At 43.9% G+C, this 130,773-nt stretch overlaps 13 protein-coding genes and 1 pseudogene across 25 annotated transcripts in view; 8 read left to right on the top strand and 6 right to left on the bottom strand.

Moving 5' to 3' along the window:
- The first annotated feature begins 9,102 nt into the window (after window positions 1-9,102).
- On the top strand, window positions 9,103-13,224 carry LOC136945803 (protein-serine O-palmitoleoyltransferase porcupine-like). Its single transcript, XM_067239865.1, has 14 exons — window positions 9,103-9,238; window positions 9,379-9,571; window positions 9,728-9,771; window positions 9,880-10,061; window positions 10,162-10,292; window positions 10,393-10,413; window positions 10,725-10,739; window positions 10,856-10,981; window positions 11,084-11,184; window positions 11,372-11,448; window positions 11,533-11,596; window positions 11,765-11,850; window positions 11,953-12,063; window positions 12,176-13,224. The coding sequence occupies exons 1-14, from the start codon at window positions 9,103-9,105 to the stop codon at window positions 12,275-12,277; spliced, it is 1,389 nt and encodes a 462-aa protein (XP_067095966.1). The 3' UTR covers window positions 12,278-13,224.
- A 2,008-nt stretch (window positions 13,225-15,232) lies between these two features.
- Window positions 15,233-19,410, top strand: wdr13 (WD repeat domain 13). The gene is made up of 10 exons (XM_067239787.1): window positions 15,233-15,272; window positions 15,774-15,867; window positions 15,975-16,206; window positions 16,537-16,646; window positions 16,794-16,924; window positions 17,018-17,325; window positions 17,515-17,695; window positions 17,811-17,952; window positions 18,092-18,210; window positions 18,482-19,410. Exons 2-10 carry the CDS (start codon window positions 15,827-15,829, stop codon window positions 18,664-18,666), a joined length of 1,449 nt encoding a protein of 482 aa, XP_067095888.1. The 5' UTR covers window positions 15,233-15,272; window positions 15,774-15,826; the 3' UTR covers window positions 18,667-19,410.
- A 561-nt stretch (window positions 19,411-19,971) lies between these two features.
- Window positions 19,972-24,066, bottom strand: LOC136945789 (probable G-protein coupled receptor 173). Its single transcript, XM_067239831.1, has 2 exons — window positions 23,455-24,066; window positions 19,972-22,741 (listed from the first exon to the last, which is right to left on the bottom strand). Exon 2 carries the CDS (start codon window positions 22,535-22,537, stop codon window positions 21,356-21,358), a length of 1,182 nt encoding a protein of 393 aa, XP_067095932.1. The 5' UTR covers window positions 22,538-22,741; window positions 23,455-24,066; the 3' UTR covers window positions 19,972-21,355.
- Window positions 24,067-24,196: 130 nt separating this feature from the next.
- On the bottom strand, window positions 24,197-31,778 carry si:ch211-167b20.8 (protein phosphatase 1 regulatory subunit 3A). Of its 6 annotated transcripts, XR_010876859.1 has the most exons (6): window positions 30,737-31,778; window positions 28,962-29,002; window positions 28,721-28,803; window positions 28,339-28,365; window positions 24,454-24,509; window positions 24,295-24,358 (listed from the first exon to the last, which is right to left on the bottom strand). XR_010876859.1 is itself a non-coding variant. In XM_067239836.1 (5 exons), exons 1-4 carry the CDS (start codon window positions 31,570-31,572, stop codon window positions 28,339-28,341), a joined length of 987 nt encoding a protein of 328 aa, XP_067095937.1. In that variant the 5' UTR covers window positions 31,573-31,778; the 3' UTR covers window positions 24,308-24,358. The 6 variants fall into 6 exon arrangements, 4 of the variants coding, with proteins under 4 accessions (XP_067095934.1, XP_067095937.1, XP_067095935.1 ...); XR_010876860.1 differs by lacking the exon at window positions 28,339-28,365; XM_067239836.1 differs by lacking the exon at window positions 24,454-24,509 and having other exon boundaries at window positions 24,308-24,358.
- An 891-nt stretch (window positions 31,779-32,669) lies between these two features.
- On the top strand, window positions 32,670-37,306 carry tspy (testis specific protein Y-linked). Of its 2 annotated transcripts, XM_067240747.1 has the most exons (8): window positions 32,670-34,066; window positions 34,150-34,227; window positions 34,337-34,448; window positions 34,660-34,814; window positions 34,934-35,010; window positions 35,156-35,322; window positions 35,631-35,675; window positions 35,856-37,306. In XM_067240747.1, exons 1-8 carry the CDS (start codon window positions 33,125-33,127, stop codon window positions 36,014-36,016), a joined length of 1,737 nt encoding a protein of 578 aa, XP_067096848.1. In that variant the 5' UTR covers window positions 32,670-33,124; the 3' UTR covers window positions 36,017-37,306. The 2 variants fall into 2 exon arrangements, with proteins under 2 accessions (XP_067096848.1, XP_067096849.1); XM_067240748.1 differs by lacking the exon at window positions 35,631-35,675.
- Window positions 37,307-41,741: 4,435 nt separating this feature from the next.
- On the top strand, window positions 41,742-50,904 carry LOC136945503 (semaphorin-3F-like). Its single transcript, XM_067239377.1, has 18 exons — window positions 41,742-42,014; window positions 42,984-43,114; window positions 46,089-46,249; window positions 46,363-46,425; window positions 46,549-46,668; window positions 46,750-46,843; window positions 46,940-47,059; window positions 47,512-47,657; window positions 47,734-47,848; window positions 47,943-48,012; window positions 48,158-48,302; window positions 48,400-48,622; window positions 48,711-48,799; window positions 48,902-48,943; window positions 49,034-49,191; window positions 49,299-49,366; window positions 49,471-49,598; window positions 49,830-50,904. Exons 2-18 carry the CDS (start codon window positions 43,003-43,005, stop codon window positions 50,235-50,237), a joined length of 2,262 nt encoding a protein of 753 aa, XP_067095478.1. The 5' UTR covers window positions 41,742-42,014; window positions 42,984-43,002; the 3' UTR covers window positions 50,238-50,904.
- Window positions 50,905-51,001: 97 nt separating this feature from the next.
- LOC136945931 (actin nucleation-promoting factor WAS-like) lies at window positions 51,002-54,795 on the bottom strand. Its single transcript, XM_067240064.1, is given in 12 exon segments — window positions 51,002-51,240; window positions 51,370-51,481; window positions 51,581-51,688; window positions 51,690-52,102; window positions 52,227-52,402; window positions 52,645-52,828; window positions 53,003-53,038; window positions 53,148-53,183; window positions 53,336-53,429; window positions 53,561-53,647; window positions 53,880-54,020; window positions 54,626-54,795. Coding segments are annotated over 12 exon segments (1,554 nt in total). The 5' UTR covers window positions 54,734-54,795; the 3' UTR covers window positions 51,002-51,181.
- Window positions 54,796-55,107: 312 nt separating this feature from the next.
- Window positions 55,108-60,974, bottom strand: LOC136945309 (sodium-coupled neutral amino acid transporter 3-like). Its single transcript, XM_067239071.1, has 15 exons — window positions 60,843-60,974; window positions 60,622-60,706; window positions 60,284-60,399; window positions 59,261-59,334; window positions 59,054-59,146; window positions 58,849-58,930; window positions 58,601-58,683; window positions 58,248-58,306; window positions 57,898-58,056; window positions 57,733-57,812; window positions 57,432-57,532; window positions 57,135-57,259; window positions 56,811-56,955; window positions 56,607-56,710; window positions 55,108-56,484 (listed from the first exon to the last, which is right to left on the bottom strand). The coding sequence occupies exons 1-15, from the start codon at window positions 60,881-60,883 to the stop codon at window positions 56,380-56,382; spliced, it is 1,452 nt and encodes a 483-aa protein (XP_067095172.1). The 5' UTR covers window positions 60,884-60,974; the 3' UTR covers window positions 55,108-56,379.
- apex2 (APEX nuclease (apurinic/apyrimidinic endonuclease) 2) lies at window positions 60,897-72,279 on the bottom strand. Its single transcript, XM_067239067.1, has 7 exons — window positions 71,982-72,279; window positions 71,763-71,846; window positions 71,496-71,679; window positions 71,233-71,376; window positions 71,072-71,141; window positions 69,728-70,959; window positions 60,897-60,982 (listed from the first exon to the last, which is right to left on the bottom strand). Exons 1-6 carry the CDS (start codon window positions 72,094-72,096, stop codon window positions 69,823-69,825), a joined length of 1,734 nt encoding a protein of 577 aa, XP_067095168.1. The 5' UTR covers window positions 72,097-72,279; the 3' UTR covers window positions 60,897-60,982; window positions 69,728-69,822.
- LOC136945308 (putative nuclease HARBI1) lies at window positions 65,623-69,335 on the bottom strand. 3 transcript variants are annotated; one of them, XM_067239070.1, is made up of 13 exons: window positions 68,961-69,335; window positions 68,609-68,679; window positions 68,345-68,521; window positions 68,193-68,254; window positions 68,024-68,110; window positions 67,895-67,936; window positions 67,653-67,826; window positions 67,555-67,573; window positions 67,160-67,208; window positions 66,885-67,054; window positions 66,700-66,815; window positions 66,492-66,603; window positions 65,623-66,397 (listed from the first exon to the last, which is right to left on the bottom strand). In XM_067239070.1, the coding sequence occupies exons 1-13, from the start codon at window positions 69,116-69,118 to the stop codon at window positions 66,027-66,029; spliced, it is 1,608 nt and encodes a 535-aa protein (XP_067095171.1). In that variant the 5' UTR covers window positions 69,119-69,335; the 3' UTR covers window positions 65,623-66,026. The 3 variants fall into 3 exon arrangements, with proteins under 3 accessions (XP_067095171.1, XP_067095169.1, XP_067095170.1); XM_067239068.1 differs by having other exon boundaries at window positions 66,885-67,208; XM_067239069.1 differs by having other exon boundaries at window positions 66,700-66,791; window positions 66,885-67,208.
- Window positions 72,280-72,640: 361 nt separating the features above from the next.
- On the top strand, window positions 72,641-85,622 carry zgc:162200 (uncharacterized protein LOC558638 homolog). The gene is made up of 10 exons (XM_067239378.1): window positions 72,641-72,876; window positions 73,490-73,802; window positions 75,652-75,864; window positions 75,958-76,110; window positions 76,964-77,446; window positions 78,223-79,101; window positions 79,414-79,593; window positions 80,632-80,783; window positions 82,244-82,586; window positions 83,721-85,622. Exons 2-10 carry the CDS (start codon window positions 73,557-73,559, stop codon window positions 83,724-83,726), a joined length of 2,655 nt encoding a protein of 884 aa, XP_067095479.1. The 5' UTR covers window positions 72,641-72,876; window positions 73,490-73,556; the 3' UTR covers window positions 83,727-85,622.
- Window positions 85,623-85,926: 304 nt separating this feature from the next.
- Window positions 85,927-91,864, top strand: LOC136945505 (5'-nucleotidase domain-containing protein 2-like). The gene is made up of 14 exons (XM_067239379.1): window positions 85,927-86,281; window positions 87,623-87,807; window positions 87,889-87,963; window positions 88,068-88,123; window positions 88,202-88,295; window positions 89,374-89,502; window positions 89,904-89,964; window positions 90,070-90,172; window positions 90,451-90,552; window positions 90,707-90,788; window positions 90,938-91,024; window positions 91,125-91,265; window positions 91,463-91,527; window positions 91,603-91,864. The coding sequence occupies exons 1-14, from the start codon at window positions 85,927-85,929 to the stop codon at window positions 91,862-91,864; spliced, it is 1,797 nt and encodes a 598-aa protein (XP_067095480.1).
- Window positions 91,865-120,680: 28,816 nt separating this feature from the next.
- On the top strand, window positions 120,681-128,082 carry LOC136945296 (rap1 GTPase-activating protein 1-like; annotated as a pseudogene).
- Window positions 128,083-128,525: 443 nt separating this feature from the next.
- Window positions 128,526-130,773, top strand: part of LOC136945487 (rap1 GTPase-activating protein 1-like) — an 11,384-nt gene continuing 9,136 nt past the window's right edge. For 3 of the 5 annotated variants that reach the window (XM_067239338.1, XM_067239336.1, XM_067239337.1), the window contains exons 1-5: window positions 128,546-128,573; window positions 128,730-128,783; window positions 128,901-128,984; window positions 130,096-130,196; window positions 130,357-130,486. In XM_067239338.1, the coding sequence (XP_067095439.1) occupies window positions 128,565-128,573; window positions 128,730-128,783; window positions 128,901-128,984; window positions 130,096-130,196; window positions 130,357-130,486 (378 nt within the window). In that variant the 5' untranslated portion in view covers window positions 128,546-128,564. Of the gene's footprint in view, window positions 128,574-128,729; window positions 128,784-128,900; window positions 128,985-130,095; window positions 130,197-130,356; window positions 130,487-130,773 lie in introns of all 5 variants that reach the window. The other 2 variants (XM_067239339.1, XM_067239340.1) reach the window with 2 other exon arrangements.

The following is a 130,773-nucleotide window of genomic DNA, read 5'->3' as shown; positions in this document are numbered from 1 at the left end:
TCATTATTTATTTACTGCTTCGAGGGATAGGCTGTCGGTAAATAATACACTTCAATGAGACTAGCAGGCTATCTACCAACCATGTATACCTGTGTGTGAGGACTCACCTGTCAATTGAAGAATATATACTGTCACTGAATAGGTGAGTGGTGTGAGAGAGTGGGGGGAGGGGGGCAGGGAGGCAGGGGAAACTGGGAGGACCAAAGGAGGTTTTCCTTGAAGCTGCATCATCTACATTCCAGAGGCGCAGAGCAGGGAGAGCTGGTTTCACAGAGGAGGGGATGACATGAGCGGCGATTGCCCCGGGAGACAGCCAATGACGGAGGGTGTGAGGTGGGGACATAGAAATATTGAGGGAGCGGGACAAAGGATGAGGATGAAAGGGAGATACTGAGTGGAATGATGAGAGGGAGGATGGCTATGAGAGCGATTGTGTGGCTTTAATCCAATATATTAAGGGAGATTTAGTCGGAAGATGAGAGAGACATTACTTTGTTGGCAGAAAGTGGAATGGATCAAAGTTGACCAAAGATGCTATAAACCATGGTCTATTAATGTAATATTATTGGAGGGAAGACTAGGGAAAGAGGGTGGACTAGGCTAAATCTAGTATTCATCATACACAAGGCACTGCTTGCTTTCATAAATGGCTCTTTGTGGAAATCAGATAGAGGAGGGGCCTCTGGCTCTATTCCCTACTGTCAGCCCATCAGTCTCTGGTCCACACATCACCACTCCCTCTCCTCCTCGCCTAATTCCCAGCTCATTCCATTATCATGTCACAACAGACTTAACATGGAGGAGGTGGAGTAGGAGCAGAGGAGCACACAAGGGAAGGACGAGTGAGGGGATGGATTAGCACTGACTGTGTGTGTGTGTGGGTGTGGGTGTGTGTGGGTGTGTGCGTGCGTGTGCGTGCGTGTGAGTGCATGTGAGTGCATGTGAGGGCATGTGAGTGCAAGAGAGAGATAGAGAAAGAGAGACATGGAGAGAGATACAGAGAGAGAGGCTTTATTTTCATTGAAGAAGAAAGCTTCTCCAATATCCAATATGCTACTGGACTACATTTCCTTAATTAGGATCCAGCAGAGAGAACACCATGTCCGTGGCATTACAAGGAGCAGAGAGAGCAGCAGAGGATGGAGCTGTGGGAATGTGTGGGTGATAGAGGGCCAAGAGAGCATGAGAAGAGGGATAGGTGGATATTTTGGGAGAAATATGGTTGAAACTGAGAAGGTGGCATGAGAAGACAGAACGTAGAAGGCAGACACTGCCCAGGAATAAAAAAAGAATTTGTGTATGTATTTGTGTGTGGTCTTGTCAGACGGGGATAGATATTACCACAGTAGCAGGAAGGAGGATGAAGTGCTGGATATTCAATATTCTATTGGCAATCGACAAACCCTTCACTGGTTTATGCATACTCCAAACGCACGCACGCCTACACTACACACACATACACTTATGCACATATACACACACACACACATCCTAGATACACCTACACACAGAATAAAAAGTAAATAAGTACATTTCTTTCCTTCTCCCTGTCTATCCATCCTCAGTGATGTTACATGGCCTTTCTGCTCTTGATCAGGCAATATTACTGGTCACACTAACACTGTTCTCAAGCCTTAGCTCTACCTCAAGGAACCAATCGACTGGTAAATAAAACAGTTTACTGTATGATCAAGACAGTGACAGCTGTGTATCTAATGACGGTGGAGGATAGGTAATCTAAGAAGTGAAGTGTAGTATGAATATGCATGACATACCATTGACACACATCACAATTCCACTGCTGAAACTAAATGAAAGCACAGGCCTCTGTACTGTCCCGGACACAAAGTGAATCCCTAAAAACACAATAGGACACAAAGTATCCAACTCAGGTACAAGTAAACCCATTTTATCTTTTTTTTTTATCTGTCTTGTGCACCCACACACACAGAGAGAGAGACACACACACACACACACACACACAATTAGAGTTATGTGGCCCCGGGCTGAGCCAGATCAATACATCATTAGCCAGTCTTTCCTTCACTCTCTATTCCTCGGTGAGAGGACCCCAGTTATTTGAGCTATACCCACCCCACTGTCTTCCTCTCTCCTCACCACATTACTTCATGTTCTTTTCTCTCTTTCCTCTCTCGCCAACCCCTCAGTTCAGTGCCTCTTTCATTTTTCTCCTCTGCCCCTGCACTATACAGAGAGAGAGAAGGGAGAAGAGAGGATGAGAGGCAGAAAATGAAAGGGCGGGAAAGAAAGACAGAGGGAAGGACAGAGTAAGACTTGATAGGAGGAATTTGAACCATGTCAAGAGGTGATGGAAGGGAATGAAGGAAAGGAGGGAGAGACTATAGAGAGGGAGAGACTATAGAGAGGAATTGTGTGTGCAGCAGGGTATGAAGAGCAGAGAAAGAGAGGCAGACTGAAAGAGAGAGGGAGGGAGAGGGAGGTGTAGCGTGGGGGAGAGATGAAGTGGGGGAGGGGAGACTAGCAGAAATAAATGTGTAATTGTGTTGTAGTGGCTCAACCCTTCACCACACGGCTGAGTGATGGTGTTGCAGACAGCTCCGACTTTCCAAACCTGGACAAGCTTGAGCCCGTGGGCGGAGTGGCTCTATATGAACAGAGGAGGCTGACAACAATAATACAACATAGGTAACAACACGCCATGTCTGAGCCGCAGAGGAGTCAAACATGGGACTGTGGGACTAAGCACGGAAAAGCCCCCATTCACAGCTAATGGCCACAAGTGGTAAATGAATAGGGGTCGCTTTAGCCATTGATAGGACAATTATGCTCTTAACTGTAACACACCAGAGAGGCAGGGCATTGAGACTGTACACATCCTAGATAAGCAGGGAGTGTATCAGCAGACTGTGAACCATGATAGGACCATTCTTAGTCTGTCCCCTCTCCTTCCCTCCCCACCACTCTGCCTTCACCCCAACACAACCAACCACATACATCACCTCTATCCCTTAGACAAGGGACTGATGCAAGGAGGGGTGAAGTTAAGGGTAATTAGACTGGGGATGTTGAGTGGGTAGATGAAGGAGGCAACAGATAAACTATTACATTGCACTATCTGTCCTAGAGAGTAAAGAAAGTCACCTTGGCAGTGGCTTAGATGATGCTAACATTAAATGACAGATTGAGGGTACTGTCTGGTCAGAGTAAGAGAGATGAAATTGGTTATTTCAAATACCTTTTACATCACTCTATTGCATTGCTAGGTCTCTTTTCTCTCACACACTCACATCCCTCTCACTCTCTCTTTCTCTCTCTAGCTCTCTCTCTCTCTCTCTCTCTCTCTCACTCACACACACACACACACACACACACACACACACACACACACACACAACCTGATTGTTTAAACATTAAAGTGCCTTGTTACACTCTCCAAACACAAGACACGAGACAAGCATGTGAGATATTGACAGATATCGGTGTTGACAAAGGAGTCACAATCTGAAAGGTATCCCAGAATTGTTGTTGTAGTGAGGACTTTTAAAGGGGGATTGGCAAGAGAAAAAAAGGGGCAGATGGAGTAGAGTCACCTTGAGGGGAGGAGTGAGGAAGAGGGGGGAGGAAAACAGCTAATGCCAAATACTTGAGACACAAGCCAAACAAAGAACCATTTACAGACTAGTTCACTCCACAGGTAACCGATCCTGCTGCCACAGCTCACAAGTTCAATCATATAACAAATGTTAGCATGGCTGAGAAATTGTGTCTGGACTGCAGTCTGATCAGTCTTTTACCACTTCTCACTCATAGGCTACAAACAAGCATGTCTGAAATAATTAATTTAGGCTACAGCGACACCTAGCAACATTTTCTTCTTAATGCAACAACAACGATTATGTGAATGTGAAATGCAAAGCATGTTCGTATGTTACTGATTTATAGTGGGATACACAGTTCTAATTTCAAATCAGTAGGCTATATCTACAACCAGATAGTCAGTGTCGTCGGCTATTGTAACCTATTTTGGACAGTAAATTACGTACAGTAGTCCCTAGACTAATTATATTTACACGCGTGCTTTTTTCTGTCGGTGTCAACAGATACAAATAAAATCAATGTCAACGATTGCACGGCAGAACTATTGTGTGTATTGATGCTTTTCTATTAAGTAAGATTAGTTTCAACAGGAACTATTGCACATAGGAACCTACATTGCGTCTTGGTTTCACGCGGATTGTGTAGTTGCACCAGAAATATGCAAGTAGCCTACAGCCGTCGCACCCAAACAAAGCCACCTCAAGTTTGCAGCTGTTGCTTTTGAATCGTCGATATAGCGGTAAGACCCAGACAAATGTGGCTATGATTTAAAATCACTTTTGCACGTTTTTTCCTTTTCTGAACTACTGTATATCCTGTAAAACATCTGTCACCCTCGCTGTGTGCTTTGCGTCCCCTACCATGTGCCCTGGTTCACCGTTTGCTTGGTGGGCTGATGGCTAGCTAACCATAAATAAGCGTACCGAGTTACTTTTACTTGCAAAGTAACTAGAGATACATGGAGAGGTGTATTTAAGAACAATCTGTCAAGTTACTAATATTACAGCCAAATAGCTTTTAAGCATAATGTTCATACAGCCTATGAACGCAAATAGCCTATAGTGTTGTGTTCAACTCTTATCTTGGTAGTCCCTCTTATCCCGAATTTCTCCATTGTGGGACGAATAAATGTATATATTATCTTAGTGCATTACAAGTATACGTTGTAGGTAGGCCTATATATGTATATTAGTGATGGGGGGAAACGAAGCTTTCCGAAGCAACGAGCTATTTGAAAGAATTGTATCAAAAAAGTATCGCTTTTTCGAAGTGTTTGATACATCTTCTCCATAGGGACATCTGCTGGTCAGTTCATGGTATGGCGAGTGTGTCGAGAGATTAAAGGAATCGAGTGACGTCAAGTCCTCGACACGTTAGTGTCACAATCGTCATCCATTTGATAAATTAAGTCCATGATCATAAACAACGAGATAGCCCCAAAACCATTGCGGGTAGCCAAAACATGAAGCATACACTGAAAAGCAAGTAAGTGCCAATGGCTAGAACCAGAAGAGCATGTAGTTAAACAAATTACAATTAAACAACATGATCCTTGAAAGTGCTAGAGTATACCTGGAGCAAGCAACAATAATATAATTTACAACGAGAACAAGTAGTTAAATCAGTTACAACTAACCAACAAGTCCCTCAATATTTGTCAGTGTTCCTGGAGGAAATGAACTGACATCTGATCCGACAAATCTTTCTTAAGTACCGTTGTACTCCCGGAAAAAAGTGCGTCTTTAGCCGTTATGTGGCAAATGTTTCGATGTGCAAGTGTCAAAAATCTGTTATCGTATATCTTGTATTATAAACAACGTAACGTCTTTGCTACTTTACATTCATAACATTTATATTTAGGTTCTGGTAGCATTATTCACATGGTCAGCTAGGTTCAGTATGGCCTTGTGGTAAGAGCGCTGCCCCTCAGTCTAAGATTGAGATCAAAACCTTTGACCTCGTTTTATTGGAAGTATATGCAAAATGAATACATTATTATTTGATAATGTAGACTAGCGGCTAAGGTTTTGGAACATGCTTTTGCAACCGGGAAAGGGATGGCCACATTTGAAGGCTGGCAAAACTAGAGAAAGATGTATGTGCTTGTGTACACCTACTCTCTCACATCTCACATCTGTATCTATCTCTGTCTATCTAGCACTGGCAATATATCTGTATCTCTGGCTCTGTCAATGAATGTATTCTATAGCATCCGTAAATGTCTCCTCTCTATAACCTACGAATGTTAGTGATTTCTGATGTCTTTTAAGTGTTTGAATCAAACGCTGTTTGTTTCGGATCCTAATGGACTGTAGCACGAAACTGTCAGCTGCTCGTGTGACGTCCGAAGCTTCGATGGGTTATCACGTGTTATTTGCCCATTTGAAGCCCTGCTCGACACTTGAATCGGTACCCATTGCTTCGAAAAGTCGATACAGCTTCATGAGCACGGCTTCGAGCGTAATGTCACTAATGTATATCATTTCTTTCGTTTTTCCCCCAGAGTTTGAGGAGACATGGCGGAGGAGATGGCGTCAGCAGTGAAAGTGAACGATACTTTGCTTTCTGTTACTGGAACAGAGCAGCACAAACTGCCAGTGATTAAGAAAGGGTTGTCAACACCAACATTCAAAATACCAGCACTGCTGCCTCAAGTATTCAAGCGCCCCCTCCCGGTACTGATACCACCCACAATGGACACTCCTGGGGGCTACTATCACTGTGACAAATGCCAACAGAACTTCTTTACCTTCCCTCAACTTGTGAGACACAAGCAGTTTCATGATGAAGAGAGGCCTTTTCCCTGTGGTGTGTGTGGTAAACGCTTCTTGAGCCGCAGCCACTACAACGAGCACCAGCGTGTCCACACAGGTGAGCGCCCTTACCCTTGTGACCAGTGCGAGCGCTCCTTTACCACACACCACAACCTAAAGCGCCATCAGTCTATCCATTGTAAAGAAGAGATGTACCGCTGCAAGACATGCGGTGTGCTGTTCTGCCAGAAGCATGTGCTCCCATTCGTGGAAGGCCCAACTCTACTTCCTCCTGACTTGGAGCATGACTCCGACTCTGACCCAGAGCCTATTCCTTCACAGGAGACTGAAACTCAGACTGTGGTTTTGGCTTTAAACCAAACACCTGCCATGCCTAATCACATAGCTCCTAAGTCTGATGTCCTGCGTCAGTATAGGCTTCAGGACAAACTGCAACAGCAACTTGAACAAAAACTCAGTCAAATGCCTAGGTTGACTAATCAGAGTTCATTCAACTCAAACCGCTTTTCGCCAGCAAATTTCAATGTGTCCAAGAAGAAGAAGAAGGAAAAGAAAGAGATGAAAAGGCATCTTTCTGTTCCTATGACTTCAGCCTTGGGGCAGGAAGAGGAGTTATGGTCTGTGCACAAGAAACCACCCAAAATGCATCGAATAGCTTATGACATAGAGGTTGTGCTGTGATGACACATTTTGTTGAATTAATGATCGTTATTATCATTAAAGTTATAGATTATAATACTGTATCTTCACACATACTTTGTCAATGCATCCACAGATGTATGTAATATTGTATTGTATCATGCAAATGTGTTTTCATGCAAAAATGTTTGCATGAGTTATTTTGATAACATTTTAATGGAAGTCTACTAGAGACCATGATATGAAAACATTCTGAGCTGCACTTTAGTGTTCCATTTTTCGAATTCCATATTTTTTCTTTTATGTGGCGTCTCTTCTTCTCTTCTTTTTTGGGGGCATTGGCAGTTGAGGGCTACTCATTGTTTAAACAAACTTATCTTCTGTTCTTCATCACAACATAGCCTAAATGAAACTTCCTGTCATTGAAACATTCCTAGTGCCTGTATCCATTGTATACAATGAATGTAACCATGATAACCTTGTAAATGTTACCAACCTGTAAAGCATCATGTAAATATGCTTTATAGATGCATATTAATAGCCTATTTGTACAGCCACATGGTAATGCAGTGGGCTAGTAGACTACTGACCTTGACACCTCTACCTGATGTGTGTGCCTGTTCACCACCTCCAAGGATTACAATCTTGTTGTTTTGTAATACATGTTAAAGGAGGAAACCAATTAATTCACTCAGTACCACATGATGTTGATGATGAAACTGAATTACCCACTGCCCCAGACAATAGGTTGCATCAGTATATTATATTTCAGTGGCTTTGTTAACTCCATGTTCACACAAGTCAATTACTGTCAAGCAATTGTAGTAGGAGACTACTCTGTGTAAATGTAAGTATGGTTTGTTGAATAATTGCTTGATTAAAGATTTTCCTATGTCCTTGATGTTAGACCGTATATAATAGAAGAGACATGCAACTTCGTTCAAAGATTCAAATTTGAAAGTTACATTTCAAAACAAATAAAAAATGCCACCCACGTGTAAAATGTGTTATGTTGTCTCACAGATTGTAAACTTTTTCACCTAATGTTATTCACAGAGGTAATCATTCTTTAAAGAGCGTATGGTTGCGTAAAGAAATAAGTCAGTTTAGTTTGATTACATTTATAGTCTACTATGGCACCCCACTCATCGAAACTATTCCCGTATCGGTTTGGTTTAGAGGGCGGAACATGTTATTTGGTGTACATATCTCATTGGTTCAAACCAACTACCGTTGATTAATATCGTTTATGATTCGCTCTGCGGGTGCACTTGGTGCCAACGTCAGCAACGATTGGTTAAATTTCTAGAGCCAAGAAAATGATTGGACCATATCTATCCTAGGGCAGCTCTGAATGAGTAGGATCATGAGTGACAGAAGCTGCTGATGCGGTTGACCATTGGAGTTCTTCAGATTACCAGCATCTGGATCTAATGTTAATGAAACAGATGTGACAAATTATGTTTTAAGAGACGGTCTGAATTATACGTTTTACGGAATAACTTGCTGCAGATTCATTGGGGTAAGAAGCACTGAGAGCGCAGCAATGAGTGTCTGTGACAGTGATGTGCTGAGGGAGAGCAGGCACATGATGAGGGGTCACGTATACTATTTGAACTGCTTGCTTCTGTGAGAGCGGTTGTCTGGGTTCACGATTGACCATTGTCACCAGTAATAGTCAGTAACCGTTCTAAAGCCAACGGGTCTACTTATGGGAAAACAGATATTAAGACAACTGCACTGCGCATAAAACAGGGAAGCTAGTTCATGATCTTTACAGTGAGCAATGTGTCTCCCCTGCGATATCGTCAATTTATAGCTCTGTTCTTTAATGGATTCACTCACATAAGTGGGTAAAAACACCACAACGTTAGCATTTGTAGTCATATGAGATCGTTGACATCGTTAAACCCCGCAGTGGATGGTTAGTGCACAGCACGGATGTGGGGGGGATGTCTGGTGTCAGTCGCGGTGCATGGTGGGATATGGAGTTTGTCGTCTGGCTGCTGGCACATTTCACATTGAGATGGGTAAGTGACAACTGAAGGGTTGGTACCATATGAGTTACACTGATTTGTTTTTCCTGTCAGGTGTGTGAGTGCATGGTGTGATGGCAGCCTTTAGCAGACAGGAGTTCTTCCAAGAGCTTGCAGAGGGCTGCCTGCTGCCCACGGCTCAGCAGGGCCTGGAACAGGTGTGGCAGCTTCTGGTCATCTGTCTGCTCTGTCGAATCCTCTGGATGTTGGGTGAGATTCCACTTTATTCATTTAAAAAGTAGCAGGTTTTTGGTGTTTGAACCAGGTCCTTTTGACATTCATGAAATAAGGATTTGTAAGATGCCTAAGAATGACTGAAAGTATACTCCTTTGTTTTTGCCTGTGGCCAGGTCTCCCATCCTATGTAAAGCACCTAAGCACAGTTGCAGGAGGTTTTTACACCCTCTACTTGTTCTTTGAGCTCCACATGGTGTGGGTGGTGCTGCTCAGCCTCCTCTGCTACCTCATCCTCTTCCTGTGCCGACACTCCAGCTGTCGAGGCTCCTTCATATCAATCACTGTGCTCATATACCTGCTGCTGGGGTAAGTGAGCCCTGGGCTCAGCCCTCTCTGGCACTAAGTCACCTGTCTTATGAAGTGAAAGCAGATATACGATATTGTGTTTGTTTTCCTATTTGTTTAACTGTAAATTCGAATCCGGACTGAAAGGATGTGTTCCTCTTCTCTTCTTTTCTCCAGAGAGTTGCATATGATGGACACCACCACCTGGCACAAAATGAGAGGCAAGTCACATGCCTTAAGTCTTATGTTGTTGTGTCTGATGTTTTTGGTAGGTGAACAAAACAATTGGTATTCAGTGAATGTTTCATAACTGTAATCTGTTGGTCCAGGTTCCCAAATGGTTGTTGCGATGAAGGCCGTATCTCTGGCCTTTGACCTGGACAGGGGCGTTGTGACCAATGTGCCGTCACCTATAGAGTTCATGGGCTATATCTATTTTGTGGGAACTGTCATCTTTGGTCCCTGGATCAGCTTCAATAGCTACAGAGAGGCCCTAGAAGGGCACAAGCTGGTAAGATCCTAAACATAATGAGGGGTGTTAGGATAGATCAATGAGGTAGTAGAAAAAGAAGGACAAATTCTGGTGTCTGTGTTTCTCTCCTCGTTGACAGAGTTTCTCCTGGACAGCCAAAGTGTGCATCAGCTGGGTGAAAAGCCAGCTCTGTCTGGTCATCTCTAACTGTGTCGCCCCCTACCTTTTTCCTTACTTCATCCCCATCTATGGGGATAAGCTGCTACGCAGGTTGGTTGACTTCCTAACTCCATAGTTCTTGCTTACTGCCTCATTAGTTTTGCATTCGTTTTTAATGCTTCCACATTCTCTCACTGTTTCTGGGCTCCAGCAAAAAGAAAAGGAAGATCAGGTAATTATGTATTTTATTAATAATATACTATATCTCTCATTGCATTTTTGTTTTATGTGTCCTGTTTCATCTGTTTCTATACTGCATGTGCATTCCCAATTTACCAGCTGGGACACCTCCCCCATCACCTGCACGTCTGTACCCCCATCAAACCCACCCCAGAATTTCCACATCCTACTTACTGTCTCTCCCTTGCCCACACACACCATGATGCACACAAACATGGTAAGACTTTCAAATGTGTGTTAGTTACATAAGTGTTGATAAGTGATTAATCGCTCAACATTCTCTTTTAATGATGTGGTTCTCAGAGGCTTTGGGGCAAGGTATGTTTTTCATTCCTCACTCATTAACGACAAAGTTTATTTTACACATGGTGATGTGTAACCTTTGTGTTTACGTTGTAACCGAAGGGTATGGCCTTCTTCTGAACTTTGTTTAGGTGGCTGCTGGCCTACGAAAATGCAGTCTCCTTTCACTTCAGCAACTATTTTGTCAGTTACCTAAGTGAAACTACCACTACTCTGGCAGGAGCAGGCTTCACTGAGGATAAGGACAACCTCAAATGGTCAGTGCCATGAAAGCAGCTTGATACCGGACTAATCAGTACACATTCATTCAATTCAGCTGTCAGATTTCCCAGTATACATGACTGCCCTTTATTCTTCAGGGATATTACTGTGGCCAAGCCCCTGAATGTTGAGATCCCAAGGTCTATGGTGGAAGTGGTAACTTCCTGGAATCTGCCCATGTCCAGATGGCTAAACACCTGTAAGTTTTAATGTGAACATGGGGCTGTGCGTTTCAAAAATGTTCTTCTTCATTTGATAACCGTGCAACTGTACTACATGTATGTAGTTAATGTTTTTATTTTCATGGTTTTGAATGTATAGTTTATTCATAATAATAACCGCATGTCCTGGCTTGAGAACTGAAAAAATTGTTTCTGATTGAACAGATGTTTTCACAAGTGCTCTCAGTCTTGGAACGTTTCCTGCTATCCTGGTGACATACACAGCCAGTGCACTGTTGCATGTGAGTATGTTGTTGTACCCTATTCCAGCCAAGTATGACTTAACCTCCTGAGTGTTCCTGACTCTTGAAACTTTTGATGTGAAGGGTCTGAGCTTCCATCTGGGTGCAGTCCTGCTGTCTCTGGGGTTCATCACATACATCGAGCACGGTAAGATGCCATGTGACCTAGTCCTCGGTTTTCTGCACTTTGCACAGGAGAGATGTTCTAGTGACAATTCAATTGACCTCACTTGGTCCCTCATACATTTTTGTAAAGACCTGTGTTGGTGGGTTATGGCAAGCGTCGCTCTGTCTCATTGTATTTCTGTCTTTTCAGTTTTGCGGAAGAGACTAGCAACAATTTTCAACGCATGTATTCTGTCAAAGAAATGCGGGGCAAACTGCAATCACCAGAACAAAAAGGTATTGCAATAATTTAATCTATGTGGATCTTACCGATCCGAGAATACCTTTGCCTCTCTGTCCATGTCTTTCTCCATGACGTTTCCCCCTCCCTCTGAACAGACCCTGTGGGTATACATCATTAATATTGCCTTCAGTGCCCTGGCAGTGCTCCACCTGGCCTACCTGGGCTCTGTCTTTAACTCCAGTGTGGACTATATGGATGATGATGAGGTAGGTACAATTTCAAGACTACACAGTATGGGACTGTGCAGATCACACGCAGAACTGCTAGCCTTTACTTCCAGCCCTTCATAGAGGTTCCTCCCTCCGTCTCCCTCTACAGGGCGATGTGGCCAACCACACGATTCAGAAGTGGACTGACCTGAGCTGGATGTCTCACTGGCTGACTTTTGGTTGCTGGGTGGTCTACCGGATCACCCTTTAATAGAGCTGTGGACTGAGGGAGAAAGAAGGCGAGCAATAATGAGAGGGGCTTGATGGAACAGGGGCGTCCCTCCTGCACTGTGAAATCCTTGTGCACGGGACACGTAGAGCTCATGGCTTTCAACTTTCTCCTCAAAACCAAAAGTGCACAGGACATGGCCTATCCAATCTACTCTACATCCTGCTGGTGACTATTTTTGATACACTTGAAATAATGCCCTTCTCCATCCTCAGAACATCGTTCTACCTGAACTGGATTTGTGACAGACGTTGCATATGCCTCTGCGATTCGCAATCAGTAACTGTCAGTATGGAGGTGATCAGCCTCCCACGCCATCCTATGTACTTGTTATCTTGCTACCCAGTTTACAGTTGACTGGTAAAGGATGCTCTTCCTCTATGGTTGTTCCTTTTTTGTATATAAAGAAATATTTGCTATGTGTATTAAACATTTATTTCTTTAGCATGCAATCCCTAGTTTCAAATAAGAGACCGTTTATCATTGTGTAGACAAAGAACAGATAAGAGGTTTAAAGTAGAATTCAATTTCATTGTAATTTACAATCCAGAATGTTTTTGCAAATGACAGGCTGGTGTTATTTAATTATTTCAATTATAGAATAATTTCTTGTCGTATGTTATTTTACGTTTAGTATGTGTTATTTGATCCTTTCAATGTGGTTGTCTGATCAGTAATTGTTCATCAGAAAATGTTCAAGATATGTTCCCATTTTAATGTTGTAACATTAAATGTAGGACTCCCCTGTATCTCCGTGGTTATAAAGTAACTATTCAGTATGCTGTGGACTATAGGCATGTTTCATTATTCATGTTACAAATGATAAAATGCACAAGTGTACAGCCTTACCACACATCCTCTTTCCACTGTTCTAAAATATTGATCAAATTTAGTTTCTTTGTTGTGGAACTTTTACTTTAGATATTAAGTTACTGACAGGAGCTTTTAATAAAGTTTTATAAGAAATCTAAATTGCCATCCTTGTTTTTTTTACAGCCACATGACATAACATATTTATGAAGCAACTGCTGGACTGCTTTATGAAATAGTAATTTATTATCTTATGTATTTATACAAATGGATTGGACCATTAGACAAATAATGGAGTTTGGAGGAGAGGGGGGCTAAGATAGGGAAAGACAGTTTGGGTAAAGGTTTCAGTTTAAAGCTCAGATCCTGAGCATGACATGACGTTGTGTGTTTTCCCAAGCTTCAGTCTGGCCAGAGCAGAGCGTTGGAGGGAAGGAGATAGGATGGAAGGTGAGGGGACTGGCACTGGGTAGGTGAACAACAGTGATGGATGGAGATCAAGTTCATGTTCTGCCTCAGAGTGAGGAGACCAGATGAGTGCTGTTGTTAGACTAGACAAGAGAGAAGCCTTGTCTGCAGGTCCGGGAAAAAAAAGGGGAAGGGAGGAGAGCTTGTTCTCATCCTTGCCTGCCCGGAGGACCCCCATGCTTGCGGTGGCAGGATCCCAGCAATGTCTCCAAAGCCATCTTTACGAATGCCTGGAAGTTATTGCTTCTCTCCCTTCGGCTCTCCTGCAAGGGGATGAAACACAGACAGATACATTTACTGGAAACACACAGCAAACACCTACAAGCTCTGCAAACAGATGACTGGTAGGCTACTGAGAATAAGTGGCTTGAAAAGTTAAAGTTACTTAAACCATAATGGTCACCTACATTTTATTTTTAAAGGCTATATAGCTTATAACTGAACCCCAACCAGTTGTGCAGTTATTCCTCAACTAGTTTAGGAATCATACATCATGTAAATACTTACCTCCTTGCTTTTGTTTGTTATCATCTCCTTTCTGATCACCTTTCTTCGGCTGTTCCTTAGGACTCTGAGGTTGCTTTACAGGAAATATTAAACTGTTTAGTCAGAGTAAAATTGGAACATTCTCAACAACAAAAAATTAACAGAGGTTGATGACAGAAATAATACAGACATAAAGACTGATCTTTTGTGAAGATTTTCTTACCTTGGTAGCTGATTTCTTGTCCGATTTATTACCTAAGAATGCCAATTTGAGAGAAACTAGAATTGAAACAGCTCAAAAATGTCTTCCTTAATTCCGATATTTTATCCATTATTGAAAAATAGCCTACTGCTGAGGTTGGCAATGGTTCCAATCGATACAGGTTTGTGACAAAGTCTAGAGGCTATTTTTCTAAATTGGCCAGAATAAAATTATCTTTCTTGATAATGCAATGCAATCAATGATGGAAAAACAAGTTTGGCAATCAGATGCAATGCAAATTAAATGAATTATGTTTAATTAAATGTCTTCTCACCTTTTCCGGGCATCTTGGCGGCGTTCCAAAGTCCGTGCTTCTATTAGAAAATGTAGGCGAATGGTTATGTGGCGCTCAACTCGCTCATTTATGGCTCTGGGTGCTGAATGCTCCTGTCACCGGGGCCCCTTCCAGAAAGACCATCCGGAACAAGCAAAGAGCCCCGTCAGCTGCGAATGAGGACCGTTCTGAGGGCCTTTGCTGAGCTCAGGCGAAACCTCTGAGCGCGCGACCATATTTTCTAATCCCAGTATTGTGTGACTGTGAGGACAAACAATGACTTATTGTTATCAACAACAAGGAAGAAATTTCATTATATTGTAATCATTAAAAAATCCTAAAGTATTTCTTAGTGAGTAAGTTTGCCCTCAGTGTATTTGTGATGGGGGGTAGGAGAACAATTTCGTATAATTTGATATTAGTAATTGAACTCATTGCACATCGTTTTCTTTCATCGAGTCTTGCTATTGGTTTCCAGTATCATCAAATATCTTAGAAGGTTTGCCACCAGTGGTCATATTTGACTGCTAAATCATGGGGATTCGTTTTTACAGTGCAACGTAGCAGTTTACTGGTGTACACGTTAGTGTATCCGGCAACTGGGCAGGATCTACATGTGTCACATGACTAAATTTGACAGATACCAACCAACGATGGAGCGAAGCTAAGGAAGGAAGGTATGAGATGTGAGCTAACATTGGTGAATTTCATTATAGTGTCAACGCAAGAGAAATCATAAGAAGTACTCTATGTAGAATTAGATAGTAGCAATGAAGTACAAAAGACAATCTCATTTTCAGCTCAGTTTCTTTTCTTTTCCTTGTACAGACAGTATTGAGCTAGCTAACGCCAGCCAGCTGTAGCTAGCGGGTTAGCAAATCATTCTGTCGCGATGAGACAAACTATTGCTGCTAAAGTCTAATTGTAAGATCGAGGCAATATAATTTAATGATGTCCATATGCACACCAACTTTCTATGTGTCCTTTATGTTGCTAGCTACGTTATAGGTGATGGTGTTCACAATTTCTACGTAGCCATGTAGGACAGACAGACACTCACACACAAATACACGCACGCACACACAACGATTCCTGGGTCCCACTATACACACACACTAAATTCTTATGATCAGATTGTCTTTGAATATAAGGTATTCATGTCTTGTTTATGTCTGTAGAATCTGACATCTGCTAAGGCAGTGGCTTTCCCTCAACCCTGAGTGTTTGTGGAATGGCTGCAGTTTGGCAGCAAGTGTTGGCCGTGGACGCAAGGTGAACTTCAATGGATATTTATACCGTTTAGGTAAACATGCATACAATGTTTGCTAATATTTTTTTTGACAAATACGCCTTTCTCCCCATTTCTGTCCATCCCACAGGTACAATGCTTACCGCACGCCTACGTTTCCACAGTTCCGCACGCAATACATCCGTCGGCGCAGCCAGCTTCTCAGAGAAAACGCCAAGTGTGGCTTTGAGCCTGGTCTGCGCAGGCAGTACCTGAGGCTGCGCAGCCAGCTGCTGGGCCTACGCTACGGGCCCCTGTCTGAGCAGAGCAGCTTCAGAGCCAGCAGTGTGCGCAGCTCCCGCACCACACTGGACCGTATGGAGGTCAGACTCAGACACAGAGAACAGGACAGAGAGGGAGGGTCAGCTACAGGGAGAGACAGCTGCGCTACTGGAGCGTTTGGAGAGAGTTTGGAAGACTAGCTCACACAATCATATGGTCACTGAGGTTGTGTAGGTGCACCGAGTATGAGTGGGAGGGATGGTATTACTGTCTTATATAAGGGAGTGAAGGACAATTACAGGTCACAGAGAAAGACAACAGTGTGAATTTGGTCATTTCAGGTTGATTAAAGAAATGTGAGCTGCGGTGCTTTGTTGAACTACACTAATTTCTAGAGATTGTCTTTATCTCTCTTTCACTTCCTCTCTCAGGACTTTGAGGAGGACCCCCGTGCACAGGGGGCTCGTGGCCACAGGCGTTCTGTCAGCAGAGGCTCCTACCAGCTACAGGCCCAGATGAACAGGGCAGTCTATGATGAGAGGTACCAAGGAACCTTCCTCACTCTCCACCCCAATTCACATAGAGCCAGAGAGCTACAGACACTTTCTTCAATCACATCTGTTTCCTAGTTCAGTTACGATTAATGACATGCCATTGAAATTGTGCTTGGGTTGGTTTGTGCTTACAGGCCTCCAGGCAGCTTGGTTCCCACCTCGGTGGCAGAGGCCAGCCGGGCCATGGCTGGAGACACCACTCTGAGTGAAAATTATGCTTTTGCTGGCATGCATCACATATTTGACCAACATGTGGACTCTGCTGGTGAGGAGAAGGGAGTATATGGGTTCAAGACAAGGGAAAAAAAACACGAGTGAAACAGAAACATCCTGTAATTTATATGGTTGTTTTCTCTAGTCCCTCGGCTGCAGTTTGCCAACGATGACAAGCACCTGCTGGCCTGCTGCTCACTGGACGGCACGCTTTCCATCATGACCTTGTCCCCGTCTCCTCCCAGCGTGAAGGTCACTTTGAAAGGCCATGGCGGCCCCGTCACTGACTTCGCCTGGTCCCTCAGTAATGACATAATAGTGTCCACATCTCTGGACGGGACTCTGCGTATCTGGAACACAGAGGACGGCCGGTGCATCAGAGAGGTCCGAGACCCTGAGGCCAGCGAGCTCCTCTGCTGCACCTTCCAGCCCATGAACAACAACCTGACTGTTGTGAGTAACAAATCTACAGCTGTAGCCCCTGTTCTCGAGTTTCACGTTTTTATTATCAGGTGCACAGAACAACACAAGGTCAGACTGGGCACTGAAATTCTTGGGACAAGAACTTTTTAGTTCTCTCTATGCTGCTCTGACCACAGTCTGTAACTACCATCTATGGTCGGTCTTTGTTGTGTTGTGCAGGTGGGAAGCAGTAAGCACCTGCTGCAGGTGGTCAACATCTCCACTGGAAAGAAGGTTAAGGGTGGGTCCAGTAAACTGACAGGTCGGGTGCTGTCTATGTCCTTTGATGCCCCGGGGAAAATCCTTTGGGCTGGAGATGACAGAGGCAGTATCTTCTCTTTCCTGTTCGACATGGCCACAGGTACATAGACCAAACACCCCAGTGTATCAAATCATACTCTAGGTAAAGTGCTACATGAGTAGCCTGTCAGTATGCTAGGATCTATGAAACAGATGGGACCCTTCTACCCACACAGGGAAGCTGACCAAGGCCAAGCGTCTGGTGGTGAGTGAGGGCAGCTCCATCTGCAGTATATCAGCCCGCTCATGGATCAGTCGCGAGGCGCGGGACCCCTCTCTGCTCGTGAACGCCTGTGTCAACAAGCTGTTACTCTACAGGTCAGTGTCTAAGAGGGGTCAATGGTGGCCCTTTGTTAAAGAACGCATAGAAAGGAATTCCTGAATCAGTCGTATTTCCCAGGTTGGGAAGTGTTACTTTTGGATTCGAATGATTTGGGTGTTGTGCTGCTATCTACAGAGTGGTGGACAACGAGGGCACTCTGCAGCTGAAGAGAAGTTTCCCCATCCAGCATGGCTCCCAGCCCCTCCACAGCATCTTCTGCCCTCTCATGTCCTTCAGACAGGGTGCCTGTGTCGGTAGGAGGTTTTAGTCATGCTGTCCTACGCCCTGCTAAGATTTAGATTGATTCTTCATCGATAGCTTCATTCTTTGAGATCCTTATTACTACATAGTCAGCACACTCTGTCACAGTCATATATTCATCTTTATTTGAACATAAAACCATCCTTACAACTAACCTTTTTCCATGTTTTTGTCAGGTTTTAGTCTGCTTATATTCTTACTCTTTTTTTCCCTCTTTCCACTCCCCTCTACCTTGTCTTCTCATGAACTCCATGTCTGTCTCAGTGACTGGCAGTGAGGATGCCTGTGTGTACTTCTTTGACGTGGAACGCAACACCAAGGCCATAGTGAACAAGCTGCAGGGCCATGGAGGGCCAGTGCTAGATGTCAGCTTCAACTGTGATGAGAGTCTGCTGGCCTCTGCTGACTCTACAGGCATGGTCATCATTTGGAGGCGTGAGCAGAAGTAGTCCACCAACCAAATGGTTCCATGCTCGGGAAACAACTACTGATAAAGCTCTTGTCCATCCAACACTTAGTTCTTACGTACTAGACTGCTGAGGCAGCATTAATGGACAGTTACAACCTGACATTTTTATGTTGGCTTATTGTCAAGGGTGTTGGTAATATTAGGACTTCTGCGTAGGTAAACACTTCTACATGCAACAGCTGTGTCTTTGCAAACTGAAGAACACTAACCCGGAGAAACATGCATGTGCCAGGGCTTGTACTATTAAGATGTCAACTTAACCTGGTGTGCACATATGTGCAGCATGAAATGTTATCTTTCAAAGGCAATTCCTTCACTATGTTTATTGCATAACCTGTTCTGTCAGACTGTTGGGGCGCTAGCTAACCTGTTATGTAACAGTTAAGAAGCAGTAATGAGTGACCTGACAGCCTTATTTCCTTAAATCTTACCAGTCCCTTAATCTTTGCCTATTAAGCATTCCTCAGTGTGTCATGGGTTGGTATGATGTGCATGGCACTAAATCACAGATCGAACTAAATTAGTACTGGCATATCAAATTCACTGTAAAACAACACAGAAAAAGACTGAGAAAAGTGATGTTACTGTAATGAAACATTATGCGTGTCTAAAGTGTGTGTATTTTATGTGTTCTATATGCTAGTTTGTGTTTCATTCTAGATGAAATGACTGCAGATTAATATATTTATTATACACGTACATTGAATAAACCCTAGCCTACTGTAATGTTAAAACGGTTGTGTAGTTTGGTTTTGTTTACATGTTCTGATATAAAACATCTTACAACCAGGGAGCCCTGGTGTGCAGAGCTTTAGCTTTTTGACCAAATAATTGTTAACTCCATAAGTTACCCTATAAAGTTATTGTAACTGTAAGTCTGATTTGATTATATCAGAAATAATCTTTCAAAATTATCAATCCAGCAGTTGGTTGCTAATGTATTTATAATATCAACAGCTAGTTTGTACTATTCAGTGTTATGAACCCATACTTGATTCGGTTTTATGAATATTTTTAAATACCTTATTATCCAAAGGTAGAATACCCACAGCTGAGTGATAATACACTCTTTTTGTGAAGACATTTAAGTAGCATTAAAGGTTTATATATAACTATAACTGCCTTTCCAGACTAACAGATTTTCAAAATATTATAATTTGTGTATTCCAACATAATTGTACAAGGTTTTCTCTCTCAAATGTAATATTTTACATGTAACCTGTATTATTTCCAGTGTCGTCAAATGTAAGCCAGAAATGAAAGTGCATTGACAGTGGGATCCAAATGCAGCAAAAGTAGACTCTTTATTGATGTGTGGACAAAATAACCACTTCAATTATACTGTACAGAAACAAGACTATAGAAAATAACGTCATATCTGAAATAATTGACCATGTTTCACTTTTTAAATATGCACTCTAGTATGTTAAGGGGGCAGCCATTGGAATGGTTGAATTATTTAGGTTCTGGAGTGCTGAATATTAAGAAATGTCTAATGAAACACCAAAATACTTGGGATGCATTCCCTAGAGAGTAATTTTTCGAACAAATGTGTTGGGTTGTTTACCAACTTGATTTGATTCAGCTCTATTGAATACATCATCATTGGGGCCAAAATGAATCTCATGGGACCTCCTACAATGCACAAGATAGGGTTTTCAGTTTATTTTTCACTCTTAATCATTGTCTGTAGTCTACCTGAACCTGCCCATCAGTTGCAGTCCCTTGCATTCATAGGACATCTCACTATATATTTTATCATCATTCCAAGCCATACAATGAGACCATTCTTTTGAGATCATCTTCTATTACTGTAATCTGTCATCATCTTCTTCTCTTTTTCGCTCCCATACTTTAAACAAACAAGCGCACACGCTAACTCACTGACACACACACACACACGTTAATAAAAAAACACCATGAGTAGGAATATATTTTTCCTTTCTTGACTTAAGTTCATCCACTGTACATTATGAATCCAATTCACAATTCCTTTGTAAAAATAGTGGCATCTGCAACATGTGTTTTGTTTATAAAGAAAGTAAAACAGGCATTCGTGTTTTATACAAACAGGAAGATGTCCACTTGATATTTTTCAGTCTTCTCTGAGCCACATGAAGAAGGCGTCCACGGTTTAAGAATCCTCTGAGAAGTTTTAGTTGTATAATTTTTCAAAATCAGAAACAAGCCCACAATTATATCAATAGTCCAGTGCATGTCTCTCCATTTGGTCAAGTCCTGTGTACAGAATGTAGAATTATCGTCCCATGTACAGCTTTGTGAGCAATACTTCCATTTAGCAGGTGTATCCATCTTAAGTGTAAGGCAATCAAATCTTGAAGTGGCATTTGATTATTAGGCCTATTACTGACTTGGTAGCCTACAATGTCATTGTTGCTCGAATGCAACTTGTTCATGCATCATTACAGTACATGTGAAAATACACACCCTACTCTAATCATGTACAGTACAAGTGTTCCTCTAATGCCTAGCTCCTTTCAGTATGACCTTAAGAGTAGACTTATACACTGTATCTGCCTTAACACCTTCCTGGAACATCTTGTTTGTCACGGCCCACTATAAGCTCTCTGAACGCTCTCTGAACGCTCTCTGAACGCTCTCTGAACGAATGAACAACTCCTCCATACACACTTTAAGCCCCCTCCTCATCACATGATGCAGTATGCCTCGTCTTGTGGCAGGTGTTGTTTGGTCCTCCAGTAGGCGGGCAGGTGGGCCCTCAGAACTTTCCTCAGGTCCTCGTTGAGTAAGAGACAGAAGATGGGGTTGACCCCAGCCTGGACAAAACTCATCCACACTGTGATGGTGAGGTACCTGTGAGGGATAGAGCAGGACTTCACGAACACCCTCCAGAAGCAGGCCACTATGTAGGGAGCCCAGAGGACCAGGAAGAGCAGAGTGATGGTGTAGAACATCCTTCCCAGCCTCCTCTCTGACCTCACCTCCTCCATACCTAGCAGGCGCCGGTGTTGGGTGTGTAGATTCTGCCGGATGCCCAGGAGGGTGGGTGGCATGGGACCCCGACCAAACCCTGCAATCCAGTTGGCTGCAGCCTGACCTGTCGCCCCAGGCCCGTGAAAGGTCCAGTTTTGGCTGATGGCCGGCACCAGTTGAACAGGCTTCATCTTGCGATGCTGATATTCAAAGAGAAGGAGCTTGGCATAGAAGCCATGAGTGGCCAGAACCACAACAGCCAACATCAGCATGAAGCCCAGAGTGTCATTGGTCTTCAGGTAGCGGTGCTCAAAAATGCACTGGTCTTCATCATGGATGAACTTGTAGGTCCCCACATCAAATACAGGCGGGAATGCCATAGCAATAGCCAGAGTCCAGACCATGCAGATGATGGCGGCGCAGGTCCAGACCGTCATGCGCTTGGCATAGAAGCGGTGGTGAGCGATGGCCAGGTAGCGAGTGACAGCCACACAGAATAACATGAAGGCAGCATGAAAACAGAAGAGCACAGCCAAAAAGGCCACCACCTTACAACTCAAGGTGCTGTAGGTCCAGGCTGAGCTGTTGTGGACAGAAACCAGGACGAAGGGAAAGCAGGCGGCAGAGCGAACAGCATCGGCCAGACACAGATCTAGGAGGAAGAAATAGGGGGCTTGGTGGAGGGTCCTGTCACGGAGGATAAGTAGGGACACCAACAAATTGCCTGCCAGGCTGATACAGATGATCAGCCCCAAGAAGATGAGCTTGAAGTAGGCTGACACATCTGAGGCCGTGATTCCTCCACTACTGGTGCTGCCCCTTGCCAGTCCACTCTGTGAGGCCAGTACAGCTAGTAGACTCCCAGGGCCATCAATGCCCAAGCTCTGGTTAGCCATATTCTTCCACTACCTAGATCTATGGATTCACTCCTCCCTCTCTCTTCACTGTGCACGCAGCTCAACTCTTCCACCTCCTGCAGCCCTCGTCTTCCTCGTCCTGGGGACTTTCTGTTTCCTCCTCTCCTCTTACAGGGAGGAACAGGGAGGATCCATTCTACATGACAGACTTGAAAAATGTCCCTCTTCTCTGACGTTTACCACCTGTAAATTAGAGACAGACAGCATGAGGGAGATGATGCTGGCAGTCATTGCATCCTTGTCTTGAAATGATCACCCACATAAGGGTATTTAGAAGAAAAAAAACCTGGCTTTCAAAGGCTTCTGTTGGGCAACAATCTGTGCCTTGCTGTCTCTCTATGTCTGGGATCAGATCAGCAGCTCTACAACATGCCAGCTCCTTGGCTCTCTCAGTAATTACCTTGCCCGTTGCTAAGATACAACAGCCCACATACTTTGTGCAAGTGTGGGTGTTTGAGTGCATGCATGGGGGTGTATGGATGGAGCAGACAGAGCACATCTAAGTAGATATCAGGAGGCAGAGACAGTCTGACAAACTAGCATTCTGTTTCATGCTATGTTTGTGGGTTTTTCTGTGTTTAGTTGCTTGAGAGAGAGATGTATCACCTGTTGTCACACTATTCTAAATATTAAATCTATGCCAATACTTATAAAGTGGTTTACATTTTATCACATTGCAGTGAGTTAGTTGGCCCCAAGGATTGTAGGTCCCAACATATCTAATTTTCATTTTAAACAATACATGACAAAAACATTGCAATAAGGTGAATAATAGGTAGATGTTGATTATGATAACAATAATAAACAGTCGGCCTAGTCTGCTTTATAATTCCATCAGTCTGACCAGGCCTGTAGAGTAGGCCTAATCATCTAGTGGCCATCCAAAAATAACTTACCTTTCATTTATGCACTGCTCTATAATTGACCGTTTTAGTTTGGTATTACAGTTTATTAAAATGAGAGGAAAAATATTGAAGAGCGGCATTCTCCTTTGTTGCCTGGCCCAACACCTGTTATATGCAAGCCATTTTCCTCGGGTAGGCACTGTGACACGAGAATAAATGATAATGTAGAATCCAAAATGTCTAATAAATGAACTATTGATCCAACCATTGAGTGCGATCTCCGTTCAGTTGAGTCCCTGGTTATGATCTATTATCATTTTGTAGTTTCACAGACCAAAGGTTGTGTTGTTTGTGTTCGTGTCCATGTCATGTCATCCATCCATTTTCATAAAACTCCCGACTTCCACGTCGCATCATCAGGTCGAAAAGGGTCTAAGGAAAATTCGGATGTGGAAAAACACAATCTTCTTCTCTATTCCTCTATCCAAATGATGTCAGATTGTCAACGGTTACCCACCCAGAAACGTTTATACAATAAATATATTTCCCACTGCGAAAATTATCTTGACAATCATACTGCTCGTCCAATAATCGTTACACGCGGTTTTGAGGACAGAAAATAACCATGACAAATTTCTGTTTGCATTATTTAGCTATGCACGCTCTCTATTTATCACGAACAGTTATTTGCAGTCTGTGTTATGACGTCCAGCGAAGGTAGCTTGTCCAACGAGACATTAGATCATTTCAACAAATGCATAATTGACAACAAAAAATCATAACATTCGGATTGAAGAGATAAATATCTATGAAACACACTAAAACGTAAAAACGTTAGATTTGTAAAAATATATTTTTTTCATAATAATCCCAATCAAATGGCTGCTTGCTCGAAAGCGGTTCGCCTCTTCGCGGAGTCCATTCGGTTCGATTCGGGACGGAGAAAAAGAGAAAGCTAGAGAGAGAGAGATATGGTATGAATGGCCGTATACAAGTCAAAATCTGTCTCCAAAAAAGTAAACAAGTTTTAGAATGAAATTATTAATTTACATCAAACGTATCGGTCATAATCCCTGTTGTGGACTGTTTGCGGTTTGTATCTTCTACTGCAAAAAAACAACAGAATACTGCCTTACAATGACTGAACAACAAAAGTATACACTGATATTGCATAAGTAAAGCTGTGATTACACAATAGATAGCCTATATAAAACAATCCATGACCTGTCAGCAGTCAACCATATGGCCAAGTTTTTAAAGGGGCTTCACGAGGGAATTGTCGGCCTCTAAACACTGATCTAAGTTTACAATGACGGCTCTGCCCTCTGTACTGAAGTATGACACCATGACTTCAGTGCAATGCCTGACCTTTTAGCTAATATCAGCGGCTCATGTTGCCTCTGGTTATTTCCATTTATTCCAAGCTTGTACACAGCCTGCGCCCTGTCTTAAGTCTCAAACACGAAAACTCTGATTAACTCTGCAGATATAGTTCAGCATCTTATGTATCATAAAGATTTTAATCCCATGATTGTACATGCACATAAGATAGTTTTTCTGTTGATTCTGAATGACAATGAGATGTAGTGATGGATACAGCAGGATACTGTTAATGCTAATACTAATGTTTTGCATAAAAACTGTAGAACATAAACATAGGGAAATAAGAGTTAAAGACCTAATTTTATGGTCCACTTACATTCACAAATACACACACTGCAAACATACATATCTATCACTTCAAATATATATTAATTAATTTTCTCAATCTAAATGGTCATGACTGTGCTATAGAAGTTTGGGAAAGCTTTTTTTTTTGAACATGCATGTACAGACTTTTGACTGCTACTACAGAGTTTAAGCAACATGTAGATATGGGAACCATGACATCAAAGTGTTTCACGTAAAAATTCTATAGGTCTGTACTGTACATTAATTTGAAAGATTATCTTAAATGGTCTATTAGCCAAAGATGGCCAAGATGTCATTCCGACTCAAATGGTGGATAAATCGTTTTAGAATTGAACATTTTACTGCAGAACCTTTGATTCCTTAATGTACCTTATCTGTTATACAGATATGTCCTTGATACCCTGCTACATATTAGTGAGAGACTACAAGGATTTACAGGGGGGAAAAACATAATTACCCATGTTAACATAACTAACATATTAATACTAATGATATCAAACACACAAGAAGAAACTAATGTTGTCAGTAACATCATGTTCTCCCACCACAAATTGTAATGCCATGTCATTTATAAAGTAAAGAGTAGAAGATACAGTAGGTGCTCAAGTCTCAAACTACCGAGACTTTTAAATAAGGACTAAAAACATTTCTTTTTAGCAGAGCTTATGAGTTTTAATTAACATCATTATCTAATTGTATTTTATATTGATGTTCTTACCTTTTATTATAATCTTAACTGTAGCACTTTGAGATTTGTTTCAAATGTAAAGTGTGTTACAAATAAAATCTATTATTATTATTTGTGGTCAAATGAGTAGCAATCCTGTTAAATGTTAGTACCCAAGTATAAACAATAAGAGTGTTATTACATGTGTTTATGAGTTACTTCCTTATAATATCCATATGTTTTAATTTCCACTTTTGAAAAACCGTTTTTACAATTGAAATCTTTTAAGTAAAAAGCAAATAATTAACTATCATCTTGACCTCATATTGGATATCATGAGGAAATACAACAGCAACCTTTTTTGGTGCGAGAAATCCTACACACATTTACACCCTCACACAAGCACAAATACAAAAAACAACAAGATCCACTTGTGCACATAATAATCATTATGTTTGTTTGGAATCATGAAAAGGCACCTGGCAGGAGGAACATGGCTCTTGAGTGATTAGAAACAGAGTGTGATGAAGAAAAGTCCCACAAAGAGGAAAACACTGGGCTGATGGAGCACCAGTGTCATGCAGATCACTACACTCAAGAAGATGATTGATGAGATCAGAATCCTTTCCATGGTAGGCTCAGACTCAGGAATCAGAGGCTTGTGTTTCTCTGATAGGTTGCTTGACTGATCTCCCACTGTAACAGAGAAAAACGGGTAAGACTCTTCTTTTTCAGCTGCCTCACAAGGACTAATGTTATGTGGGTCTTGTGTGGTCTTCTGTGGGTATTGGGGCATGGAGGACCTAATCTCTGTGAAACCTTGAGACATTGAATGGTTGTTTGTGCATCCAGGTGAAAGTGCAGTTGTGTGCCCATCTTCCACAGGTGTCTGGCTTGTTACAGTGGGAGCACTGTGTGTGGAATCAACAGGTGGCAACCACATGCAGGAGGATACCTCTACTCCAGGTATATACTCTCCTGACGCCTGCTGGCTGTGTGACCAACACTCTGCTCGCAACACCAGATTCACATACTTTCTCTGTAGGCCCCCCTCCTCAGGGGAAGTTGGGGATGACTCTGGAGAAACTCCGGTCTCAATGTCACTCTCAGTCCCAAGCTCACTATGGTCAGGGTCTGAGGACTGCTCTGAAAGGTTGATGGAGCTGGTGGGTAGCTTCTGGGTTCTGCTTACCAACCATTTTTCCTCTTTCAGCCCCAAATGTTCTTCTTTTTTCATTTCTGATCCACCCTCCATCTCCTGTTCTGGGAGAAGATTGCTCTCATTTATTTTATCGTTCATTAAAGGCACATTAGCTTGGATCTCAATGTGTGGCATGGGAGTAAAAGTATGAATGGGGTCTGTCCCAGTATCAGTATCACTCGGGTCAGTCACGGTGTCGATACGGTCAGTAACAGCTTCACAAAAGTTCATCACAGTATCACTAGGGTCAGTAATAGCGTCAGTAGGGTCAGTTACATTTTCATGAATGTCAATAACAGTATCACTAAGATTAGTAACAGTGTCACTAGGGTCAATGTTAGGGAGCTCATTAACAGTATGAAGGGGGTCACGTACTGTGTCTTTGAGGTTAGTGACAGTGTCATCCAGGTTGGTATGATGCAGATCTATATTCAAGTTTGTGACAGAGTGAATCAAGTCCAAGCAAGCTGAGTCAGTAGCAGTGAGTGTCAGTTCAGTATCAGTCATAGTTAGGTCAAGGTTTTGGTTGTCTGATTCATTGTCCCGTTTTAGTTCAGGCTCGGGTTCAGAGAGCTGTATAGGTTGGTTTTCTTGAGAGGCTTCCAATGGGTCTTCAGTGGTTGGAGTTGAGGCAGTGGAAGACACGTCAGGTGATTGTTCACCCAGAGACACAGCAGCACTGGACAGCGTTCCATTAGCTGATGGAAGTTCTGTGTTGTGTAGGAGAGGAGAACTGGCTGTGTCATATACCATCTGCAGGAGAATGACAGAGATAGAAACAGCCATGGTAACTTCAAGTCAAGGGAATCAGTCAGACAGAGATCTGTATCACAGCCATTCAGAGAAAGCATACCAATACATACAGTAGGATGCTTTTCTTAGATTACATGCTGTAAGCATTGTTTGAGTTCCCTTTAAACAGACTTAATCATGTACTTAGGGATATTCACTATCAAATATACAATAACATCTAAGACTAGATATATGTAGTATTCAGATAAAGATACTATTTTTTGTGAATATCTAGTTAAAGATGACCATTTCACAAATGTCTGCAAAAACATGCAAAGGGACAAATCTAATTGCTAAAACATCTTAAGTTTATACATAAAGATTGATGTTTACATGTTAGCATTTACAGTTTTATAAAATACAAATATCAATACCTCATAACTTGGCTGTGCTAATTTCATGATGCAAGCATGACTTATAGAACATTTGAAACAACAATAAAGTGGACAGATGAAGCCAAGCCAGGAACAAGCTAATAGAAACAAACCAAAACACCATAAGCAAAACGATGTAGATATGCATGAGATGGTTGGTGCAAGTAACATAACAGAATCATGCATTTAATCTGACAATTAGATATTACCTAAGTTCTTGCTGAAGCTTCAATGAGCTGTGAACAACAGACAACCAAGCCATTGAAAGATAAACAAAATAATGTAAGTATATTGCGGAAAAAATCTATTTTAAAATATCTTGGTTTACTTTTATAAATGTTTTCTTGGTCTTCATTTCATTAGAATAAAAATGCCTGCTTATACCCATACACATTTTACAAACAGACAGAGGCCTGGCCACTTGTTGTTAATTGTGTCGAGTTCCACACATAATGTACTTATTTTAATTACGCTGGGAGATGTGTCGACCATTGACAATTAACACACTTGCACAGAGTGAGCAGATTTTAACAAAGGGACAATAAATTGAATACAACTTTTCAATATATCTTCATGACCGTATAGCGTTACCTCCACATCGATCTCTGGTTGGATAATAACTGGGCAGATGGGAATAGGCCTCACATAACCTGTCACAGAGCACTCTGGTTCACCTGCAACAAGAACCACTAAAATAGTTTGTTTATGATCATTTCAAGCACATTGACACTGATCGCATTCCAATTCATTCAAAAGGACAAGCACTAATTTGTCAAAACACATATTGAATAGTACTGCTAATGTGAAATTTACAACAGTGGCCATATTGTACCTTCTTCCAGGTCTGGGTCATCGTAAAAGTCATCCTCCATACTGAAAGGAAAAAAACAGAGTTAGTATTTAATAAAACTGCATTATCTTAGATGCAGTCTGACTGATTGACAAACTGTTACTGAGACAGAGATAATACAAAGATACAAAGATAAAGGTAATATTACTATTACAGATCACACATTAATTGAAGACAGGACTTAATAAGGGAAGGACAACTCTAAAATGTGACATAAGCCTTGTCAAAAGATGGGCAAGGTCATTGAATCAATACCCATTTATTAGCATTAGTCTGCCAAGTAGGTGATAAATACTCTTCTCATGTTTAGTTTTTTTTTACTAGTGGGGCCACTGACAAGGGTTGTTTTGACACTGAAATAATTAACTAAATAATAATTGATTACTGGACAAGCCTATGGGACAGAAAGGCCAAGCCTTGACTGGACGTTACCTCAACATTTCCTCACTCTGCCCAACCATTACATGCCAAAATTAGATCATTGCTATAGCCAGCCACATTAACTAGATTAGTTTGTACCCTAAACCCCAAAACAACAAAACAAACTCCTTAAGGGGTGGGAGGGGTGTGTGATTACTTCTGGTCACAGGACAAACATCATGCATCATATCTCATGTTTACTTGGTATAAGTCACACAATAAATCATTTATTGACATTTATATCCACACCAAGGTGTCCTAGCTCACCCAGCCTCAAATATTCATTGTTGAAATAGTCGCAAACTGTTTAAATGAGAAACAATGAGGCAAAACTAATGCAATCCCAATTACTTTTCACAATGTATGCTTCATGTTTTGTCTACCCGCAATGTTTGGGGCTATCTCGTTGTTATGATCAGTGACCTATGCACTTTTGTAAAGCTCTCTCTTGGAAGTCGCTTTGGATAAAAGCATCTGCTAAATGAATAAATGTAATGTAAATGTAAATTACCCAGGTTTAGTTATGACAGTGTGTGCTTGGGTTGACCAGGTGGCAGTTTATGTACAGGCTTGTCTGTAAGTCTTGTCTGCACAACAAGCAGACGACACCTCTTGAGGAAGTGTGGTAACATATCATGTGAGTGCCACTCAATAGGAAAGAGCCATTAGGGCACGTTCTCTGCTCCTAGCAAAATGTCATCACCATCCTGCCAATCAAGAAAGGCAAAGAAAGTGATCCAGTTGGTCTTTATGAAGAGCTAAAGAAGAGGTGTTTGTCTGGGCTTCTACACAAGGTCATGACCTATACCATTGAAACCAGATTGGTCTGATTGAAAGGTCAGGGGTAAAGTCCTGGTCCTTGAAACGGCAAGGCTGAAAGTGACACCTGCCCTGTCCTATTTAGAACCCCACTTACACCCCTGGATGACTGGCATTCTGAGAGAGGTGTGTTCTCTTTCCAAACATGTCTCCTTTCAAAATGCCTGGAGACACTAGGACCTGGCTGTGTCATGCACATTAAAGCTACTAGCCCCACATAATAGGCCTGATGTAAGTTAGCTACAATTAGCATATTCTTCAGTGTTTGAACTGCTTATGCTTTTGTATTGGCTAATAAGAAGTCAGCCTTAGCTATTCCTTACAGTGGTATATTACTGTGCAAAAGGACTACTCTCTCATAATTTGGTTGTCTTCATTTACATTTAGTCATTTCGCACGGCCGGGAATTGAACCGGCAACCTTCTGATTAATAGCCTGATTCCCTAACCGCTCAGCCATCTGACAATTTCCTTGCATGCTCTGAGAAATGGACGCTTGGACGCCTTATTTGGGCCTACCTGTAGATTTTTCCAGGTTTCAGGATACCTTTTATGTCTTGCATATCATATCTGCTGGCTTGAGCCAATTCTTCTTCATAGGACAAGAGAAGGGTCACAACATAATTCCTACCATTGTTATTCGCCCAGTAATCTCCATCAGGCGTTTCAAAGCGAACCACAAACTCAATTCGAGAGCCATGGGTAACATAAGGTGGGGCAAAGGACAGTCTAAAGGAAAACTTATCAGTCTCTCCATCGTGTGATCCCTGGACATATTCGGCTGGATAATCATAATAAGTGCCCCAACTGTCCATAGTCGAACGAATATAGACTGCTTTATTGAAGCTGATGTTTAAGACTCTGATAACCCCCCTGAATGTCAGTGGATCGTCTTCAACAGCTGACACCATTTCCACTTCTATCTTATTAGTGTGAACGGCGTGCGTCAATGTAGAGGGGGTGGGCATGTCGAACTCTGGCCTCACACGGTAAATTGGGTGACGATCTGGCCGCCGGTACTTTGCTTCTTCTGCTTCATACGTTGCATCTTCCTCGTCCGAATCAAATGCGCCAAATTCCTTCACATACACTAGGTCTCCACCTGTTGTATCGGCGAATGATACTCTCCTTGCAGGTAGCACCAACCCCAATCGGATTCGTAAATATTCGGCGTCCTCGTCGTAGATTGATTGTCCACGCTTTCTGGGTATCGGAGAAGACCTTGGGATGAGATGCACATTCTGTGTATCGTCATCATCGTCCTCATCCACGGAGGAGTGCCCCTCTTCAGTTACCCTGCCAGTCTTCACCGAGGTGAAAAGACCCTCTGGTTCTGGTATGGTTAAGAAAGACATTTTGATGCTGCTATTTTTCTTGCGAAAATACCATGCACTGTACAGAGGACATCAGAGTCTCCTATAGTAAGATTTAAACCCACTGACTGTCCAATGTTACGCAAAAAACCTTCAGAGTTTAGAAACGTGTTGTAGGCTACAGCTGGGCACAAATGGAGTACCCAACAGAAAGTGCGATCACTGTCTCACAGCCCATGTGACTCGCAGAGTTGTGCTGGTTCAAAAGATAAGGTGAAAGAGCTGTGGTGTGTTATGGTTCCGAAAGCAACCGTCTAAATTTAGCAATATGTTTAGTTCTAGTGACACCCTTGATCAACCCACATCGCCAATGCGCCCTCTCCAATAGGCTTACAAATATAGCAGGCTTACAAATATAGCAGTCACAATGGCAAGAAATTACGTTTTGTTCAATTGATTGTTATAAAATTATTATCCGTCTTAAGTGTGATTGGGCGATTGTTTGCTATTGGTGTTGTGTTTTTTTGCAAAGCTATTCATTTTCTATTTTGCTCATTATATTAGGACTCCGTCTAAGTACCTAGATAATATAATTCAAATAATCTAGAATGTGTTTATTCAATGTCACCCAACCGATTATTACTATCGTAATAATATGTGCCTATATATATCAGTGCCCCTTACTAATCAATCTGATCTCTACTTGTCAAAAACCCACGTCTATAATATAGCCAAGTTCATTTGTCTCCTTCTCTGCTGCACCACTCTTTAGCTTGTGGATTTAAATGTCCATACATACTGGGTCTACAGCTTATCAAGTTAAAGAATCACTGAACCTTGTAACAATTTGGCAACAATCAAATTGTCATGTCTGCCAGTCTCCTAGTGCAAAACCACGAGATCTACCACTTATGTATTTTCTCTCCTGTAGTCTATTTTACAATATACATAAATGCTACATGTTGGCATTATAAAAATTATGCAAATCAAATCTGATTTGACAAAATTGTTCGGCGCAGCAACCCGTGTGGGTAGTTCATTTGATTCATGTAAACAAGTCCGTTCATATGATTGGTTTCGGCGCGACGTACTGTAGCCAATCAGGGAATTGTTTTCCTGTCATCCTTGTAGCGCAGAAAGAATAGTGAAGGAAAGGACATATACAATAATTACAGGACTACAAGGAAGAGCGTAATAATAGTACCATCGATTTTAATGTAATACATTTTAATTATTACTATATATATATATTTATATTTAGCAGAGCTGTAGTAGGTAAAGAAAATGGAGCACAGCCCGAACAATACACGCAAGGTTGGAAGCTAAGCTACTCTGTTCTTTTCGCGCTAAGTTAGGCTAGTAGCTAGGCCTCGGAAAAGCAAAACAAGACGACCATTGCCTAGCTAGCCAAGAAGATAGCTAGTTAACAAGTAAGTTCACAAACGAATGTTTGCTTATTATATGTGCAGCCCACTGTTGTGTGGTTTTCTGGTAAATAACTCTTTAGCAGATAGTTTGCTAGCTATTTTCCATATCGAATTATTTCCGCGGGAGAGATAATTAGCACACCTGCTAAGTTTGCTAGCTTGCTAACATGAGCGAGTCGTCGGACTGCAAGCAGTCCGTAGACTCCGCGCCCAGGAAACGATGTCCGTCTCCTGAACAGTGCCGCGAGTCTCCTGCTCCGAGTAAGTTAACCAAACTGGACGAAACATCGTGTGAAGTGCGTGTAAATAATCAGGGTAACAACAAACAGCAAGACAACGGTACGGTGTCTGCTGATCTAGAAAAGCAGAATGGCAAAGAGGAGAGTGGACTTTCTTTACTAACGGGACAGGGGGAAGAGAGAAGCGCGGCTGTCAATGTCAGTAATCCAGTGGGTGCAAATATTCCTGAAAAGACACATGAATCTGGCGATGCAAAGGTTGATGCCAAGGACTGTACAGTTGCTGATTGCCGCCCGTCAACTTCACTGGATCAGTCTGATTCGGCTGCAATAGCAGCCGCAGAAGCACTTGCTAGTCTCACAGGGGGAGATGGTGATCTCAAAAGAAAAGAGACTCCCTGTTCATCCAAAAGAGTTGATGTTGAGAAACAAGGAAACAAAATTAAGCGTAGTGATCGCGATTCATCCAAGGGAAGTTCTAAACTCGGGAGGTCGTTTCAAACACAGGCAGCTGCTGCAGACAGTTCTACATCAGCCCATGTTGACAGAGAAGTTACGGAGGACATGCCAGATGCGGACGAGGAGGACGATTCGATACCTGAATCCTCCTCCACACCAAGTTCCTCCTTCCCTTCAGACAATGAGGACAACGACGACGGGGAGTGCGCTATTGTGTCAGTGAAGATGGCCCCGGAGATTCGACAGTCAGTGTCTCTTTTGGCACAGGTACAAATGAGGTTAGACGCTCTTGAGAAGAAGAGTGCGCGACTTCACCAGCGACTGGAATTGAAAATGAGTCGGCAGCGCCGCCCTCACCTGGACCAACGCAGCGCCATTGCAAAATCCATCCCTGGCTTCTGGGTTACAGCAGTATCCTTGTCTGCGTTAGTTGTGTGTGTGTGTGTACAAGAAAATTGCTGTGTCTCCTTTTCCCTTAACTCAAGGCGTTATAGTTGTTGAACCACCCTCATCTCTCCGCCCACATTGACGAGACCGATGAGGATGCTCTCAGCTACATGACCGATCTTGAGGTCAGTACTGGATACTCTGTAATGTGTGACAAGTTTACATAGTTCTTCCTAATCCAGCAAGATCCATTGCTAGCAATTGATGTAAATGTTTTTGTTACCATCTCTCCAGATTGAGTCATTCAAGAACAACAAACTTGGCTACAGAATTGGGTTCCACTTTAGGAGGAACCCTTATTTCCAAAACAATATCATAGTAAAGGAGCTTCACCTTGGAATGGGAGGTGAGAAAGAGAGATACTGGCTAGCCATCTGATTGAACTGTTTTGCTGCCTGGTTTTTACAAACCAACCAGCTTTTTTGTTGTTGTGAGACTGAAACAAAATATTAATTATTAACATGAACTATGTTACATTTTAAAAGATATGTTTGGGAAGCAGAGCAAACCTGTTTAGCATATTTGAACAGCATTCGTATGGTGGGCTGTGTTCTCAGGCTCTCCTGTGTCGTTCTCCAACCCCATACTGTGGCATCGTGGCCAGAACCTGACGGCCAACAGTGAGCCCCGGCGGCTGGCTCGGGGGGTCTATCAGACCTTCTTCTGCTGGTTCAGTGACCACAGCAGCCCAGGCAGAGACGACATTGCACAGGTAGGGATGAGCAGGAATGCTTGAGCTCTGAGACTGTGCCCGACTCATATGCTGACTCGGGCCTGGCCTCGCAGCACATGGCTTACCTGACGTGTGTGTGTGTGTGTGTATATATTCAGATACTGAAGGAAGACCTCTACAGAAACCCTCTGAGGTACTACCTGACTCCACTGTGGGAACCCAGGGAGAATGGAAGGTAAGCTTTGCCATATGCCACGTTTCTGTGGTGTGGTCCCTTATAATGAAGTACCACAACTCCTCCCATTAGGACAGTTCATTGGGTTGATTTAATGGAAGGAAGTATTGCTGTGTAACCTATAGTCCTATGTGTTGTTCTGCAGTGGTGCCAGTGGTACCAGGGCAGCGGATAACAGCAACGGGGATGAGTGTGTGGTAATCTCTGACTCGGATGATGACCAGGAGGAGTCTGGACGAGGCCAAAGCCGGGAGGAGGAGGAGGAAGAGGATGAAGAGGAGGAGGAGGAGGAACAGAGGGGGAGTGCTGGAGGTTGGTGAAGACAGGGTCAAAGAGAGGCATTCACATATACCCTAGCTGACAGATACAATTGTGGATAGCTCAAATCCAAAAAGGATGAAATGGCCTGCTGGATTACCAACTCAGCAACAACTTGAACTGATGATCTTAGAAAAACTACTTTGTAGTTTTAGCACAAACTTAATACAATGTCTTGTCTACAGTAAAAATTGTAGCAATACATTCTTTTTTAATTGGTAGGGAAGACCATCAGTGCACAGTGAGATGTGAATGTTTTAATGATCTAGGTTAACCTGAACAGACAGACAATATTTCCCCAGATGAGAGCCCAGTGGAGGTTGATGATGGAGAGGTGGTGATTGACGGTAAGACTTAATCCTCAGGCGGAAAGGTTGCAAACTTCTATCCACAATGGCCGCCAGTTCAGAATGCAGGTTGTGCAGTCCAGTGACTAAGCCATGCTTATCATACCACTGGTCTCCTAGTCAGTCCCTCAGTTACCTCCTCCCAGAAAAGGCTCTAAAGGTCGTCTCCTTGCTTCCCAGGGTCTGACAGTGACGAGGAGGCCAGAGAGGAGGAGGAGTCCTATGGGGAGAAGGATGAAGAGGTGGATGTTGAAGATGTAGACGAGTTCTCAAGGGGTCAGGAGGCCAGAGACCAGGAAGAGGAAGATATCGATGTGGATGAGGATGAGGACCAGAGCTAAAATCATGTCCTTCACAATGTTCCTGTTGTTATGCACAAAAACGAAATTGTTTCCATTTGATTCAAAATGTATTTTTTATTCAGGGTGAAATTACAAAAAAGTCAGGGCACCACATTGACGCCACTGTTTTATACAGAAGTACGTCACCTACATATTTTGGTGCAGTCTTGTATCATGTGTCCAAAATAAGATTCCCAAGACCTTAGGTCTCAAACAACTAGGGAGCCAATAATATAATAGCTACCTGGAGGTGTAAATTGTCTCACACCTTACCTGATTTAACTGCCAGTGTGGGTATGTTTGCAAGTGGTCCAGTCAGAAACTTTTATTAATAGTTATCATTTATAACATCAACACTGTCTTGGACCTTTTTTAGCGTATTGACGAGGTAAAAGACATGTTTCTTGAGGATGTAATATTCCCAGTAAGTCTCAGATGCACTCCGTACTGAACCAAATCTTGTTCTCAGGGATGACATTATGGTTTTTTTTTTCATATAAGGAAACAATAATTTGGAGACCTTTTTCCTCATGTTTTTGTTGGCTATATTTATGTAGGATGTGTTCACTGTAGTTTTGTTGGCTATAAAGAGGTAAATATTGGATGATGCCCATTTGCCTTCCCTATTATTAGCTTTTTGTCTGTGCACCAACACTGATACAAATGCACACATTATGTAGCCTATTTAAAGTGATAGTGTATATAAACAAGTCATTGATTGAATTGTGACGAAGACCTATATTTTGTAACAAGAGCCTGTTTAGCTGATTAAAGATTTAGACAAAATTGTTAATCTTAAGTGTGTTGAATCTGAAGTGTGTTTGTGTTCATGTATCTTTTAGGATGGACGGCATCACATTTTATTTGTATTTTTGGTCATGTTTATTGATCACATAAGTGTATGCAATTAAAAGTCAGATGGATTACTATAGGTTTATGGTTGTGCATTTTAGAGCAAATGCGTGACAGTATGTGGTATAAGTAATAGGACAGTAGCCACAGTTGATGAATTCTTACCCTTGTGTAACAGTCGCAAGTTTATATGTTCTTCCTTTTCTCATGAATGGAATGTAAATATTTCAACCTAATTTTAGAGGCTAAAGATCTGTTAAGAGTAAACTATACATCAAGTAATCTAGTGTTTGACTTTAGGATACATAATCAGAAAGCTCTATTTTGCGTGCTAAATTTTATAGGACACTGTAGTTTTGAAACCCTTAGTTTTTTTTGCTTTGTTTTTTAAATAATGTCCCCTTTTGAATCAGACTAAATAAAAGTTATTTAACTGTGCTCCCTGTGTATGATGTTTGTCTTGCTGAAGGTCACATAGCAGTAACATTACTTTACATTCTCTAAACAGGAGCCAAAGTGGAGCAGACCAATCAGTAATGTTTCAGAAATTTCATGAGAGTGCACAAGAATGCCACAAGATGGCAGCATACATCATACAGCATCACTTCTAAATGTACTTTGTACACATTGATTGGATGAAACAAGTCACGTCATAAGGTACAATGTTTTTATTTGTGTAGGTGTCATACAAATTCAAGTTCATGTACACCCCATTCATGACATTATTGCATGCAGTACCAAGTCTGACAAGATTGATGTTACGACATCAAACACTAATCCTACTTGAATGTGTAGGCTACTGTGTTTGTGTTGGGCAAATCTTAAACTGGCAACACACCAACACTATCAATATATATGGAGAATGTTAACCTGTTTCCTATTTTTGATATGACAGAGTGAATGTGTGATACCACTTAAACATTTGCGTGTACTCCTGCCTCCACAAATAGCCCAGGGCAAGAAATTTTTGGACAGGCCCGGACAAAAGAACAGCAGTCATGTTGCAATGGTACAGTTAAACCCTTGATTCCACTTTTAATGCACAGCTATAAATATTCCACTAGCAAAAACCTGTCCTACAGTCAGCTTCAGTACAAAGAAGTATGCAATTTATGCAGGACTATACTATATTGTGAGCTCTACTTTTAATAATGTAACTGGTATACACTGTATTGTAAAAGGCATACTTAAACAATCACGCAAAAACTCAACCTCTCATGCTTCTCTTTCCATAGTTGGATTCAGCTGTCATGTTATTGCAGTACCTGCTGTTTTCTGTTTAAACCACAAATGCTTTTATGTTTATGAATTAATGATGAAGGCGGTTTCTAAGTTATTGATCACAGCTAAACACGCACACCAATGGTTTCTAAGGTATTGATCACAGCAAACAAAGTGCTATTTGTTAAAGAAAATAAAGTCACTGGTAACCCAGACAGATGTTCAGCTTGTTGTTGGTTGGAAAGCTGTAAAGAATGATGTCCCTGTGGGAGTAACCTGTATGTATTCCTAATGTTAGCAGCAAAAGTAACAAGTAGCAACTACTAACTTTTGAGTTCCTTTTGCTACTTTAGTTGTACTTTAGCTATCTATGATGTCACTCTGTTTCCCTGTACTCTGACAGCCTTTCTGCAACTAAGATATAATGACAGAACAAAATAATTTCAAGCCTCTTCATCTTGGCTCTTTTGTCTTTGTTTGTTTGATGTGTGATTTGCTACTGTGATTGAAATTGAAACGTTTACTTAATGGACAATGTGGTTTGGTGTTAGGAAACGTCTATACATCCCGGTAGACAGGTGATCTGACAAGTTAATGCAGGGACCTTGAAATACCAGCTACTTGTGTGTGTGTGTGCGTGTGTGTGTGTGTGTGTCAGTGTGCTGGGTGTCGGTCTGTGTGCGAGTGGGTGCAGGAAGGCATTCCTTTTGGGTTTTGCTGTACTGTGAAACTATGGAAATAAGAAGTTGTTGAAGCTGAACTGGTGTTGACGAGAGTGAAGAAGGGAGAGGGAGAAAAAGTAGGGACTGAGTGAGAATAGAGTGCAGGCAGGAGCGTGGGAGACACTGGGGGAGAGAGAGATAGATGACTGGAGTGATTAGCCCAGCCTCCCAGCTCCTAGTGCCTGACAGATATGCACAGCAGATGGATGACTCTTATCTGAGAGATCACAGAGGGCATGGTGACTGGTTGCTCTGCATAGTCAACCAGAGGCAGGATCTCACCAGGCAGATGAAGAGGCCCACCCCCCACCATACATATGCATGGAAAACCCACCCTTGCATGCTGCGCACTCCCCAGACCAACCACCATCGTCTACTGTGTGTGTGTGTGCATGTGTGAGAGTGTGTGTCCAAGTGTCAAGCCTCTGTTAGCAGTGATGAGCGATACTGCAAATTTGCACAGCCTGACTGACTTCTAATTGAGGTTTCACATGGCGGACAGAGAAATAAACATAGAGATTGATGATCATAACACATAAAGGAGATGGAGATGAAGTGGTGTCCTGACGTACTCCTAAAAATACAAAAATAAATTAAAAACCTTTTGGACTATTATTGTCCCAAAATCACATCAGGAGAAATCCATCTTTAATGAGCAAGCGCATTAGCATACTCATCCATTCTGCTACATCCTAAAGCTAACACTAAAGTGGTGACAGATTTATCTTTCCAGAACCATACTTTCACTTATCCCTGGAGTGTTTTCACTATCCTTCATTTTCTACCGTTCTGTTATTTTGTAGAAATTATTCTTCAACAGCTGTCGATTCACCCAGCTGCATTTTATAGTGAGACAGAGTGCCAGCCTTGTCTCCTCTGCAGATGGTGGCTGGCTGGCTGGCTGGCTGGCCTGGTGGACACGTGGCGTGCTGTACTTATGCAGACAGAGCTTTCTGTTTTTCAGTGAAGAAGCTGCCGCCTTCACTGTAAAACCTGCTGTAACCTCTATTCCACTACAGAACAAGCAAGTTCCAACTGGAATGGGCGCCACGTATGCTCTGCTTTTCATGTTGAAGATGTTTTCATAGCTTGTTCTCCTTTGATATTCAATGGTGCGTGAAGTTCATGCATGTCAGATAAAGCACCTGTTTTCCTTTCTTAAACTAAGATTTTCCATTTTTTCCCTTTATGATTACAAATTATGTGCTAACGAAATCATTTCTCTTTTACACTGATACTTTAGTGTGCAGCATTATTATAATTATTTTACGACCAGTAGATCCAATGACAGGTTATTCCCCTGGGGCCAGGCCCTTGTTCTAGGAGATGCTGCTGTGATTGATGTGTCTGCAGGTCAGGGATTCTGCTAAAGGCTTTTAGTTGTCTTATAGGGATTCCTACTGCACCAGATAGAGATGAGAGCAGGAGGTCCAGACATAGACCAGCCTTGGCTTTCAGGCTTTACTGGCTCTAGACAAGACATCAACACAATGACACATAGCCTACATGTTAACATGTGTGCAAGACTACTATTCTTCCTGTGGAGAACATGTGCTTCAGTGGGGCAGAACCTCTATTCCAGTGTGAACTGTGTTGACGCTGCACTATCTCATCTGTGAGTTTAGGTCATAGTGGGCGGGTAGGCAGATAAGGCCATTGAAAGTCCTATCAGAGGTCTCAGTGACGTTGGTGGTACTTGTAAAACAGTGGGAGCTGGTCAGTGTTATGATGTCCATGGCCACTCTGAGTGGCTCACGGAAACCTAACCTCAGCACTGACTCATGACTCACTTCCTAAGTTGGAAATAGGGAAAGACATCTCCCACAGGGCAAGAAAACAAAGACTGTGTCCACTCCCAACCTGGATGTCCTCTCAACACTCTGCAGAAGAGCTGCTGAACCCCCCAATCAATGTAATGTCGATGTCCTATGCCCATGTTGTTCATATACATCTGAGGACATCTTAGTATACCACATTGGGATAAGAGTCCATCTTTGTAAGAGTATAACAATAATTTAAGCGTTAATGATGGACTTGGCTGTAACAAACGTCCTTTGACATTTCACCTTCCTGGCAGTGACTGACTCAGTCTGTTCACTGTGTTTATTTAAGTTTTATGGTGTACAAGAGCCATTCCCATGCCTTTTTTGTTCTTTATGTGCCTACTGCGTCAGCGCTTACCACAAAGCCGGTGATGAAGTGAGGGGAATGCAGTTTATTTCAAAGTTGAATAAAAGAATGGATGTCTTCTTCATGAGGTCCCCCCTCCTGGTTACTTTGGGGTCGTTGTCGTGAGCCCAAGAGTCGTCTGAGGAGGAATCTGAGGAATCTTTTACGCTTTTCTCACTCTCCTGTGGAGGTATCTCAATAGAGACATCTGTCAGGACACAGTACTGGGTCCCCATTTGGTTTGACATCTGAATTTACTTAATTTTTTACATGAGAGAGGGAGTCAGGGAGTCAGGTGGCTGAGCGGTGAGGGAATCGGGCTAGTAATCCGAAGGTTGCCAGTTCGATTCCCGGCCGTGCCAACTGACGTTGTGTCCTTGGGCAAGGCACTTCACCCTACTTGCCTCGGGGGAATGTCCCTGTACTTACTGTAAGTCGCTCTGGATAAGAGTGTCTGCTAAATGACTAAATGTAACATGAGAATCTATTGTCATGTAGAAAAAAAGTATGTTTGCCTATCTTTTTATTTTACGAAAGCAGTCAACATGTTATCATTTTACATTTACATTTAGTCATTTAGCAGACGCTCTCATTTTGTAAATGTACTTTCAATAATCATTTACTTTGTGTCATCCTGCTATAATCAGACACACCAGCATCAAGTGGGTTAATCAGCTGATAATGAGAGGGGAGGGAGGAGAGGAAGCCAGGGGCAGATAGCCAACCCAACACCTGCACTCACTTCATCCGTAGACGTTTACTGAACCAGACCCACATGAAAGGACATATGGACCTACATTTTTGTCTGTATATCAGATGGTTTGGGGCAATGAGATCAGAAGATCAAGTTTCAAATGCAACTACAATTCAATTTCTTTGAATTCGAGATGGCGGTATAGAACTTGACAAGCTGCTTTTCAATTGACACGTCTTCCAAGGGATTGTATTGTTTCTTCAGGAACTTGAGTATTAACATCCAACCTTGGAACTTCGAGGAATGTGTCTCTTTCAGTGGGTTCTAATAAAAGAAAAAGGTAGGCACTCGCCTCTCTTTAGAAACAGTTCAGCATTAGGCTACTTGCTCCGTTTATTCACCGAACGCGGGCGAAGTAATTATATTTTGCAACCGGAATCATCTCGCGCTGTCTTATAAAGTTGCTTTCACCGATAACTGTCATTAGCAGTTGGTGATCTTGATGTTTGTGAATTATCTGGGATTCAGATTTCTCTTAATGCACTGAAACGAAACCTCTACGACAATGTAATTTTCATCTTAATCTTGTTGTTCGCCTCTTGTTCAGATGATTTGAAGTTCTACAAAATCCACAACATATATTAGTTCACGAATATAAATTTAGCTTTTTCGTTACTGGATTTAGCAGCAAACTCGGATTTTGGGCACGTGGGATAAGCGCACCTTTGAGAAGAAAATTTAATGGACGTTATGGACTCAGCTTTTAGTATTCATAATTCATGCAATATCCTCTACAGCAAAGTGCAGTATACATAATGAATGCTTGGGTTAAAGGATAACAGTTTGCTACCTGCAAACACTCCTAAACTGTCAGAAATAGTTTAGGTACCCAAAGAAACAGTTTCTAGTGACTAGTTTCTAGTCATTTACTTTCTATTCAAATCCAGTGTGCAAACCTAGGTCCCAAATGGGTACCCACAGTGGGGTTTTGTATAATTGGCTTTTATACAGGTGCCCATGGTCTTAGTCAGTCTGACAGGTTTAGAAACAATTTATTTCAAAATCAGGCTCTTGAGTAGATGTTGTCTTGGTCACGATGGCTGATATTTTCTCTTCACTAGTCAGTACTTATCCAGATAGATCATCTGGAGATCTGGAGTCTCCTCTGTCTGCCTGCTCTTTATAAACAGCATGTGCTCTCTGATTTCTCTTTGTTCTGTGCGCCTCATTTTCATTACATATGCCATGTCGTTTGCAGGTTTATCTTTATCAATGTCTAATTTATGTTTACCCTTTCCTTTCTACCTAGATCTCCGTGGGCTACCTGAATGGATGTTGCCATGACAGCACCTGGGACCCTACTCCTCCTGTTGGGTTTGAGTGTTTGCAGTACCACAGGCCTCCAGCACTCTGCTCCACGGGTACGCCTGGCCTTCAAAGGTAAGCCACTGACACATGTGGCTCATCTGTCAGCTGGAATCATCTTAACAGCCCAGTGTGCTTCTATTGTTATCCTTTTAGTCAGTGTTTTTTTTTTTGCTGTAGCTAAATAGTGAGCACCCATAAGCACTCTAGGAAGCTAGTGTGACTAGAAACAAATACATGCACACACACACACACACACACACACATATACACACACACAGCTTATGTTTCCTCTTTATATGTATCTAAAGAGTGTAGTTCCTGGCCACTGTTAAACAGCAAACAAAAGGTGGATGTGTTGGGCAGGGGTGCTTCACAATGCCCTCCACGAGGGACTTGACCCCCACAACCATTGCTCTACAGTAATGTAGAGCATATGTTTATATGGTAAGATGTTGTAAACTAAAGAATAATAAAGAAAATACAGGATAATCAGAACAAAATATTCTATAAAGGAACAATTTAGAAATGTGAAGGCAAGCTGGAACAAAAATAATACTATTATTTCGACAATTATTTAAATGTGGGATCTTCCCATTCTGCCTCCTCCTAGTGTCATTAGCGGTAATTGTACTGGATCCTCTTGCAAATACCTGGATGATGGCTTAGATCAAAACGGTGCTGAATGATTATAGTTATTCTCCGTGTACTAGTCACTCCCCCAGTCACAGATGTGTGAACACCTCAGCATACACACATGCACACTCCCATGACTCAATGTAATACCTGTGGTTATTGAAGATTGGAACTTGCGGTATGAATCAGGCACTTTGGAATGTCCTTCTTCCATAGTTAAACATGAGACCTGAGGACAGGTACAGGTCCTTTTCTGTCATCCCAGAGGAAACATTTGAATGTCTCAATTTAGTCGAACACATTATCTGATGCACATGAACAGGGTCAGTTTTAACTAGCAATCTTATACATATCTAGCAAGAAGGAGAAAATTAAGGTTGGTTACTGATGGGAAGAGAAGGGTAAAGTTACCTTGATATCTTGTGACTATGAGGTTAATAGTTAGTACACCCCTCTAATCACATCTTTTTGTGTGAACAGTAGTCTAGGTATTACAATAAGCATTAAGATTAGGGTCAAGGGTCAGGAGCAAAACATTGTGACACTACATTCAGACAAAATACAGCATCAACAACCTCAGGTACAGTACAGATACACCAAATCCTGTAGAGTTGGGTTCAGGATGGCTGAACATATTCTTCAACTACAACCCTCGTTCCGGTTTGCACATGGTCATGTATAGAAGAACAGTTGATTGGCTCTTAGGATTGTTATAATTGGACCAGAGGGAACTAGACTAGAGTGACATTATGCTGAAAAGTTGGTGTTTAGAGTGTCTCATTAAAATCAAATGAACTTGTCGCACAAAAATATAGCTGATATTGGTGGTCAAACACTGCCAGTCCTCAATCACAATGATCCAGTCCTCGTTTCCAAGAAGGGGCGGAACCTTGGACTTGCTCCCCTGCTCTCTGTTTTCTGCCATTCCAAGGATTAATTGTTCATTGTTTGGGACAGGGACACTCTTTGTTCCAAAGGCGCCTGTGGATGAGGGTTTTTGGGGAGGGGAAGAGGGTCATGTGACACTCATGAAAATGCCTGTGGCCCCTGCCTAATCACGAGAGTGAGTGGGTGAGAGAGAAAGAGAGAGACTGGACCATACAGGTGATCACAGTAGATAAGGAGCTGTGTCTGTGTCCTACATCCGTTAACTGTTTTAGACATATCAATATCTGAACCATTTTCTTCCTGGCATAATGACATGACACTGCTGTACTGATGCTGAGGGAAGGTAGTACTGTGTTTATCAGACACTTCCAACACATTGTTGTTGAGGTGGATGATGGGAGCATGACGATGGGTGGAGTGTTGCTAATTTTAGCTTCTGCCTTGAGTCCACTTTGCCCTACCGGGGCCTTGTTATCCTGTGTTTACCTCTGAGCAACAGAACCGGACCTTGCCCAGCCTCTCAAGACCCCATCCCTCTCTGGCCGGAGATCCGATTCTGCTGCTTATTTTAGCAGGCACATTGACTGCATCCTGTTAACAGTATCCACCAAACGGTTCACAGAAACAGTCACCTTAGGAGAAGATAACAAGTACTTTGATGTAAATAAAGATGTTTCTTCTCCAGCCAGTCTCAGGTCTGTGTCCATATGTGAAAGCTTGTTATTCACAAGCCTGTGCCAACTGCCATGAGTCAGACATTCTACAATATGTCCAATATGGAGGTACCATGTGGAATGAATGTAGAGTTGGACACAAGGCGGAAGGTTTTGTTAATATTTAGCCAAATGAATAGGCAAGTGGTTGTGTTTGTGGCCTGTGTGTCATGAAGCAATAGATCCAAAACTGAAGAGGCTAAATGAGTGACTGACTAAAACTGTCACTTCCAGAGAGCATCTCACAGTCAGCTGAGAACTTCCCTGTGTTTAATATGAACAAACAGACAACACTTTGAAATGCAGTGTGAAACCATGGAGGGTCAACCTTCACTGAACAAGATCTAGCCTAATCAGATATAAACGTTGCGTTTTAGAACCTTTTGACACAGTATCCACCTTTTATAATGTTTTTCTCTATGTGAATTCAACCTAGTGTGTGTCCTAAGGGACTTGCATTAAGACTCCATCTCCATTCTCCATGCAATGCCATAAAGTCAATCAGAGGGTTTGAACTATAAAATATTAAGGTCTTAAAAGCGTGTCTCCTGGTGGAAAATGGTCTGAGAAAAGTTAAATTTAGCCATTGACATAGATATTTGTTGGTCTGGGAGAGGCAAGTTCAGCCAAGTATGAAATTAAGCATTTTTACAAGGAAGCTGACCACATTTCCCTGTAGATACCAGACAGGAAGAACAACAGTTCCCCCTGCTGATGAGAAAGATGTACTGAAGATCTCAATTGCTACATTCAGCTCAAATATTTCACAACTAAAATGTTTTCATTTGTGTCTGTGTGTGCATCCCTCCCAGAACTTCTGGACACACGGGCAGCACGTCCCTTCTCCTTCTCCTTCAACACCAGCGACTACAGGATCCTGCACATGGACCAGGACCAAGGCCGTCTCTACCTGGGCAGCCGGGAGTACCTGGTGGCTCTGGACATGCACAATGTCAACAAGGAGCCCCTCATAGTACGACCAACACATACTCTACCATCAGATGTACAGGCTGACACAACATTCACGATGCAGGGTGTCAAGTATAAAGGCCTCTATCAACAGTGACTTTGTGTTTCGTCCTGCAGATCCATTGGCCAGCTTCTGCCAAGAGAAAGGGCGAGTGTCAGATGACGGGAAAAGGAAGACAGGTAGGAAGTCTCTGCCTGGCAGCTGAGATTGACAGAATGTTCTGTTCTCATAATGCTTGTCTGACAAAAGGATGAGGCCTTCATCCATTAACTGTCTCTCTTCCTTCTGCCTGTACATGGCAGGGTGAGTGTGCCAACTTTGTGCGTTTGATAGAACCGTGGAACCGCACCCACCTGTACACCTGTGGGACAGGAGCATATCAGCCCATCTGCACCTTCATCAACCGAGGCTGGAAGGCTGAGGTGAGGACACACCTGTCCAAATATAGTCCATAACCAAAGCTGCTTCAATTAACTGATCCTTTCTCAACTTTTTCATTGTAGGACTACGTATTCAGGCTGGTTCCTGGGTATGTGGACTCAGGGAAAGGCAAATGTTCCTATGACCCCAACCAGGAGAATATTGCCTCTCTGATCAGTATGTTTTACTTTGTACTCTTTGTCATCTTCAAATCCTTAAACTCACTGTATTGTTGAACGTCCTCACCCCTGTCTCTTTCTGTCCCTGTCAAAGATGGAAATCTGTATGCTGGGGTGCATGTTGACTTCATGGGCACAGATGCAGCCCTGTTCAGGACCATGGGGGGGAGACCAGCAGTCAGGACAGAGCAGTATGACTCCAGATGGCTGAATGGTGAGTTACTGTACTGCCACTCTGGTAGCATGGTACCAACGAAAGCATATTTTGTCACCTCACTTTATGTCTTTACATTTACATTTAGTCATTTAGCAGACGCTCTTATCCAGAGGGACTTACAGTAAGTACAGGGACATTCCCCCCGAGGCAAGTAGGGTGAAGTGCCTTACCCAAGGACACAACGTCAATTGATACGGCCGGGAATCGAACTGGCAACCTTCAGATTACTAGACCGACTCCCTCACCGCTCAGCCATCTGACTCCCCATCTGTCTTTCTCTTTCTCTCACTCATACTTTTTCTCCTCCCTCTGTCTATCTTCCTCACTTTACCCCCCTCCTCCCACCCTCTCCCCCCCTCTCTCTCTCTCTCTCTCTCTCTCTCTCTCTCTCTCTCTCTCTCTCTCTCTCTCTCTCTCTCTCTCTCTCTCTCTCTCTCTCTCTCTTTCAGAGCCTGTGTTCGTCCAGATCCACCAGATCAAGGACAGTGCAGAGAGGAATGATGACAAGCTCTACTTCTTTTTCCGTGAGAAGAGCCTAGACTCCAGTGGAGGGGCGAGCCCCAGTGTTCTGGCCAGGGTGGGGCGCGTGTGTCTGGTGAGACCTCACACCCTCACACTCACAGTCTACATGAAGCTGGTCATCAGTTAAGGACTTTGGATTTTGTTTCCAGAATGATGAGGGTGGCCAGAAGTCCCTAGTCAACAAGTGGACCACCTTTCTGAAAGCACGCCTTGTCTGCTCTGTGATTGGAGAGGATGGAGTGGAGACCTTATTCGATGAATTGAGTAAGGGACCTCTGTAAGATGTTGACTACAGCACTGTTTCCCTTATTTAGTTGATATCAGGACAGCACTTACCTGTTTGTCTCCATTCTTCTAGGGGATGTGTTTATCCAGCCTTCTCAAGATGAGCGGAATCCTGTGGTGTATGGCCTCTTTACCACGGCTGGGTAAGGTCTGAATGTAGGCCACCTGTCTCCATTTCATGTTCTTCATACATCTGTGCCGGACTAACTCTGATCTGAGTGCTGCTTCTGTTCTTGCCTCTCCTGTGTTCTCACTCGTGTATCATGGACCTGTTGCTGTCTCCCCCAGCTCGGTGTTCAAGGGCTCTGCAGTCTGTGTGTACTCGATGGCTGACATCCGCAATGTCTTCAACGGACCATTCTCTCACAAACATGGACACAATTATCAATGGACAGCCTATACTGGCAAGATCCCCTACCCTCGACCCGGGACAGTAAGTTGCAGTCTCACAACAGTTTAACCTTTCCTCTCCCCCCTCTTTCTATTCTCTCTTCATTTACTGACTCCTACTCTCCCTCTCCGGTCCCAAGTGTCCAGGAGGAACGTTTACCCCTGGCCTTCGTTCCTCTAAAGATTTCTCTGACGAGGCAGTCAACTTCATCCGAGCCCACCCCCTCATGTACCATCCTGTCTACCCAGTCCATCGGCGTCCTCTGGTGGTTCGTACTGGGGTGGACTACCGCTTCACTGCCCTGGTGGTGGATCAGGTGGATGCTGTGGATGGCCGTTACGAGGTGCTGTTCCTGGGAACAGGTGAGAGACCGGCACAGGGCTTTTTTTTTATGAGCATGAGTCAAGGAATGTAGAGGTGAAAATAAACGATTGGCATTCTACACTTCAGATCGTGGTACTGTCCAGAAAATCATAGTGTTGCCCAAGGACCCAAGCACCAGGGAGGAGCTGACTCTGGAGGAGGTTGAGGTTTTCAGGGTAAGCCAGGGTATTTATTATGTTTTCCATACACTCCTACAATGTCATTGTAATTGGTACTCTTGTGATTTAAAGATGAGAAAACAATACATTTGATTACAGACACACGCTCCAGTCAAAACTATGAAGATATCTTCCAAACGGGTGAGATTCATTTTTATTGTCTTCATTAGTCATGAAACGCTACTGATTCCCACAAAAACTTGATCTCTTGTTTTACTTTTGTCTCCATAGCAACAGCTATATGTATCCTCAGAGGCAGGCCTGACCCAGGTATCCTTACACCGCTGTGGTGTGTACGGTAAGGCCTGCTCTGACTGCTGCCTGGCCAGGGACCCCTACTGTGCCTGGGACGGGGAGACCTGCTCAGCCTTCACCCCCTCCACTAAGAGGTCAGGACCACCAGGAACACCATTAGACACACACCACAGTATGGTGTTAAAACCCCTAAGCTGTTGCTCAAAGTTGCTCAAAGGTTTGTCCATTCCCTGTCCTTCAGGAGGAGCAGAAGGCAGGATGTGAAACACGGCGATCCACTGAGACAGTGCAGAGGATTCAATGCTAAAGGTTTGGCAAGCTCTGTTTGAACGGCATGTCGGTAAACACGTGTGCACAAGATTCTAGAAACTCATAGTTGTTCCGCCCCCTCCTTCCTGCCCTCCTTCCTGCAGTGGAGAGGCGCCTGAGGGAGACAGTGCAGTTTGGGGTGGAGGGGAGCAGCACGTTCCTGGAGTGTCAGCCTCGCTCGCCCCAGGCCACAGTCAAGTGGCTCTTCCAGAGAGAAGGCAGGAGGAAAGTGGTGAGGAGAGCAAGACTACAACAGAGGGATTGTTTGAATACAAATGTTTCTTCTGTGCCCTGGTGGCTCACCGGACTAATGCGTGCACCATGTAGGCCAAGGCCTGCCTCACCGTGGCGGCCTCCCCACTCCTGTCCTCTCCAAACACAGTATCTCTGGCATACCTAAATAATAAAGGCAGAAATGCCACCAAAAATATATATTTACTGACGGTCTCTCTCCTCCTTTCAGCTCAACCGGGATGGAGTCCTGAAGACCAATCAGGGAATCCTGCTTAAGTCTCTCACCCGATCAGATGGCGGCCTGTACCACTGCCTGGCCACCGAGAACAACTTCAAACACACGGTGGCACGCGTTGCTCTACGCATTCTGGACCGAGACATCGTGGTGGCCCTCACCTCCCCTGACGACGAGCTCAGCACCAATGCTGCCCCAGCGAGCAGGAGCCAGGACCAGCAGCAGCCCCGCCGCCCTCCCGCCCCCGAGCCCGAGCCGCTGTTCACAGACCCCTCCCAGCCTGAGATCAGGCTCATCCACCAGTACTGCCAGTCCTACTGGGAGCAGCTGGGCCTTCAGACGCAGCAGCCCAAACGCACCAGCCGGAGACACACAGAGAGTCAGGAGCTGGAGCCTGAGTAGACACCTGGCTCCACCGGACACTGACACCAGACAAGAGTCATCTCCCTTGATACAGTGACATGTGACTCTCACACCACAAACAGTTATCTCAATATAGAGATGTAATATATTGAATGTGTACATATCATATGGTCATGACAGACCCATGCTTTATGAATGTATGGTAATATAATAATATCAAAAAAAGATATTCCTGTTGCATGCTTTACTTGGTTTGCAAATTTGTACATTTTGATGTTTGATGGTTGCTTAGCCATGGTATAGATAATAATATTTGTATCCATTCAAACTGACTAATGCCTTTGGAAATTGTCATTGCTGTGACTTGTCCCTCCTACATGTTTTGTGACCAGTGTTTGTTTATATGAGTATACCGTAATCTCAGTATTCCTTCAGTTATGCACTTTGATGGATGATGGTGGTGGTTTTAGAGATTGAATCTGCACACAACAGATTCAAGTTAAAATGAACAAGTTATATTCCAGCACAATTGTGATAGACACAAACATGTTAAATACATATTTATAAATGGGAAAATTAACCTTTTGAATAGGAAAGGCAAGACAGGTAGGTGTAAGTAACTCTTGTAACCAGACACCCTTCACCACAAACTGCAATGTGTTGTTCTACATTACACTGGAATTGTTGAAACTCCTAATAAAGAGTTCCTTCCTTCCTTACATGTCCATTTATTGAGATTGCAGTTGATATCCATCTATTTTAGTGAAGTGATGTTTGGAGTAAAATAACCACAAAAACAGATGGACAGTTTTCTACATATTTATTATCGTTCATGAACATTCAGTTGAAAACATTTTACCATAAGTCATGAAATGATGCTCCTTTCATACAGTTTAGAAATGGGAGAGATTATTACAGTAGACCCTGACCAACCAGTAAGACAGTAGGTGGTGAAATCAACAGGACACAGCTTCGGGAGGCAGCTAGTCATCCCATTCATCATCCTCGTCATCGTCAAATCCACCATCATCTTCATCTTCATCTAAGAGATGAGGGAGGGACAAATGTCATTCAGTTATTGCTTTAGATTTATAAAGGCAGCTTATTCCTTCATTATGTTCTGTGTATGAGAGCAGAGGGAGCTTGCTAGGAGCCTGGAGGGCAGGTTTACCTGAGGAGTGGATGACTTTGCTTCTTTTTTGCATGACCATCATCAAAGCTCCAACGATGCCCTCATCAGAATCAGACTGAGCAGGTGAAGGGAGATCAGGACTCTCAGTTACCTACGATTCAAACACACACACAAACACACAAACAGAATATTAAAACCACACTTAAGTCCACACAAGAAATTTTACGGTTTGCAAGTTTAATTTACTGACATTTTTTAGCTTCTTTCCCAGGCGTATCTGGTTCAACAGATCCCCTCTTCCCTCACCCCCACCTCCCCCATCGGATGTAGGAGGAGGAGGTTTGAGAGTCCCACAGGGTGGAGGAGGAGGAGGGAAGTCTGAAATGTGTGCTGGGGGAGGAGGGGGGGGGAGGAGGAGGGGGAGGAGGGGCAGGTCCTCCTCTGTGGGGTGTGGAGGCTGGAGGAGCAGCCATGGAGCGATGGGTCCCGGGGGGAGGTGGAGGAGGGCTGTGGGAGTAGGACACGGAGGGTGGAGGCGGCGGGAGACCAGCCCGAGCTGAAGGGGGTGGTGGTGGCAGGCCGGTGCGTGAGGGAGGGGGCTGAGCGGGCGCTCCACGCTGTGGCTGGCCTGGGAGAGGAGGCAGGGGGCCAGAGCGACTCCGTGAGGGAGGCGGAGCACAGGCACTGCCAGGAGCAGGGGGGGAGGAGTAAGAAGAGACCCCAGGCACTGGAGGGAGAGGACCCTGCCTACTGGGGGGCGGAGGATGACGATCTAATCCATGGGGAAAAAGAGAAAAATGAGAGGTAAATTCCCCATCAAAAATCAAGGGGCGCAAATTGTAAAAATATTCGAATCACCGAACTGTGTTGAAGTGTGGTGAAGACAGGATGAGCACCTTTGTTCATGGCCTTCTTGACTGCCTCCATGCCTCCTGACTGCTCAATGACGTTCTGGATGAGTTGGGATGTCTCCTCGTCCTTCAGCTCCTCCTCACTGATGCCAGCGCTGGACAGCAGCTTCTTCAGGTCAGGGTCCAGGTTGTTGGGGTCCCAGCCCACATGACTCACATGTCTGTACACAGGAAGAGAGGAGAGACGGAATAAAGCAGTCACACACCAGACAAAATGAATATGTCCAACTAGCTGTAACATGATACAGTATGCCGATCAAACATATGTATGTAAATATGCAGTATTACTGTATATTATGTACAACACATATCATATAATACAATAAAATGTTATGGAACGGAAAAGAGGAAAATTCAGTTCTTTCTGCTACAATGCTGTGCTACGTTAAGAAAATGTCCTCACGTGAACCCACTGGGCGCTCCAATATCAGCTTTGGAAAACTTGCTCCCTTTTTTCTTGCTTTTCTTTTCCTTTTTGCTTTTGCCTAAGCTGAAGACAGATGGAGGGGAAGCCACCGAGCGGTAGCGCGAGGCCTGAATGTCTGGGTTCTGGATGTCTATGGTGGCCATGGAGGTACTCACAGGCCCTGGTAGGACACAATCAGGACACATGAGCTATCTTGGCTCTGTTGGAAGAATCACCTTTCCCCTTAAACACCTTTTGGTAAGACTTTAAGTGAAAAATATATGAATATGTTGTCTGATGTCTTTGATCAAACACAGTTCAACAAATACAGAAGCACTAAAGGAGGTATTCTCACCTTTGCCAGGTGGCCGTGGAGGTAGAGATCCCCTGTCTGCAGCACAACCAGTCGTGAAGAGCAGAGAAAGATTTGACAAAAAATGTTTGCAGTTCAAAACAAATACATACTGGACCTATTTACTTGACACAGCAGTCAGTCCTACCATTTGAAGCTAGGGGTCGTTGTTTCTTTTCTGAAGCTGCAGGTGGAAGAGGTTATGATGTGAGAAGAAAATGTTTTGTGGTTCCCATCATCTTCAAGGAACCATCAATATTGTTAAGCTCTTAGTGGTAAATGCAGAACTAAAAGTGAAAAACAAAAGTACAAAATATAAACTATTGTGAAACTGACCTTGACGGTCCCTTTGGCTGATCTTTTCTTCCACTGCATTTTGAAAGTTTTCAGCTTCTTGGACATTTGCAAAGTTCAGCCCGACTTGACAATTCTGCATTGTGAAGATGACAATGAAATACAGTGTATAGGAAACTGCTGACTCAAGTAAATGTTATTAAGCATAGCCTACATATGACCAAGACCTAATGTCAACACAGATTGATAAAGAGTGAGTATGCTTACATCACCGGCAAAAGAGTGGAAGAAAGGTCGAGGGCAGAAGTAAGACATTTGGGCATAGACCTCCTGCTCCCATATCAGTTTACCTGCCTGAAAAAACAATAACTGTATAAACACGTTGGAAGATTTTCAAGGTCAAACTTCCTAGTTCTCTGCTTGTCAACAATAGGGAGCTATCATGTGAGTCTCTATAATCAGTACCAAACCAGGGCTGAATTCTAGACTAAGATGTTCTCTTAAGCTCTCAGGACCACATCAGTCAGCTAATACCCCCCCCCCCCCCCCCACACACACACACACACACCCCTGTGCTGTCATGTACCTTCACATCAAATAGACGTATGAAGTAGGAGCGTTGGGGGTTGTCCTTGATGAAGCAGGCCACACCAGTGTGCTGCAGACTCCAGAAGGTTGGACTGTGTGGCAGGGCCATGAACAGCTGGACCACAGCAGTGGCCAGAGACTACACACACGCACAGACAAACACACATACGGTGAGCCCTTGGCTCCCATAGCATACCACACTTCTGCCATTGTGTTTTGAAAAACCCTAAAACCCACCAAGTCTCTATGTCAGAAACCAGCCAGGAAGTTGAAGTAGCGAGCATTTCACTGACACAAGGCTCACAAAAGGAAATGGGTTCTACCATCATTTCCTGTCACTGTCACAGATAACTAGCATAATTCGAGGTCTACTAGTACAGATGCCCTACTAACTATTATATACACTTGAATTGAATTAATCTGCTTGTGTTATATAAAATAACTGAAAATAAGATTGTGGCTTGAATGATACTTATTTAAATGCACATGCTGAAGTAATGGCAGAGCCACGCCATACATTTATCAGTATAGTATCACGCCAAAACTAAGCCACACACATACACACGCTATATCAGTATCAAGCCAACACTAATCCACACACATACACACGCTATATCAGCATCAAGCCAATACTAAGCCACACACATACACAATCACACATCCAGACATACACACAATCACACATCCAGACATACTCACAAACACACATAGAAACACAAAGGCATTGCCCAGGTCAAAACTTACAGCACACCTTCTTCCCGTTAAGTCTTCCAACCTTTCATTCTCCAAAGGGCTGAGCAGAGTGCTGTGTCTGCTCCCCTGCTGAAGCTTGGCCTTGGAGCCCCGACTCATAGCTCTCTCTGAGGAGTTCTCTTTGGTGTGACGGAGCTGCTCACACAGCAGGCTGTACTATATTAGAGACTGGTTCAATAGCAGGCTGAGGGAGGATCTCTTCACAGTGTGCTCTGATGTGCTACAGGCACACAAGAGCAGGAAACGGACAACCACACATTTTTTCTTACCTCACCATTTTCTTTTCACTCAAATGCTGATCACAGTTGAATGTGTTACTTCCATTTTCAGGGCTAACTTGTTCCTTCAGTTTGTTTCCTCATTCCTTTTCTAATGTGACCTGGTTAAATTCAGTTTAAAGAGAGTAGTCTCTGGAGGAACAAGATTTCTTAGCATTCATGTACTAGAGGCTATTTAGAAATGTAAACATTGAACCGTATTGACTGATTTTTAATTATAAACATACAATTAAATACACGTTAAAACGCTGTGTGAACATATCATTTGTGTTGACTGAAAACAATACAAAAAAAACAAAATAAAAAACATACTGAAATCTTGTTTTGTTGAATGATGGTGTACATGAATATCTATGAATACTCAGATAGTTAATCTAAGCAGTTGAGAGGGCTTTGGTCAAAGCTGTGCCCCCATGGACTAATCTTCACAACTAGGCCTTAGAGAAGATTAACATCTTATCACTTCTGAAAAATCTTTAGTAGAGTTGAAAGACAGAAGTATTTCAAACAAACATACCTGTTGCATTGCAATTCATGAAATTCCTATAATATCTGCTGTTTTTAATGGTAACAGTATTTAGGGATGTTGGTCTAAGCACAATGGTAAATATAATAGCATATACCTAATGTAGCATTGATTTCAAGTTTCCAAATAGGACCAAAATATAAACATCAAAACAAATGTTCACTCTAATTCAGTAGTCCATGATGGGAGGCGGTAGTGTGATCATACAGGTAGGGCTACACATGTTGATTGCGTTATGGTTGAATTTGCACAGATACAGCAGATCAAATGGAAAGGTCTTAGAAGCATGAAGTATCAAAGTACAATAACACAATTCATGGAAAGTCAGGGAGAGTTGTATATACGAAACATACATAACAAATTTGACTTTGAACTTATAATAAATATGCATCCCAGAACACCAGATCTGTTTCTTTATGTGTGAAAACAGTTATTTAAAGGGAGGTAGATATTACATAGGACATACTTTGGCAATGGTGGAGCCATTTGTGGGTACACCTACAAAAATATTCTGCACCATTATAAAACTGAAATTCACTTAAGTAGTTATTCTTGTGTGACTCTTTTTCACATCATTCATGATTTAGGTTGTCGGCTCTCACCGAAACTTGGCTAGTGCCTCATAACACCTTCCTGAAAATTAGGAATTGTGTTGGTTCCCTAAATATATTCTATATACTGTATCTATTTACTACAGTGGCTATCTGATAACAAAACCTCTGTGTGCTGCTGGATGTGTGATAACCCTTCTGAACTTCAGCCATTTACAACACAGGAGTGTTGTTTTTCTTGAGGGGAACATGTTCTTCCCATTTTTCTGCTAGTGTTCTAGTTAGGCTTTGGTTTGTCACGGGGTAGGTATGGGGTGAATCTGATGACTGGGAGTGCTTGGCTTGGCATGTGGTGGGTACTCCCTCTCTACTGTCTGGGAGTCTCAGCTGCTAGTGCCCACCTCCGCTCCGTGCCTGTCCAGTCACCCAGTCAAAGATAATGAAGGATAGGCTCATCACCATGAAGACAAACCCTAATGCAGTAAAACATGCAGCCTGTGCGAGGAGAAGGAAAAGGAAGAGGGAGATGAGATGAATACCAGAATACTACAATGTATACAACCTTGACTGTTCAATGTTACTGATAATCAAAGTTAAACCATCAGTCTGTGGGCTACCTGAATCTTTGGTCTGGATTTTAAAGGTTCCTGTTCTTCAGGAATGATCCGGATGTAGAAGATTCCAGGGAGGATGAAGATGAGGCTAGGTGCAGAGGTGGCTCCTGGAGACAGCAGGGGAAGGGGCGTTACAGCATGTTACGTGTTAGAAACCCAAGTAAACTACTAGCCAGGCAGCCAGCCATTTAGTCTCTGTAGACATACCAATGAGACCGAAGATGTCTCGGATGTTGGGCACAAAGATGACGAGCAGGTTGACGATGAAGAGGAGGCAGATGGCGATGCAGATGTGTCTGGCCCAGTGGAAGGGCTTCTCAGGGAACAGCAGCTGGAGAAGAGCCCTGCGGATCTGGGGAGGGAGGGAGAACAAGACAAGAGGCTTCATCAGGGTGGAGTTACATTACTGAACAAACTAGAGAATTGGTCAATTGTTTTGTAAACAACTTCCCGGAACTGTGGTGTTTCAAGTGTGAACAGTTCTACTGGTTCTTATACAGTTGAGCTGAGTGCTATGACAAGTGTTCTCACCGGGAAGAGCACCACTGGAACGGTCAGGGTGACAGCGACCAGCACAGCCAGACGGACACACAGGATCAGTGTATCCAATGGGTCAACGGAACTGTAGGTGTGAAGGAGTTCCGACTCTACTGCGACTACAGACAAACCAACCAAGACATGTCATACTTCATGACGCAAGCACTTTAAGATGTATACACTATGTATGCAATTTGAAAACAGTGTGTATAATGCTTCATTCCTTAAATCTCCGGTAAGAGCAAGCTCATCTGTCTGAGCAGATCACATGGACTTATTGTTATGTCTTACCATAAAAGGTGAGGTAACCAAAGAGAGCAGTTATCAAGTACATAACAAACATTGCCAGGATGGATATGTTGGCCACGGTCTGCATGCGTTTCTTGGTAGCACTAGAGTTAAGAGAAAGCACAGATCAAATGAGTCATTCTGCTATGCTGGTCCACATTCCATTCCTAAAATAAACACTGAAGGAGAATGTCTAATGAGTGGAATCATGAATACTGTCAATAAATCTGCTTTGAGAATTCTGAAAGCGTAAACGACATGCTAATTCAACTATAGAACTAGATCTCAGAAGTTTCAGACTTACTCTCGTAGTTCTGTGTAAATGGGCAGCACCTCTGGGTGACAGACAAAGGCGAAAGCCAGGATGGGAATGGTGTAGGCTGTCTAGAGGACAAACAAACAACATTTGAATGAGTTGTTCTGGTGAGTACCAGCAAATAGTTCCTGACAGGATGGCCTCCTTTCCTACCTCTGGGTTGATGGTTATCAGCTTGGCTTCACAAGAGTCATCTTCGGTTTCGTTGTGATCATGAAAGAAGGAGTGATTCGAATGACTGTCACTGTATATAGAGTCATTGGTATAGCTATTCTCCAGTGGACAGGGGATGTGGAACTTCTTGTAGATCACCTGGTGGGAAACACAAACTGGTTCAAGTCAAGTGCATATATTTTCCACAATTTGACAAATACATCTCACAGTGCTAAATGTGTATGATGAAACCTATGCCGCTGACGGGGGTTGTTCCCGTGTAGACAAGGTGTTTTAGGTCATGTATATCATTGCTATACAACAGGACAGTACCATGAGGCAACGCTCACCGAGATCAGGAAGAAAACCATGCAGGAGAGGGAGAATCCACTGGTGTAGCCCAGGTAACCTGGAGGGTAATGAACACATCACAGCAGGTGGTTAGGAGGTGGATGACATCAAGGTCATAGACATGTCAACAGACTACGTGTCTGTTAGATATAGCCAACAGAATGACAGGGATTTTACCCCAGACAGACAAAGGAAAACAATATGTTAAGTTGTATTTCTAGTTCTTGGAACGCAAGTGAATGACCTTCTTTTAAAGAAAGTAAACAAATGTGATGAAGAGAATGGGATGAAACATGAATGCTATCACAGTACAGCGAGGGATGGAAAGGGTGATGATGACCGATGGACATACCGAGCTGTCGCATGAGTGCAAGTGGAAAGATGATGCAGGCGCTTACGATGATGATCAGATAATTTCCTTGCAAGAACCACTCTCTGACAGACAAGACAGACAAGTCAGATACTAAGCTGGTAACCTTTCTATCGGTACCAACTACAGTAACATTGTACACGCCTCTTTACATAATATATAAAGTTAGAATGTACATAGATATTAATGGCAGTTAGAAGCCAGATGCCTTCCAAGCCCCAGACACTCACCCTGTGTTTTCATGCTGGCCAAGGAAGGCCTGAATGACCAGTGGAAGCTCAGATTTCACAATGAAGAGGTAGCTGGACATTGCTGAAAGACAGAACCACCTGTTTTGAGTCATAGATAACATTTAAAATCCAACAGGTACAATGTGTTCTCAATTTTCTTGCTTCACTACATCACCATGTTGTGACACTGGAAATGACACCATACCTCCAATGTTGTGCACCGTTATGATAACAGCAGCCACAACTTTGCCTGGCGATCCAAACGCCCGGTTCCCCAGCTGCTCATAGGCACGTATTCCTGTAAACGCATACACACACAAACACACACACATACACATACACACACAAACATGATTTTCCAAGTACAAATGTTTTAAAACAGAAACATCATAGTAAACAACATAATTCCTACCTACAACTCCTGCACATTTTAGAAGGAGGTGGATGGAATATGCTGATAGAATAGCGATGAATGTCAACAGGATGCTGAAAACACACAAGAATAAAGTAGGTAAGAGTCAAGTCATAAAGTGATTCAAGCACTGCTTCAGACACATGGCCCTCTCTTTCTGCAGCAGCACACCACAGATACACTGATGGTAGTCGGAACGAAACACCAAAGGACTTGAATGTTCATTCTGAACTCATACAAATTACTCTTCATTTTTCTTATACATATATACATCCACTGTCCAACAAACCACCAAATGAACATCATTTCATAGAAATGTTTGGGGAAGAAAACCTAGCTATTACGCAAGCTGGGACAGCTGGATTTACGAGTTGTTCAAAAACTCGTGAAATTGCTTAAATTGCCTAATTTCCCAGTGGTATTTCATGCAGTGGTCTGTTGTTGCAGCTTCTTGCATGGCATGAAGATATGATTGTAACAATGTAGCTTCACAGTGTGCAGTGTGTCCAGATCAATGTTATTTGAAATGCAAACTAAAACAGCTATATATGAATGAAATCATTAAAAACTGAAAGTCATTGATAGGTTAAACATATTAGAAAGAATAACCCATACAGGGCAAGTAGACCTAGGAAGTTATTGGCCCACAAAGGACAGAATGCTGTGCCCCTCCCCCACAACCTGTCTGACTTGTCCCCTCCCCCACAACACTGGACAGGTCTGATCCAGGGAGACATGCCTTTGATTTGATCACTATAAGCTATTTTTAACTCCTCAGATCTGATTTAAGGGGAATGTGTACTCCTCTATAAACAAATGGGCCACATACACACTCATACATTCCTACACTATTCTTGTAACGCAAACAGAAGTTTGTACTTGATGGATCCACTGGCAAGAAGGGCAGTGGTCTGGATATTCTCTAGAGATTATTGTCACATATCATACAAAGCCAATTTATAACCCTATTGGGTATAGACTGTACTTCTCACACAGAAAAGCGCACTTTGCAGGTTTACTCACATGAACAGGATGATTCCAGTATTTGCCATACCGTACGCCAGTCCCAGAATCCCACTGCCCATGATTGCATTGCTGAGGTTGAAAATGGACATGCCAAAGGAAGTCTTCCCCTCAAACTATGGTGGAACAGGAATAATCAGAATCACATATCTAGGATTCTTCAGAAATGGAAGGTGCTTCTGTAACTAGCACAGTTACCTATACATTAATATGATCATTGTATGCTCCCATTTGCTTCATGTAATAAACATTTAGCGAATGCATACATAGAATGGCTTCCTACTACACAGATGTCCACACAAAGAACCTTTGAACTAAGGCAAAACTCCTCCACTCACATCTGTGAACTGGGATTCCTTCTTCCCTCCACTCTTGTGAGGCAGGAACTCATCACGCTCTGCCATGCTCTCCAGCCCATCAAACCTTTACACAAACCAACATTATACATCATAAATACACAGAGAATTAAACAAAGTCATAAACTGCATATGGGATGCGGTATGAGATCTGTGTACTGCTGCATCTTCTGCAGTGCTCCGTGTTTGAGATAGACACCTACCCATCCATGCTCTGATGGCCATTCATTTTCTGTAGCTCCATTCTCGTTTTCAGGGATAAGAAGAAGAAATATGGACTGATAATGAAGTTCCTCTGGGATTGACAGTACCTCCTTTAGGTGAATCAAGACTCAAATGGAGCCTGTGGGAGAAGATGTTTTTATTTAATGTACAGCCCAGATTGCACTATATTTATTATTTAGAATAGATGCTATATACATTTTGATGAGGCATAATAGCAAGTAACAAAGGACAGGTAAGCTTGCATCTGGGGCTCAGAATACTGCAGAAATGGACATTAGTCACCCACAATCATTTGAATTATGTGAACTCAATCCTCTGTTGCATCTATGCATGAAGAGGTTGAGGGAAATGGAACAAGTCTAATAACATCAATGAAGTCATGATGTCACAGGACAGCACTAAATTAACACAAATCTGCGACTACAGAAGCTGCTTCAATCATTCAATCATTCTTTCCATATTGACATCAATGAGATACACATGACTGATGAATTATGCAGAACAGTAAACTGAACACTGGAGAACTTGTTATGTCTTGAGATATGTACTGTAAATAAGGCCTGGAGTAGGCCACCATCACAAGCCTCTTAGGGGCAAAACCCTGATCAACAAGCGAAACCTCTTCATAAGTCAGGGAGGTTTGTAGAGTTAATAGCCCACTGGAAAAATCTAGCGTTATAAAGTAGTTATCCTACTTGTTCAGCAGGGAAATGTAAAGCCAGTTGGAGCTTGTGTGACAGGAAATGCTTTAAATAACAAATGTTGTGAAAGGACTTATGTTGAACTAATCTGCTCTGGGCAACATCAAGTAGGCAGGAAAGCAGTTCCTGTGCTCGTTAGTACTCCTGGTTGCTACTAGGTCACAGGCCAGATCTCTCTGGGCCAGACTGACCTCACGGTCTCACATCTGATACTTGAGAACACCAAACACGCACTGCCACTATGCCAATGCCAACCTAAGTATTTCACATCAAAGGGGTACAGTATTTGTCAACTTCCTTAACCCTTGAACCCATTCAAGTAGAGATCACTAGCGCTTCTGGTCTAAGAGCAGGACTCCATGCAAAAAACATCAACAATGGGCTCCTGTTTTGAGGTTAACACTGATCTGTCTAGCCCTAGTACTATGGTTATAGGATAAGGTCAGACTAACACACTTATCTTAAATACATTCTTATTTAAAACATCCAGAAACCGCAATACCAATAAAACAGGGAGGATACAGTAACCTATTGGTGATGATGGACATGTTCATTACTAAGAAATATTAGTAATGTTAGTTACTGGATACTAAGACAAATTGGTAACATGCTTTATCAACTTCTGACTTATTGGCCACATAAGGCAAGAAATCAGGTTGTCTTATTTCATATCAGTCTTTAATTGAATGATACCCTCATGTGCAGAGTGATAAAAGTCACCTGAGAGGAGCAGCACTCTGATGAGCAGCAGCACTCTCACATACACATATTTGTAGATACACACATAGTAAAACAGTTATCAACATGTTACTTATTGGCTAAGAAGGCAAATTTATACTACTTCTACTAATTTAGTCACATGAGGAAATGAATCAGTTTTCAGTTCTCAAACCTCCAGTCAAAGAAATAGGTAGAGTGATGTAGGCATACTCAAATAAATGAGTATAGTAAACTATGTTAAATATACCATATTGTGGTAACTAGAACATATCTACTCACTCTTACATTTACTCTTCCAGTTCAAGTAACTGCAGACATAGCCTCAGTATTCATAGAGCACATGGTTCTTGTCTGATGCAAGACTGCCTTTCTATTGACAGTTTACCTTCCACTTCCTCCACACATTACATGGCAGTTCCCACACACAATTCACTGAGCAACTTACCTTGACTCTTCTCTCAATGAAATGTCAAAAATATCCCTTTAAAATCCACATCCACAACATGTATATATCCTGTTCAACAATAAGGAGCTGTTCCTCTCCAAAGCTCCTCGATATAAATAAGAGGACAGAGATAAAGAGAGGGAAAGCTTAGTACTTGCCTGAGAGGGAGTAAGGGAGAGAAGGGAACACCCATATTTAACCCTTTGTTAAACCAGCCACAGGTTGTTAGGTTACGTTTGACGGATCCTACTCATCATTCTATGGATATACTAGTTTAACATCAGATGTTAAACTGCATTTAAGAGAGAACCTTTTGATTATGTGGTTAGGGTTAGGAAAGTAAGATATATAAAAGAACAATATAATATGTAAACAAAATGTTTGTTTTTTTCGTTTTCTTTTACCAGTAAGCACACAATGAATGGACAGCTTCTCAATTATAACAAAGTACTACAGAATGACCCTGGTAGTAAAAAGGGTCACAGAACACACCTCAAAAAGTTTGAGGTGTGTTCTGTGAGGCCGTGGGTGGGACACGGTAACGTTAATTAGATTAGGAGTTAAAAGCTTTTTTAAGACTACCAGCATGCGATTCTGCTTAATCTGTAAACATTCAGCACGTCAACACTCCAATGCACATGGACAAAGACGAACAATTAGGTGTTCGGAAACACCGATAGGATTGAGTTACCCTCAGCAGGCAGTAAACTGGCACATATGGGTCTAATCCCACTCATCACAACCCTGGCTACTTTTTAACCACCACTGATACAGAAATATGGACCTTGATTGATTGCACATTTTGCCCAAGGGATGAATAAAGTAACTATCTATTTCTTTATATCAATCTATTTATTGAGATCAATCCATCAATCAATTGTATTTATTTATTTATTTATCCATCCATCTAGATAACTCATCTAATGAAATACAGATGGCATAAAGCAGGGGTCTCCTGTAGAGAATCACTGCTCACCATGCTTTACAGATTCTGTATAAAGACACAAAGGCTCTCTGGGCTAAGAGCACTATTTAATCTGAAGTTGAGCGATATTGTTTTGAGTATATCTACTCTTGTTTGGTGATAAAGTTCAACATTGTTCACTCAGATAGGTGCCAGGCCTCTATACTCCAGCAACACCCCCCCCCCCTTTCCTTTAATCAACACAAAATACTGTTCCAGGAAATGCAGTAAGAAAAGGTCTGTTATGGCCTATTCAAAAAGGTTGCCACCTACAGTCTGGGAGGATTAATATCAGTAATGGTAGAATAAAACAAAGACTTATAAACATTGTTTATATACAGAAATGTTTTTTCTGTAATTTATCTTCATTTTGAATTATGGAGAATCACACATTGCTAATGTGATCAGATAAACCTGAATAAAGGTCTCAAACTGACCTACCTCACAAAGAGATCACAATGAATGGAAACAATTGGTTTGTGGATTGTACAAAACTATATTATTATATGATTATGTATACAACCAAAAAGGTTCACAATAACTTGCCATTATTACAACAATCAAGGTGTAAGCTAACGTGATGACCCACATGGCAGACACTGCAACATGGTTTCATAGACATGGCGATATACGCATCATTTTACTAACCTCTTCTCTGAGTTGGCAAGTATTGAAATAGGCAGGGAATAATGTCCTACAATCCTACTGTATTTTCTTGCAACACTGCTTCCCTTCCAAATGCTTTTGAGAATATCCTAGTGTACTGTATATAACTATGTATGGCGCCACAAATGGAAGAATAGTAAGACGAAGAAGGAGGGGGAACAAATTGCGCTTGAGGACATTTCCTGTTATGTCACCCCTGGTTCTTAGTAGAGGAAGGCCTTGTGACATCAAGGAAATATGAACTTGAAGTATCACACACAAATGGAAAACTACATCTACTGTAGAAAAATTGACACTACTGACACTACAATAAGACCATAATATCACTGATAGAATAAACAAACCAATCAAATATTTAGAGCACGTTATTCTTAATGAACCTGTATATTTGTCATGTATTGTTCATCACAAAACATGTGTGAAATTGAGTCAACCCCCAAATAGTCAAGAGTTTTCGACATGCTCCTCATGCTCATCAAGAACATACATTCAAATACTTGAGTTATTGCCCAACATTGGCACAACCTCATCAGACCAGGGGCCTGTTGCACAAAACTAGGATAAGGGATTAAGCCAGGATATCTTGGTGATCCTGGCTCAATTGATCCGTAATCCGGTTGCACTAAAGATGGATAGGGGGCAGGAGGATATGTTATGGTATAAATTACCATGGAGATTTATTCTGTGGAGCTAGCCTGCTCCAGACCAGGCTAAATTCCAGGATCTATTTAATCTCATCCCTAATGTCAGTCAGCAGTCACCACAAATGGAAACCAATAGTTATTTCACTGCTCACTATACATTGTTATCACATATAACTAGACCCACTGTCATTATTTAAACGTTTGTGATCATTAATTTCAATGATTTTGGATAAAAAATGATTTTTAGATGATGTTGCTATCATTAGATAATTTACAGTTTCCCATAGACTATAAGGCTATATATAAAATGATAGAATATTAGGGCCACAGAGGGGAAAAAAACACAAGTCATAATATTGTAACCAGTTGTTTTAAAGGAGGACAGTTGTTAAAATGACAGATGTGGGGCATTTCGTGAAATTGTACTTCAGTATGGTTTCATAAACAAAGACATGCTGATGTGCCAGAATATTAAGTATCACATTGTCATAAGTATCAAAACTGTAAAAACAATATGTAGCTTTTCTGCAGAAAGAACCAGCCTCATAAATTTATGACTTTATCCTTTTTCTTCAGTGTGGCCCTAGTACTCTGTCATATAAACAAATACACATTCCATATGAATATAAAAACACAATGTGTAACATTATGTTCCTTTATTGAATAAGGACAAAACAAAGCAGGTAAACCATCAGCTCCTTTCGAAACTGAAGTCACAGTGACTCTACAAGATGGAAAGCACAGAATCCAAGCATATTATACAAAATGATACATACACATTCAAAGGTCTGTATATAACACACCCTGCATGTCTGCACACTAAAATAAATGCAGGACAAATCCATACACATCAACTGAACAGACAAATGAATGGATGCAGTAGCCTCCCTGCAGCCTTGTATTACACACAGTATACCGCACAAACATCATAAGAGGCCAAATTCGTAAAAAAACGAACCCAAAAAAACCCAAATTCCTCTGCCACCGCAGGACATATTTAACCAAAATTGAAAGCACACATACTAACTAAAATAATTCAACACATATTGGTCCCTCAGCAGCCGACCACTGTCGTCATCAGGGAAGATTGCCGGATTGTCCCAGTCCATGGCTGGTGGCACTCTGGGGGCCCTCTCCTTCCTCAGGCAGGCCACATTGTGGAGGACAGCACAAGCCACAGTAATATCACATGCCCTAACAGGGCTGACCCTTAATTTGTGAAGGCAGTGAAAGCGTGCCTTCAGGAGGCCAAAGGTCATTTCAACTCTGGCCCTGGTCCTGGCATGGGCATGGTTGTAGGCCTGCTGTGCTTCCTGGGGGTCTGTGAAAGGTGTCAGGAGAAAAGGCTGGCAGCCATACCCCCTGTCTCCCAGCAACACACCAGAGAATTCACCTGTCAACACAAAATCTCATCATTACTACCTCATAAACACAGTGATATTCTTGACACAGCCATGATGGTTATAAATAGGGGTTGTGTGGCTTACCTTGTGATAGGCACTGATAGATTTCAGAGGCCCGAAAGATTCTGGAGTCATGGACTGAGCCAGGCCATTTTGCCACAACATTGCTGATCACACAGTCAGCATTGCAGACCATCTGAAATCATAAGATGAGGAATATTACACCAATCAATGCACATCACTGGCAATGCAGAGTGTTCGTCAATGGACAATATCAAAAAGTTATGTTCACCTGAACATTAATGCTGTGAAAGGATTTCCTATTCACAAAATCGGCCTCATGGGCACCTGAGGGGGCTTTTATCCTTATGTGTGTGCAGTCCACTGCACCAATGACATTGGGGAAACCTGTCACACAAAGTAATGAGTATCCTACTATGTGTTAACAGTTGTCCTGTAATTTGTAGATCCTCTTACCTGCAATCCTATAGAACTCCTCTTTGATGTCACAGAGTCTTCTGTGGCCAGGGAAGGAGATGAAGACATCTGCTAATGCTTTGATAGCCAGACACACACTCCTTATTGTGCGGCAAATTGTGGCCTTGTTCAGCTGTTCTGCATCCCCCACTGAGTACAGGAAGGCTCCACTAGCAAAAAAGCGCAAGGCCACACAAACCATTTGCTCCACACTCAGTGCATGGCTCCGTGCAGTGCGGTGCTTAATCCTGGGACCCAGTAGTCTGCATAGATACCTGATGCCATCTGCAGAAAACCTGTATCTTTCATATAGATGGTCATCAGGGAAGGCCAGTGGGTCCAACCGGTCCCTGAAGACCCTTTCTCGCCTGAAGGCTCTCCTCAGCACAAGTGCTTCTTCATCCACCACATCTCGCACGAATGGGCATGCCATTGTCAGAGCAGAAAGGAACACACAATTTTGGGCCTTCATATAGGCTAGTGGCCACACCTGGTGCTGGGGGGGTGGGCAAAAGAGGGCGATGCCTTATAACGATGACTTGGTTGTACTGATTGCTGGGAAAATAAAAAAAACCTTAGAAAGATGCCACCGTCCTGTGTGCTCACAATAAGAGCTCATATGTCATGGCTCACTTGACTTTACGAGAATATACCTAATTTTTATTTTCAGCTGTGTCATCTTCTTGGAGCTGGGGGAGGAAAGAAAAATAATGATTAATACATTTGTGTTACAGTTAGCATACAGTGTACATTGAAGGCATATCTCACCTCCCTCTCAAGTTTTTTTATTTCAAGGTCCAGTTTCCTAATTGTCCTCTTTTTTATTTCGGACTCCAGTGCAAGATTTTCCATCTTTTTCTTCTTGTACTGAATGTCTATGTCTGCCAGTTCTATTTGGCGCCGGAGGTGGTTGCCATACAACTTTCTGATAGCTTGTGAGCTCTGTGAACACAATACAATTAGCGCAGCTGGAATTTGGCAGGATGTGGTGTCCTTTTATTAATACGCACTATGTTGCCAGGCTGGTTTTCCCACTGTATAGCATCTGGGTCCTGTAAAAGAAATTAGATTTTTTGATTTTGATGAGGACTCCTCACCATTGTAGAGTAAATAGTACTTTCACAGTCTTAACATGATACCTCATGCCTTCTGGAATCCAGAGAGATGGTCTCCTCCTCATCATCGTCTCCATCATGTGCTGTTGCTGCTGCACTGGGGCCTTCACCCTATCACATTTAATCGGATTCATATTGAAGCTAGTAGACAAGACATGCCAGGCCTACAGTATGCCTTTGATGGAGTACTCACTGGATCAGCATCGTCTGGTGCTTGTGCTGGTGGCTCTAACAGGAACACAGTGCTGCCAGACACTGCAAGGCAATAGGTAAACCAAAGTCAGACAGTCCAAATTGATTCAATATGAATGTGGTTGTATCCCATGTAGAGATGGAAGGACATACCTTGAATGAAGCGGGTGGCATCTTGGGAGGAACCTATGCTCGTCTCTTTCCCCCCAGGGATCCCCTCTAAGACGGGCCTGCCTTTATTTAGCTCCAAGGCCATGTCCTCTGCTGGGGTAAGGTCAGCCTTTGGTGACCCACCACCCGTGCCTTGTCTGTGGGTATTCTTTTTCACTGCTAAAACAGTACAGACAATGTGTGAGCAGGCACCTTCTGGGTACAATATATGCTTGTGCTTTGTTAAATATTAGTCAGGGACCATACCATTCTGCAGAATGTTCTTGTATTTGATTTTGACCTGCTGCCATGTCCGTTTTGGCCCGTTCATGTTTAATCTACACACACACACACATATTTAATGGAGTCACACTGCAAAAAATTACTTGGTATTTTTGTCTTGTTTTCAGTAAAAATATCAAAAAATTTATCATAGCTTTATACAGTGTGATGGAGTTACTTTACACAATTTCACTCATATCTGCAGTGCATTTCAATAAAAAATTTAACCGTTTCATAATTACAGTACAACTGCATTTTTGGAGATGTGAATTAAATATTTGAATTGTAATTGTGATGTTTCAGCGGAGCGGTGAGTATGTAATTGTGCACTACTTACGCATTCAGGCGGTCTGCAATACTTTGCCACGCTTTTTCTCTTTGCTTTATCACTGTGGCGGTGTTGCCTTTCTTCTTAATTATATCTTTTACCTCCTCGTATGCCTCCATGAGGATTTGTGCTTCCGACGGGGAAAAGTACGCGGCTCTAGTTGCCATGGTAAATCAGTTAATCTGTGATCTGTGGCGGGGTCTATTTGAGTGAGCCGTGAGCGCGCACCTATCCAGGATTGGTTTCACCTGGCTTAATGAATCCGTGTCTGCTCATCCTGGCTTGGTCTTTGTGCAACCAATTAAGCCTGGACGCACATGTTTTGGCTTCATTGAGCTCAGCTGAGTCATTTATCCCGGATGTCTTAATTCTACTTTTGTGCAACAGGCCCCAGATCACAAAAGTACTGAGCTATTGGAGCATGTATTGTCTTTGTCAATCAATGTCTTTGCACCACTGCCATCTAGTGGAGACAGTTAGTAACATGGTCTTAAAAAAGGGGAATACCATGGTATTTTCAAGTCCCAGTATTTATTTGATTCTGACCATGAGCGTTTACCATCCCGAATCTTCAAATGAATTCTTAATTACAGACAGAATTCCATTTTTGAATTTTCTTTGTAATGCAACATCCACAATGGGAAGATGATGAAACAAGCAAATATCCATTCATTCCTTCTCAAAACAAAAACGACAGAATGCATCAACATTTAAAAAATAAAGAGTTTATTCTAAAGACAAAAACAAAACAGATAAACTAATTAAAAATATCTTACTTGTGACAATTTGGAGTTGGACAATTTGTTTCTGAGCAGGATGCTTATTCAGTCAGGAAAATCTTTATGTCCCTACAGTAGATATAGACACGGCGCTATTTTCCTTTGTCCACCCATGCAAAGAAGTTACAGCGAGCCTCTGGGTTGGAGGTGTGTCCCTGAGGGCGGGCACACACGAAGAACTGCCTGCCCATGTTTGGTCCTGCCTTCTTGACGGTGCGGAGCACGCAGGGTTCCCTGTGAGTCTTGCAGGGTGGAGGTTGGGGGGGGCCATGAAGAACTGTCTTCCAAAAGCCTAGTGGAGCCCCCTTTACACATGGTTCTACTGTTGAGGCTGAGGTCAGGGGCTTATCCGGCCCCTGCTTCTGACGATCAACAGTGTCCTGTGGGGTGCTGAAGGGGGGTGGATCTCTTTTACCCAAACAGACAGATTGAGCACCTTCAGGATCCATGCTGTTGACCGAGGGTCCATCTGGCCCTGTAGCTTGTCCTTCTCTGACCTCAGTTTTCTCAGAGTTCTTGATACACTGGCTCACAGAGGCCTGCATGGGTAGGACCACCTGTGTGGATTTGGGCTTGAAAAAGGCAAGCAGGCTGCCCTGAGGTTTTGAGGGAGCCTTTAAGGGAGCCTTCACTGTCTTACTCTTTTTTCCCTTGGAAAGTCCAGACTCTTCTGTCAGAGTCCGTTTCATCCCACACCTGTTCCCAGATCCTTGAGGAATCAGGTTCTCCTGGGTCTCTCCTGCCTCTTGAGAGCTGGGCAGCGGGGCTTGATCTCTGGAGGTTTCCTTGGCAGCCTGCTTTTCTACTTTGACCAGAAAGCGGGAGAGTTTCTGCTGCTTGCCAGCAAACTCAGGCAGGTGGCGGGTACAGAGGGGGGGTAGCTTGGAGCTTGGCAGGAGGGAGCAGCTGAGGTGCCCCCACACAGGGCAGTGATCTGACCCCTCCATCTCTGGCATGATGTCTGCAGCCACAAACTGGCCCTTGACCAACAGGGAATCGGCAAAGATGTAGTCAATGCGTGTGCCATAATTGGTCTGCCGTGCTCCAGTGAGAGTGGACCAGCACGTAAAGGCATTGGTGCGCTTGGGCTGGAAATGACGGAACGTATCCACAAACCTTCCCGTTTTGTTCTCGCAAGAATTGTCATCACCCTCAACATCATCTTCCTCACCATCATTAAGGAGGAAGCCATTCAGCCACTTTCTACCCGGATTACCTTCAAAATCATTCTGTTGAATTTAAACAGAGAGAAAGGGTCATTTTAGAAGGACTATATAAATCAGGAATGGGTGAAAATGTCAAAGTAAAGTCTTTTGAAGGATGTCTGATTCCCCCACTTACGATGTCATCAGGGTCACAGTGATCGACAGGTCGGTGAGCAGTATTCACATCCCCCAACACGATCACATGGCTGTAGGAATTGATAAAGAAAGACGATGTTGAGAACAAGAATGAGAGGATGAGTTAAAGAAAGAAAATATCAAACCAGCTTTGACTTTTACCTTCCATCCTTCAGAATGGCCTCTGCCCGATGCTGGAGCAGCTTGTAGAACTGCAGTTTGAACTGCTTCCGCTCTGGCTTCTCTGGGTCTGCCCGTGGGCAGTATACATTGACAACTGTAAGTGTCTGAGGCTGGTTTTCAAACCTACATCGATGCAAGAAAGCATGCATGGATAATGCGCATACTGTTACAGTCCGTCAGACAACCAATAATTTTTGGTAATAGCTGAATTTATTAAAAGGAGCATTTTTTCCCCATCGTACATGACTTTGTGCTGTGTAATGACAGCCCGCCCCTCGTTGTCCAACAGCTGCAATTCCTCACTGGAAAACTCTCTCTGGTTCCCATAACTGCCAACAGCACCCTCATGGCTGGTGTTCAACAGGCCTGTCAGACCTTCTTCTGCAGAAAATGGTGAGGCGCTGTCTTTACAATATGTTGCAACCCCTAGAAAAGACAGAACAGTGTGATTTAATGATGTGCACTGACACTTTAGACATCCATGAGTGGCAAACACTGTTGGCACCAACCTGAATAACCACTGCGCCCACGACTGAAGCTGAAATAGGAGTTGTAGCCCTCTACAATCGCTGTCCTTTCGTCAAGTAAATCTCCTATTACAGCAAGAGGAGCAAAGAGCAGATGGCTGAAATTGCCATATTTTGTTTAAGGCAGATAGGTATTGAAGATATGAATGCATGATTTTTTGTAGAACGTCAATATGTTTTACGTCTCTGTAGCTAACTTACTCGTCACTTTTGTTTCCTGGACACAGACAATGTCAGCATCCAATGAGTCAAGAGCCTTTTTAATTCCACCTTTTAACGTCCTTATGCCATTTATGTTCCATGTAACAATCCTCATGGTTTTGAGCAAGTCGAACTTACTCACGTAAGAATAAATTTTACATTGAGCAGTGATTACTGTGCACAGAAGATGCCAAAAAAACGAGTCTTTGAGTCTAACCCTGATAAAAACAAACTGGTCAGTAGGCCGATACTGCACAATAGTTAGAGAAATGTATCGTAAAATTTGTAGGAATGTTCGTTTTGAAGAGCAAGACCGAAGTACATTGTGTGTACATCCACTTTCCTAAGAGGACCTGCTACTGCGCTCGCGCAAAAACGAACGTCACGATTGGTCCACAGATGAAATTAGAATTGGGCGTGCAATCGTTGATTGGTCTCTTGTCTAGCGGCGCTTGCATTTTCGTACCAATCCATCTCTTGCAGGGGGTGGGCTAAGTATAAAATATTAGAATTCCCTACGGTTAGATTGATATGAAGGATTTATACCATAAATGTGTCATTTTTTCGCAGCTGAATACCGATACATAACAAATAGGGATAACTATTTGTTACCGAAGATAAGTGATTCAAAGTGATTGACACTTTCGCAGAAGCAGCTTGCTTTCCTCGGGACAGATCGGATATTGACGTCACGTTTTCAGTTTTTAGGTGGTGTAGAGACAGTGCAGACCAAGAACGGAGGTTGATCGAGGAGGGGCAGGTGCTTACAGACCGGCTCGGCTATTTAGTTAGCGAAGATTAGCTGTTACTCGTTTATGAAACTAGTACATATTACATAAAGTTAGGTAGCGGCCCTGGATATACACATCGTTTACGCGTACAAACAAGATCGGGGGTGAGTAGCTAACTAAATAGCTTCTTAGCTTAAGTTAGCTGGATTTATTTGGTCCATTATTATCGGCAAACGAAATTAGCCAGCTTGCTATCACGTCGGTGGTGTGTGCCCCAATTTAAAGTGATGAGATGAATGTGCTGGTAATTTGTCTTTCGACTTGATGAAAGACATCAGTTTTGACTTATGCTTTATAATGTCTGCAGTTATGTGAGCAAGGTACAGTAGGTCTAGGCCTATCAATAAAATAAACACCGTTGGGTACTGTATAATCTGGCATACAACCTGCTAGCTAGCTACATTTGAGAAGATGGAGTTAGCTAGCCATACATATTAAACATATGTTAGTTAATATAGCTACACACGATAGTGAATGGCTGGCTGAAACCGAATGAAATTTTCTATGTTATCTCATTCCACATGACAGCCAGTTACTATATAGAAAACATTTTACAATCCATTAGTATCCGTTATTTTTACTGTGACGTCGTAAGGCTACTAGCTACCAATTTGCAAACAGTTAATGCTAGATAATGTTTAATGAGAAAGTGCTGAAAAGGATTTCATTAAGGAATGCCTTTTAACGGCAAACGTGTGTGTTTATTCTGCGCCACAGTGTGGAGTAATGAGGCGGGAGGATTGAAGGTGTCCCATTGAGTCTTTGGGTGACCAGACCAGACAAGATGCTGGAAGAGGAGGAGGCCGACTCTGTGGGGGCAGATGAAGAAGAGACCGAAATGGGGAGTAGGGATCTGAGGGCAGAAGTGGAGCGTCTGACACTGGAGCTCCAAGAAGCCAACGAAGAGAAGTTGCAGGCTGCTCGGTATGGCCTAGTGGTGCTGGAGGAGAGCTCCTTGCTCAAGAGCAAACACACCCAGCTGGAAGAGGAACATGAGGCCCTCAAACAGGAGCTGCAGCAGATCAAAGAGGTTAGCACACCCACTGTTAGTAATTGATTGGACAAGCCATAAAGATGTCATCAGATCTAACCAGTTAGAAGAGCGCCATAGCTGTACCGATGCCAGCTCATACATAGGAGCTTTTGTTTCAAAGAGGACCACTGGTTTACACTTGAAGTAGGACTATTACATTTTACTATATCCCTGTAAAGGCTGTGTGAGCAAGTACCAGTCACTCAGAGCTCTGCAGTGACCACCAACCTTGGATTACTGCAGGCAGACAAAAGGGTTACTGTTGGCTGCTAAGAAACATAGATGAGGCTCTTAGCTGTACTGCTCAATACCAATGATCCTAATGGTAGGCCTAATGCCAGGAAATGGTATTTCTGTTACATGAGCTTGCGGTGCATAGTGTCATAGGCATGTCAATGAGAAGGTTCAGTGAAAACTCCTTGGAACTACTCATCGGACAGACCATTTAGTCTATCATGGGGATAAATACATCTAAAGTTATAACATTAGAGATGCATTTGAGGTTGTATTCTATGTCTTTCTTGGCATCTGTGAGTTACACTACCGTTCAAAAGTTTGGGGTCACTTAGAAATGTCCTTATTTTTCAAAGAAAAGCACTTTTTTCTCAATGAAGATAACATTAAATTAATCAAAAAAAGGTGTATAGAGGCCCATTTCAAGCAACTCTCACTACAGTGTTCAAATGGTACATTGTTTGCTAATTACCTTAGAAGACTAATGGATGATTAGAAGAATTAGAATTAGAATGCCAAAGGTCTCCAATGCTGTAATTGCTGCAAATGGAGCATTCTTTGAAGAAAGCAAAGTTTGAAGAACAAAATTAATATTTCAAATAAAAATAATTATTTCTAACCTTGTAAATGTCTTGACTATATTTTCTATTCATTTTGCAACTTATTTGATAAATAAAAGTGTACGTTTTCATGGAAAACTGTCTGAATTGTCTGGGTGACCCCAAACTTTTGAACGGTAGTGTATATTTAAATGCAAACCAGTCCAGCATGTCCAACATTAAGACCTAGAATTAAGAACAGTCGTAAGTGGTTCTGTGTATGGTTTAACAGTTAGTGCGAGATATTCAGCATCTCAGCACGCAAACAATTGCATGGCAGTTTGTTGTGAGTTTATGTAACAAAATCCTATGAAACTGTAATCTATCACGTTGGCGCATTTTGGCTTTTTTTCATCTGCTAGTCCAGTGACATAACCAGTAACAGTTCTGAATAGGAAACGTCTAATATCACTATTGCATCTTGCTAAGATGTAATAGAGACAGCCTATCATGGTCACAGATTTTAAATTATATTATGTGTTTCCAGTTCTTGCCTGACTTCCCAGTATTAGTCACATCTGATTCAATTTCTCTATTATGCAACATTTCACGTGAAAGTTTCTATGGTGTGCATAGACACCTCACAGTCGGCTTTGCTGCATGAGTGGTTGGCCCAGCCATAACAAGTACTAATCACATTTGCGAGAGAGCTGAAGAACAACATAATGGCTAACCTCAAAACCCTTGTAAGACCCCTGTCCATGAACGGATTTGATAGCACATTGCCTGAAAGGAGAGCTATGCTACCTTGCCATCACATTGGGTTATTATAGGTGGACATTTCTCTTGATCGTGAAAACAGCATCCCACTTGTCTGGAGGTTAGTTCATTGTATAGAGTTAGTACGCAAAACAATCCATCTCCTAGGTTCCTTTCTTGACATGCTAGCTCTGCCATATATATATTTTGAATCCATTGACCAATCTTGCAACACAGACCAGATATGCTATGTGAGGGATCTGTGTGTGTAAAAAAACAAAACATGACTGATATGAAAATGAATGTGTGTGTAGTTGCTGACAGACTCTATGAGCAGCCAGAAGCGTGCAGTAGTTGCTGGAGAGACCCGGGAGGAGAGTCTGCTACAGGAAACTGCTAACAAAGAGGCTGCCATGGCGACGCGCATAGAGGAGCATCAGGCAGAGTTGAAGCTGGCGCGTGTCGCTCTAGGAAACGCCCATGCTGAGATCGATCGCCTCGGAGGCCTCTCCACTCAACTGAAGAAGGTTTGGCTCATATCTATTCATTCCGAGGAACTGTGCATCAAGGTTATGCCATTTGGGAATGACAATGGGACCTGTAATGTGTGCACTCCTCAGGAGTTTGAGGGTGTGGAGGCGGAGAAGGGCCACATGAGGGATGATATGAAGGAGTACAAGGTCCGGGAGGCTCGTCAGTTGCAGGACAACAGCGAGCTGGAGGAGGAGAACATCTCCTTGCAGAAGCAGGTGTCTGTGCTGAAGGAAAATCAGGTAGGACTTTCTCTACAGCCCTCCATGTTCTCACAACCACCACTACCCTCGCAGTTCCCATTCAGAACCAGCAAGAACAGTTTACTGTATAACCATTCGAGACACATATTAATTGCTTAATGAGAGACACTGACTATGTTTACATGCAAACTAATAATAACTAGCAAGCAGTTTGCAAGGCTGGGGTAGAGATGCCCAAAAGAAAAGCCCACGTTTCTGGTTGGAAGGAGAAGCACATCTACTTTTAAATAAAGTGATTTAAAGGGCGTAGCCGAAGGACATATGCATGGATGCATGTAAACAGAAATACTAGTCTGGAAGTATCTTTTCCTTAGCCATGGAAATGGCTTAGTTGCAATATTAGCTTTTTTTTGCGTGTAAACATAGTCGACAATGACAGAAATCAGGTGACTACAGGACAGTGTTCAGGTTCCCAACTGGTCCGTTATTGGTTCTATTTATTTGTTACTGTGTTCTTATTTGAATCCTCTACTGCTCTGAAATGGAGCTTTCTAAGACTGGGTTATAAATGAGAGGTCAGCCTTGTCTGGTGTTATGTGTCTGGTTGTCAGTGCCTTGTGACTACTGTTTCCCATGTAGATCATTGGGACACAGACACTCATTGTTGTGGGGACAGCTCAGTGGATGCAGGACAATGCCATCTTGCTGGTGGGAGGTTGCAGTTCACTAATGACTCATGTCAACAGTCGCCATAAGCAACTGGAACTGTTGATATTGGGTTATAGGAGTTGCTTGTTGTTAGTGACCTCCGTCGCGTGAAGTACACAGTCACACACGCAGTGTCACCCTGACCCCATGTCTTTGTCCCTGTGTTGGGAATGGCGGAGCACAGGTGGAGTTTGAGGCGGTGAAGCTGGAGCTGACCCAGAAGGATGAGGAGCAGGAGGATCTGCGGGCCCAGCTGGACGAGGCGGCGCGGCTCCGGCAGATCGCCGAGCGGCAGCTGGACGAAGCCCTGGAGGCTCTGAAGGAGGAGAGGGAGCAGAAGAACAGCCTGAGGAGGGAGCTCTCCTCCCTGGCCATCAACCCCTTCGACTCGGTGGGCAACCTGGAGCTGCAGCTGGAGCAGCTGGACCGGGGAGGAGACGGGGAGGGAGACGACAGCGGCTACAACAACGGCCTCGTCTCTGGGACCGCCCCGCTGCCTCTCGTTCCTCCCCTGGGGGGCTCGAAAACCAATGGCCATGCCCATCTGTTCTCCACCCCGAGGAACAGTGACGTGTTTCTGCGGCCCCCGGCCCCAGGCCTGGTGTCTGACCTGCTGAGTGAGCTTCACCTCTCAGACAGCCAGAAACTCAAACAGCAACTTCTGCAGGTATGCAGCTCGACACCAGGCCCCATTCCAGGCCTTGTGCCATGTTATTTATACACCGTCCATATAAACAGTACAATATAAACCAATATGGTTGACATGGTGATATCCAGTTGTTGTAATACCTATCCTCCCAGCCCCATCTGCTGGGCGGCCCTAGTTTTCAGTGCCCTATATATAGGGAGATGTGGGTAGTTAAAAGGGTTAGTTCTGCATGACTGAGCTCTTAGTGTGTGTGCGTTTAAAGATAAAGCTGACCTGCTGCTTCCTGTTGTACACCACATCCTGCATGGTATCATAGGTTCATGTTACTTTACCATCAGCTAACATTGAAACAGCGTTGCCATTTCCATACTGCGCTTTTCAAACTATTGCAATTTCTCAATGTCATCCTAATATTATATGGTGTTAATCCAGATAACTTGTTTCAAGAGATGTATAATTGATTATGCACTTAGCTGGGATTGGTGTCGTGTTGCCCAGCAGATGTTGTTTTAGACTGGAGTTGAGTGGTTTCAGTCTGTGTCATCACCTGAATAATTCATGAGGATAAAAGGAAGTGGAGGGTGAAATGCCTGTTTAGGGTTTCCAAACCTGAGGGGAAGGTGTGCGATCAAGCTTTAAGTTGGACTTAGCTTAGTGCTGATGGTGCCTGTTCTATCAAGCCAGCCTCAAAATGAAGGAACAAGCTTCCTGTGCTTGCCACTTTAATCTCCATGTACACAAATCAGATCATGTAGCTTGTGCTCTAATCGGTACTCCTCTGTGTCTCCCGCCAGGCGGAGAGGGACAAGGCCGGCCTGACCAGCACAGTCCAGGAACTCCAGCAGCAGCTCATCATCTCCAAGGAGGCCCTGAGTGAGCAGGAGGTGAAGGTGGGCTGTCTGACCCAGAAGCTGGAGTCCGCCCAGCAGCACAGCCCGCCCCAGCAGAAGGCAGGGGAGCGGCCCGACGGCCTGGGGGACGGCGAGCAGGGGGACGGGGCGGACTACTACGAGCTGGACACCAAGAGCACGGAGGTGCTGGAGTGCCGCATGCGCGCGGCCAGCGAGGAGCTGCTGAAGCTGAGGGAGGAGCTGTCCCAGGCGGGGGTCCGCTACGCCTCCCTGGAGCAGCGCTGCAGGCAGGAGAAGGAGCGCTGGAGGGGCGAGGCCCAGGAGCTGGCCGAGAAGATCCGCCAGTGCATCAAGTCCAGCCGGCAGGACCAGGAGCGCATCAGCGAGCTGGAGAAGGAGATCGGAGCCACGCGGAAGGTGGCCACGGACTCGGAGGGCCACCTGAGCGTGGCGCAGGAGGAGCTGCTGGCCTTCTCGGAGGAGCTGGCCAACCTCTACCACCACATCTGCGTCTGCAACAACCTGACGCCCAAACGGGTCACCTTGGACTACTACCGCGAGGGCGCCCGGGGCGGAGGGAGGTCCCACCACCACCACGTCCACCCCCACCACCACTCGCAGAGGAAACGGCGCTCCAACGACCTGTTTGGGAAGGCGGTGCAGCAGGGGGCGGAGGGGGACAGCGCGGGCGTGTCGGGCAGCGGGGACTCCTCCTCGGCAGCCGTCCCCGCCTGCCCCGGCTCCCCCACCCTGGACTTCAGGGACCCCTCCAACGTGCGCAACCTGGTGGCGGTCATCCGTTGCCAGATCAAACACCTCCAGGTATTGTGCCTGACTTCCTCCACAGCATTCAAACGTAGTAAAAGCTGCACATGTAACTAGGTTACACGTCGGCCTGCTCCAGTCCTCTCTGAGAGCCATAAAACAGATTATCCAGTTCCTGGCATGTGTGGGGAAGCAGAGTTTACTGCCCAGGGCCCACTAATACCAGAGATGAGTTATGGTGTAGTATTTATCATGGACACAATTGATGTATGGCTGCATCTCTGTTGACGTTTAGGGGAAGATGTTTCACATGCCAAGTTTATGGCTCCCAGTATGACGTGAGCTATGCCTGGTTGTCTGTGCCCTCAGGTGGCGGTGGATCTGTGCCGCCAGAGGGGCACGCTGCCCGCTCCGTCAGCGGCCTGCGGCAGCGACTCGGACAGGGACGCCGATGCCCTCCTGGAGGAGGTGCTGAAGCTCAAGTCTCTGCTCAGCACCAAGAGGGAGCAGATCGCTACCCTCAGGACTGTCCTCAAAGCCAACAAACAGGTACCCCTCTCCAGCCAGCACACACACACAAACACAGGGGGCCAATTAGCCAGTTCACATACTCTGATAATGAGCAAGCTGTTGTTAGTAGTAACCTAGGGGCTGAATGTGTATATGTAAGTAGTAGCCTCGGGGCTGTAGTCATGGTGTTCAGTGGATGTGGATGTGGGCTGAGACCAGTCTGACCTGTTCATGACCAGCACAGCCACTGTAATCCTCTGATCAAGGACAATACAGAATACAACGTTTTCCTAATGAGCCAATCAGGTTTAGTTTTCTGTGTTCGTTTTTTGCCTTGTAAGTAAAGCTCTTTATCTGTGCATTGAGAGCATTGCTTTCGCCTCACGTTCCAGCTGGCTGGGATCTCTCTGGCCAGGCTCATGCCCCCATACTGAGACTTTCAGTAGAAAACCGCCAAATCTGTTATGTTATGTTTGTTTGTGATACGACTAGCTGTTCTCCGGAGGCCTGTCAGACAGCTGAGGCTTCTGCAGTGAAGTGTGACGGAGTCCTTCTCCGCAATATTACCTCAGCCTTCACCGCCGCTCTCCCCCCTCCCCCCCTTCCTGAGCCTCCGGCAGTGTGTGACCTGCTTATTCCAAGCCCTTCACTGTCACTCTCTCAAACACACACGTTCACTTGCACTCTGGCAAATCCTCTGCAGTGCTGCTCCCTCAGCGGGCAGCCTCTGATGCCAGCTGTCTGCGTCTCCATGACCCCCCATGTCCACTGGCAGGCAGACTGGGACCAAGCAAGTTCATACAAATCGGAAGCTAGTGTATATCCTGCACCGTGACATGAGAATGAACTTGATTCTTGGAGATGCAGACCTGAATGTCATAGCGCTCGGGTCTGCTTACTGCTCAGTGAGCTTTCTCCAAGCAAGGTTACTAGAATCAGATTAGCTTTCTACCCTGTCAGATACAGGTACGGTGGATGTGCCCATGGTAATGGTTCTGTCGTGTAGAGAAAGCCGATTAGCTGTGCGTGCTAGAGAGCGTAGAGTCGTGCCCGCTGTAACGCAGTTTTTAATTCCAGACGGCAGAGTTGGCTCTGTCCAACCTGAAGACCAAGTATGAGACTGAGAAGAGCATGGTGTCTGAGACCATGGTGAAGCTGAGGAACGAGCTCAAGGCCCTGAAGGAGGACGCGGCCACCTTCTCCTCTCTACGCGTCATGTTCGCCAGCAGGTAGGCCAACTTCTTCTTCTATTCCTTGGTTTCCACTAATACTAACACAGCATATTAATTAGAAATACATGCTCCCTCGCCATGCTGGGTTACACTTATCTGGTGTACGCAGAAGTCATACACCCAGGCCTCTGTTCCAGCCTGGTAACCATTCCCAGATGCCTTGGAAGACTGGATATGCTAACTGCTTAGCGGCAGCTAATACCTCATGTCTAGTGTTTATGTTGCTGAAGGAGCCAGGGAGTGCAACAGCACAGACATGGCACGTCAGGGACAAGAGGACAGCTATTTCACTAGTGTCATCTAATCAGATTACATGGCTCTTAGCCCTGTCTCTCTAGACTATCCTGGGGCCCACGTGCAGATTAGGACACACATGCACCCGTGTACGGCCTGAGGGTGTCTGACCTGACCTGACCAGGGACAGGACAAGCCACCAGGTCCTCAGGCCTCCCTCTGAGCAGAGGCTGTCTCTGCTTGGCCTGGGTTAGCAGAACTGGACATGGGTCACAGCTTAGTCTCCTCCTCACGTGGGGATTTGAGTGTTTGCTGCCAGTTGTATGTTTGTCTGGCATGTGAGCTTCTGTGTGTGTGTCGTTCGTTTTGTGTGTTTGGTAATGCAGAAGGATTTATGTTTTTCTGTTTGTTAAACCCTGCTGGGAAAGCCACTGTGGGGCTGGCACATCCAGTGGAACAGGAGTGAAATGGAAGAATGACTAAATAGTTTGTTCTGTACAGCTAGCTCTGATGGCTGATGACAAAGGAGACTACTAGTTGTTAAAGAATTTTTGTTTAGTGCATCTATGTAGTCTGTGTAATCTATGGGTTGCCTCGTTAATTATTTGTACGTGTGTCACCTTGCTAAATTGTTTTTGTTTTGGATATATACGTCGATGCCCGTGTACATCTAGTACATGTTGCGTAAAGTCCTATCAAGTCCTGTATCTTTTGTGCCTTTTTATTGGTAAACTATTTACATACAGTTTCTGTTGGTAACGCTTCAATATCTCTTTGGGATCTGTAAAGTACCTACTTAACAGTGTGGAAGAGGCTTTCAGATGTAAGAGGACATAGGCTGGCCCCAACCTCCCCAGACACAGTAATGAGCTGACGTTTGATTATCTTCAGATCATTGTGTCTGGAGGAAGAGGTAGTGTTGTGCTGTCTGCGGTCTGTCCGGCTCTTAGGACTTGAGACCTTTCAGGCCTGAACTTGAGAAACACTGTGTGATGGAGCCACCTTGTGTACATCCAGATGAACTGTTCATTTAGACCAACCATCGTCACGGCACTGAGACGTTTAAACTTGTTCAGAAATTCTTTGATCTTTCTTGCATCTTCCATCTTGTGTCCACTCTACCGCCCTCCAAGTCTACTCTGCTGTGGTTATCTTGGAATCTTTTTGTGTCTCTTGTCTGTGTGATGTGTATCTCTCATGTGCATGGTGTGTGTGTGTCGCAGGTGTGATCAGTACGTCACCCAGCTGGATGAGATGCAGAGGCAGCTGGCAGCAGCCGAGGACGAGAAGAAGACCCTGAACTCCCTGCTGCGCATGGCCATCCAGCAGAAGCTGGCCCTGACCCAGCGCCTGGAGGACCTGGAGGCCCCCCTGTGCCCCCGGAGCCTCAACAACAGCCCCCGCCGCTCCAGGGCCAAGGAGCTGGGCACCAAGTCCGGCAGGGCCCCCCGGAGCCCCCGGGGCAGCCCCAACCGCCACCTGAGGAACAGCCCCCGCTCCAGCCCGGTCCCCACCGTGGCCAGCCACCACCTCCGGGCCCTGACCCGCAGCCTCCACAGCAGCCCCGTAAGAACCTCCTCCCTCCCCCAGCCTTCCCCTTCCTCCCACAGGGCTCCCCGCCGCCGCCGCAGAGGTGGGGGCCTTTCCCGCGACGCCACTTTCATACGGAGCCGTAGCGTCTCTGATGTGTTCGGGGGCTCGGCCAGCTCTCCCGGCAGCGCCGCCTTAAGCTGCACGATCAGCAGGACAGACTCCGCGGGCAGGAGGGCCTCTGCCCCTAGTCGTGAAGACACGTTTATCACGTCTCCGTCTGTGTCTTCCTCTACTGTCAGTCTCCACGCATCTTCCTCCAAATCGATAGAAAGTTTCACCTTTTCGAGGGCTCCCGGTGTCCCGGCTCGCGGAGCCCAGGGCGCTGTTAAACCGGGGCTCAAGCCCCACTTAATGCCGACGGTGGAGCTTTCTGTGCGTAGGAAACGGCCCACGGCAGACGCCGGCCTCAGCAGGTCCAGCTCGGCGCAAGCCTCGTCAGGGGGCCACCCCACCTCGGCCTCTTCACACGCTGGCCCTCCGCCGGCCGCCAGGTGCCCCAGAGCCCCCGCCCTCTCCGTCCACGACCCCCAGGCGGCTCAGAGCAATAGCAGGGGGAGGAGGCAGGCCTCCCGCTCCAGCAGCAGGGCCCCTGAGGAAGCCCACGATAACAGTGGCAGGGCAAGATATGATTCCCAGCCCAGAGAGGCCAAGACCCGAAACTCCCAATCTAGATCCTCCCGCATGCAATGAGGCGCGTGTTGACATCAGAAAGTTCCAAGCTCCTGTGGGCTGATCGACGCATGCTGCCTCGGTGTAGTTGGAATTCGTAAACCTTAGCGCTGTCGAGGAACAGTTCAGCCCTTTCTAGCGTGTACAGGAAACGTGCAAGTACGTCTTAAGAGTTCAAGGTTATCCAGGTTAGAAGAGGTAGACAAACTAGAAGTGACAACTCATCCTAAATTTACATTCAACTGACATGACTAGCATTTACCCACAGCTTCTAACCTCTTAAGTGGCTTATTGGCTCTTTCCTGTTGTCTCTGCCAGGGGTGCTTGATGTTGTCTGTTTTGTTTGGATTAATGTCCCTCATCCCCTCAGTCTGTTTCGGTTACAGTACTAAACATGCTTTTTTTTCTTTCTGTCTCTGTGTCACCTTGTCTCTGCAGAGATGAGAAGCATCCTCCATCACCCCAACCCCTCTCTCCCCCGTAAGGACCAGTGTTTGTCGACCCGCCCTCTCCTGACCCCAAGATCTCCTGTCCACCTCTGACCTGACGCCACATTCCCACATCATCAGACCGATGGACTAACAGAGCGCCCCTCTTCCCCCCCCCCCATCTCTGCCCTCTCCATGTGGAGGGAGGTGCCTGCCCTGCATGCAGCCTGGAGAGGAGCGCTGAAGGAGCAGTGCCTGGCACCCTGCCTCTCCCGAGCTCATGTGTCTATCCTGGAGAGCTTCAGTTCCATCTTGTAGTCTGATAGTCCATCCCAGGATTTGTGGGTGTGTGCTCTCATGAGAGGAGAGTATTTTTACAAAGTGTTTTTATGTGAAGTATTCACCATTTCTTTGGGCTACCAGACTGATACGCCATTGTGTTTGTCTAATAACAACCCTGTCATGTGTTCCACAATGTGTTTGCATGCTGGTTGTTTTATGCAAGCGTCTGTTTCTGTGTGGACGCTAGTCTACATCATTTGACACTAGTAACTGCCTTTAGCCTGGCGCCATCATGACAAGGCCTCCTTGGGCCTCTTAGCCCCTGCAACCCCTTAGCTGCATGCTGCTCCCATGACAACTAGCCAGGTCAAATGGGCTTTTTACAAACACAACAGCCTTCTTGAGCGACTTGATGTAAATCAATTCTGTTATCTTGAGGCGTATTACTTTCGCTCTTAGCATTTTCTACTGGAAGTACTGTTAGATCCCTTAACCCTGTGATACCTCAGACTGTTGAGCTGCAACCTAGCCACACAGTCAGTGGTCACATCACTGATGGAAGAGACACAGCCATATCTTTACCACCTCAGGCTAGTTACCAATGGATTCATGAAGTACAAACTTTATTTGAAGGGCATGTTAAAACTTCCAAGCTATGCAGGTAGTCGAGGGCGGTACCGAGCTGCGGTAGACTAGAGCCCAGGCTGTTCTCGACCTCCACACTTTCTGTCAACAGAGTTGCTTCAGGTTAAGGGACATGGAGTTGGTCCTGAGTGTCTGACTTGACACAATTAAACTGACAGTTCTTAGTTTAGGATTGATCTAGTCAGATGCTCTGAAACTCCTAGGGCAGTACAAGATGCCTCAAACCCACTGGTCTAGGAACAGGTGCCGTTGGACCCTGAGTGGTTTTGGTTGAGATGTAAAATAATCTGGTTATAGGTTTGTGGTTTGGAAAAGTGTCTGACCTTGAGCTTGCTGATGCTACAATGCCGGCTTCACGCTGTACAGGGTCAATGGGAGGTCATAATCACTCAAGCCTTTGAGCCCATCAAGGTATCTACAGTAGTACATGTTTTGGACATCTAAAGTAACAGTGATTCCTGTTTTGTTTTTTTATAACTGAAGAAAAATAATTCATTAACTTATACTAATAATTTGGTTTAAATGCTATGGGTCAGGAAAGGAGAGTGCTTTCCTAAATGATGTGATTCCTGTGATAAATTCCAGTGCCTTGGTTTTCCTCTGGTCACTCTGTTTCAGACAAGATCACTTAAAAAAAGTTTCAGCACTGTAGAAGTTACAATGTGTTAGTGTATTTGAAAAGATTATGGAGGTGTTGTCTGTGCTTGCTGTTGAGACTAATTTAGCACTGATTAGTTTAAGTTGTATATTTAATTTTCTTCACATTTAATGTGTTTGTATGATATATGATAATCATATCAAACTCCATTTTTGACAAGTATATTTATGTGGTCTGCCTTTTTTGTCCAATGTTGTAGAAGGTATGTCACCATACATAATACTCCAATTGAAATGGTCCTCCATTTTTTTGTTTATGTACCTTCCATTGATTGACCTGTGAACTACTGATGTCATGAAGAATAAAGCCACACCCTGTGCAAATCTATTGGTGTTGTCTTGTTGAGATTCTAACCCTCTGCATTTGTACGATAAAATGTAAACACAAAATGCGCCTCATTGGTAGACAACACTCGACTACTTTTACTGCCGTTTTTTTGCAAAGACGTTTGATTGGAGCAATGAACTCAAGGTCCTCCCACATGGATAATAAGCATACTATGGGGCGTGGTTAATGAAAATGTGAAAGTCAAATATGTTACTTTTGCAGAATGATTTTTTCTTCTGAGCGTACTAAATTGATTTTTTATCGAGACATATTAAGCTCGCCAATCACTGATTGTTCTTCAATCATGGCCTTTAAGACGCTGGGTACTTCTCTGAGCCGTGCGTTATGGAACAACGGTAGCAGAACACCACCTCCTGCGAGATCAAAGAAAAGGAACTGTGTTTTCACAATATGCGATGAATTTTCTGGGTTCCAGAGAGCAGGAGAGAAGAAATGTGAAAGCTGTGAATCAGGTGCGTGCAGGTCGGATCCAGCGGTGTTGTCACCCAGCGCTCCCTCTGCACCTGCCGTTCACAGCATCAAGCGCCCCGAGGAGCCGGTCGCTGTGTTTGGACGATCGTACTCGTCTACAGCCCTAAAGGTGGATCACAAGACATACTTGTGGGCTCGTTATAATGAGATGAAACGTCTTGTGCATGGTGAGTAATCTACGAAAGTGCCATTCCAAGCACTGCCTGTTTTATCATGATTCCCATTAATGCATCATGTCATGTTTGTAGACTGGTTCATACTTTCTTATTTTAAAGACTTTCAAATGTTCCAGAGTAGTTCAGATATGGCAGATGGCAATCATGCAATGGTCTTAAAATAGCAAAATTTTAAATCAAACTGAGATGCAGTTATATCACTCAGGTTGATAGAACAGCCCCCCCCCCCCTTACAAGTTCAAGCTGTCCAAAGTGTTGCTGTTCCCAGTCAAAATGATGAATACAATCTACCCTCATATTAAGCCCAAGCCTATATGCATAATCGTAGCATAATATCAACAGTTCACTACAAGTCCACTATCTCTCTCATAATTGGCCATCTGAGGTACTCAGAGTTTAGTAAATGTATCTCCACATCAGAATCACTGAAGCTTCAAGACATCTATTTTTAGGATAAGTAGACTCATTACAAAACATTTTGATATCATGTCAGATGTTAATGTATAAATACCCCTGTCCCATATCCCACTCTGTTCCCCCTCTCCCATATCCCACTCTGTTCCCCCTCTCCCATATCCCACTCTGTTCCCCCTCTCCCATATCCCACTCTGTTCCCCCTCTCCCATATCCCACTCTGTTCCCCCTCTCCCATATCCCACTCTGTTCCCCCTCTCCCATAGCCCACTCTGTTCCCCCTCTCCCATATCCCACTCTGTTCCCCCTCTCCCATATCCCACTCTGTTCCCCCTCCCATATCCCACTCTGTTCCCCCTCTCCCATATCCCACTCTGTTCCCCCTCTCCCATAGCCCACTCTGTTCCCCCTCTCCCATATCCCACTCTGTTCCCCCTCTCCCATATCCCACTTTCCTTAAGAGACTGCTCAGAATTAAATGTTGTTCCGTGGTTCCATTACAGACAGGGCTTTAGAGACAGATTGGGAAACAGATCATGTAACCGCTGTTTAATCTGGGTCTGTGTGTTTGCTGTGTGACCGTTTTTGTAGTACAAATGCACAAAAATATATAGATAGATATTTGAGGTTGTTTGATATATTGAGGTTGGTACAGAGAATTTGTACTTTAGTGAGTGTTTGAACTGAATCAAAATGCAAATCTATCTCTTCTAACGTCTGTTTGTGTTTTTAGTTTGAAAAAAGACAATGCCACCTTTTAAACTTGTTCAATTGTACACACACGCAGAGTAATGTTTAACATCAATCTCCCTATCATGTCAAGCCACCGTGTTTCAAATGTCACTATAATAACTATAGTGTCAAGTCCTATAATGGGATGCAGCTCTAAACCTGTTTCCCACCACATTTTTCCCCCAGACCTGGTTCCTCCAGGTGTTTGTAGCCTGCTTAATTCTTCCACCATTTATGCCAACAATGAGGTGAGCCTGGCAGAGGTGGACATATATGGCTTTGACTATGATTACACTCTGGCCCTCTACTCCAACGCCCTCAACACCATGATCTTCAACACCGCCCGGGACTTCCTCGTCCAACACTACAAGGTCTCTAGATATTAAAAGGGCTTACATTACTGTTACATTGTCAATTAACAATTTTGCTCATTGTCTGTTTGTGCTTTACAGTACCCTGAAGGTATCAGCAAATATGATTACATCCCAAACTTTGCTGCACGGGGGCTTCACTATGATATTCAAAAAGTAAGCTTTAATCTGTACCAGCCCATCGTTTCAGCCCTGTGTCAAACAGTACTTAAAGGTGAAATGGCATCACTGTACACAAGAACCTCTCTTTTGACATGCAGGGACTCCTGATGAAGATAGATGCTTTCCATTACATTCAGAAAGGAACAGTCTACAGGTGAGAGGTGCTATGTGAATGCAGCCTTGTGTGTATGTACTGCGTTAGTGTGCTTAAACACCTGTGTTCACCCTGTAGGGGCCTGAGGCCAGTGCCAGATGAAGAGGTCCTGCAGCTTTATGAGGGGACTCACCATGTCCCTCTCCATCAAGTCAGTGGCTTCTATGGAAAGGTAAGTCAGGTGGCTGAGCGGTTAGGGAATCGGGCTAGTAATCAGAAGGTTGCTGGTTTGATTCCAGGCTGTGCCAAATGACGTTGTGTCCTTGGGCGAGGTACTTCACCCTACTTGCCTCGGGGGGAATGTCCCTGTACTTACTGTAAGTCGCTCTGGATAAGAGCGTCTGCTAAATGACTAAATGTAAATGTAAGTCACTCTAGAATGTTCTACAGTTTAATGTTGTTTATTTAACAGGACACAAATGTTGTTACAGTACTTTTTATTGTCTTGACCATCACAACTTGGTTGCAGGATTATAAAATATCTCACATTCAACACATCATCATTCAGTTTAATCTGCCAGAAACATCATTATAAGAGGTCCCTGGTTTAAGATGGTATTAATATTATGTAAGTTTTGTTTTGCTAGCTGAATTGTTCTCCCATCTATTGACTGACACGCTCTGTTTTATAACTCCAAATAGCTAGGCTAGAGCCTTATCTGGAACGAGATGTGGCCACGGATGTTTGTTCATAATTAACGATTCTTACAGAGCTGTACTTAGTATGTCATATGAGATCTCTAGATACAGTCTGACAGTCATACTGTTGTCTGGTACTGTTAATTAATCAGGTGCAATGGGGACTTTGGTGTTTGACTCAGGTTCAAATTATTTTCCAGCGTTTGTAGCATAACTCACAATGCCCCTCCCAACCTCAGCCCCTGTTTTCCACTAATCCTCAATCACAAACTCACTCCTGCCCAGAATTCTTTTGGCATGGCACCGGGCTCCCTGGTAATGTCAGGGATTAGTTCTGTTTGCAGGGTCACCCCTCAGCGAGCTCCTGTTTCTGTTTGACATCAGTGGAAAGAAAAAGACTCCTAACATGGTCCTTTGGAATGGTTCTGAACCATGTGACCTTACCAAATGGACTCTATGGCACTCGGGCGAGGCTATTCGGACATACAAATAAAAGTTGCAATGATACATTATATTTATTATTTCATATAATATTGCAATTGTACTGTATATCAGTGTATGTGATAGCTTGCCATTGAAACACATATATTTGTTTGTTGTTATACCGTCAGGGCCCCAAAATGAAGCAGTTCATGGACATTTTCTCCCTCCCAGAGATGACCCTCCTTGCAGTGGCAAATGATTTCTTCATATCCAACGACATAGAATATGATCCAGTTCACCTCTACAAAGATGTCTCAGTAAGTTCTCACAAAGATTCTCACAATATTTTCCCCCATAAAATAACATGCCCCATCCAGTGCACAGGGGAGACTTTGAATCAGAGGTTCAAACATCAGTCCACCTCAGGGAAGCTTTACAGGAATCCAGAGGAGTGGAATAATGAACAATGGCTGTTATTGTAGTGTCCTAGGGGGAAAGTATTTTGATACCCAAACTATTGTCTGTCTGGTGTAGAAAGGTTCCTGGTCTGCCAGCTTTATTTTCAAGCAAAATCTGCCTTAGTTTAAGACTTAGTAGGACAAACTATTAGAGAGGTAATTTAGTACAGTACATCTCCGGTTCCTCAAAATAAACTGTTGGGAGTGTGTCTGTGTTCACAATGCATATTCCTTGTTTTATTATTTCTTGTTTTATTCAGGATGCAATTGGAATGGTTCACATAAAAGGATACATGTACAAATGGATCATGCAAGACCTGGGTGAGTCTGATTGTGTTGTCTAGGCTCCGCTTCTCTCTATTCACATTTTCTACAGCTTGACGGTTACACATTTTGGGTTATCTATTTTCTTGCTCCTGTGCGTAGAGAAGTACATTCTGAGAGGGGAGGAGACATATGCTGTACTTCACCGCCTAGTCAGTCAGGGGAAGAAACTGTTCCTCATCACCAACAGTCCCTTCAGCTTTGTGTGAGTACCAGGGTCAGACTGGCCGTCGGGAGGGTCGGGAGATTTCCCGAACGGCCGGTCAAACTGCCGCAGCATAATGCAAAAATAAAATTATAATAATACACGGTTGTGGGCCGGTCTGTGTTTCAAAGTCCCGGGCAGTTTTTCAGTCACAGTCCAGACCTGGTGAGTACTGTATGTCCACTTGAGGACAAAGCCTCTAGTCTGGTAATGTTGGATGTGCTGCTCTCCTGACTGCCTGCCTGTCTCTAACCTGCCTTGTTCTTCCTGCTCTGCAGGGACAAAGGGATGATCTACATGGTAGGAAAGGATTGGAGGGACTTTTTCGATGTGGTTATCGTTCAAGCAGATAAACCCCACTTCTTCAATGATTGTGTCAAGTGTGTGTTGAGTGTTTTTATTAACCAGGCTTATAAATAGTATTATTATATTGAACTTCATCACCACAGATGTTTATATTAAAGTTTATTTTAAATGCTCAATACTCACACATTGGTTGGAGCTGACGTCTCTATCATATTGGCCCTCCTCCAGACCGTTCAGGCGCTTGGATGGGAACGGGGACCTCCAGTGGGACAAAATTAACAGTTTAGACAAAGGACAGGTCTACAAACAGGTCAGTGCACGCTCAGACTGTGCATTCACTCATTGTGAAATGGTCTCAGTTTTGGTACAGTCTTTAACATACACACATCCACTTCCATGTGTGTATGTTACAAACATCCAAGTACACACATTGGAGTTGTGTTAATGTCTGCATTTCAGGGGAACCTGTATGACTTCCTTAGACTGACAGGATGGAGGGGGTCCAGAGTTCTTTACTTTGGAGACCATCTGTACAGTGACCTCGCTGTGAGTTAAACACACACACACAATCACATAGCTATTGTATATCATGAGACAAGAAAAAAAAACTGTGATCAACAGTGTTTTGTCTGTGTCTCACAACCAGGACCTGATGCTGCGTCATGGCTGGCGTACTGGAGCCATAGTGCCTGAGCTGGAACTGGAGACTAAGGTGGTGAACACAGAGCAGTATGCCCAGAGCCTCACCTGGCTCCAGGCTCTCACAGGCCTGGTGGAGCGCATGCAGGTGAGACACCCTGCAGGGGAGGAACTGTGCAGGGGAAGAAGTCTGCAGGGGAGGAACTCTGCAGGGGAGGAACTCTGCAGGGGAGGAACTCTGCAGGGGAGGAACTCTGCAGGGGAGGAACTCTGCAGGACAACAATGAGGCTCTGGTTCCTGGAGCATCCTCTAATGTCCCTGCTGTCCCATTTTCCATGCTTTAGATGTACCGAGATCCAGAGTCTATGGTGGTGCTGCAGGACTGGCTGATGGAGAGAGAGGAGCTCAGGTACAGGATTTGTGCTTCTCGGTTTGTAAGTGTTAGTACAATTATCTAATCCTTCTCTTTTCCTCCCTGTTTCAGGGCAATGACAAAGAACCTGTTTAATCCTCAATTCGGCAGCATCTTCCGCACCTGTCATAATCCAACCTACTTCTCCAGGCGTCTTTGTCGCTTTTCAGACGTGTACATGGCCTCCATCAGCTGCCTGTTGAACTATGACCTGTCCTACACATTCTACCCTCGTCGTACCCCGCTGCAGCACGAGGCGCCCCTGTGGATGGACCAACTGTGCACAGGCTGCATGAAGACCCCCTTCCTTGAGGAGATGGCTCACATCCGCTAAGCAGCGCATGGCTGACACCATGAACAATTAGACCTATAGCCCACTAGAGGGCCCCGTAGATTGGTGTGAGACCAAGGTACTCCTGTGTGCACAGTCTCGTTGCCTACAAAAAAAAGCCTGATTTCGAAAAACTTGTTTGCATGTTTGCACAAAGGAAGTCTTTATTGATTTGGTCTATTTTGTAGGCAAGTCAAAGTACAGTATAGACCACCTCTCCATTAGAGTAGAAATGTAATCAGAATATGGCAGATACAAGTGTCATAGTGTAGTCTGAAAATGTAGGCCGCTACAACAAACTGTCTTGTAACGCTAAGACGTAGCCTATCCAAAGATGAACCGGTAATGTAAAATGCCCAACTTATTAATGATGCTCCCTAAATCAAGTGTTGTTAATTTTGTAGGGTATAGTAATGCACTGCGTAATAAAGTCGGATTCTTTCAATCAGTTTGTGGTTGTATACAATATTTCTGAATAAAATAAATATATCGGCTAAGGGTTCTGTCTTGAACTTTCCTGAAAAGATGTGAAGGGTAGCGACTCAACACCCAACTTTCTGATTGGGTGTTGAGTACTCGCTGCATCTTTTCACCGTCTGACGTGCCATTCATTTCACCACGTACTGTAGTGTCACTACACTCCTGTCTTCTGCTTGGTGACTTGGCTACATCTGAATTTGCTGACGAGAGGTAAGACAGGTTACTCCTATTTTTTATGTATCTGTTTTTAAAATGCATAATGCATATGCATAAACCAGCGAATGGTACCGGTCGACACAAACTATAAGCTATTTTGCGTGATGGAGGCTATCTCAAGTTTTGTTAATGAAGTCTATTTATCCCATACAAATATATATGAGCAAAATATTTCTAAGTTTAATACCTGTGGTCGTTATTTAAATTATTCTTCTCTGCTAGGTTTTATAATGTATCACGCCAATAACGTGGAAATGTGCCAGCTTTTGTGCAGCTGAGAAGCTGGTAATTCTGTTATACGTTTTAGACCTCAAGGCCTAACTGTTATTTAAACTAAAAGTATACATTAAGTATTATTTTGTATATTGGATTTTTATCTTAGTTTTACAAGTTGCACGCCTTGGAATCCTGCTTGGAGGTAAATGTTTCGGGTTTAAACATTGACTCGGAATATAGGCTGGTGGAGAAGAGCTTCCCATTTGACACCCTGTCATTTATAAAATGCGCTTAGTCTCAACTAGTCTCATTGTTTCAGCTGAAAATAACAGCAAATCATTTTTATGACATAGTCTTCGAGGCCATTGGTCACCAAATACGTGCCTGTCCTATCCTATTCATCTTTATCTGTAGAGCGAATGGAGTGACAGCCAACTCCTACCATGCCTTACACAGACACATCGGGGAATTTAGGATGCAATTGGCCACCTGTTTTACTGATTGATTGATCCACTCTCCAGATACAACTACACGTTTAAATATGAGATTGATAGTGTGATGATTGATTGGTCAAGGGCACACGAGGTATAGCAGGTGTATGCATCTCGATTGTGAGAATGGGGGTGACATTTTATTTACACGTTATGGCTAGTGAGTGGTTAGAGATAGCATTACTGTTTCACAGCAACCCTATGCACCCCCTCCCTCCCCACCACCTCTTTCCTAATCGTGGCACAGACGGACCCCTTAGAATAGGTACACTGTGCATGCCAGGTCTGTTGTCTGTTGGCAGCATGTGAAAGGGATCTCTGTTGACTCTGGCATGGTTGCTTCATTTCTGATTCTCTTTCATTTGTGGCTTGGCTTGACATATAAATGTGAGTGTCTGTTAATGTTTAATTCAGTCTTAGCATTGTCGCCATTGAACACTATAAAAGCAACTTTATGGCAAAGCTCTAACACAGACAGGTTGGTCATAGATATTTTTGTAATTGTCTTGGACATGGTGTCTTGGTAATGAGTGTTGGAGAAGACAACAAAGGAACATATTTGTGTTTGTGAAGACTCTGGTAGGGTAATGGCCTTCTGTGTTGTAAAACGCTGCTGGGTTAGCAGCTTGTATCCAGACCATCTTTTGCCTCAAGGAAAAAAGTTCACAGCTGACGTCTACCCTACAGCACTGGTCACACACTTTATGTATTGTTAGGACAAACAGTACAGTCCATGCCATATCTGTTACCATACAATGAACTTCACCACAACCATAATATAAGATTAAACAGTACATATCATTGCATATATTTGATCTTGATTCATTCTGCCTGCTTCTGTCTTAGGATGAGCTCAAGACAAACAGTGTTAAATCACAATAAGCCAGGTCACATTAGAAATTCATGACATGGTCTATTACACTGTATGTGTCCATGCCTGAGGGGAGACTACAGTACAATGAGTGCACATGGGGTCGCAGAGATCTCTGCAATCTCAGCCCCTGATGCTCAAGCATCCTTATTCCTGCATTCCATCATCCTTTCTTTCTCTTACTATCTCCTCCCTTCTCCATCACTTCAAACTCCATCTCTCCACCCTTCTATCATCATATACCCGTACATTTTCATTTTGCCTTGCCCCTCTATTCTTCCATCCTCCACCCACCCCATCATGTCATCATTCTATCACTCCATTCCTCCAACCCCCCACAACCCAACATCCCTCCATCCCATTGTACTTCCAGTCAAGTGGCTGGGTTGTCTTTGTACACTGACAGCCTCTCCAAACAGCACTGTCTTCTATTATTAAACAGAAAGGACGTCATGATTATCATTATTGCTGCTGCACTGTGTAGGAAGGTTTTCCTTTGTTCTTCTGCTTCCCAACAAGCCTACAGAGAAGAAGTCACCGACCTACGTGTTTTTATTGCACCATGTCATCTTCCTGTTGTTCTGGAAAGCCTTTTAAAAGCAGTGTTTCACTTTATTCATGAGATGTGTGTGGCTCCTCCACCATGGGCAGGGAGAGGGACAGGCTCAGCTCGGAAGCAGTGTTTTCACAAGTCCCTGCCTCTCAGCTAGTGCTCTCTGATCTGAGGCTGGGACTGGGGGAGAGGGCTAGCAGGCTGGGGCACTGTAGCCTCGAGGAGCTGATAATTGGCTGTTGTCAATCTCTGGGGAGCTGGAAAGCATTAGATACACCCTGCATTGAAAACAGTTAAGACAGGATCCCATAATAAGTTCTGAATTCTAATGAAATGACAGAAAGGGATGGTGTGTCCTCATGGAATGTATTATTGTTTTGTTTTGTCCTGTGAGGCATCTTTGCATCATGTGACAAACAACACAGATGGAAGTCAATTTTGTTCATGCTGTTGCGATGCATTTTTTTTTCCAGTGCTGTGTGCTTTGGGCCTCAGGCTTGCTCTCACAAAATGTTATCACTGTGTCGGGTCTCCATGGGTCTCCACCTCCTTTACCCCCACCGGCATGAATCATTCATGCCACAGAACTGTTGATTTTAGCTTGCGGCACCCTGCTATTTATTAGATTGTTTCTTTGGAAGTAACGGGTATTTGTTGTTCATTACCAAAAATATATACATTTATTTTATTTTATAATACAATAACATACAGAAACAAACATTCTCCATCATTGCCAAGGCATCCTTTAGGCAGTGTTCAGAACGTATTCGTTATTTCTATTCAGTGCTACTACACAGCAGAACCGAGAGGCTGAGGATTCTGTGGATGCAGTATCTACTTTAGCAAACCTCCTATGGATTATTAATGTTATGGTTTATGTGAGGCCACTGACCTGCTACTCAGACACTTTGCTGCTACTTCATCATCACTATATCTCTGTTTCTCTCTCTCTTTCCTTCTCTCCATCTATCTCTTTCTGTCTCACACTCTCTCCCTCACTTTCTACATCCACAGTTGCAGTCTTCACTCAATCATGCATTGAACACATTCTAAATGGCACGGTAGGCCCTGTCTCAATTAACGGTATTTGTGCAGTTTACATAAACCATGGATTTGCATAAATATTACCTTGACTCCTAAAGGCTGTTGATGCAAGCATACCATGTGTCTCTAAAGTGTAATTAACTTTTTTTCTATTTTGCCTGATTGTAATTCCACACTGGAAACGATGCTATCTTAATTACAGGTCTGTTCTTGTACCTCTGCATGCTAGAAATTGCTGCCACAATACTGCAGTGTTGAGAGACTATGGTACTAATGGGCTTTTTTTTATGTATTGGATGCATCAGTTTCTTCCTCTATGAATTATTCATCCCTACACCACATCTGTGTATGTGTGTTGGTTCGTGTGTGTGTGTGGGTGTGGGTGTTGGTGTGTGTGTGTGTGTCAACTGGACCACCGTGAGGAGCTTATTAGAGATGGATGTTCTGTCTTTGATGGTCTTTGAATTAGTCAGCCAGCCTCTGTATGCCTCTGTACAAAGCTACATTTACTCGGTTCACTTCATAAGTTAGCTTTGTTGCTAGATAGCCAGGTATACGCCTCCGAGTTTCCATATCAATGGTGATTTGCACTTCCCAGTAGCTCCCTTGATTAGTCTTTTTATGTTTTTCTCAATTCCCTATACCTGGAATTAATTATGACATAAAAATGTAGCCTCCTGCATAGTGAGTGTGCAGGTTATCCTGGATATCAAGGAGTATGGATCCTATGTTAGCTGTGAGGTGTTCTGGATGGTATTTGGGAATGCAGAGTTGTGGGGTTACTGTGCACCATCCATGTCGACTGAGCCAGCGCATCCTGGAGTCTTGAGATGAGATAAGAAAACCCATTTATTAGGCCTCTGATTTCTATATTCTCCCTTAAATGGTTAGACTCCAGTACAGCTCACTGGTGTTGCAGACGTGCAGGGTAGTGGCATGGTAGTGTCACACAGTACAGCTGTCCGTGATTAGGGGAAACATTTTGTTTTCTTTCAGCCAGTCATTGGTCCAATAACTAGGACTCCTTGAGTTGCCATTGCTCATGGCACTGTGCTCTGGAATAAATAATGGATTTTTGATTATATCAATTATACCACTAGCTCAGATCAAATCAATTGCTAATCCATATGCTTAGTATGGTAGAGACTCTACAGCCCGGCTGCTGGTCATAGAGTTCATGACTTCCTAAGATGTTTTATAGTTCTCTTGACCCTCACACACAGTCTTGGCAAACCCCTTGGCGGCACAGCTCCCCTGACAAGGATTTCCTGTTGAGCGCAGAGAGGACCCCATGTTCATGGTTTCACCTTGCCCAGCCCTCACATGGCCGTAGGTGGCTTGTGACACGGATTCTAATGCCTCTTGGTGGTTTTGGTGTCTGGGTGTCACTGTTGATACTGTGGTTTTCAGTGTAATTCCGTCATAGTGTTAGTTGGTGCTGTGTGTCACCTGTCCTCGTCCAACATTTGCCATGGTCACTGGTTAGGAAGTGAGTCATCCCTGCAAAGGCTCAATGTTAAATATAGGCTAGAAACAGAGCCTCTCCCTCACGTTTTCTTCCCTCCTCTGCCTCTCTCTCTCTCTCTCTCTCTCTCTCTCTCTCTCTCTCTCTCTCTCTCTCTCTCTCTCTCTCTCTCTCTCTCGCTCTCTGTCTCTCTGTCTCACTCACTTTTTCTCCATCTCTCTCTCCTCCCTGCCAAGCCTTTTAGCGTGTTGCTTTTGATGGTGTTGTAACCAGGCTCTCTCACTGTCAGTGACTAATGTATTGGGGGTCCAAGCACTCCCTGGTTTGCCAACATTTGTAACAGGCCACAGCCTCTCTCCCTACCTGATTCATCACCCACCTCCTCCCTGGCCTCTGTCTCTGGCTGTTCTCTGGCTGACACATGCAAACGTTCCCCCTGGTCTAGACTCCAAATTCCAAACAGTAGACATCAGAGCTGATGTGTGGAGAGATGTAGGCTTCAGTCAGGTTATGCCCTGTTAGTTGCTCTGACCAATAGTGAATCCCATCCTTCCCTCTAACGTCCATCAGGGGGCACTGGTACTCTGCCAAGCCTTTTCCTCAGGGGAATGGGTTCCTGTTATGGTATCCTTCACACTTACCACAGAAGAGAGAATCAGATTGGGACATTAAATCAAAACCTGGACTGAATGCTTTTCCTGAACCTTAGCTGCTTTATTTGTCTCGAAAATGTCATTTTGATAGAGGGAAAAATGTTATCACTTGGAAATAGTCAACAGCTCTTGCTTCAAATGTTGAATATCTGAAAGTAGACTTAATCTCCAGTCTTTAATCTGCCAGGGGACAAAGGTGCAGTTCTGAGGGTCCAGTCTGTCTTCATCCTTTGTGACAGGGTACTATCGATTGACTCTGTGGTGTGGAGAGCTGCTAAGGCTTTGGCCACAGAGAAACATCCATCACTGTGCTTCCTTGGACTCACAGTCGAGAAATATTATAGCACTGAGCATCCATTATAACTAAAATAGATAGAGAGAAAACCTCTCTCTCTCTCTGTCTATCTCTCTCTCTCCGTCTCTCTTTCAGTAACAGGGAACTCGGATCAATGGTGGAGAGAATACTGTCCCTATCACCCTCACCCGCAAACCAGCCTTGCAAAGTCAGTGTCTGAACCATCCAAGACATGATTCATTGATTAGTACAGCACACAGAAGCAGTATATTTAAACGGTGAGTCATTTGTGTTGATGACTCATTCAAGATACAAAGTGTATTGAATACGAAAGCAGTGTTTAATACCTAATTACATACTAAGCACGTATTCTGCAGAGTAAGTCAATTATAGGGCTATGCACCAATTACACTGCTCCTTCACTCCTACCCCCATATCTTTCTGATTCTTGAGCGAAACAGACAGATAAAGAGGGTGGGCAACAGAGGGACGCACCAGGGATCTTCCAGTATATTCTGTGTTGTTTATCAACAGCAGTGATGCTCCTGGAGACTGGAGCAGTCAGGGGGAAGTTGGGAGTAATGAGAGTTCCATACTGTAGGGCAGACTGAACAACAACCCTCTTCTTCTGCTGTGTCAGTAGTAATATCCTGACTCTAATGAGAGGGGCTGAAAGGCCACAGTGTGTGTGTGTGTGTGTGTGTGTATAGATGTGTGTGTGTGTGTGTGTGTGTGTGTGTGTGGAGGAGTGTTGGTATGGGTGGGTGTCTGTGGTCCCCCCAAGAAGCCTGCGGGATGCAGGCCTGTAAGTAAGGTCCCCCTCGTCCACACCTTCACCTCCGTGTCAACAGTGGGAACACAGTCAACCCCACTCACCAGCTCATTTGAAAAGACTTGTTTTCAACTCCAAACTTTGCCAGACTGTAGCAGTAGTATGGTCATTCAGATCGTATGCCAACCTACCAACATACAGTAACAGCTGTATTTCCTTCCAGGACAACATAGAGAAAGTGTGGGGCAGTTTTTATTTAAATATCCATAACTAGTTGACTGTTGCTTTAAAATATGACGTCAGTCTTGTTAAATCTGTCCCACGCTTGTAGTGCCTTAAGTCTGCAGAGACTGAAATATGAAAGTCTAATGAAAATGAAATGCCCACAAAGATAAGGTTGGGCTTATTTCCTCCTGCTTCTAAACACAATTACCCTTTGAATATTTTCTTCCTTCAAATATTTGTATGCCCCACCCCCCTCCTGCGCTCTCTCCAAATATACAGGCCTGTGTGTACTCCTTGTTCTATCAAGCGGCTGGAAAATATTTTGAATGTATGCTGCAGCCATAGGCAGAGTGTTCATAGTGAGTCAAGTCAATATTTTGGAATAATTACCCCCCTCATCAAAGGCCAGCTCCTAGTCGTACTACTTGACCAGGCCATGTTGTGGAGCACGTCTCAGACACAGAGCAGCTACTCAGAGGTGTCTGGCTGACCTGCCAGTGCAGTTACATTAAAAGTCAACATAGATCCACAACATTTCTGTCAGAGACAAGGACACATTGGTGTATGAGCTCTCCTGTAGGAGGTGTACAGGATTTGGTGACATTTAAGGCTTTTATTGAAATTTACAGTAGTTGGATGACTGAGGTGATTGATGTTGTTGGTCCAACCTCAAACACATTAAGACTCTCCTCAGGGAAAATTTGATTTATTTTAGAACCAGCGGAAATGATGAATGGAAATCCAGAGCCCAAAGAAAGGCATGGACACACAAAGCTGCCCGTCTCATCAGTGTCCACCTCATTCTAGCCCGGCCCAGTGCTGATTTATTCCTCAAGAGCAAATTTCCTGCCCCTTGAAAGCAGAACCCAGGATGAATGAGCCCCTGCTTCTTCCCCTCTCTGTTCGTGCCTCTTTCAGATCCTGCCTCTCTGCTTTTCTCTCATCTCTTGACAGAACTGCCTCTGTTCCTGTCTCTGGTTCATCTTGTCTCTCAGCTCCTGTGTCACTTTCTCTCTACCTCTTCCTCAGCCTCTATCTTTACCTCTACATATACCTCTACCTCAGCCTCTCCTTCTCTCTTCACCCCTGACCCTCCCTCTCCCTCCACCCCTGCCTCTACCTCAGCCTCTCCCTCCGCCTCAGTGTCTCCCTCTAACTCCACCCCTGCCTTCACTTCTGTCTCTCCTTCTGCCCCTGAAGCTCCTCCCAAGGCAGACTGTAAATACATTATTGAATGCATGGGATCTGGTTTAAACATGAACAGATTGCCAGTGTGAAGGAGGGGGAGACAGTGTGCTCCATTTTCAGCAGGACATCTTGCACTATCCGTCTCCGCGGTGTGCTTGGTGTTGTTATCAATCAATCAGTTGACTCAAGTCTGACCAGGACTTATTCAGAACCTTCTATTTGAACCTTGGTGTTGTTGTTTTTTCTCCTCACTTTAGCTGTTGTGATCTCTGTGGTGTCACTAGTAAATCAATGGAAGGCTCTGAAGGATATGTTGCCACAGAGAGCATCTGAGCTGCCTTTGTCCTTGCTACAATCTTACTGTGTTTGGAGACAGTGGAGGAGCTAGCTGTGAAACAGAGCACCGTTCCTTGTGGGGTGTTATTAACGGGCTCTGTCTAGTCTGCACCAGCTCCTCACACTCCGCCTCCATTAATTAAATTGTCTTAAAAGTGGATCAGGATGTCCTGGGGAATCAATACAAACAGCAGGGGAAGTTGGTGGAGCTGTCCAGGCAGCACACCGGTCAGTCAGCCAGCCTGCAGGCCAGCCAGCCATCCGGCTAGGGGCCAGGTGAGTCAGGTTGGAACAGTGATAAGAGAGCTCTTAAATTCAGGAAGCACAGACTTACCATCCTCAATCTAAGATATGGAGAAAGTGTCCAGTCCAGTAAAGAGCATTAAGAACTGGAGTGAACTGATGATGTAACTGTCTGTTCATATGATTCATTTTCATAGCACTCCAGTTGATTAATTATGAGCTGCTCCATCCAATTACTATGAGTGCTTTTTAGTTACGGAAAGTGATGGAACGCGTTGGCCCTGAAAAGCTAAAAAGCTGGGTTGGTGGTACATTTGCTCCTTAAAATGATGCATAGAGGTGCAACTAACATGGAGTTGAATCTAGCTTAGTGATCACCTAGTGATGTCGGATCTTTTGTGCTGATCTATTACCATGGTAGCAGTCTGTCTACAATACATGCAGAGCAGACTGCAGGAGAAGTGTACTCTCTGTCCAAATATTTACCCTAGCTAATCAATAAAGACAATCACTCCAGAGATACACAGCCTGTTTTAAGGATCTTGTCAGGGAACACTAGTATTGTTAAGTGTTGAGGAGGTGGGGGAGAATGGGCAATGTCGATGAAGGGAGTGAGTGAGTGAGTGTGTCTGAGACAGAGAAAGAGTGATGGTGAAAATGCTACTTTGACTAATTCCACGATTACCAAACCTCATTGCTAATCACTTATAGGGTTTAGGCAAAGCTTACCCTGTATGTGTGAGTCAATAGTATAGGTAAACCCTTCCTACAGTTATACCTGTGTTTGGCCATCTTGTGTTTGCAGTGATGGGACACATTGGTATATTATCTGGAGGTAGTATGTCTGTGATTAGAATATTTGCAAAGAAGGATGAAGTGTTTAGTTTGATCAGTACGCGTACAGCCATTGGTTTGTTTGATCAGCTGTTTCACACACACAAACACATACAGAGAGAAGGAAAGAGAGAGATAGTGAGAGAAAGGAAGTGAGCGAGAGAAAGGAGAGAGAGTTGATTTTGCTTAGCAGGTTCCACAGCAGACAGTCAGAGTACAGAGTACTCAGTAGGATCCTTTTGATTTGCTGTTCACACATATCGTTATACCTTGTGACCTCCAGACATTCTTATCACTCCAATCAAAAAGTGGATTTGAAGTATGTAGCTGGTCTGCCCCCTCTGTTCTTACTGGTTGGGAGATGAGAGATATACAAAGAGGCCAGCTCCTGACTGCCTGTTTCTCTGGATGACTGATCTGGTCAAGAGCTCTCTCCTCTCCTGCTGTTTGTAAAGGAGGCATGTGAGGAAAGGGGAGGAGGGAGTGGGAGGTGAGCTGAGTCGGGGGAGTGGACAGCCACACACGCACACACACACACCCCCTCACACACACAGCTAGGCTTGCTCGGTGTGAGTGACAGAAGTGCAGGCTCCATTCAGTGCTGAGTTGACTTACTCTCTGTTGGTCTACTTCCTCACCATTTGCCGGCATGCCGCAGAGAAAGAGGAGTTTCACTTTTGGAGCCTATGGAGGGTAAGAGGGAACAGCGTTGTTTTTTATAGAACTGGAAATCTCTATACAGCCCATGTTACTGTGTGTGTGTGTGTTCTCAGTCTGTGTTTGTGTGTGTGTTTATGTTTGGTTGTCTCAGATATGATATGATATTGTGGTTGAATAGCAGAGCAGTCATACCCTGTACTTGTACCAGTCCCTGTTGTAGATGACAAGACAGTTCGTAAGACTCTTGTATTATTGAGCAGTATGTGGAATCATCTTCACAGGAGTTGGAGGCTGGCAGAACAGAGGTGTTCTAGCTGATAAAGGGGATCTGGCAGGTGAGGGAGGAGCAGCATGTTTCTGAGAGAGCAGCTTAGGGAAGCCTGGAGTCCAATGCCTTCAGGACTGTGTTCCCAAGGCCCACATACGCTGAGGGCATGATGGAGGTGGATTGAATCAGATACTGCGGCTCACTGCAGTCAAACACACACCTCATACATACACACATCCATCAGTGGGCTTTCTCAGTAAATCCGATTTGTTTTCCGCTCTTTATAACCTCATGACGATATGAGGAGCTGCTGCATGGTTTTATCTGGTCCTGCATCCTTCAATCCTCTGTTTAGTACTGTATGTCTGGATGTGTAATACATTGCATTGTGCTTTATCATGATATGTGTGGAGCAGAGCAAACAGAGATGCACAGTATCTGATGGGACTCTGCAGTGGAGACTCCCCTATAGACCAACACCATGCATTACATTCCAACAGTCAACAGGTGCTCTACCGGTCTGTCAGAATACCTTCTTACTAGGCCTGTGTACTGTGTGTTTGTGTGTGTGTGTGTGTGAGTGTGTGAGTGAGTGACCCCCCTGGTGGATTTCCCAAAATAGCGATACCACAAGCTTGTGAAACAGACAGATGAGAGTGAAGGGGTTTGGAAACGACATGGAAACACCCCAGCTTCAGCCTGTTCTATTCTGTGCCTTGCACCTGGCATTTTGATAGGTCACTCCGATTGGCCGCCTCACCAGGTGACAGCTCCAGACAATTAGGCAGCGCTGTTCTCTCTCATCCGGTCTCTCCCTGACCCAAGGATCGCTGCTCCATAATTTTTTAAATGTCACTGGAACAGCTACCTGTGCGTGTTTTGTGTTTTAATCTGATGCCAGATTGCTGACAGGTTTAGGGTTGCACTGAAACCTGACACTGCTATTATCTAGCAGTTTTTTTCTACATTGAACCAAGAAGCTATTTTATTCTGGTGTTGCGGTACAATGTGGTGCATATCCTGTATCTGAGCGGTCTTCTCAGGTCCTTTCATGCTGTGTTTCTGCATGTAAAGACTATGCTAGGCAGCACATGGCTAGAAGCCAACTCTGTCATATTCTAAATGAGTCTTCTGTGTTGTTTCTCTGTCTGTACTGTATGTTATGGGTAAGCCATCTCCCAGCCCACAGTGGCCCCCTCCTCATCAACTCTTAATCGCAGTCATGAAATAAACAGGGAGCCATGTCTTTGTCCCAGATCTGAACACTCTCTTCCCCCATTCCGTGTCCCTCTGGAGCCCCACTGCTGAGACCGGCAGGCAGGCAGGCAGCCCACACGGTGGAACTCTCTGCTCCTTTGTGTTCACAATGCCTCGTGGATGGAGAGAGGAAGAAAGAGAGATAGTCTGTGTGTAGTAGACCTTGTTGATGAACAGCTTTGTGGAAAGATTGTTTTGAAACAGGAGAAAGACAGAACAACTTAGTCTCTCGCCAGTCTGCTGATTTTGAAATGTTGCTTCTGTCAGTGGGGAAGGTTCATGGCTTTATACTAATGGTAGCCTACTGATAGTGTTGGAGAAAGAGGAAAAGGTGTCCATCATAAACAAAGGAGAAACAAGTGTTCAAAGGCAATGTTCCCCAACAGCCTGTGTCTCTTTCTGAAGAAGTCCGTCTCTAACCCCTCGCCTTTAGGCAGGTTTTGAATATTCCATTATCCACAGCAGAAAAACAACATGGAGTGGGTGTCTTTGCTTTCTCATTATGGTCAAGTTTGCATGACAAAAGATCAGCAATGATTACACTGCAAGGCAAGGCCTCTTGAGAACTGGAGACCATTCAAAGACCTTTCCTCTGATTGTGGCAAAACAAACAGCACATACGCAGGCCAACCAGAGTGCTCTCCATGTTCTATTCACTCCCTACCTTCATATTCACCCTGACATTCATCCCACATTCATATTCACAATGGAAAACTACTCAAGGAGAAAGGTGGGAAAAAGGAGGCTTACAGTAGCTGGAAGGACTACAGGCAACAGCCTACACAGCAGTACTCTGCATGGCTGCGTTGGCCTCAACTAGACAGGTGTGGAAGTGTTGCTTCAGTTGTGCATGCCTTTTATTACTACAAATGTAACATGATGCTAGTCAACGCTAGCTTGACCCTTTTTAACATACTGTTCTGAGGTGTTTCAGCAACAGTATCCACTAAGTTTAATCTTGAGCAGCAGACATTGGTGAGAGACTGTACTTCCGTAACATTAAAGGATCATTAGTCAGGGCATGATCATAAGAGGTTGTAACAGCCTTCACATTCCATGCAGAGGTATTGCAATAAGCCAGTACAATTGTATATGCCTGATTTAGGAAGAGCATCATTAAAGAGGCGTTTAAGTTAAACTCCTGTTTGTTTGTCTGTGAGAGTAGGGTGTGTAAGGTGGCATTAGCAGTGACAGGGTTGCTTGTCGGCATGGCTGGTACCACTGACTCACTGTATTCCACTGTACTGTAGCATCAATGTGAACATTCAGCTACTTCACTCTCATTTACTCTATCAATGGGCCTATTCAGCCCACACTGGCCTATGCAGTGCAGACCTGGGGTCATTCACCATTGTAGTCCAATATTCCTCATATTTGTCTCTATAATAATCTGTTTGTCCAGTATGTTCTCTCTGTGTCTATATCCAGTCTGGTTTTAATTATGAAGTTTTATATTTCAAAAGACATCCTCATTAGATGAATGGAGAAAATGTAGATGATAGAATCACTGTTATACAGGAAGTGCTAAATGGATATTCTGTCACCTTTATACAGATAACGTTAATTGATTTACACTATTCCGTCTAGACATCTGGTTATGTTCAAACCATTGTGACAATATTTTTACAAATTAAATGTAGATTAATGAAGGTGATTGTGCTGAATATCATGCTGAGCATTTTGTGCAATATGCAGTATCCTCAGTGAATGAAAAGACTAGGTGTCGGAAATGGGTCTTGCTAGGTACGTTATTAAGTGCACTCAAAGTATAACCAGATAGTTGTTCGCTCTCGTCTAAACTACCTTGTCCCTCCTTTTCAACTCTGCCTGGTGACATTAAATGAGTGAATTAGTGTTGACTTTTTTAGAGGATCAAATTTTTTTATATACTCCCTTAGTACTGTCAGTATTAGGTTTTGTTTTTACAGGGTTCTGGTGAGATAAACATTAAGCCTCACTTTACCTCACACTGGCCTGTTTCTATGGGAATGGATGTGTGTTTTAAGATACCTAGCAGCTTGAGAAGTAGAGGTATGAAAAAATTATATTTTATTCATGCTTTATTTTCCCCGTGCTGCTTCACACCACTTGTGCATTTGTTATGTGTGTGCATTTGTTATGTGTGTGCATTTGTTATGTGTGTGCATTTGTTATGTGTGTGCATTTGTTATGTGTGTGCATTTGTTATGTGTGTGCATTTGTTATGTGTGTGCATTTCTGAGCGTGTCTTTAAATGTGTTTACCTGAGGGGCACAGGTTCTACTCATCCATGGTTTTGTGACTCTCCCAGCAACACATTAGTTCCAGTTCTAGGCTCATTCCACAGTGAGATATTAATGTGGAGATACTGTAACTGGTGGATCAGCTTTTCAGTTTGTGGTGCATGATTACAGTTTCAGTCTGTTAAAACTACATGACATGTTGGAAACCATTTGGACATTGACAATACAGATATTTTCTTGATGTACAGTACAGTAGTGAATGTCTTGATTGCCTTGGATTGATAATAATCATAAAGACATAAAGAGCTACGTTTCTTTGGTATTCTGAGCTTGTTTCTCCTCAGGCTTTAATAGTTATCAGTCATCTGACTGCAATCTCTAGGGTGTAGTAAGATGATGTCACATGCTATGTCAGATTAAGGATGCATATTTACATGTTTGGTGACATGGTAGTAGTATTTAGAATAGCACCATGTTTTTGGTTTCAGCTTTGCCAAAGCTTTTTTTCAGGCTTCTCTCTAACTTACCACCCATCTGCTATTAGTTTTCTATATAAGGGTGGTGCCATATTATCATGCTGACTAATGCCTCTTTCCTCTTAAGAAGAGGATTTATTCCCAGCACTGCTGGGCCAGCAGGTATTTTAGGCTGGAGCCTCTAGCCAGAGGTCTTGCCACACCCTAGCTAGATTTCATTTGATGGAAATTCCATGGAACCTGATACCCTCCGTGGGTGAGACCCATAGAAGGAGGATTTGAACATCTTATGTTTGTAATACACTACGTGCCTAGGCTGCTCTCTTCGTCAGAGGAACTGCACTGAACCCTCCCTAGTATACAGTACTTCTCCTCAGTCTGAGGAAAAATGTCAATCTCAAGTGCTGCAAGCTCCTGTTGAGCAGCCTACAGTATCTCCTGACATGTCTGTTTCTATTGTGTGTCATGTAAACCTGTACCAGTTCAGCCCAGAGTAGTCCAATGCTGTCCACATAGAGGTGGAGAAGCTGTTTGGACCAGCTGGGGAAAAGGACAAGGGACATGGTGCTGTAACTCTACCAGAGTGATCAAACATAGCCCTCTGGAAAGTCAGAGTTCTGATGAAGAAGAAGTTGACGTGAGGATGGGATTGGTTTTGAAAAGTAACCACATGGGACTTTTCTCAAAGGCAGTAAACACTTGCAGTTTGGGTTTTCTGAGGTCAACTAACATGGCAATTATACATTCATCAAGGCTTTGACTTCTTCTAAGTCACATGCATTCATACCAGCTTGCTGTACAAGGTGACTAAGAGACATATCCTCTGGACCCACATGTTGTCATCCACACAGAAAGACCCTGAGAGAGACAGAGAGAACTATGGAAGGGCCTGTAGAGCTGTTTGCTAGATATATGGGGGACCCTAGCAGCAGGGTGGAGTGTGAAATCAGATACCTTGGGGAGACAACTACAGGAGATTGGTGAGATATGCCAGAAAAAAGCCATAGACTGAAGACCTCCTGGTGCCGGCACTGGAGGTCCACCTCTGGCGGTGAGGTATGAGTGCAAAATGTGCAAAATTCTGTTATAGCAATTCACAGATCTATTTATGTATTATCATCACTACCATATTTCCCATATCCATATAATATAATTGGCTAAATGGGATCTTGCTTATTGTAGAATTCCTTAATTATTTTGTCTGTTGGGGTTTATAACACAGACTCAAACAGCACCATCTACTGGCCTGTAGGCCGGGGAGGGCATTCAGTCAAATGACAGCAATTCTCAGCGGTTACTCATCTGTTGACAGATTCATGTAGCAGGTCAGTGAACAGCTTCAGTGTCACAGGGTCACGTCCATACACAGTGAGTCAGAGCCACCTTAGCTCCATGTCTCACCCTGCTAATAGTGTTACGATGTTCCTCCTTCATTCAGCCCTGCACCAGCAGACTGTGTGTCTCAGACTAGCCTGGAAACAGATGGTATGATGAGTTATTTAGGGAAATGTGCTTGCCCTCATCCCTTTCTGTCTCCCTCTAGCCTGAAATGTTTATGTTGTTGATAGTGGAGGGGTCATCATCTGCTGTTCTTTACTACCTCACATTGATTGTTTCTGCTCCTTATATTTCCGAGACTTGACTGGTGGTGTTAATGTTGGGTTGAAAGTGACTGTTTGCCTTCTATTGTCTACTACTTAATCAAAATGTAATGATGCAGAGTTGTCTGGTGGACGAGAACAAACACGAACCATTCATTGCTTCCTAGACCTAACAGGGTAGACGAAGCTGGTCAGAATGTTGACATACTGTAGGCATTTTTATGCATGTTCTAATTCCCATCTCTGCTGCTTTCAGAGCCGACAAGACCTTCTCTAGGGCCAGAAGCATATGGTGAGTTTCTGAGCTCTTCTGTCTCTGCACCTCTCTGTGGTGGGGTCTCGACCCGTCACCGCTAAATCAAGGATTGCATGTTTAAATCGTATTAAATGCACTTTACTTCCTTTACGAAACAATAGAACAATCTAATTTAGATCATTTAATTTGAGTTGCATTTAGATGATTGCATTTACAGTATACCTGGGAATTGGGATTATCCATGGGAGCCCTGTCAATATATTGAACATTAGAACATCACATTCACTAATTAGATAAGTGAGTGGGAAGTTCAGGGTAATGGGGGGCGAGATGTAACTTGTGGGCTTAGTTAGAGAGGGAGCTCAGAAAGAAACAGGAATGTGTCTGTGCACAGCAGAGGCTTCATGCTAAGTTGCAGGGGACCCCTCTCTGCCTGCTGTCCCCCTCCTCCCTTTACCACAGTATTAACGAGCAACTCTGCAGTGTTAGCATGGCAGAGAGGCGCTGATGCACAGTGTGTGTGTGTTTATTTGTGGCCGGACCAGACTGCTCCCCATCCTATAGGCTGAGCTGGGTTCTCTAGAACTGCAGGAGTAGAGGGGCTAGCCTGCTTACCCTGCCCAGCCTGCCCTGCCCTGCCTGGGGGTACACACACATCCCTTACTCCAGTGGCTTTCTGGCAGGCTTGCTTTACTCAGCAGTGCGTGGGCCCGCATGCAGAGGGAGCAGAGAAGCCACGGGATCACTCCTGCTTTTGCCTGAGTCAGGGCTACTGATGCTCTGCACAGAAGAGATGAGAGGAGAGGAGGAGACAGCCGGAGGACAAAGAGGGTGAAACGAGGACAGAGAACAGACAAAGAGAGGACAGCAAAGACCGACAGAGGAGGAGACAGGAAGATGGAGGTGGCACAAAAGAGAATGAGAAAGGAGAAAGATGCATAGAAGACAGAAGAGAGGAGGTGAAAGTATCTCCCCATAATATGCTGCCGTCTGTCGAAGCAGGGAGCCGTATACAGTACACAACATTTTATTTGCTGATAATACTGTTCTTGCTTTGGATCTCACTGCTTAGTTGTCAGGGCAAACATGTCTGCCTCTTAACAGAGAAGAACCTTCACACGTACTGCACTGCTGAAGGGGTACTGAATATATATCTATTTTCTAAGTTAATTGATACACTTCAGCTCTTTCAACAAAATACCGTGTGCAACCAGGATAAAGGCACTGTGAAAGTACATGACGACTGTAGTAGTCGCAGGTATCAACTGTGTTCCAGGGTATTGAGAATTGGTGTGAGATAAGAAATGAGTAATTTCATTTTGCTCAAGCCCAAAGAGCCTTAGTGTTTCCACTCTTGTGAGGAGGGAATAGGCTGCAAGGTAACCTAGGGTAGTGGTGTGGCTGAAGGCCACTACAAAGAGATCAAACACAGAGGAAACATGGAGCCAATCAACTAAGAGCCAGAAGCTATTCCCAAAAGTCTAAAAGCAAAAGACAACACAATGCCTTGCTCACCTTTCCAAATAGGCAGACCAAAGAAAGTCTGGTGAGTTAACGTTTGATCTGTGCGACAGTTGGATGAGGACTATGGTATAATTTATGTGTAACCATTTGTACATTGATAATGACATCCTCTGGCCAAAGCCTGAAGGTGGATTTATCTGTCAGCAAATATGACTCTGACTTGTCCTTGAGTTGGCTTCTCCATAATTAGAATAAACCAGGCACATCAGATGAGTTGCCTTTATGATTTTAATTGACTCATGCATGTGCATGGTATTAAAAAAGTGCAGAAGATCCTCTAGCAATGTTCCCAGCTTCCCTCCCCTGCTGCCCTCCAACAACAGATAACTGAGATGAATATCTCATTAATTAATTAGACAATCAACCAGCTCCTTCTCTCTTGTGGCTGTGACCAATCTCTCTCTCTTTCCTGTTATTTTTCTGGTCCACACCTGAATACATTAGCATTTGTAAGAGTCATTAGTAAGATCCATGAAGAGACCCATTAGCTCTCCTCACACGTTAAATTCATTACCATGTACTAGACCAGTGTCTGTCAGGTATGATTGACATGAGAAGCATCACAAAAATAAGACGTTATGCTCAGAATGTATTCTGCATGTATTTTTCAACATGTAATGTCCTCATGTCAAGTATACACATGGTGACATGAAAACAACCAGAGAAAAAAAAAATCCAGATCTTTCTTCCCTATTCTTCTGTTATGTAAATTATTGCAGTAGGCTTATGCTACTGCAATATCTCAGCAATCATTTGAAAATACTCTGGGACTAATAACTGTATCGACTTAATCCTCAGTTCAAAATGATTGTTGTCAAACAACAAGCCACACACACACTCAGTAAACATCTGGAGCCCAGAGTCTGGTGCCCTTCCCCTGCTTCCCAGGGAGCCCTGTAATTGGTTGTAATCCTCTGTTGGTTATGGGAGAGTGTGTGGGAGTGAAGGATGGAGTGGCTGTGTAAGAAGCATGTCCCCTCTAATACATACACACACACACACTTTTGTCCCTTCTGAAACTAAGGGGTGGATTATCGAAGCAGTCTGTCATTGTGTAACTTCCTGTTTATCCATTAGTACTTTCCCTTACCTTACCCCAGGAGTCCGTTGCTCTTTCACTCTCTCTCTTTCTCTCTCTCTCTTTCTCTCTTTCCCCCTTCTCTTTCAAATGTCTTTCATTTCCAATCCTGGGGTTTTCTGCCCTCTAGTGGCACTCTGCTTCCGACCCCACAGTTAGTCTTCAGGGCCAGCAGTACTTTCTTTAAAACGTTGATCACATTGCATCTAAATATAATCAGTATGTTCTTGTAACTTTTTACAAACTAACATTCAGGAAGCATCTTCCGTAAAGCCCTACTGTTTAGCCTCTCAGTGTGGTGTCAGAGCTCAGGGCTGCCATTGTGCAGCATTCTCTACCTGATAGTCTCAGAGAGATGTAATGGGATCCTTCTCCTTTTTTTTTTTATTTGTCTTTGTGCTGCGACACCATGGCTGATGTCACCTTGTGTATGCACGGTCGTCTGTGCACATGGAGCAGAGCTGTGGCAGGGGGGACGCGGGGGGAGAGAGCACTGTCAAACCCAATCAGCCCAGACTGTCTCTCTGTGCCTCTTTCATCCTCCTCACTGACTAAATATAGCACTAAAGTGACGTGCTGGCCCCTGGTTCTCATGGACGCACCATTCCAAATACTGGGATGTCAGACTGCGTACAGAACAGTGCTGACACCAGGCGTCAATGCCAGCCAAACACACTGATGAAAGCAGGGTGCTGGAGGTGGAAACAGGTACCAGGAAACTGTCACAATCTTCCTCTCGTCTCAAGTGATACTTCACAGCAGTTTTGACGTGAGCTTTTTGGAAGTTTAGTTCCTTCTAACCTCTGATATTTATGAGTGTTGGAGGAGAAATTGGAGGCAATATCTGTCTACAGTATGTGTGCATCCCAGTTTGTGGGCCACATCCTGAAGATGGAGGGGTGGTGTTTAAGCCAACTGAGAGCAGATGCCCAGACCATCCCTCTGCATCTCCCACTCTACCAGCTACTTCCTGTTTAGGGGGAGTTTAAGCCTTTCCTGGAGGATTAGAGATGTAATCCATGATGCCTGGGTTTTATCTCTGCAGTTTTTTTTTATTGTTATCTGATTGACAGACAGGATGCAGTGATAATAAGGAAGTTTGTCATACCGGAATACAGAATGCTGTAGCATTGCAGATCACGTTGAACCCAGAGCCGGGCTGAATGACACCTTCTCCTCTGTGTTGGTGAAAAGCCACATCTGCACCCTGTGATTTCCCAAGGGGACTGTTGTCCAGGGAGATGTGGACAGCTGGGCCGAAGACAACCCAAGATGGAAATGAGAGGCTTGTGGAGGGGGGATGCTTTATTCAATAACACCTGCACCCACCAGCACTTTCTCATGCATACTAAATATAAAAGCAGTTGTTTAGGGAGCTTCAGTCACTGCCCATCAACATTTCTAATTGAATTTCTTTTTAAACATGTAATATGTTTTATTTTTTTTGCTCAAAGACATGCAGTAGGGTGAATTTGGGTAATCTGGGATTTTTTTTGCATGCATTTTCTCATTGGAAATTCCTGATTAACTAGTGCCCTGACCCTTTCTGTGACACCACACCAATCACCTTTTGTGATTTCAGTCACATAACATCCATGCTAAACCTAGAGTCAAAGTTATGTGGACTAAACATTGTCATAGCAGGGAAGAAAACGTGCTGTAGTTTAGGTGTCCCACATTACCCAATGTCCCAGATTAACCCCGAATTCACCCTATATATATACTGTGTGGAGTGGTAATTTAGATAAATCTTCCTTTGGAATTAATTGAGTAGAGTACAGTATGTAAATATATCTTATACATCTAGAGTGGAATGCAAATTTTGTATGTAACAAATGCCCCCATTTCTCATATGTGGGAGAAAAAGTGTATTTCTTTGACTGCTTTGTCAGGCTACAATTGTAGATAAGAGAACACTTCCAGACCAGCTCCATATCTTACTTTGTGCCATAGGCTTTTCCCCAAATGGCTTTTCGTGAGGAACAGAAAGCCAAGGAGAATGTCTCCCTATGTCTAATCTGCTTTCAGAGTGCTGTCCAATATTTGCCTTGTGTCTGCAGGAAGGCTGCAGGTAGCGTTAATGTTAAAGGACAGAGGACATTAAAAGCTTGTGCCCCAGACAAAGTTGAAAATAATTTGTTTTTTTAAAGAGCAAGTATGCCAAGGGGTGACCTAACTCTCAGACCTCAATACAGATGGATTGGTCAACAGAATACAATTTTGTAGGATTATTCCACACTGCATTACTCAAACACTCAGACAGAGAGAAAAAAAGGAAGAGTGTGATATTTGATCCCACATGTGAAGTATAACTTGCTTCTGCAATATTTATGAAAGAATTTCATCAAACGTGTAAGCAAATCAAAAAATATGATGATCCATGACGACTGGTGTTGGAAGCATGAAGCTGAGAGCAGAGAAAAATTGCACATCGGAAAGATACATCAACGTGTGTCAAGCAGACAATCCCCCTCCCGACTGGTTTGAGACTGAGCCTGTTTGATCTGGCTCTAGCCCAGGCTGGGGGGATGGGGGTGAAAGGGCTCCTGAGTTGAACAATCAATTCAGGTTTGCTTTATGTGGTGATTTCCAGCCCGCCAGGCCCTCCTGTCCCCCTGGTGGTGAATGGTCACGCAGGCCAGCAGATGCTGCTGCTGGGTGACCTATGAGGAACAGAGGAAGCCAGAGGCTGACTCCTCTAATATCTGAGCTCCTGTCACCATGGTAATGTGTCATGTTCCGAAGCGATCAGGACAGGCGGAGACACAGCTGAAATGTGTTTTCTGCAGTCAGCCTGTGAGTCCCAGGGTGCTGGAGGTCATGCAGAACATCTGCCTCAGAACAACAGCTTATGGTCTGTTTTTCTTGGGTCTGATTAGAGAACTTGTTGTTTCTGTAGCAGAAGGAATCACAGTTTATCTACTAAGATATTGGCCTCTGGGCTGCCTGACCCACAGATCCTCTCAGACCACAGCAGTCAGACCCCATCGAGGTTGTCTGGTGGAGCACCACCAGCTATCACACTTCAACGGAAAGGATGGTTACTAGACAGCCCGAGAATGCAGACGGGAGCAGAAGTTTGTCCCTCAGAGAATTGGGCAAATTTAAATTCACATGAAGTTGTTTGAAATGCTAATTTTACCCTTTCTTTTTTTCGAGCAGATAAATCTTCTCTTTGAGGAACGGTCGCTCATAGTCAGTGAGGTGGTTTAGCAGTGCGGAGCAGCAGAGGCCATGGACAGTTAAGCAGGTAATCCTGCAGTGAGAGATGGTGTGTAGACAAGCTGGACTGTGTGCCTGATGGAGCGGGAAGCAGCTGCCTAGGAGCCCATCAGGCCTAATAGAGGAGCAGGATTGGCTGGCTACGCCTCAGATACTGGGTGATGTGTGTGTGATGGGGTCTTAAACACAGGGCTGTCTCGGCCTCTGCCTTGGGGGGTCAACGGATGGTCACATGCAGCCAGCCAGGCACTCAGCCAGCCCGCCAACCAGCCAGCCAGACAGATCATAGATTAGCCCCATGAGCTGCGCTGTCCGTGACTACATGTCATCCAACCAAACTAGTGTTGTTACCCTTCCTCTACCCTGCAGTAGGACTTAAAAAATGTAGTTGGTCATCCATTTTTTATGTTGGTTCTTAGCCATGACATTATGAAAATATAGTACTGTTTTGAAGAGTATGGCACATTATAGCACACAAAACATACTGTATATTGAGCTATACTGTATGTCTATGAGGGTGTGGTTGGGTGTGTGGGTGTGTGTGTTAGTGGAATGACAGCTGTTGACTGGATTTCATATCCTGGCTCCACCGAGCTGTAAGGAGTTCCATGTTAATCTGAATAATGCCTTGGCTGGTACTGCCTGGGTAAGAAATGGCACTGCTCTGAGAGAGAGAGAGAGAGAGAGAGAGAGAGAGAGAGAGAGAGAGAGAGAGAGAGGGGGGGGGGGGGGATGGGGGAGAGGTCGGGGTGATATAGTAAAGGGAGAATGAGAGAAAGAGGGGGATGATGGGGGTTGTTGACCAGTTAAGCAAAAGGGACAGATTTGTCCTGGGGTGGAGTGTGCTGGCAGTCAGTGTGAGGGGTGGTTGAGTGTTGAGGGAGGAGTAGGGTAGGGAAAGGGCTTGTTAGAGGGGTTGGCTCAAGAAACAAGCCAGAGGGGCAGGCTGGGGGCTGGAGTAGACAGAATCTGGGTAGAAAACGAAACACTTCTGAGGTGCAGAGATAGAGAGCAGGGGAAAAAAGGTCCATCAACATGAAACCAGATTTAATCCTCCTGCAAAGATTGAACTATAATCTCATTTTGTCTGAGTTTTATTCATGTATTCATGAATGCAAGTCTTTTAGCTTTTGCACAGGCCTTTTTTAGCACCATGAGCCTTGGCTTTGAGCTCTGACAGCTATGTATAGTCTCCAGTCTGACGCACTACAAGTAAGTGGCATTAATCTGCTAGGTACTGTAGCTGCTACTATAGGTGGCAGATTAACTGATTTGTTTCAGAACATCATTGGTGTTCAGTAAATGTGCCACAACACGTTCACTAGGATCTGCCAGACCTGCTCAGCTCATCTGTCAACAGTCCAGTTGCAGCCCATGGTGTTGAATAGTAGCATACTTATGCATTGTAGACTTCACCATCAGGAAAACAAAGCCTGTTCTCAGCCACCTGAAGATCGTCTGTGCCAAGTAGAACATAGATGTACTGTACTGTACGTGTGCTGTCTGTGTGAGAGGGTTGCAGCATTGGGGTATAAAAACTGGAGGTTTATAACAAATGAATGTGGACATTCTCCAAGCTTTTGTGTGCTGTGTGTAATACTGTTATTCACTTCTGCAGGCTTTAAGAGGTCTGGAAGGATTACTCTTTGTCATTCCAACAATGAACCGCTCTTAATGTGGTCTGAGAAGTACTGTGCTGTAATAACTTGTTATCTCTTTTCACATGCAGACACACACACGCACACTCACACACTTAGTCTGAATGATGCCGCTTCTGAAGCATTAAAACGGCTTGGTACTCCCCTGGGTCCCAGGCTTTAGTCAGAGCAATGACTGGGGGACTAAAGGTCAGCGGCCACTCAGTGCATTAGTGTCATCTACCTGGGGGGACAGAGCAACATATTGTACTGGAGGAAAGAGCCCTGCTGGGGACATCACTCATCAGGTCTGCTGGGGCCAGCGAATGTGGTCCGCAGGGACCCACAATGATTCCACTAATTAAAACACACAATTTGTTCATGCCTCTCTGGGTAACCTGTGTAACTGATTGGGCAAAACTCTTGAGTGTATGTGTGTGTGTTTGTGTGTGTGCCTGTGTGTGTGCATGTGTGTGGTTGTGTCACAGTCTTTTGGGGGTAGGGGTTATTTTCTCATGTGTAACTGATGGGGTTGCCTAAGCAACAGACCTAGCTAGGGAGACTTGTTATTTAATGAAGACGAGGTGTAATGAATACAGATGAATCCCCATCAAACGGAGCTGCTCTCTCTCTCTATTTTCCACTTCTCTCTCTCGAAGCGGCAGGCTTCACTCTCTCCTTGCATTCCCAAATGTGTGGGGGAGGGGCCTGCTGCCAGGGAGGGAGGACAGAGACAGAAAAAGGAGGGAGAGAACACAAAAGAGAGAATCAGAAGAGAGAAGAGGAGCGAATGAGTAAGCTACCGATAGAAAAGAAGAGACTCAGCCAGGGAGAAAGTGAGCGAGTACCTGAGAGAGAGAGAGAGAGAGAGAGAGAGAGAGAGAGAGAGAGAGAGAGAGAGAGAGAGAGAGAGAGAGAGAGAGAGAGAGAGAGAGAGAGAGAAAGAGCGTGATTGTGAGAGAGAAAGTGATTAAGAGAGAGTGAGTGAGTGAGTGAGTGAGAGAGAGAGAGAGAGAGAGAGAGAGAGAGAGAGAGAGAGAGAGAGAGAGAGAGAGAGAGAGAGAGAGAGAAAGTGAGCTAGCTGGCCGGGTGGGTGTGTCTGTCCAGGGAATCTTGGCCAGCAGGCGTGTGTAGTTGACAGAGACATCAGAGTGTGACTGGGGAGAAGGAAGCGAGACAGAGAAGGAGGGAAAGAGATAGAGATAGAGAGATTGGAGGAAGAAGAAACAGAGAAAGCCATTTGCCTCTACACTGGTCGATGTCAGGACTCACTACGGAGCACACCACAAACTGCTTCCGCTGAGTGAGTAGCTTGCCTACCATGTGTGTGTGTTCAGGTTTCACGACTGTTATCTTTAGGTGAATGGAAATGTAGCTAGTATGCACCAGTGACCTGTATAGTAGACTGCTCAGTTATGTAATGTGTTGTGATGCTGGAAGAAGGATAAAGCTGTAGCTTAGTACCGTAAACTGATTTGCAGGGAAGCGTTTACTGTATGTGTGTGTGTGTGTGTGTGTTTGTGTAAGCAGATTGCAGCCAGGTGCACAGAGCATATGTAATGTGTCATGTGCAACATGCTTGTGTTGATGGCATAGGACGGAACTCCCCCTCTGTTGTGATGTGTTGCTCTTCTGTTGTGATGTCTTGCTCTTCGTGTGCCCTGGGAGTGTGTGGCGTTGGGCTGGTGTGTGTCCACTCTTGTTTATCACTGAGAATCACAAGATTCATGCATTTTTTCCCGTACATACAAACTATATTGAGTTTTTTCAAAGAATACACTACATGCGCACATTTGCCAACTCTCTCTCCCTTTCTCTCTCACACACAAACACACACGCTCACACACAAATAGGGATTGAGAAAAACGTAATTGACTTTAATTGATTTAAACATTTGTTTTAAAAAGAAAGTCAGAAACGTTGTCCTGACACTGCTTCCCCTCTCCTCCTCCGCTCTCACCCCCCAGGGACAAAGTCTCCACTGGGAGATGTTAGTAAGAGGAGGAGGGGTGTCCATCCACATGGTCAGTTCTAATTCAGTCTTCTGGACAGCTGATGTTTGGTCCTAGCCTGCTATAAAGCCCACTCTCCCATGGGAGGGTGGTTAACTGTCACTGGTGTGCACTCATGTCTTCTGCTCAGGGATATACTGGCTCTTTAAAGTGGCCTCCCGTTTTGGTTGTGCTGTCTGCTGAAAATTGGATTAACTATAAGTGTGCTTAATTGGAGTGAACAGCATTATCAGACTGCGTTTATAGTAATGCACAGTGTTGTAGCCATAGTTGGCCTATGTTTAATTTTTATACTTAACCTTTGACCAACCACAAAGGTCAAATTAGAGCACAGTATTATTTACAATTACAGCCTGGCAGGACCTTATGTACTACTACATTTTGACTGCACTTTACTTTAAGGTTACATTAACTACCCTGTAACTCCATAGAAACGTGATATAGGGGAAGTTAAGTTCTCCAGGGGTGAGTGTATGCTAACATTGATTTTATTTTGGTATCACAACCATCAACTCCCCTCAACACTTACCGCTATTTATATACATATCAGTTCCCATGAACCAGCAATGTCTTTACCATATTGCTATGTAGTTACATGGCAGTTAATGTAACCTTAATGTAAAATGTTGCAGTGCTTTGGGATGGTCTCCAATAGTCTGTTTTAGGCAGCGGTGCATACTGAGACTGGGACTATGGGATTATTGGATGCCTTGACAATGTTCTTTATATTTTTCTTATTTTACTTATTGTGTGAGTGTGTATATGAAAGTGAGTATTGTTTTAGAGGCTGCACAAGCAAATTTCGTTGTATGGTTTTACTGCACAATGACAAATAACGTCTAATCTAATACTGGTCAAGAGCTGCTGTGACCAGCCTATCAGTGGTGGAGAATGTAGGCTGAACCTCCAGCCAGCCGTGTTAGACCAGAACGCTCTGGTCTAGCAGATGCATGGCACACCAGCTATGACTCATAGGCAGCTTGAAGTCATGTCTAACACCAAACGAAGCCGTCGAGGGTGGAAACCCTCCTCCCATCCTCCTCAGCAACTCCTCTTGCAGCCCTGAGAGCTCAAACATGTTGGTGTAATACAATCTTAACTCAATCTCCTAACTCGGCAGAGGAGCATAAACAGTGCTTGTCTGCATTGGCTAATGCAATTACATAGCCTGTTAGGGTAGGAACCTTGTCTTATTGAACATTGATTAGCTTAATAATTAGAATGGCCTTCACATTCAAATGCATAAGGTCCACTGATTACATTTGCTCACACTTGGAGGGGAGCTTACTGCCAGTGGTGAGTGGTGGAACCTCACTGGTCACTCATTCCCAGGCTAGTTGTGGACGTGGTTGAGGTCCGTGGTAGGAATGCATCACGTTGTGAAAACAGAACCATAGGACACATCTTCTGAGTGCTGCTGGAAGATCTATTATTGGTTGTCATGGAGTGACCATTTGTAGTTCCCTGTGCTAGTTTCACCTCAGTTCTGTGAAAGTTTGCAGCGTGGTTTCTTTTGCGGGCCCTCCTAGCTGCAAGGCTGTCAGTCCTATCGATCCATCCTTTTGATCAGGGCTGGATGTCAGTAAAGTGTTATTGTATATCCCTATAATGACATAGATTCAATCAGTGAAATAATCAAATGCCCCTGTGTAAATTGATTGATAGAATACAATAGCCCTCTACACAAGTCTATACTAGGTCATTGATAGTGTGTGTCTATAGAGCAGTTGGGTGTTCCAGTAGGTATTGAGCTGGGTCTACTGGGTGCTGAGAGCTAGAGAGATGTATTGTACTAATTCCACTTCTAATGGTGGTGGCTTCTGTTCAAGAGGCAGAGGATTGTCCCTGCTTCCCTGAAGTGGGTCGAGCTGAACTCTCACGAGTGAACTCCTCCTATGTTGTGATGTAGAATAACTCCTATTCAGAGAAAGATATTCTGCTGTGTGTTTGTTAGTACTGAACTGTAGCACTGTATCACAAGGCAGCTTCCAGCCCTGGCCTTCCTGGGTGGCTTGGTAACAGACAAGGGGGTTATTTGAAGGTTGTTAGAAAAAAGCATCTTCTCAGCCCAGCCAAATAAGGCCATGAACTTGAAACAAATGCATTCAGAAGGGGTGGTCTGAAAGCAGCTTAATCTGGAGAATAATTCCATTCCACCTGAGAGGATCTGTCTGCTCTGATGGATGGGCCCTGGGAGAGAAGACCGGGGCACAGCATATTAGACCTAACAGGTGGAGAACGAGGACATGGAAACACTTCAGTTTGAAGAGACTTTTCTAGGTTGATGCTGATGTATTCTGCCCTGACCCCAATCTCCTGCTTTTTGCACCACCGATAACCAGATCCCAGGGTGATATTTCCTGAGTGTCTGCGTGGTTAGGGAAACATACATTGGGAGGATTTTTCAAGTCAGTTTTTTCAAGAGAAATTAATCAGTTGATATTTACGTATTCTGTTTGTTTTTGCTATATTCTTATGTTCTATTCCTATTTACTGAAGATCATTGAAAGTCACCTTTTGAGCTCCCTGGCATCCTCCCAATCCATATTTAGCATTACATGTAACACAATCTGTATGCCTTTTGTCACTGAATCATTTCATATTTAATAATAACCCTCTGTTGAAACAGTTGCTGGAGGTGGACAGAGATGGGAAGGAGGAAAAGGATTAGTCAGCCTTTTCATGTTGCTCATTGAACCTAAGTGCGTTCCTTAGGCAGTGGCAATGCTTCTTAGCACACTAGTGCCCTGTAAAAGGTTGGTTCCTTTTGATGCCAAGACAGAAGTTCACAGCGGTGACTCTCCTCTCTTGTCATCTCCGTGTGTGTGATGTGTTCTGATCACTTCTTGTGTTTGGGTTTCTTGTGTAGGAAACAGGATGGGGGTGAGCCCCGAGTCACGACCACACTAGAGCCTCCACTGTTCCAGCCCCCAGCCCCGCACACCGCGCCTCCGTTCCTCAAGGTAGGACAACAGAAGAAGAAAGGGCTTTTGGTTTGTGTATTAGACCTTAGGCTTTTACAGTGGGTTCTCTGCCTGATATTTTAGATGAAGTGTTATGCCTGTCTGTCTGTCTGTCTGTCTGTCTGTCTGCATGTCTGTCTACATGCATGCCTGCCTGCCTGCCTGCCTGCCTGGCTGTCTCTCTGTCTGTCGGTCTGTCTGTCTGTCTGTCTGTCTGTCTGTTGATATACTTACAATACAGTTCTGTATTCTATACTGGTTTGTCTGTCTGCTTGCCTCCTTGTTTGTCAGTCTGTCAGTCTGTCTGTTGGTCTATCTGTCTGTCTGTTGATATACTTACAGTCCAGTTCTGTTCCTCTGCTTATTCTAAAGACTAGGTGTCAATCTTGCACTGCTGCTTTTCCAAATGTCCTGCACAAAAACTTTAGGGAAGCAGTGTTTTTCCCCAATTGAACAAACGTAAAGTATGGAAAAGCCTTAGTTGTGCATCTTGACATGGCTCTCATAGTGTTTTCTTGCACTATCAACACATTCCTTGTTGTAAATCTAACAGGCTGCTCCTCTGTCCTTGCTTAACTCATTAGCTTTGCTCTTTCTGTGCATAGGAGACAGTTATCGCTGGGAAAATCGTAGAGTTGTGTTTCAAAATGACTGGGACACAACTGATTTGCACAGATACATTTGAGACCATACTTCTGCTCCTCTTCCACAGTGGTGTGGGCTGATGTGAGAAGAACACAACATCCATGTCATAATCATTTATAAACTCTATGGATAAAAGCAATGGCAAATTCTGAATAGAGAAATTAATTTTAATGACCAATTGCTATGATGACTACTAGACTGTGGGAATTAAAATTGTGAAGGTGAAATGTTCTAGTTTGAATCATTTCTGCCTTTAGGTGTTTTGAGCCCCTAGTTATCCAGAAGCTTTTCAACTGAATTGAGTTGATGAGGGTGGTTAAAAGGGGACCATCACAGTGATATCAGAAGGCTTTGTTAGGGTCTCTCATACTTCCTCAGAGCTTAGTCTTACTGCAATCTGACTCTGGCGATAGAGTGAAATTCAGAGAACAGGAAGAGATTAACTGAGATCTTGGTAATTGGATCGTGTCACATTATATGGGTGACATTGAGTAATTATTCCCAAAATATGAACCGAATATCATGACAGATGCAGAACAGGTTGCTCCAAAACTGCAGTTAGAACACATCTCTTGTTGTGACTGGTTGCAAAGACTAGATTCATTTGAAGCCAAGATACTTTCATCTGAAAGGTATGGGTTGAGGAAGTAGGGAATAGAGATTTACTAGACTGGAGTGGAACTGAGAGCTCTCTTTAATCATAAACCTAGAAGAATCAAGCCAATCTGGTTAAAACCCCATCAGCCTTTGTGATCACTTTCCATTGGATTAGACTATAGCTGTCTACCTCAAACCCCCAATAGAGTGTGCATTTACGTCACCACTACCTCCAGGGTACTGGCAGAGGACCGAGTCAGAGAAGACATTGGAGCTGGTGATAACTAGTGAAATAAGAAAGCATACCGAGGTCAGAGACTTGAAACTCAGAGCATATGACTCTCATGCATGTATAAGCATACACAAGCAAGAACTCACAAAAACACACACACACACATGCTCACACGCACACAAAGCCTCATGGTTGGCTAGAAAATGCAGCACATGACACAGGACTCCTGAAGACCAGATAATTAGATCAACGAAATATGATTTTTCCCCCAGCCTTGATGCTCTTGGAGATTGTATTGTTGGAATTATTGGTCAGTTGACACCGGAAACCTTGAATGATGCATTCCAGACAAACGCCTAGGTTATTAGTTAGGAAATTAGTCATTCGTATTTTTCAGCTCCTAGAATCATTATGAAATATAACAAAATTAAATTTCACTGGGATGTTTCAACCTGATAACATAGGAAAAGGGACTGTCTTTATATATTATTTATAATTTTAGCTAGGGCAGACCATAAATACTGGAGAACAAAGTGGATGTCTGTCACATAAAGTTATCCATCTACCACATCATAGAGCAGGAACATTAAACTACATCTAAGTGAACCATACAGAGACTCCAGATAATAACAAATCTCACAAAGGGGGAGAGAGGCTTGAAAAGATACTCTGTCTAGTGGACTGAGCCCATTAAAAGTGCTGGAGTACTGTAGTGCACAATGTTTTAATGAGCTGAGCTGGGTGGGTATCTGGAGTAGCAGCTGACAGGGCTGCTAGAGAGGAGTCATCAAGACTCCCTCTAATAACAGACGTGTTACTGCCCTTGATGAGAGGTTGACACTGACACCTGAACTGGCCTGACCCCACAACGACAGCCTGACCGCACGTACCGTCAGACACTCTGAGGGACGAGATCTCCAAGGTTTCCGTCTTGGTCTCCTTCTCTCTGTTACGCATACTCTATTCTTTCTTTTGCCCCTCAGTGATTTGTTTTATGTAGCTCTAAACCCCCGGAGGCCCGTGGTGATATTGTGCGAGTGCGGCCCCACGTGTGCCCTTGGCTCTGTGCTGGGCAGAGGAGGGCTGTAGGGACTTGTTTGAGAACGAAGCGTAGAGCCAGAGGACCATGCTCAGCCTTTGGCTCTGTGCCAGGCAGACACACGGGGGGGTGAGTGGGGGGGTGCAACTAGCTGTGCTCTTTTGGAATGTACTGCCAACCTCTCGACTTCCCAGATACACAAAGGTACTAAAGAGGATCACTTCACAGCCACTCACACACAGGCACATACGCAAACACTGCTAGCGAAGCCTGCGTGGATACACACAGCTGTGGATTACCTCTGATGTGAGTGTCTGTCAATCATGGATGTATAATTGCTGCACTCTGCAACGCCACACAGTGGAATCTAGACATCCGTCGGAAGCTTAGCAAGAACCCTCCTGGCGATGTGCTCTGCTAACACCTGACACACTGCTTCTGTGAAGGATCTATTGTATGCCTTCTTAACCAATGGTTTATAGAATGGCTAAAAGTCATCCGGTCCACCTTGGTGCTGTTGCGCAGGTGGTGTTGGGACAGTCGAGGAGAACCAGCAAAGTAAGTACAGCTGATTGTTGGACCTGGATCTGGGGGAGAGATTGGCGGTGGTAGCCAGACTGCCTGGGGGACTGGAGTTTGACTCAAACCAGGGGGAGCTTTTGCGCTCAACCCTCACATAAACGGAATTAGTTGGGGAGGAGGATTGGGACCAGTGGTATATTAATTTCAAAGACCTCTTTCATGGCCCATTTCAGGGATAGGAGGCTTGGTTCATTGCCAGTTCAAATTGAGGTCAGAAGTATTGTGGATGGGAATGCATGTTGCTGTAGTGGTGGTTGTCTTACGATTTCATTAAGTTGATGAAGTGACTGGGGGTTATTTCTGATGATCCTTCTGTTATGAATTGTTCTTAAGGTACAGAAGGCTTTTCATTGACATAGAAGTTGTATTTATACAGACCATGATGATTCCTTAACATTTTAACAAGCCAGGTCATTTTTATGGAATACCTGCATATATGCTATTGGAAGCCATGGGTGTTTGTCTTTAGGGTTTGAGGCAGACTCTTGTTTGCATATGGTGGAGGACTTTACTCACTGAACACTGGGACAATCTTGTACTGTACACAAACAGTCAGCTGCACCTTAGTGGTATTCTGAAGCCTATGAAGGTGCCTCTAAATGCCAACGCTGATCAACTGAATAATGCAGAAATATCTGAGATGACTTGTACAAACTCCTCAGCGTGTGAAATAGGGAGACAGGAAGTCTTTAGTAAATGATTGATGAGATATTGTAGATTGGCTGAGACAGGAGTTGGCATGCTTTGCCATGGCAACTCTGGTTGCTCACTGCCACAGAGATAAAATAGCATGGAGGAAAAATAGTGGACAAGCAATTAAGTAACTCAAATACATTAATGTAAATGTTCAATTGTTCCATTGTCAGAGAACGTATGGTGTGAATCACACTACACCAAGGTTTATTAGAGCTAAAAGTCAACTGACACAGTTCTCGGTCATGTAATTATTGTATTGAAGAGACTTTCTGCTGTTCTGAGGAGATAAGATTTGGCCTGTTTATTTCCACAAGAACAGATGGTCTATAAAGCAATAAAGGACAACAACAACTGTATAACAAATTAACAGTTCTATTGAAAACAAGTGCTGCAGAAAAAATGTCTGAACCATTGCTTTCACACTCCATCTGTATTCTACCATTGGGGAAGACATCCACCACAAACACTACAACACTACAACAGAGCTTAATCAACCCTTCATCTCACTTTCCCCTCTCCAGACCACAGACCTATTTGAAATGATTGAGAAGATGCAGGTAAGATGGGATTTAGCCCTCCTCTGGCTTCCTAACTTCTCCAAGCCAGGCTGTGTTGACACTAACCAGTGAATTCATCTCTATGAGATGATAGTGTTGCCGTGCCCCTCTGCTGGCTTGTCTTCTCTCTGCTCTGGACTAAAGGCCAGGAGACCAGGTGGAGGCAGGTGCAGCTGCCTGTGGATGGTTGACCACTGTCATAACAATACTCTCCTAATAATCCAGCCATGCTGCTAGCTATCTTTCTTTCAAACCACACTAACTCTGCGCCCTCGGCTGTAGGAAACAATGTCAGTAGAGGATGAGAGCACATCATAGGGAAAGAATGTTTTTGATAATACTTATCAAAATCAAGGGAACAAATGGCTCTCTCTTACTCAGTCTGAATGAGTCAGAGATGTACTGTAATAGTTAGATGGTAAGAGAGCGTCTACATACAATGTCAAACATCAACAGATACATATTTCCCTTGTAAGAGAACAAGGAATAATTGATATTCTGGCTTAGATTCTTTCTTTTTTTCATATAAGAATGTATTTGTTTGAAAATGAGAATCCAAAATAGTGTTTTTTATCAGGTGCTCTAGGAATGCCATCTCTCCATAATCACACACATCATGCAGGACCAAATACACAGCAGTGCTTACCCTGTTTTATCACAACAGACAGACAGTATCAGCTAGCTTTCACATACCCACTTATGTGATGTTAGAGACCTGGTATCTATCCATTCCATACACACACGCATGCGTACACATGTTCGCCCACACACACACACTATCCTTGGTATTTAATCTATCTACTCACTGGCTGCCCGTTTGACACTTCTTCACATAGTTTCTGGAATGATACCCTTGTCTCAGTCTCTCTCCCTAACAGCACACTGTACATCCACTGATATGTTTCTTGCATCTGCTGTGTTTTGCCCGCTGTGTATACAGTATGTGTACTGGGCTTTTTGTGTTGAAGCAGTCGGTGTGATTATGCATTTTCTATCAGTGGTAAGGATATCAATCTGATTCATGACCAGGGTTTGTAATGCAGCAGGAGCTGTCTTGTGTATCTGTACTGTTGCTGTGTGCTAATTATCCTTTCTGTCTATTTTTCTTTCATTCTTTCTTTCTCTCTCTCTCTCTCTCTCTCTCTCTCTCTCTCTCTCTCTCTCTCTCTCTCTCTCTCTCTCTCTCTCTCTCTCTCTCTCTCTCTCTGTCTCTCTCTCTCTCTCTCTCTCTCTCTCTCTCTCTCCTCTCTCTCAGGGTAACAGGATGGATGAGCAGAGATGTACCTTTCCTCCCCACTGAAAGTACGACCCCCTGTCTTGGTCGGGAGACCTTGAACACACACTACCTTCATTGTCTCCCATCTCCCTGTATCTCTCCCTATCTGCCTGCTGACAACCTCAAACACAGGACTGCAACATAGACTGTCAACCATGAGTTAGAATACCTAGTTCTGCTATTAGATCACCCTCTCTAGACTTACACAGTTAAATATTCTGTATGCGCCAACACACCATATTATATGAGTACAATACACTTATATAATATACTGAGAGTAGCCAGAGAGTTATATTGTATCAGCACTGTCCCTGCAGCCTGCTGTATACATACTGTATACAATATAACCAGCAGATTGGGGGTTGATTAGATAGCCATGAAGCCATCTCTTTATTAGGTCATGAGTTACATCAAAAGCCCCTTACATCATAGCTAGTTAGCCTATGCCGGTATTCCACTTTGGGTGTCTGTACCCGGGAAACAATATTGCTAACCCTGGTAGAGAGCTAGCCACATAATTATATATTCAGAGTAATCCATCCATTCAGACTACAGTATGAGATGCACAGACCAGTATCATGCAGTCATGTAATGTCCATCAGTAGAGAGAGAGAGAGAGAGAGAGAGAGAGAGAGAGAGAGAGAGAGAGAGTCCCCTGAAGTGTTTGTGTTTTTGTTCCTTCTGCAGACTGAGGAGGATTACATCCCCTACCCCAGTGTCCATGAGGTCAGACCCCCAGCAGCAATGTCAACACATAACTGCCACCTGCACATATTCACCAATAAAGACAAATAACATGCGGTGTCACTGTAGGTTGACTCTGCAACCTGTGTTCCAGGTGCTGGGCAGAAAGAGCCCCTTCCCTCTCATCCTGCTGCCGCAGTTCGGGGGCTACTGGATCGAGGGCACCAATCACGAGCTGAGGGACCCTGGTGACTATGAGCAGATCCAGCCCCTGTCCCCCACCACACGCACCAAGCTGGAGTGTAACACCACTGCCAAGATCTACAGGAGACACTTCCTGGGCAAGGTAAGGCTGATACCAATGCTTGCAGTAGAATGTGGTGTCTGTGGACATACAATGATACATTTATGATAACTATTGTTGGGTTTTGGTGATTAATGTGTTACTGAATACCCACAAAGCAACATAACAACAGGGACTGGACATAGAGCCACTAGAAGCTGCAGTTAGTAAGGCTGTCAGGACTAAAACAATAACGAGGCACACACAGCAGACAAATACAGTAGAAACAGAGTGAGCTAATTAAAAGTGTTATTGTGTGTGTCTGGTGTGTGCACATGTGTGTGCGTGTGTGCTTGTTGTAGCATTGTGTCTGGTGTGTGTGCGTGTGTGTGTGCACGTGTGTGTGTGTGTGTAGTGTTGTGAAGGAAAAGTGTTTTCTCAGTTTTGTCTTTGCTGTGTCATCAGGAACACTTTAATTACTACTCAGTGGATGGTGCACTGGGTCACCTGGTTTCTCCCTGAAGTACGACGTTATTGGTGACCAGGAACACCTGCGTCTGATGCTCAGGTGACACACATTTCTTCCGCATCAAATCCTAATGACCCGATAGCTTTACATTGCAATGCGTGTATTTCTGCAACAGCTGAATGTCTATTCTCTGCCAATGAGAAGTGCTAAACGCTGTGTTGTGATTGATGGAAAGTTTCTATCAGAGCCAATCTGGTCTGTTTGTGAATTCTATCCTCAGAGAGCTTGTCTCATGGGTCCGAGAGGCAGAGGAAGTGTCAACACTACTGTCATCTCTGCCTGATGGACAGATGGCCTGTTTAGGCTACAGTGTGGGTGGAGGGAGGGGACACACAAAGGGGTGGGCTCGCTAGAGGATCCGGTCCGGATGCTCACCCTCTGTGACCTTCCTCTAAGAAGTGTTGCATCACATCATTTGACAGGATGTTGTTGCTGTTGTTTATGTGATCTGTCTCCCATCAGGACCAAACCTACCATGATGTTATACCCATCTCCTGCCTGACTGAGTTCCCCAACGTAGTCCAGATGGCTAAGGTGAGCTCACCCATACAGATGAGCTGTGTCACATCTGGTTAATGCCATGTGTGATTTCCCACTTCCATAACATTCAAAGAGTCTACTGTATGTATTTCATGGTTGGAATCTCCACTCATAATATGTTATAAATAGTTTCCTATTTGAAATCCACAGCTTGTTTGTGAAGAGGTGAATGTGGATCGCTTCTACCCAGTCCTTTACCCAAAAGTAAGGCTAAACTCCCAGTGTTCATGCTCTGTCCTTAATGTGTCTCAAAGCATTATGAGAGCGGCGATGAGCTCACAGTGGTTGTGACTGATCTGCTAATCTGTTATTCTGCTAAAGGCTTCGAGACTCATCGTCACGTTTGATGAACACGTTATAAGTAACAACTTCAAGTTTGGGGTCATCTACCAGAAGTTTGGACAGGTGAGCTGGAACAACACTTTTGTGCTTTAGCAGATGATGTAAAGAGAATGCCTCATTAGCTGCTCATTGATCATAGTGAGGGTACCATAGTCCCTCTGTTCAACCTCATCTAACTATAATTCCAGGAATCTCTGTGTGTGTCTGTGTGATCTTGATCAATCCCAAAGCGCCCCTTTAATTCAAACTGGCACAAACTCCAAATAAGTTACACCGAATCAACTAACCGACATCTCACCGGCTGCATCACAGGCATGGACATCACGTGCACGGGCATTGCACTTGTATAACTGAATTAACTTTGCGTAGGATTTGAAACTGTAATGAACATTGAATATACTGGTTTATTCTCCATGACAATAATGGAGTCGAATCACGTCAGGCATCTCTCTGTCCATGACAATCACGACCCTATTGTTTACTCTGAGGAGCTAGAGGGGCGTTGAACGTTAGGTAGAGGGCCCTTCTAGAGCCTTTGATGGAGCCTTGAGTGTGTGGAGGTCCATCTCCTCGACCTTTAAACCTGAAGGAGAGGGCCACTCTCCAGGGAGCCCCCCCCCCCCACACACACGGCCTGAACAACCCTGTTCTCCTCACCCAGGGAGACATTAACATGCAGGAGAGCCACTGTGTCTGGGGCCTGGAGCAACACAGCTAGAGAAATCAAGCATACACGCCACACCGCTTTTTCTCACTCTTGGAGTGGGTCACGCACACATGTTCTAGTGCCTGTGTTTAACCTCTCTAGCACACATGAGCTACAAAGACACTCTCCACTGGCTATCCAAGGCTACCCACGTATATTGTAGCTGACTGCCAGGAGTGTCAAACAAACACAGTTGCCGATGCCTACCTCCTCTGTTAAAGAACCCACATCCCTTCATCCTGAGACAGCGCCATAGATTTGCAGATGTGTTTTATCTCAGTGTTTTTTGGTGTATGTTATTCTATTGTCGGCCTTAGTTGTGCAAGCACAAAACATTTATTGTTACTGACTCTCATGTTTGGAATGGTTAATAACGGAACAGGCATTAGTGTCATCATCTGAGTGCTTATTTGATCCAGAGTAAAGAGTGCTTTGTTGAGCGGCTTTGTAAAACCTTGTTGTTCGCAGACTTCAGAGGAAGAGCTGTTTGGGAACAGTGAGGAGAGTCCAGCTTTCACCGAGTTCCTGGAGTTCATAGGGGAGAAGGTCGATCTGCATGACTTTAAAGGGTAAAATTATCGCCATCTCACACTGATCTGATTAAAGGAAACATCACAAAGGCTCTCTTTTCAAGGATGCACAGTTTGAGTGTTACTGGATCATTGTGTCATAACTCCAGATGAAGACGTTCTAGGAGGTTCCTCTAGACATGTTCCTGCGTCTGTCTAGGTTCAGAGGTGGGCTGGATGTTACCCATGGGCAGACGGGTACGGAGTCTGTTTACCACAACTACCGCAACAAGGAGGTCATGTTCCATGTCTCCACCAAGCTGCCTTTCACTGAGGGAGACACCCAACAGGTACTGAGATCTACTTACTATATCCTGCTGTACCTCTCTTATTATTCACTGACACACAAACACACTTGCACACATTGACACACATGCACACACACGCACTCACACGTATACACACAAATGAACACACACAAACAAACAAAAACACACCCACACTTAAAGAAGACAAAAGGTTTTTTATCAGAATAAGAACAATGCACCATTGCCTGTCAGGCCGTACACAATGAATAATCAGTTTCCAGCTGCTGAGGGAGGGGCGAGAGAGAGAGAGAGAGAGAGAGAGAGAGAGA

This window comes from Osmerus mordax, chromosome 7 (assembly GCF_038355195.1).
Source record: "Osmerus mordax isolate fOsmMor3 chromosome 7, fOsmMor3.pri, whole genome shotgun sequence".
NCBI classification, from domain to species: Eukaryota; Metazoa; Chordata; class Actinopteri; order Osmeriformes; family Osmeridae; genus Osmerus; species Osmerus mordax.
Note: the sequence above shows the minus strand (reverse complement) of the source record. Positions and strands in the feature narration are given on the sequence as shown.

Bases quoted from the DNA above. Each gene is read 5' to 3' on its own strand.
- LOC136945309 (XM_067239071.1), bottom strand. From the start codon at position 60,883: ATGGAGCTACAGAAAATGAATGGCCATCAGAGCATGGATGG. The intron at 59,335-60,283 runs GTGAGTAAACCT...GTGTGTTTTCAG, and splicing joins ACTGGAATCATCCTGTTCAT to CATCCTGTTGACATTCATCG. The intron at 58,307-58,600 runs GTATGTCCATCG...ATTACCCTCCAG, and splicing joins TGCACTCATGCGACAGCTCG to GTTACCTGGGCTACACCAGT.
- zgc:162200 (XM_067239378.1), top strand. From the start codon at position 73,557: ATGCTGGAAGAGGAGGAGGCCGACTCTGTGGGGGCAGATGAAGAAGAG. The intron at 77,447-78,222 runs GTATGCAGCTCG...GTCTCCCGCCAG, and splicing joins TCAAACAGCAACTTCTGCAG to GCGGAGAGGGACAAGGCCGG. The intron at 80,784-82,243 runs GTAGGCCAACTT...TGTGTGTCGCAG, and splicing joins CGCGTCATGTTCGCCAGCAG to GTGTGATCAGTACGTCACCC.
- wdr13 (XM_067239787.1), top strand. From the start codon at position 15,827: ATGGCTGCAGTTTGGCAGCAAGTGTTGGCCGTGGACGCAAG. The intron at 16,925-17,017 runs GTGAGGAGAAGG...TGTTTTCTCTAG, and splicing joins CCAACATGTGGACTCTGCTG to TCCCTCGGCTGCAGTTTGCC. The intron at 17,696-17,810 runs GTACATAGACCA...CTACCCACACAG, and splicing joins CCTGTTCGACATGGCCACAG to GGAAGCTGACCAAGGCCAAG.
- LOC136945503 (XM_067239377.1), top strand. From the start codon at position 43,003: ATGGATGTTGCCATGACAGCACCTGGGACCCTACTCCTCCTGTTGGGT. The intron at 47,658-47,733 runs GTGAGACCTCAC...TTTTGTTTCCAG, and splicing joins GGGTGGGGCGCGTGTGTCTG to AATGATGAGGGTGGCCAGAA. The intron at 48,944-49,033 runs GTGAGATTCATT...TTGTCTCCATAG, and splicing joins TGAAGATATCTTCCAAACGG to CAACAGCTATATGTATCCTC.
- LOC136945803 (XM_067239865.1), top strand. From the start codon at position 9,103: ATGGCAGCCTTTAGCAGACAGGAGTTCTTCCAAGAGCTTGCAGAGGGC. The intron at 9,572-9,727 runs GTAAGTGAGCCC...TCTTTTCTCCAG, and splicing joins CTCATATACCTGCTGCTGGG to AGAGTTGCATATGATGGACA. The intron at 10,293-10,392 runs GTTGGTTGACTT...TCTGGGCTCCAG, and splicing joins GGGGATAAGCTGCTACGCAG to CAAAAAGAAAAGGAAGATCA.
- LOC136945789 (XM_067239831.1), bottom strand. From the start codon at position 22,537: ATGGCTAACCAGAGCTTGGGCATTGATGGCCCTGGGAGTCTACTAGCT.
- LOC136945308 (XM_067239068.1), bottom strand. From the start codon at position 69,118: ATGGCAACTAGAGCCGCGTACTTTTCCCCGTCGGAAGCACAAATCCTC. The intron at 67,827-67,894 runs GTGCGTATTAAT...TTGTGTTCACAG, and splicing joins AAAACCAGCCTGGCAACATA to AGCTCACAAGCTATCAGAAA. The intron at 66,604-66,699 runs GTGAACATAACT...TTATGATTTCAG, and splicing joins TTCACAGCATTAATGTTCAG to ATGGTCTGCAATGCTGACTG.
- tspy (XM_067240747.1), top strand. From the start codon at position 33,125: ATGAGCGAGTCGTCGGACTGCAAGCAGTCCGTAGACTCCGCGCCCAGG. The intron at 34,067-34,149 runs GTATCCTTGTCT...AAGGCGTTATAG, and splicing joins CTGGCTTCTGGGTTACAGCA to TTGTTGAACCACCCTCATCT. The intron at 34,228-34,336 runs GTCAGTACTGGA...CCATCTCTCCAG, and splicing joins GCTACATGACCGATCTTGAG to ATTGAGTCATTCAAGAACAA.
- apex2 (XM_067239067.1), bottom strand. From the start codon at position 72,096: ATGAGGATTGTTACATGGAACATAAATGGCATAAGGACGTTAAAAGGT. The intron at 71,847-71,981 runs GTAAGTTAGCTA...TTGCTGTAATAG, and splicing joins CCAGGAAACAAAAGTGACGA to GAGATTTACTTGACGAAAGG. The intron at 70,960-71,071 runs GTAAGTGGGGGA...TAAATTCAACAG, and splicing joins ACTGTGACCCTGATGACATC to AATGATTTTGAAGGTAATCC.
- si:ch211-167b20.8 (XM_067239832.1), bottom strand. From the start codon at position 31,572: ATGTCTTTCTTAACCATACCAGAACCAGAGGGTCTTTTCACCTCGGTG. The intron at 29,003-30,736 runs GTAGGCCCAAAT...TTTTCCTTTCAG, and splicing joins AAACCTGGAAAAATCTACAG to TATGGAGGATGACTTTTACG. The intron at 28,804-28,961 runs GTACAATATGGC...TTCTTGTTGCAG, and splicing joins TGACCCAGACCTGGAAGAAG to GTGAACCAGAGTGCTCTGTG.
- LOC136945505 (XM_067239379.1), top strand. From the start codon at position 85,927: ATGGCCTTTAAGACGCTGGGTACTTCTCTGAGCCGTGCGTTATGGAAC. The intron at 86,282-87,622 runs GTGAGTAATCTA...TTTTTCCCCCAG, and splicing joins GATGAAACGTCTTGTGCATG to ACCTGGTTCCTCCAGGTGTT. The intron at 89,503-89,903 runs GTAAGTTCTCAC...TGTTTTATTCAG, and splicing joins ACCTCTACAAAGATGTCTCA to GATGCAATTGGAATGGTTCA.